Source organism: Paramormyrops kingsleyae, chromosome 4, assembly GCF_048594095.1.
Source record: "Paramormyrops kingsleyae isolate MSU_618 chromosome 4, PKINGS_0.4, whole genome shotgun sequence".
Lineage (NCBI taxonomy): Eukaryota > Metazoa > Chordata > Actinopteri > Osteoglossiformes > Mormyridae > Paramormyrops > Paramormyrops kingsleyae.
Window position 1 is genome coordinate 5,048,465 of NC_132800.1, and position 144,179 is coordinate 5,192,643.

At 47.1% G+C, this 144,179-nt stretch overlaps 3 protein-coding genes across 3 annotated transcripts; 1 reads left to right on the forward strand and 2 right to left on the reverse strand.

Annotated features, from left to right (window-relative positions):
• Positions 1-34,311: 34,311 nt before the first annotated feature.
• On the forward strand, positions 34,312-64,247 carry LOC111850878 (cadherin-6-like). Its single transcript, XM_023825229.2, has 12 exons — positions 34,312-34,855; positions 42,061-42,427; positions 48,200-48,494; positions 49,387-49,506; positions 51,613-51,780; positions 53,816-54,003; positions 56,936-57,189; positions 59,075-59,211; positions 59,750-59,871; positions 61,339-61,456; positions 61,765-62,016; positions 63,019-64,247. Exons 2-12 carry the CDS (start codon positions 42,203-42,205, stop codon positions 63,516-63,518), a joined length of 2,379 nt encoding a protein of 792 aa, XP_023680997.1. The 5' UTR covers positions 34,312-34,855; positions 42,061-42,202; the 3' UTR covers positions 63,519-64,247.
• A 1,870-nt stretch (positions 64,248-66,117) lies between these two features.
• Positions 66,118-93,560, reverse strand: drosha (drosha ribonuclease III). The gene is given in 34 exon segments (XM_023825228.2): positions 66,118-66,473; positions 69,526-69,572; positions 69,946-70,038; positions 71,013-71,032; positions 71,034-71,117; positions 72,012-72,094; positions 72,563-72,575; positions 72,577-72,705; positions 72,907-73,012; positions 73,439-73,596; positions 73,971-74,015; positions 74,344-74,414; positions 77,298-77,400; positions 77,846-77,945; positions 78,308-78,367; positions 78,659-78,719; positions 79,107-79,245; positions 80,252-80,359; positions 80,846-80,953; positions 81,562-81,661; positions 81,854-81,978; positions 84,354-84,523; positions 85,038-85,112; positions 85,190-85,271; positions 85,400-85,471; positions 86,485-86,571; positions 86,658-86,744; positions 86,900-86,980; positions 87,842-87,999; positions 88,495-88,636; positions 88,861-89,101; positions 89,933-90,004; positions 92,001-92,835; positions 93,350-93,560. Coding segments are annotated over 33 exon segments (3,978 nt in total). The 5' UTR covers positions 92,828-92,835; positions 93,350-93,560; the 3' UTR covers positions 66,118-66,342.
• A 42,881-nt stretch (positions 93,561-136,441) lies between these two features.
• On the reverse strand, positions 136,442-138,730 carry LOC111850886 (melanocortin receptor 4-like). Its single transcript, XM_023825256.2, has 2 exons — positions 138,660-138,730; positions 136,442-138,568 (listed from the first exon to the last, which is right to left on the reverse strand). Exon 2 carries the CDS (start codon positions 138,276-138,278, stop codon positions 137,280-137,282), a length of 999 nt encoding a protein of 332 aa, XP_023681024.1. The 5' UTR covers positions 138,279-138,568; positions 138,660-138,730; the 3' UTR covers positions 136,442-137,279.
• Between the last annotated feature and the right edge of the window lie 5,449 nt (positions 138,731-144,179).

Here is a 144,179-nt window from a genome sequence, read left to right on the forward strand (position 1 = left end):
TAGTTTTGTGTCAAAAAAATCCTGGCTTAGTTTGTCATTCATGCTGGGTATGAAATTGTGAAGCTCAGAATCCAATCAGCTGTGACAGACAGACAGAAATAAAAGGACAAAGTCTTGTTGTACACTGAGGCCAGTGTTTCTCCCTGCTATCATAAGATAGGTGCCAGGCATGACTGGGGGCGTGTGTGTGGGGGGGGGGGGTGATGATGATGTGCTGCAGGTTGGGAGTGGGGGGTGGGAGCATGAAATTAGCTTTTCTACATGCCTTCCTGGCTCCCCTGGGGATGAGCCTGACAGCTCATTTTTAGGTTTCTCGTGCTTGGGCGGGGGGCGGGGGTGTCCATTCACATCCCATCCCACATCGCTTATTATCAGAGAAGGGATGGCCTAGCAGATCCCCTATGCTGGGGGGGGGGGGTGTCCATTCACATCCCATCCCACATCTCTTATCACCGAAGGCATGGCCTAGCAGATCCCCTCTGCTGGGGGGGGGGGCATTCACATCCCATCCCACATCTCTTATCACCGAAGGCATGGCCTAGCAGATCCCCTATGCTGGGGGGGGGGCATTCACATCCCATCCCACATCTCTTATCACTGAAGGCATGGCCTAGCAGATCCCCTATGCTGGGGGGGGGGGTGTCCATTCACATTCCATCCCACATCGCTTATTATCAGAGAAGGGATGGCCTAGCAGATCCCCTATGCTGGGGGGGGGTGTCCATTCACATCCCATCCCACATCTCTTATCACCGAAGGCATGGCCTAGCAGATCCCCTCTGCTGGGGGGGGGGGGGCATTCACATCCCATCCCACATCTCTTATCACCGAAGGCATGGCCTAGCAGATCCCCTATGCTGGGGGGGGGCATTCACATCCCATCCCACATCTCTTATCACTGAAGGCATGGCCTAGCAGATCCCCTATGCTGGGGGGGGGGGGTGTCCATTCACATCCCATTCCACATCGCTTATTATCAGAGAAGGGATGGCCTAGCAGATCCCCTATGCTGGGGGGGGAGGGTGTCCATTCACATCCCATCCCACATCTCTTATCACCGAAGGCATGGCCTAGCAGATCCCCTCTGCTGGGGGGGGGCATTCACATCCCATCCCACATCTCTTATCACCGAAGGCATGGCCTAGCAGATCCCCTATGCTGGGGGGGGGGCATTCACATCCCATCCCACATCTCTTATCACTGAAGGCATGGCCTAGCAGATCCCCTATGCTGGGGGGGGGGGGTGTCAATTCACATCCCATCCCACATCTCTTATCACCGAAGAGGTGACCTAGCAGATCAACACATGCTGGAGGGGGGGTGCCCATTCACATCCTATCCCACACCTCTTATTATCAGAGAAGGCATGGCCTAGCAGATCCCCTATACTGGAGGGGGGGGCGCCCATTCACATCCCATCCCACACCTCTTATTATCAGAGAAGGCATGGCCTAGCAGATCCCCTATACTGGAGGGGGGGGGAGGGGGTGCCCATTCACATCCCATCCCACATCTCTTATCACCGAATAGATGCCCTAGCAGACCGCCTATGCTGGGCTGCTGTGGGTTTGAATCCTGTCTCAGATCTGCGTGCGAGGAGCTTGCACGGTCCTCCTGTGAGTGTATATCCACTTCCTCATGCAGTTCACTTGAAGCAGTGACTAATTGGCAGCCCTGGGCTTGTGACTGGGGGGAGCTAGATCAACATTAACCCCCCAAAGATGGTACTGTACAATTAAACCAGATGGATTTACTAAAAGTGTTCTGTCCAAATTACCCTTTACTATAAATCTGTTAATTGCTGCAGAGTTAAAATGAGTCCAAACCTTCTCCACAGATTTGTTTTTCTTAGGACCGCATGACACTAAGGACATCCTGCAGCTTCTATTCACAGGGCTCCCTCGCTCTGCGGCCACCTTTACTCATCCATCTATATCCGTGCATCCATACCGCAAGCTGGACAATTTTCCATTGTAAATTATGCGAGCCATAAACGAGCGAGCTGGTTGCGTCACCGGACTGATCGAGATGCACGTAGATACTGGTGCTCTGTGACGATATGCATTGATTACCTGAAGAAAAAAGGGGCATATTCTATATATTAGTAGTAGTAGTATCGCACATCACGATGTATTGATGCATTCCTGATGATTTGGACTTGAAAAATTCCAATCTCCTACTTAAAAAAGTACTATAGAACAGCTAAACGGAATGGATTCGTAATGCAAATTACAGAAGCGAATGCTAATTCCGCTAGCGTTTGATGTTAACATATCCCAGCGATTCTCAGATGTGCTAGCGGGTACTAACACATAGCAAATCGTGATGTGCACAGCGAACAGTAAATAGCATCCCTTCAGTTTTATTGTAGCAGGTGGAGATGCTTTGATTTGTGGGAGATGTTGCGTGCTCAGTCTGTTAATCAATTATCCACTTGAGGGCACCTTATATAAGGCTTTGGTGCCCAGCATGGGCATTCCCTGACTTTTCAGCATTTATACTGTCCACTTCTGGGTCGCCCTATTTCCTTCGACTCATTGCCAGCGGTGTGAGTAAGGTAGTAGTAGCAGCTGTTTTGCTTCCCATCTGTTACGTTTCGCCATTGATTGTGTGTTTGCTTTTGATAGCGGTGCATCACAGTACCTCTGATTGAAGGCAGCGTGCAAACCGCTTCATAGCAGGACAGTCTCTTCCAGTGTGACCGGTACAGTGTGTCTTTTCCTCTCTTGCCTGATATTTGAGGGCACTGCCTGAGTGGTATGTATGCCTTACAAAGTTATCGGCTTTGCCCTTTTTCTTGGCTGCAGCACAAACGGTATTTACTTTTCTAATGGATGGTGTCTGGACGATTTTAACTGCTGCAAGAACGCAGAGGGGACTTTGTAGGACCACTGCTACTATGTGGGACCTGTTAGGTTTGGTTTTATGTTTCTTAATTGTGTTTTGTGTTAAGTGGTTGTTTTGCACTTAATGTTTAATCTTGTTTGTGAATTTTTCTCTTGACAATCTCATGGGAGTGTTCTTTTTTCGCTTGTGTGCGTGGCGGGTCATTTTAGCATGTGTTTAGCACTGGCCAGTGTGGGGTTAGTGTATCGGGGGGGGGGCTGGCATTTTGTGAGCTGTGTGGGTTTCTTTTGGATTGGAGTGAGTTTTGCCTGGTTATTCTTGTTTTACGGAGCCCTTACGCCTTGACCATCTATTTCTCACTTTATCTCACTTTATTTCAGCTCCTGCTTGGTGTCATTGGGATTAAGCTTTTGTGCTTTGCTGTGTTTTTAAAGTTTGTGTAATAAAAGTATTATGTTAAGTGGTATCGCGTCTCCTGCCTGGGCGTATATCGAACCTGGTTGCCTTATTGTGTTAGAGGAGGATGAGTTAGCACCTTGGGTGAAATTCCCAGGGTGGCGTAGTCTGATATGTTACCTCTCCTTTTGGGGCGGTGGAAAGGATGAATGGCAATTAACAATTAGGAAACATAGAGACTTCTTTATCATATTGCCACATTATGTCACTGTCACTCCAAACCCCGCAATGCCCTTACAGAGCTAACCCTTCTGCAGTGGAAAATTGCAGCAGGCCGGAACTGCACTGTAACCAGTGGCTCTTCATGATATGGCTCGGGTACAGCTTGCTTCCTGTATGCCAGTGGAAAAGCGCCAATAATCAGCACCTGTCGGGTGCCATCTTCTGAGGGGGCACTGACTTGGGGAGCAGGGGGTGAAGCTTACATGGGCTTCAACAAGCACTGCTTCCAGAAAATCACTGGTTTTGGGGAAAACAAGGGGTGGTCTACCTTCATTAGCATTTTGGATACCTTGTTTACCTCATGTGGTGGAGAAATGATAGCATTTGATAGCATTAGGTCCTATTTTGAATTTTCAGGTAGAAGAGCCCCCTAGTTACCGACAAAGCAGGAATGTACAGTAGCACCATAAATATTAAACACTTTCTGCTAAGCTTCAAAGGGGGATGGGGATTCCTGTAATGCCATAACATTCATCGGTTTTGTTCAGTTATAGCATCCATAGCCCAGCAAAGTTCTGAAACAGTAACCGAAACAGCCAACTTTTTAATCTTAGTTGCTCCTTGTAGCTTAAGAGTAAGTCAGTTGGCAATGATCAATGTGAGCAACCAGCAATCTGGAAGCTGTCGATGGCAGAATTTGGAGTCAGGTGACCACAGAGTCACATGACCTAGGAAGCTTTTAATTGTATAAAAGTGGCAGAAGTATCAAGAACCTAATATCAAGAATGAGGTTTGGATAATGTTTGGATAATGTGTATACCTCCCTTTGACCCGTATGAGGTTAGTTAAAAATGAAAGTGATGAGTTGTCACACACTACAGCACACAGTGCACAACAATGAAATGTGTCCCCTGCATTTAACCCATATGTGACAATGTGACATAGCACTCGGATAGCAGTGCTTGGGGGCGGTACCTTGCTCAGGGTACCTCAGTAGTACTTCGCCGATCAGGGATTCGAACCAGCAATCTTTCAATTACAAGTGTGCTTCCATGACCATTAGATACCATTCTGGGTATCTGTCTGTGAACATAGTTTGTAATCTTGGCAATAAATCATTTGTGTCAGCAGTAAAACTGTATGCAGTGGTATTCTACCCTAGCTGGTACGAGGTCGACATTAGCTGTAATGCTTTTAATAAGTGTCTACCTCCTTTTGGGCATCAGTGAACACAAGGCAGGCAGGATTAGTCTTTAACCATTTTCTGGTTCCTTCAACAATACAAAGTACAGTACACTCAGTTCCCAGCTGACATAGGCAATCCATTCCACAATGCCGTATGCGGGTCAAATTGCAAAGAGCCATAATGAGTAGGGAAGGAGGTTGTTTTTTTTTTTTTCTTTTAAATGCAATATGGGTATATATGCATTTAACACAAAAGCAGAACTTCAAGTACTTACAGAAAATGAAGAAAAACATTTTCTCTCTTTTTTTGGGGGGTGGGGGGACACATGACAAATATTGTAACATTGATTGGTTCTGTGGTGATTGTCTTCACCCTCACCCCTTCCTGAGTAAAGTTCGTTTGGCTCTGCAGTTGTCTGCCCTTCACTCTCCACTTCATTACTGTAACTGTGCTGACTGAGCAGCGCGAAATGTCCTCACCATTCCGAACTCGATCAGCCAGCTCTAATTTGTAAATAGGAGAAAATATAATAATTTTTACGAAGAAGGGGGGAGGTGTGGTGGCGATTTACTCCAAAATTAAAGGATTAGGAAGCCTACATCCAATCTCGGGCACTGAAGAAAACTCCCAAGAGAGCCATTTGGCTGGAGACATAATCTCACCGAAAATATTTTTTTTGAGGAAGATGTAGATGATACATTACAGTTACTACGTTACAGAGGCATACTACATACCACCTAATTCACATATAGCTGAAGAAATATCTAACTAAAAAATAACAATAAATTAATAATTCCATATTAAATTCTTTAGTAAAGTATTATCGTAATATGTTATGACGTGAAAATGTGAATGTGTCAATCGTGAGCTGAACGGGACTCGCGAGCCGCAGGTTGTTGACCTCTGCCTCAGCGCTTCTGCAAACTCAGAATCTTTATTTTTCAAGTCAGTCCAGATTTACGGGAGAACGTTGTACATAAGTCAAGAGAGACAGAGTGGGAGGGAGGGAGGGAGAGAGAGAGAGAGAGAAAGAAGGAGAGCCGGAGCAAGAGAGGGAGACACAAAGTGTGTGTGAGAGAGAGAGAGAGAGAGAAAGAGAGAGAGACAAAGTGAAAGAGAGGAGTGGAATTCACACAAATTCGGCAGATGGGCGGTTTATTTAAGGATGAAGTAGGACCATTAAAGGTAAACTGAAAAGAGCAGTATCCTGAGACGTGGGGGAGATGCCCCCACCCCACCAGGCATGTGCCCCCCTGGCATGTCCCCCCAGGCCAGTGGCCGGTGACTCTTCACCACCCTCTGCCAGAGATGCTCTCGTGCTGTGACGGTAATGGGAGGAGACGGGCTGCCAGTGAGAGAGAGCCGCTAATTACTGGTGGTGGGTCTCTAACCCCTCCCCATCGTTAGCGTCAGTCACGTCTGGGTCCTCTGACAGTGCTGATAAAGGGGGACAAGGAGACAGGGAGAGGGGCCTGCATCACATTCAAAGGTGGCGCCCCCTACGTGTGAGCGTGTGCATCTCCGTGGGGGAGACAGTGAGCGAATCAGACCGAGGGATTACAGAAGATACAAGGGAGGGGGGATGAGAGCAAAGTGACCCCAACCGCCCAGTTTTTCAGCCTGGAAGAGTCTCGTTAGACCGCAGTCGCCGGCAGCATGGCCGCCCTTAAATAACAGAGTCACAGTCGAGTCACAGTCAAATTTAGGAGGCCTGAGTATGAAATCTGAGGGGCTCGGGTGCACACAGCACCCCCTTGTTACAAGCCTTTGGTTCTGCCACTCAGGTACGTCTGACTAGTGCACGGCATTCTGGGAGCTAAATGAGGTGGCCTCGAAGAATCCGGATCAGAGCCATCATCCTGATAGAGCCATTTTATTAATAACTTTTTATTACTCCCGGCAGCTTAAAGACGTGAGAGCGTACGGGTCCCGCTACCCTGATATACGGCCAATAAAATTCATATTCTACCTTATTTTCCTCAAAACAACATAATATCGGGGCTTGACTGAATAACAACGCTCAGGTCAGGTTACTGTGTTTTTATACAACAATTACGTTGTGAGCCTCGTACAGCGAAGCACTTCTGACAGATCAGCGTTTTTTTTTTTTGCCAGCATGAGAATTGTTTGAAGACTCCCCCAAGTCATCCTGACATGTTCTTACATATTTAATGAGGTAAATGTTATCCCACCAATCACGTTGCTGCCGCAGTTTGACAGGGTGAATCTGGCAAACAGGATCAAATTGCTTTTTCGATTTTAAAGTTATGAAATAGAACTTGTGTTGCATATATGGCGTACGTGAGTTTAGCATTACAATAAGGTCATTATTACTTCCTCAACCAAACTGTTTCTCTTAGTACCACCAGGGGGCGCTCTGATGTTTACCTTCATGTTTCATTGCCGATACAGGAGGATGTGTTCGGTTCAGAGTAAAGTTTTTCCTCTTTCTGTATGTATAGTGTTTTCTTACTGGAATTGCTTGGGTGTAGCATGGAATATAAAAGCAAAAAGGCTGCTCAAGAGGAATAACAAAGTCAGAGATGGGGGGGGGGGGGCTCATTACTAACCAAACAGCGGCCTTTGTGTTTGACTCTGAGGCCTAGATGGTTGATAATGTGTCTGACCTGTAGGGGGCGACAAATATGAGACTCAGACCTCCACGGTTATATGCCAAAGCCAGGAACCCTAACCATAAGTCCAACAGGCTTGCTAAGGAGGCTTCTGGGGTCTTTAGAGTCACTTACCGGGACACCTTCTCCTTGAAAGTCTACCACAGTGAGTAAGACAAGCACAGGCATAGAATGGAAAATCCTGGAACTGAACAGTGGCAGAACCCAACAGGATGGAGCCCATTTGAGCGTCAGACTCGTCAGTCCAGCACACTTTGTTGACCACTCAAAAAAAACTAGGAGGTTCTGGTGAATATAAGATTTTATTTTTTCCCTATTGAGCAAGAAACATAGTTTCACTTTCCTCTCCAGAAGTACAATTTTGAAACCTGGTGAAATATATCAAGTAGGTATAAGTGCAACTTACGGGGAGAAAGTTTCTGCTCTCCAGGTCGAGTTCAGGTGCATTCATTCCCAAGATGATATTGGAGTATTCCATGAAACTGGCCCTTTTTAAAAAATTATTCCCTTTTATAGCTTGACTGTTGTCTTGCATGCAAAGAGGCTGTTTCAGCTCATAATATGTCAGACAGAATGGGTTCTTTTCCCTAAATCTGTCACAAGCTGTGAATGTATTCCTCTTGCATAATTCCAGCGCTTACCATCAGAGGATTCCTAGCCGGCACGGACGGGGAGCGGAGAGCGCTGTCTCAGTCCCACTGTAGGAAGTCACTTGGGTGAGGATATGCTGGCCTGATTTGGTTTGGGGCTGAATTAACCATATGAGACAGTGGATGTTGATTTCCAGTATGGAGATTGCTCTTACAGGGGCTGATACTACAAAGTTGTAGAATCCCCACTGAAACATGCAGTCATAAATTAAATAATTAAAAATAGAAGTGTAACTGTATGCACATTCGCACCGAAAAATTTTGGTACGGGTCTTTTGGTTTGATGCACATATGTACCGAACGAATGCAACTGATGCGGAACCTTGCGTGTTTGGGTGTTTCCTCAAAGCAACATTCGGAAGGGGGAGGATGAAGCCACGCCCCTATGCTTCCGCGCCCCTACGCTTCTGTGCATATGTCCTAATGTGAAACTGGAAGTTGTTAATGTGAATTCAAGTACAGGACAGGTATTTTTAAATGCTGCACCAAAATGAATGTTTATTTTGTTATGCTTTGTGTTTTTTGAGACAATATTTGTGTTCTAATATGAAGCTGAAAGCTACCAATGTGAATACATTTCAGAGCAGGTGCAGTTAATTTTCTAAAAGTGCTAATTTTTCAAGCAAATTTTAGTTTTTTATTAGTATCTTGCAGCAGTACTGAGAGACTTTAAGAAAGACAATCATACTTTGTTCAGTAAACCTCTGTTTAATGAAGAAAAAAAGGAAGCGATTAATATTTTGTTTCTTTTACCCCCGCTGTACCGATCCGACATTTTTGTGTACCATTACACCCCTGATTAAAAAAAGCAAACACTGGGAATCACATTTACTGTGAATTTATTACAGTTTTTGTCCTCCGGCTCTTTTTGAAGAGAGGAGAGGAGAGGCAACAGAGGGCAGAAAGTTTCACTCCTTTTTTTTTTTTAAATTACCCCTCCCTTGGTTATTCCTTGATTTTTATACCTCTGCTGAGGACTAGGTGGATTGGGGGGAGGGGGGCTAGGGTAGCAGAGATAAGCTACCAGAAGAATTAACCTGAGAATACATGGTCCCAAAGCTCATCTATCTAGAAATGAAAGGGGCATACGTCTTTAACAAAGCTCAATATTACATCAGTATCCCTGTGATTTTTTTAAAAGACCAAATGAAGACCGTTTGGTTAATCACATAGTTATCCTGTTTAACATACAGTCAGCATCAGTGCTTACAGTCACTCATGATCAAACCACACGTCTATGTGGGGCTCCTGAGGTTTGGGGCCCCCTGTTGGACACAGTCACTAAAGCAAATATTAAATAAGCATGTTCCTTACTGAAGCAGTGTGTTTTGCTAAGCAGCTAGCTAGCTACAGTCTTATGACTCTGTTCTTTTAGTTTCTGAAACGACTGAGGTGGGTTGGGAGAGCCCCAAGTGGCTTTCTGAGTGGGGCCCCTGCATATTAACATATAATCAGAGCCTCTCCTGTGAATCATGACAATGGGACAGATATAAGCTCTCTTTAATCACTAGGGCCATCGAGCCTGTGGGCCACGGGATCAGAAAGCTGGAATGGGACAGCCTGGTGTTCCCACCGCGATGTGGAATGTCAGTGCGACATCTGGTTGATGTCACATGGAACATTTCTCTGCCTTCGGAGCCCCGACGTCCAACCACAAACCTCCTGTGGGGTTCCTCTTGGAGGAAACAAGGGTGCCATATAAAGCCTGCTGAATGCCGCTGGGTCCATCCGCCCCCCAGGCTCGGAGGCGCTGTTCAGAGTCAGATATACAGGGTCCTCCTGCCCCTCCAGGCTCAGAAGCACTGCTCAGAGTCAGATATACGGAGTCCTACTGTCTCCCCAGGCTCAGAGGCGCTGTTCAGAGTCAGATATACGGAGTCCTACTGTCCCCCCAGGCTCAGAGGCGCTGTTCAGAGTCAGATATACGGAGTCCTACTGTCCCCCCAGGCTCAGAGGCGCTTTTCAGAGTCAGATATACGGAGTCCTACTGTCCCCCCAGGCTCAGAGGCGCCGCTCAGAGTCAGATATACGGAGTCCTACTGTCCCCCCAGGCTCAGAGGCGCTTTTCAGAGTCAGATATACGGAGTCCTACTGTCCCCCCAGGCTCAGAGGCGCTTTTCAGAGTCAGATATACGGAGTCCTACTGTCCCCCCAGACTCAGAGGCGCCGCTCAGAGTCAGATATACGGAGTCCTACTGTCCCCCCAGGCTCAGAGGCGCTGTTCAGAGTCAGATATACGGAGTCCTACTGTCCCCCCAGTCTCAGAGGCGCTGTTCAGAGTCAGATATACGGAGTCCTACTGTCCCCCCAGGCTCAGAGGCGCTGCTCAGAGTCAGATATACGGAGTCCTACTGTCCCCCCAGGCTCAGAGGCGCTTTTCAGAGTCAGATATACAGGGTCCTCCTGCCCCTCCAGGCTCAGAAGCACTGCTCAGAGTCAGATATACGGAGTCCTACTGTCCCCCCAGGCTCAGAGGCGCTTTTCAGAGTCAGATATACGGAGTCCTACTGTCCCCCCTACTGTTGTTCTCTGTCTTGGTCATCTGCCTTTAAATCCATCCCCCCCCGAATTCTGCCCATTTCAGCATTTGCCTTTCTGGCTTCATATTCATCTCAGGATGCTGTGGTTTTTGGCGGCAATGGACAGTAAGCAGTCGATCGATCCACGGATGGGCCAAACCGCACACTGAGATTCGGAGGAGGCTCGCCGATGATGTCACAAGGGCGACGGCGTGAATGCAAAATCGAAAACAGACACACTGAACTCACTATCGGGAACACAGAAGAGCTTAATCAAAACCGACGCATTTAATGATAGATCAGGACCAGTGCCTGGGCAATTCCTGGGCTTCAGATTTATCTGAAATTACAATTTAAAGGATATTTGCCTGTTACAGGTACAAACAACAATGAGCATGTTGGCGACAGAACAAATACAGAGTACAGACAATGCAGGAAAGAAAATGCAGTGCAGCAAAACAAAATGAATAAAACAAACAAAATTATAAATTAGCAGATAATATGTGTGTAATAAAAAACAACAGAGATGGGATGCTTCCTGATGCAAGTATACCTGAGTGTCCTGTACTCATGGGTTTAAGTGTAATGTTGTCTACAAAGGGAAAATGGTCACTACAGTATATCCACATAAACGTGATCCTGCTTACAGGAAACAGCAGAACGGCAGCCTGCCAGAAAATCACTCGCAGCAACACTTGTTGACACTGATTGGCCGGCACTGACTCCGCTCCTCAAGCACCAAGCCAATCGGGACTGGTTTTACCTGTGAGTCGTACCTTGGGAGGAGGGGGGGGGGGGCATCTTAAGAGGGTGGGGTAATACACGAAGCAAGTAGAAGAAGAGATTAGGGTAAGTGTCTGTGCATTGGGGGGGGTGGGGGGGGGGGGGGCAGGACACTGAGTGCCACTCCCTGCTGAAACTGTTATTCATCTAAAACTGTCAGATCCCCCAATACCCCCCACTCAATTTTTTAAAAAGGCAAATCCCACAGTCAGCTGGAACTGGTTTGCAAAAGATTTACTGTCATAGGCCCAAAAACAGACCTCTGATGTCACATAAGAGGCCTTCGGAGATCGCCGACACCATGACACGGATTTTAAACTTCACTCAGATTAATCGCCGATTTCAGACATGAAGCCAGGGTGGGAGAACATCTGGAATGTGTGAGATCAGTTCGCACAGCCCATCGCTTGCCTGCCCACTCCAGGAACACCATAAATCAGTATCCTGCGAGGTCACTTCCTGTCTGTGATTAACGTGCTGCCTCTTCAGTTTCTTATTGTCTGAGCTTTGATCTTTGCCTTTGGACATGAGAAGTCAGGGTGACGGTGACACGGCTCCTGTGGAGCGGTAGGATGCTACTGAGGCAGACAGAAGATCTAGCTCACTCTCTCTGTCCGTCTTTCTGCGGGGACACAGACACACACACACACACACACACTCAGCCTAGTTCTTCATCCCCGTCAAATTTCGGTTCTTCCTCCCATTTTCTGAGGTCCTCGCTCTCCAAGACAAAAATAGGACACGAATCAAACTTGTCACAGGGATGGCAAAGGGGGGCCTTTGAAGCTGCTTTTTTGTTTAAGCATCAGTGTCAAAAAGTGAAGAAACACGGCAGAAAATTCATCATGGTTACATGGGGCCAAGCAACTCTGCACACTTGTCACCTGATGGGGGCGCTGTGTGAAGTTTTGGTCCCTTCAGCTTCAGTAAACATGTATAAATGGGTGCAAATGGCCTAATTATCCACCCAGGATCGAAAGCTGAGACTCTAGTTACCATTCCTGACCAATCAGCCGTATGTGGAATACTTCGTTAAGCTGTGGCACTCTGGTTCCCACATGGAAGGATATTTTAAGCTACATGTAGTGTAGCATCCTTCTTTTGGACAGAGAAAACTGTGGAACAGACACTGTGTGCTGTCAATCATCAGATGGTTTAACTCCACCCCCTCTTGCCATCTGTTATTTGACTGGTGCACATGGATTTTAAACGTACACACACACACACACACACACACACAGGCCCACAAAGTGACGAGGCAGAATGAGGGTCAAGGTGAACCTGGTTCCCGTTTCTGATTGGAGGGTTTGGGAGAAAGCCTCCCCAGCAAAGCTGACTAATGCAAGAGTCTGGCACTGTGAACTTAACCAGAAAGAGTGGGACAGAGTGCAAGTGAGGGAGGGAGGTTTGGAAATAAAAGAGGGGTAATGAGTAATGAACGAAAGAGAAGATCGGGGGCAGGGTGTGAGGGAGAATCACCCAAAGTAAGTAGAGACAGGAACAGGCCTTGTGTCAAAGACAGAAGGTGACACGAGTTACCAGACCAGGAGAATAAATATGGAAGGGGGCAGCTTTTACAGAACCTTCCGAGAACATAGAACACAAATCCGCCACAGTGGTGTTTCCTCCTAACCAGGTCAGATCCTGCTCGTTTACAATGAAAGATACACACATAATCAGTCCAGCCACCTCGAAGTCGATGTGGTAAACACATGCTTTGGCGTCTCTGCCTCTAATGAGTCCACACATTATTGATTTCAACATCAGAATGCAATTATCCAAATGCGCAGCCTGGTATATTTGTTATTCCGTCGTGTCAGTACTCACTCCGATTAAAACACTTATTCTGCACACTGCACCATCACAGCAGGGTCAGCAGGACCTCTCCCCTCTAAGAGCAGTTCTCATTAGCAAGAGCCAGTTTATACTCCACGTACACTTACGCGTGCTGTAGCTACGGAGGTGGCATACTTGCACGTGTAGTTTTACATCTATCAGAAGGTTTAAAAGTTATGTCCATCTTGGCTCCTTCATTTCTGCTCTTACTTGTTTGTATGAGGTTATGACATGAAATGTTTTCCACTTCCTGCCTCCACAGCATGGTACTGATTCTGTAACACTGCTGCAGCATTCTCTATATTCTACCCACTGCTCCACTTCATATTGGTACTTTATTCTGCCACATATTGCTTTACTGCCTCATGTTGAATGTTACATTATACATGATATATAGAAAGGTATTGGGACACATTGCTTAACCAATGAATTTGGGTGTTTCATTCAGACCCATTGCAACAGGTGTACAAAGTCAAGCACCTAGTCAGGTTTACAATCATTTGTAGAAGAATAGGTCATTCTGAAGCACGTAGTGAATTAGCGTGATACTGTCATAGGATGCCATCTTTGCAATAAATTAGTTCACAAATTTTCTTCCCAGCTAGTTATTCCATGATAAACTGTAAATGGTATTATTGCTAAGTGGAAGTGACTGGGAACAAGAGAAACTCAGCCACGAAGTGGCAGACCACATGACGTAACAGAGCGGGGTCACGGAGTGCTGAGGCATGCGTGTCCTCACACTTAATCATACCGCATGGAAGTGGACTTTGGCTAAGTGCATAGACCACAATGCGCTGAATCAGTGACAACAAATGTTGACATTGAACATGAGGAAGTCTGCAGGCTAATCTAAGTCCAACAAAGAAGTTTCAATATAGGTGTATAACATGTTGTATATAAAGTTGTATAACAAATGTTTACATAGCCTAGGTTACAGTGAAGGACAACCCCAAAGACAATTATCTTGTTTCTTGTTTACCTCTTCAGACATCAAGCATGTTCCATTGTTGTCAAGAAATCCCCACACTCCTTATATACACTTGCACGCTTTGCATCTTATGTCATCAGATATCACTATCATCAATAAGTGTATTGATGAAAAATTTGGTGGAGGGGGGTTTATGGCATGGGGTTGTTTTTCAGGGGTTGGGCTTGGCCCCTTATTTCCAGTGAAAGGAACTCTTAATGCTGCAGCATTCTAAGCCATTTTGTGCAATTTCATGCTCCCAACTTTGTGGGAACAGTTTGGTGATGGCCCCTTCCTGTTCCAACCTGACTGCGCACCAGTGCACAAACCAAGGTCCATAAGGGCATGGATGAGGTGTGGAGGAACTTGACTGGCCTGCACAGAGCCCTGACCTCAACCCGATAGAACACCTTTGGGATGAATTAGAGTGGAGACTGTGAGCCAGGCCTTCTCGCCCAATGTCAGTGCCTGACCTCACAAACGCTCTCCTGGAAGAAAAATTCCCATAAACACACTACTAAAGCTGTAATAGCAGCAAAGGATGAGCCTGCTCCATATTAAAGCCTATGTATTAAGAATGGGATGTCATTAAAGTTCATGTGTGTGTAAAGGCAGCTGTCCCAATACTTTTGGCAATATAGTGTATGTTTAATAATAAGTTTAAGGCTTAAATCTGTTTCACCACGTTTTCAGGTTTGCTTCCCCCACAGTTTGCTTTGGCTTTACATGTATTACAAATTGCAAGCTTTGTGTCACCTTCACTCACAGCGAAAAGCTTCCACACTAACGACATGTTGGTGTGTGGCAGTTAAGCTAATGCCCGTGCCACTGTGCATATGACGTGTGGTGCATGTGTAAAATGGAAATACACGAGACTGATCGGCTGCTACCTGGTCTGGGCCGAGCGTCCTGAACATTGGCCGATTCCGGTTCCTGGCAAATTGATCAGTTCATCTATTCCTATACATATCTTACGGAACACGAAACCCAAAACCAAACAAGAGCACATGTTTCTAGAAAAAAAAAAAACATCCAGCTTTCTATGATTAAAAAAATGTGATTTGCAATACATTACATTTACCCATTACATTAAACACTTCTGATGCAATTCGTTACACACAAGATGAGGGGTTATTGCACAAGGATAATCTCCTGACCTTCCTCCCTCAGGGAAGATGCATTTGTGATTGTGTAATTCAGGAAGAACTTCCCGGAAGTGAGCCAGTGTGTTAGTTACTCTTCTGTACTGGATGCAGACTCTGCATTAAGACCATGTGTAGTACGGTTTACTCACTTATTAGAAATTAAGCTATTAAAACAGCTGACAGCTCCAGTGTCTCGTTAAACAAGTTTCTCAGCCTGAAATGTTGATATTTAACTCAGTTACAAGCATTTAGATCATCCATCGATCCCACAGCTGTGGTCCTGTAGCCCCGCCCACTCCAGCAGAGAGGCTTGGGGGAGGAGTAACAGCCAAAACTCAGGCCTGTAGGACTGTCAGACAAAGGGTGAAATTAAGACAGTGGCGAGCATAGACTGGACTGTATCCCAGGAGGCCTGACAGCAGGTTTAGGGTATTTACACAGACAGAAAGCTGATGGTAACACAGATATTAATAATAAAGACAAACCACTCTCACTCTGGCAGCTCAGCATAAAGCGGGTGAGGTAAGGCCTTATGCACAATGGCTGCCCACAAGCAGCCACTAGGATCTTGGGCAATTTTAGAATTTTTTTTTTTTGTTTTTGGAGTGGAGTAAAGTCATACAGAGGGGGGCAACATTATCAGTCAATAATACATTTTGAATCGGTGAGCGATAGAATGACAGTGACCAATCAGCATTCACCTGAAAGTGGTGCCCTTGTGGCCCCACCCCAGTAAACATCTCTCAGTGGGATCCATTCCTGGTGAACACACATGCCAGTTTCAGTCCTTCCACTGACAGTATTCCTTTGCGCTAATTCTCCCATAATATCCCTGGCTGTTATTACTTGACTGTTTTCCTAATGGTAATTTTCATTACTTTTCAATACTTAGATAAGGGTAATCAGAGGCACAATGGACAGCACTTATTATACATGTATCATCCTCTGATCCCAGGTCAGCTCGTCTCTCAGGATATTATCAGAGATCGTCTCCCTGGCTCTTTCATTCAAACCGGATTTTCCAGAAAATTAATTAACTCAGTCCTTCAAGGTACTTGAAGATATAACACAGATACAGTCCTCAAGCAGTGCGCCATTACCTCTGACAGATTAAAGGGCCGTTATACCTCATCCGCAGCCTCAATCCGCAAATCAACACCACCAATGCTCACAGCAGGGTGCATATAAATTACTCTAAATGGTCAATAATCTTCTCTAATGAGGCCATGGTCATTCGGACAACTGTCACAGCCCAATGGCAGAACTGTGGGCCGGTGGACTGTTGACTTTATTTCAGCTATTCATCCATCCATCCATCCATCCATTGTCTTACCCCTAATCCTGGTCAGGGCCACAGGGATTTTCAGTCTATTCTTATTCAATATTTGCCTCTCTCTATCACACGTACACGATAATGAAGAGCTGTGATTTTTACGCTAACAGCAGTAATTCATTACACTTGGCTTTACTGTTTAACGTAAACACTGACCTAAGAATAACTCCTTATTACTGGCACATGTGTTACCAGGAAACCCTAACTGATGCTATTAAGTCATTTTGTCTCATAAAAACCCATTGCCATTAACCTCTACTTGACTCACATGAAAATATAGATCTCACCCACTCTTATATTCCGTTATAAACCCAGCAAGGTGAATGCACCATTTCCAACCACTGGGCACAGGATCATTTCATCAGAATGATTCAGTTTTATTATCCACCGCAGACAACAGCAAGGGCCCTTAAAGCCAAATGAAACTCCATTACATTTTGGGAAACAAGGAAATATTTTACAGACGTTGTTTATTCTTCAGTAACCAGCCGCTCCTCTGTTTGGACCATAGGTGGCCCGCATCTGCTTTCTTCCCAAGTCACATCTGTTCTTTTCAATTTACCTTGTGGAGGGGTGATTTACGAGTCTGCGCACAATGTGGTAAGGGCATTAAAAATGCCAGACGGAATAGCATCGACTCCAGGGCATAATCGATAAACACAGTCTCATCCGGCACTCATTTGTAAGCAAGATTCCCCCTGGCTGTCAGACACTGTGTATACACTGTACTTTAGACTGTCATGACTTAAAAGGGGAGCAAGTCATGTGACCATGAGGATTTGCATGTTTTTCCCTATTCCCCCTCCCGATCCTCTCCTTGCAGCATTGTTTACATACTACCAGGTTTACCGCCCCAAACAAAAGCGTAAACACCCCCAGGCCCTAATACCTAACCTGTACCTTATCTATGACCCAACGCCTCTTGCAGACTTCCTGCATTTCCTTTTTCCACCCCATCCTCTTGTTCATTCATCTCCAAGATAAGGCCACTCCCCCCCTTGGACCCACGGACCTGACTGGAAGGATCTGCTTCACGATACACTCACTGACACATCAGGGTCATGGAGAGGCCCCATTGGTTAATAGCCTGGTCCCAAGTGGCATGTCACACGCGAGTCATGTGATCTGTCACATGGCTAATGAGGACAAATCATTCGATGAGTGGGACAAGTTTGAAGAAACAGTATGCAAATACACTAAAACCTGCACAACAGCTTAACACCCAATAAAACTGCATCTCTATCGTCATTTTTAAAATTGGGGAAGCACCGTGGGGGTAGGCGGCAGTATGACTTAAAAAGGTGTCTTTCAGTTGGTCTGCTATGTGTACCCAAACTCTGTTCCCCTTCATCACATGACTTTAGAGTGAATCCAACATTAGCTGCAGTGTCACCATGTTGCTTCAAAGCCTTTAGCAGTTAGCAAATAGTATGTACCAAACTAGTATACTTAAAAAAAAAATCACTGAGCTTTAAAATTAAACAAACTCAAAACTCAAAATGAATTGCACTATTTACAAATGTCAATGGTGAAAGATGACAGCCTACAAAGTCACATTGGGTTTCAAGAAAATGCTTCTTCTCACTTACCTGAGAATTCAAGATGGGACAGTTGCTCCCTCATCAACAGAAGTGAATGCTGTAGTTCTGTACTGTTTACTAGCAGTTACATCTTATTTGTGTTTCATTAATAAGGTCATACACACAGATTTGTCCAACAGTTCTGCGCAAAATACCACGTAATGCATTATCAACGGATATTGCCAATAATGAACCTGACTAGAACTGGGACCTGTTTCAGAAAGCAGGGTTTTGCTGCTTTGTAGATAACTTGCCGGATGGAAGATAGTCTGGGCTAAATGTAAGGGAGTGGAGATAAAGGCCATTTAAACTGGAGTACCTTGAATCCCACAGACTGCAGTCCTCGTATAAAACTGCCTTTGTGCTTCTCCAAGTTTATTCCTTAAATTCACTTTATTTCCAATCCCTCCATTGTATGAACTCCTAAAATCTGCACCGCACCTCCTCAATATACAGTGGTACCTCAGTTCTCGAACTCATTAGAAACCGAATTTCTTAAAAGTCGAACCAACCAGTTCGAAAAAAAAATTACCTAGAACTCGATCTGAATCTCAGAAGTCAAACCGTGAACGCCGACCTAAGATAACTTGTACGCACGGGGAAATGAGTCACGCGAGACGTCTCTCAGCGGAAAGAAAGGGTAATGCTTCAGTCTCAGCCTTGCATTCGCTGTGATAGCATCATTTGTTAGTGATAGTACTTTTTTATTGAAAATACTTTATCAGGTAATACACTGTACTTTATATCATTTTGGTAGCCATTGCTCACCAAAAAGTTATACAATAGTTCTACAAATGTTACAACCTGAAAGTTTGCGATTTGCAAACAAATTAACGAATACAGAGTAATAATAAAAATAAACAATGGACCGCGAGTCCAGATCCTTCCTAACCCGAGTTCTGAACAGGTTAAGTTTGAGTTCTGAGGCACCACTGTATTATCTTCAGTGCATTTCCAGCAAGGGTTAGGGTTAGGGTTAAGCTAAATATTATTAAGCTAAATAATGCAGATATATGGTGAAATGTTTTAAATAATCACCATCATCATATGCAGAAAAGAACAGAACAAATATCTAGAACCATAAAATATTTCACCACCAACTCAAAGGCTTCTCTCCTATTTGACTACTCAACTGAACATAAAAAGAATATAAATAAAACAATATAAATAAACAGAAAACTATTCTTTGTATTATTTAAGTAAAGAGCTATGATGGTGCTGCAAATGGCTTTGCATATTAGTAGCGTTAGCTGCTGTGTACGGCATTATTTTTACAGATGGTTCGTGTTTTGTCTGTCACTCTTTCGCCATTTATATTTTCCGCCGGGTACCCAAAATACTGCCACACAAAAGGTTTAAAAGTGTCTGGGGCATCTACTATGGTAATTTCTTCAGACGCCGGCATATTTACTGCAGCTGATTTGCAGCGCCTTCACGACATTGCTTTTCACTCCGACGAGAAATCTCATGTTATAATATCGCGAGATCTAAGGCATAGCGTAATTCTGTTATTAAGCTCTACAGGATGCACGTGAGCATTGTAACGTTTCGTGTTGCCGTCACTCAGTGTGTAGCACAGGGGTGGGCAATCTTATCCGCAAAGGGCTGGTGTGTATGCGGGTTTTCGCTGCAACTCCCTAATTAGATTACTAATTAGAGGAGTGATTGGCTGAAGAGTCCTCATACCTGGGTTTGAACAGCTGACCTACAGATTATCCCAAAAACCTGCATACACACCGGCCCTTTGTGGATAAGATTGGCCACCCTTGGTCTAGCACAAAGCACTTCATCCACAGGCTTTATTATTCCGCCATTCATATCCCATAAGCTCATTCCGATACACACTTTACGTGATACGTGCCTCTCAGATATTACAAGCATGACATTGCAAAAAAGGAATGGTAAAAATTAGAATCTTTGCTTAAAAAATAAAAACTAAGCTGTATTAATATCTCCATCAGGCAACCATGGAGAATCCTTCTAAGACCTACAACTCTCAGAGTTTTAAAGACAGACTCCCGGAGTCTAACCACCAACATAGCTAACTAAGTTAACAGTTAACCAACCTGTAGGTGTTGCTATGCAAAATAATACAGCAACAAAGCAGGAATTCTGGCCCCTCAGGCATCAATCACAGCCGGATATAAAGACTTGAGTAAAATACAAGCTATAAAAATCCCAAAGTGATATGAGGTGTAATATCCTAGACATGCCACAATAAAATTACCCAATGCAGGAGCACAGCACCATTTACGGATTAACCTGGGGAGACTAATTAGCGGAAACACCTGCGTTTGAACAATGAATATGGATTCACAAAATTTACCTTGAATTTCAACACGATGACTCCCGCAAATGAAACCTCAAAACAAAGCTTACCGAAAACACACTTCTGGCAAAATGCCGGACGTGTAATTACTTTGACTCCTCGAAGCACTGGTATGTAATTAAACCCCAAAGTTCAGAGAGGTCTGAGGCCTGTTCTACGAAGCGGGGTTACTGGCTTATCGGGGTAACTTGTCGGATTTAAGGTACCACAGTTTAAATGGACTTCATATTAGTCCGTTCACTTACATTTTGCCCAGACTACCTTAAATCCGACAAGTTACCCCGATAAGCCAGTAACCCCGCTTCGTAGTACAGGCCCCTGGCCTAGTTCCTGACTCTGCCCAGCATCCTCTGAGATCTCCGTAAAGCTTATTATGAATTACAAATGGTGCCCATGTTCTGAATTCTCCAGAAGCTCTCAATCTCAACAAACCTGTGTTTATGCATTTCTGTTATTATCTCATGAGAAAATCAATCGGAGCATTTCAGTGTATAAAGGTTATTTCCCGTTCTCTCCATGGTGTGTTTTGACGTGGTTGAAAGAGAAGGAGCTTATTAAAACTACATTGTAAACACTCTTTGGTATTTGGCGTGTTTTAATACAGATGCAGAGTTATCTGTAAGCCATATTAATTCCTAGCTGATATCATGCACTGCTTACTAAACTGAATCAGACACAAGTTAACAAAAAGGGTATTTGTTTGCCTAATCTGGATGGAGTAAAAACGGCTGAAAAGATATTTTGGGACTTTTATTTATATTCCCCTTTAATTAGTGCCAGTGTGCGCGAGCAGGTGATCCTCACTTATCAGCAGAAAACGACGCTTTCAGTCAGGAAAAAGGTGTCCTTTTTGGGTGGCGTTCAAGCGGCAAGCGAAAGGAATTTAGCCTCATTTCTGTCGGATGGCCGAAGCGTCAGTTTTTTTCCTTTGGAGGAGCCGCGGCTCATGGGCAGATAAAATTTATCACGTTTCTCCATCCAGATGATGCCGTTTCCATTTGGTTTACGCGCCTCTTGACTCAGGACTCAGCAGATGCTTAACAGGACGGGAAATTTCTCCGTGTTTGTGTACACAGTTACCTATGCTCATCAGACATGGAGATTAAAAGTTGTCGGGGGACCTCAGAGGTGTTTTCCTGTACTGTACTTCCCACAGTAGTTTTTTTTATCCTCTACCTGTTGTCTTTGGCATCCTTCCATGCTGAATTTTAGGTCAGTAACAATTTGTTTTTGAGGTTTACTGTCTATTTATTGAGCGCTTTGGGACAGAGTGAAAGCAAAATGAATTAAAAGGTGAACCTTTGAGGTTACCTATGCTACTCGCCACCGACAGATCGTTACAGAATACGCTTTGAGGCTCCACTCCGGTGCAGTGGATGGCAGCGTGACCCTCAGCCCGCAGAGTCTGACCGTAAACCCCCATCCTGACCGACGCCCACGCCCGGCCCCATGCACTCCCTCCTGCTACATCTGCCTCATTAGCAGACCTCGCTTCAGGACATGCTTTATTGATAAATCTATGTTTTCTTTTGCTTTCACCTCTATACTTACACCCTATGTGAGTTGGGTTCAAGTATTTGTAGCTCAGCTGGTTAGAATGCCGTGCCCATGACCGAAAGATTGCTGGTTCAAACCCCGGGACCGTCAGAGAATTGTCACCGTTGGGCCCTTGAGCGAAGCATTTAACCCTCAATTGCTCCAGGGACTGACCAACCCAGCTTTCTCAAATATATATATATATATCCTTTTGGATAAAAGTGCCTGCCAAATAAATTAATGTATGTGCCTGGAGGCGCAAAGTCATACCCACCCCCAGTACTGTCGCGGGTCTCAAACCTCTGACAGCACAGTCACCTGGGGGCTCACATCCACAGTGGGGTGGGGGGCAAGGCAGGTATGAACACAGTGTGAAACCATGAGGGAAATCGCAACACATGTTTGTGCTGACGCTATTTAATTGCCGATGATGAGTTTTAATTTTAACATACTGAGCATGTGATGTCAGAGTATCCTCACTTGAGAAAGTTCAAGTTTACCTGCTTATTTTGCACATTTACACCAATTTGCACTAATTTAATTAGCTGGAAACTTAACTGAAGAACTTGAACTCAGACCCAGTAGGAAATTCTTAGACCCATAATCTCCAGTCACCACCTGCAGACCCATAAGTTTACTTATCATCACTATGATGGAGGGAATCAGATCATCTTTGTCAAGCATATCTGAACAACTGAATGGGGTCCCATCCTGAATTCACAGCTGCGGAATGCATTGTGGGTAATGATCAAAGCAGGCAAAACCATGGATGTGGGTGTACTTTCGGGACCACTTTATTAGGTGCCCCCCCCTCCCCCATATGTGCCCCCACCAGTGTTCTATTCAGCTGGGTCTGAAGGGGCATCAGCAGGGCAGTAAAAGGTTCTGTCAGGCACAACCAGTAGATCCCAAACACCCCCCCACCCCTACTGTGCCTGGACAGCTTGTCTTGAACAGTGGGGGGGTGCAGATGTTTTCCCACAATGGTGTTCAGGTACCGTTTATCTTGGTGGGGGTACAACCTGGATGGGATATCAAACTGGGGGGGGGGGGGTGATCATATTCAGTGAAGATAGTTCAACTCATCTGGCTGACTCTGGAAAAGGCTTCAGAAACAGCCGGAAGACGTCTGAACTCAGAGACAGGCCCGAGGTCAGGGTCCAAGAAGGGTCCAAGATATTGGAATCAGGGAAGCATTTTATTGCATTTTACTTCAAAAGGCAAAACAGATGGTATGATAAAGCACACCACTTCTGATTGGACAGGGAAATGTCAATCAAAGGAAACAAACACCTCAAACTGGGGTTATGGGTGTCAAATACGGTACGAGGGAATGACGGCATGGGGATCTGATCATATTCAGTGAAGATAGTTCAACTCATCTGGCTGACTCTGGAAAAGGCTTCAGAAACAGCCGGAAGACGTCTGAACTCAGAGACAGGCCCGAGGTCAGGGTCCAAGAAGGGTCCAAGCTGGTCTGTTTTGGTGTTTCATTTATTTCTGAGATAGTCAAACCAGTAGATTGCTGCTTACTCATATCTATTCAAGACAGTGCTTCCAGTTGGATGATCAGTAGGAGGCGCTGCAACACCCTGGCCACCTAACCCTGGTCTGGGATGTCCATACAATGATGAGGCTTTACTTTAATCAGTCTTTGAATAAAACATAAAATACACAATATGTGACCTCCTAACACTTACAGGCTGCGGACTGATGTTACTTCACTGATTTTGCCCGTTATGCTCTGCATCCAATCACTACTTGAAAATGTATTAATAATTCATTTATTTATTTTATATAATAATAATTTTGACACAAAACGTTTGCTTGGCCCCTAAAGTGTGCCCTCTTTTTTTCTAGTGGAGATGCTGCATCGGCGATTTGGGCCACTGTAGCAGTGAAGGAGACCCTGGTGTCTGCTATTGGCCGGGAGAGTGCTGCCTTGGCAGAGAGCACTGGCCGGCGGCACTGTCGCCAAATTTACTGCCCATGCCAACTGCAACCAGCAGGCCGGCAAAGGAGAAAAAGAAATGGCCAACCTCAAGAGAGTCGATTAACCATCTAATGGGTGTTTCATCCGCCCACTTAATCACTTTTAACTTGCCACTGCCTGCCTCGGTCAGAAGTTACTGAAGCAGGTCACAGCATCGCTTTGAGGTTCGTTTTAATGCAGGCAATCTGAAAGGCAGCTCCCTGACCCGCCTGACACGCGATCCCAGGTTTACCTGTCCTGGGGTATCTCCATATTTAATGCTCCCCATGCATGGACAGCAGGAATGGAGCCCAATCTGTCCCCTTCCACTGGGTCCCTGTCGATGTTCCAGCACAGCAGGGCTGACCTCACACTGAGTACCATAAGAAAATGGGGTAAACTGGGGGACTGCCTACCTCCTGATGTCTACGTCTCTTCAACTTCCAGAACCTTCCTAATAAGACTTGATGGAGGATGATAGGACCCGGGTTCAGGGGAAATCCTCAGGTATAGTTTTAATTGCTTGGCGGCTCGGACAACCTCCCTGTCTGCAAAGCTGGATATTTCACTCGATTCAGGAAGCAAAGTATTAGCTAGCATTCGAAAACCATGGTGGTAGGAAGACTTCCAGAAGTTTCTCCCGTAGCTGACCACCAGTACCATGAACCATGTGTGTATCCTTGGTTCAGCAAATCAGAACCAAGTCCAATTTAGGTAGAAGCTAAGTGGCTAACAAATTTCCCCTTCTGCCTGCTAAGCACTGCCAAACTGAGTCCTCCAGTCCCAGGGGCACTTCCTGGAGTGGGAGGGGCCGGTAATTGGGGGTGCCGCCTGCCTGAAGCGAGAGAGCTGTCTCCAGCCTCCACATCATGCTTTGACTTTCCCTCCTTTTTAATTGTCGCTCGGGGCTAGGCGTCACACAGTGGTACAGGGGTCCGTCTACTGTCATCCTCAACACAACACTCAAACTCCAACCATTACTCCAGATAGGCCCATTTCATACTGAGGAATGAATCGGGTGTTTTTTCATCAGAGCAATGATGCAAGTGGACCTAAGCGCTCAGATCATGGTGCTTTTGGCTGAGAAGCTCACTGAAGCTGAACTCGAAGCCAGAAATGAAGCATTCTCCTTAGTGGACTGTCAGCTGTTGTCCAGGGGCCCATGTATGGGGCTTCCCAGCACAGCTCAGTCACCACCCACTAGCTGGACATGCCCCCACCCCACAGACGTCTCAGAAGATTCATTTGTCGTTCAGGAGTGAAAAATGGAGTTGTATGGATAAGCCAGCATGTTACGAAACATCACATCAAAGTTTCCAAACCGATTCTGAACCAAAAACAATCTACAGGCAATCATTCCCACAAAGAAGTCAAATTCAGATTGACCTCCCACACCATTCAGGACCCTTTATGCTATAGCAAATAACACACAAGCCAAAAAACACCAGTAATGTATACTAAACAGCACATATTAAGTACATGAAATGTACTCACTGGTGTATTTTGTCAGTAAACTTTATCTCTGGTATTTTTTTTGTGTAAATCTGGATTAAGGCAAGTAATTTTATTTTATTTTATTAGTCTTATATCTTATAACAGACTACAGCTTACACATTAGCTAACACTTAGCGCCATGCTAACCACTTAGCGTGATCTCAGGCCTCATCCCAGACACTGACTGATGGTTACGCTGCCACAGCTTGTTGTGCAACGGCCTTTGCTCAGTCATCCAGTATGTGACCCCTGATCTCTCCATCCGACACTGAGGGCTCTTTAAAGATATCACCTCCCCCTCCAGTTTCCTGGCAGAATCGATGCAAATTGAATGGGGTGGGGGGTGTGGAGGGGGAATGAAGAAATCGCTCTTTGTCCTCCTTTTATCTGGCTCTTTCTGGGAGAAGCCTTCAGGAACTCTCCACCTAAAAAATCGTTATTTCTGCTGTGCCCTGGGTCACATTAACGTTAAATACCCTTGGACGGGACCTTTATTTGCACCCCCTGGTCCCCCGGGACTCGTCGGGCAGACGCGGCTATGAAGTGATGAGTCTCGGGCCGGCTGTACATTCAGGTCCAGGCTTTGCTTTTATTCCACTCCGGAATCGATCACCTCTACGGTGGCATTTAGATTTAAAGTCAGAAAAATCCTATCAGCCCGTCTATTCATAGGACCAAATGTTTACTCAGAAAGCAGGGACATACATTATAAGATGGCTATAGGGCTATGGATTCATGCTGGCCAAATGCAGACCTTTACAGCCAGCACATCAAACCTTGGAAAAATCATTTCCTCACTTTACTGATCCCTAAGATTACTCTTCAGCAAATTAAACAGAGCGGATTTTCTTCCTATCAAAATCTTGTACCATTTCCTAATGGAGGAGTGGCATTTAAGTGTATTTTTAAAGCAATTTGGGGGGCAAAGTGCATAGTTGATGTGGCATATCTTTATGGGTGCGGGAGGTGTCGGCCAACAGGGCGGCGATGTGGAGTTCTCAAGGATTAACAGGTGAAAAGAGGAAAGTGACAGATCCAGAAAGACAGTTCTGTGGGAAAAAAACATGGAAACAATTTAAAAGTAAACGGGGAGTGAAAAAAGGGCGACAGTTGGAGAACTCATACGGGGGGGGTATTCTTTGTCAGCAGCTGTGGAGAGAAGCTTTTCCTGTGTGTCACAGCCCAGCGTGGTATTTAATGGGGGCGAGACTTAAGCTCACCCTCACAGGGTAGAAGCGGCCGGCCCGGTAATCTCTTGGCGGCATGTGATGCTGCTGGATTAGCGACCAGGGTCAGATTCCCGAATTATCATGAAAAACCCATGGAATGATGACGCTAATAGCGACAGAGATGCCCCCCATCTCATTTGATGCTCCTTATGTACTTATTAAATTATAACCGGGGGAGGTGGCCGAGGGTGATTAAAAAGCAGACGGTGGGGGTTGGGGTGGGAGATCGAGTGGAGAATGAGGCTGGATGCTTTGGAAGTGGCTTTGTGTGTAGTTGTGACTAATGGCCACTGGGGGCACTGTGACCACACAGCATCTTATCTAACGGCATCTTAATCACAGTCCAAATCCAGTCTAACCATGAGCAGAAATCGCCTGACTTCAGGTCTGCGAGTCCAACCACTGAGGAAGTGGCTCTGTCTGCACTGGCAGCTAATGGCCACTGGGGGCACCTTGACTACATAGGGTCTTATCTCCTGGCATCTGAATCACAACCCAAATCCAGTCCTTCTATGCATGGAAATCACCAGACTCCACACTTAGGTGATAAAAATGGGTACAGGAGGCTATCTGGACCTGGTAGATCTCGCATAAGGACTGAATTTCTCCTATTATGCCTTATTGGTCAGGAAGGGCAGGGAAGATATACTTCCTCCTTTCAAAACTTCGGGTGTTTGTATCTTCCGGAACATACCACGGAGATAATACGGTGTATTGCGTGTATTGCACTTATCTTGTGGCGTCTGTGTTGCGCGCTCGCTTTATCGGAGGGAGGAGGAGACCACAGCGTCAGCGGATCAAGGGGAGAGCTGGCAGACAATGTGGGGGCATTAGCATCTCGCTGCCCCACTTTCCTAAATCCCCTGTTGGGTACGGCCTGGGGGGGGGGTCAGGGAGGGTGGGGAATGGCCCCCGGCTGATTTACGATGCCATCAGACGCTACGCCGCTTCTCACATGTTCCGCCAGCGGGTTCGGGTTGAGCCGCCATCGCAGTCACACACCTTTTAGGAATCTGGACTGTAGACCACTCTTCTGGGTAACGGTGAGGCAGACCAGGTCCCAGTGCACCGGCCTGGGATTCAGAGCGCCAGTCAGGCATCCGAGCCTCTGGGTCTCTGGGTCAGCCTCCGCAGTAGAGTTACGCTACGGGCAAACCTTCAGAATCAGGTTACAAGATGCCGCTGCCCTCCTTTTGTTCAGCAGAAGGAGGGAACAGGAAGGAGGATTTAAAAATGAAGGTCGTCGTGCATAGAGGGAGTTACAGGAAAGATCTTCAAAACAATCAACTCAGCAGCACACAGATATTGGAATCAGGGAAGCATTTTATTGCATTTTACTTCAAAAGGCAAAACAGATGGTATGATAAAGCACACCACTTCTGATTGGACAGGGAAATGTCAATCAAAGGAAACAAACACCTCAAACTGGGGTTATGGGTGTCAAATACGGTACGAGGGAATGACGGCATGGGGATCTAATCTGGTGTCACCAGTGCCCTGGAAGACAAACCACCAACTGGCACACCCCCCCCCCTCCCCATAAAATATTGTACAAGTCTCACATAACTACAGATTCCCCGACGGAAGATGTGGCTGCTTTGACAATAACTAATGAGGAAACACAGAGCATCTGAAACTAGACAGAACTAAATCAGGACCATCCTGAATCAGCACATGGGGTCTGAAACTAGACCAGTACATAAGTCAGTCAGGACCAGCCCAAACAAACATCTGAAAGCACCCCCAACCCACACCTCCAAGACCCCCCCACCCTAGTGCAGCACCGGAGCACCTTATGACTATGTGTCTAACACACTGCCCCCGCTTCTGGAACCGTAGACTACATGTATAACAAATTCATCTCCTAGAGGTGGTGCTACGATGCCTGGGCACATGTGGGAAAGTCGCCCACCCACTCGCATCTTGCCCTCGAGCTGCCGGCTTTGGAGTTGGCTTCATCAGGGACTGATTTTGCCAGCTAGCTTTTCGGGAGCAACCAAAGCACATTAACACTGATTAATCTCCGTATCGCAGAGGCTACAGGGTGGCCATTTTGGGAATTGCGGGCAATTGCTGTGTTTAATCCCACTCTCTGGTCACATACACATCCCCATGTGTTTCTGGAAGGCCGTTCCCGCGCTAATGGCTTCTAATATTAGAATTCTTGATCAGCAGCTGACCCATACCACAGCTTGACCAAAGGCCTTAATGTGTGGGGGATATAGATTGCCGATTAGCAGGCTGCTAGCACTAGCGGTGGTGTTCATAGACGTGGTCGATGGACGGATACAGCACAAACCTCCCACTTCCACCTCCCCCTGGCTCGGCTGCCGTCAGAGCTTCACTTCCAGCACATCGGCTTCGCAGGATGCTGCGATAAGGTGTGAGAACATCACTCCTTCCACCTATTACGATATTTATTAGCTGGCACGCTAAACTTGTGAATAGCCCGTGCTTCTGGGGATAATTCTGTGGATCTGAAAGTGCTTTCTGAGAAACAGATACACAGGAAGGTGGAGTCGGATGATCTAAGGACTTTCCAGCTGCGGATTTCCGTTCTAAGGGCTTCTTTTGGGTCAGAAGCGCTCTAGGTCATGCGCTGAGCTCGCTAATGATGTGGCTACCCTGTCTACGGAGAGGAGGCCAGATAGTGGGTGATGAAACTCCAACAAAAGTCTCTTTTATTACTTAATTGGCTTTTTTGTTAACAACCTGTTATTGGCTTTCTTCTATCCAGTCAGATGAGGGTTAATTGCATTGAGATGAGTTAACTGGAGGCAGAAAGTGTGTGTGTTTGCAGATCGGTGCCCTATGCAGGCTGTGTCCAGCCATATTGCTCCTACTTCCTGGGACAAACTCCAGGTAGCTGACATTGATTAGGTAAGTGGCTACTGTAAAGGGCCCGGCGGGGGGGGGGGGGGGGTCTTTTTTAACCCTTTTTCACCAGCACCATGTGTTTTACTCTAAATCTAAACACCCTAAGCAAGAGGCAGCTACTGAGGTATCATCCTTACCTTAGAGCATCCTTGGAGGGACCCTCAGGATGAAGGCTGCAGATGGTGATGCATTGCAGGAGGACATGGGAATTCTGTAGGATTCCACATATCCCATCATGCTCTCCTATGAGACACACACACAGGTAACAACAAAGCTTCCGGTCAGAGCACAGACCTTTATCAGCCATTTATCCAATATGCATTGCAGGAGGACATGGGAATTCTGTAGGATTCCACATATCCCATCATGCTCTCCTATGAGACACACACACAGGTAACAACAAAGCTTCCGGTCAGAGCACAGACCTTTATCAGCCATTTATCCAGTATGCATTGCAGGAGGACATGGGAATTCTGTAGGATTCCACATATCCCATCATGCTCTCCTATGAGACACACACACAGGTAACAGCAAAGCTTCAGGTGAGAGCACAGACCTTTATCAGCCATTTATCCAGTATGCTTCGAACAGTTTTTAGGGTAAAGGGTCTCACTCAAGAGGCCGATGCTGACATCACTCTGCTAGCTATGGGATTCAAGCCAGCAACCTTCTGACCATGGGCACAGTGCCCTAACCCGCAGAGCCACATAGCAGCCCTTAAATGGTATACTAGACTGGAACAGAAAAAGTTAGTGGTTCTTTGGATAAGAGATTCAGATTTTTCACCCACATAATGCAGCTTGGGGTCTGGCTATAAGCTGCAATCTGACACCAGCGGGGCCCTACTTGGTAATGAGCTTGCGTCAAGCATTTATTTGCTGGAGGATGAAATTAGCTTCCAGGGAATCAGAGTAGTGACCCCCCCAAGGGGTTAGCCAGTAAATTCCAGAGAAGCGTAATACAGATAGGAGTTTGTGTTATGGTGATGAAGAGGAAGTAGATGGCAGAGGTTATGGGTCATGACCGCATGCTACAAGGAAGAGGGCTGCCAGACCCGGGGCGATGGGAGGGTGGGGCCCTGTCTGCTCTCGGCCGCGATCTGGCAGAGCCGCTGGCAGTCAGCTTGGATCTCTGCCTCGGTTCCTGATGGGTTCTGCTGGGGATAAGATGGGAGTACAGCTAACTGGCTGGTAGGGAAGGCGAGAGACGTCAGACAGATGGCTGTGTGAGACCAGGAGCCGGTTTGCTGTTTCTGGGGATCCACTCAAAAAGTCGCTTTGGGCCTCGCCAAAGTAGTGACTATTTATGACCAGCAGGGGGCCACACAAATGCACATCCAAATCTCTCACAGCTACATCTCTATATAAGTATGGCTCCATATCCCAGACCAAGCGCAGGTCAAGTACAGTATGTCTCAAAGCACCAAATCCTTGTCTCTCTCCCTTTCACTCGTACACCCCGGTTAGACTGGATTTATGCTGTCAGCAGCTGTTGTCACACGGGGAAGGCTGTTTACGGTCAGCCTCGTCAGCAGCAGGGAAAATGTGCATCGCCCGTATAAAACCAGTCGTCTGGGTCACTCTTCATCGACAGGACATTGGGATCCCGGATCCTCTGCAGGCTGAGGGTGGGGGTCTACCCCCCCCCCCCCCCCACAGACATGCCCCTTACTCTTGACAGCCTTTACCCATTTTGGCCAGGATTTCAGTCCAAGTCAGGACAAAGCTGCTTCGGATGATCTGACATGGAGAATAATAATAATTATGTAATGTTAACAGCTACTTACAGTTACTGTTAGTGAACTCTCACAGTTAGTAAAATTTTCTAATTTTATTTATGTACATACATTGGTAGCTCAGTTTTCGAACTCATTAGAACTTGAATTTCTTAAAAGTCGAACCAACCAGTTCGAAAAAAAATTACCTAGAACTCGATCTGAATCTCAGAAGTCAAACCGTGAACGCCAACCTAAGATAACTTGTACGCACGGGGAAATGAGTCACGCAGCACATCTCTCAGTGGAAACAAAAGATAATGCTTCAGTCTCAGCCTCGCATTCGCTGTGATAGCATCGTGCATGTTTACACTAGCTGAATACATATATTTAGACAGTAAAAATACATTTAGACAATGATAGACAGTAACAGTAATTATTATTATATAATAAAATATATTTTTAAATAATGATTTCTTATTAATTATTTTAATATTAATAATATACCATTAATACATTTATTTATAATAATATTATTGTGCCGAGCGGGGACGGAACGGAGACAAAGGCGCAGACATCAGGGTATCGGGGAATAGGGGATTTAATTACAGGTAAGGCAGGCAAAACGCAACGGACAATACAATGACCGGACTGGGAAAACAAACTGAAACACGGACTAAATACAGAGAAAAACTTTACAAATTGTTTGGATACATTTATTTTCTTACTTTAAAAATTATTGTTTTGATAAATGTGCTTAGATGTGTTTAGTACAGTATATGCTCTTCTTGTTTTGTCCGGTTCATTTTGTGTTTAAATGCTATAAAAACATATTTCGGTGTAATTTTTTGGGGCCGGGAACCAATTAATTGGTTTTCCATCATTTCTTATGGGGAAAATTTTATCAGAACTGAGGTACCATTGTATTTCATTTATACTTACTAGAGCAGGTCTAGCTACCAGTCTAGTCTATCATCTCGATCATCTTGGTTAACCTTTATCACCCGTGAACTAGTTTCTCCTTAACCCCCCCCCCCCCCCCAATCAAAATATGCCAGCAATTGGACACAAACACTGGGTTGTTGCACAGAACTCGCCACGCAAATCCTTCTGCAGCCCCGTAAAATTAAGGCAGCTTTTGTTTGCTTCCGGAAGCCATTTGTGGAATCGGTGGTGAAAACACCCCACGTGCTGGTGCTGAGAGTACAACACCAGGGTCCAGGAGCAGCGAGGGACTCTGAAAGCGGACGGATGCACTTTGGTGGGGTGTGGTGGGGGGTGCATCCACATCTCCCCGAAACCCTCGTCACTGTCTTGAAGGAGTGTGAAAATTCCTCTGAGACTAATTTTAGCCTCGTAGGACATCAGCACACTGACTGCTGCTAAACAAGGCAGGAAGGGCTGCAGAGAGGAGATCTGGGGGGGGGGGGGGGGGGGGGGGGGGTGGGAGGGTGGGGGGTGTAAACAGCACATCGTTTGCTATCCTGCAGCCTATTGATCAGAGAGCCACATTTGCTTGCTTGAGAGAGTCTTTTAATGCGTGGCTTAAAAGTTCCTTTGCTGCTTTGTCTTGGGGGGGCTGTTCCCTTTATTTTTAAGCCCACTCTTGTGGCATCTCACTCTGTTGTCCCTCCATTCATGTGCCCCTCTCCCATCAATTTCCCCTCTCCCTGGCCCATAAGGCAGTAAATAAACAACAGTGTCATTGTCCCTGGCAGAGGGGATGGTGATTAGTGAAAGTGAAGGTCACTTCCTGTCCGCCACGCTGTCGGATACGGGCAGAACCCCATTGCGGGTCTTGGTCCCGGATGCCTGGGAAGCAGCAGAACCGGGCTGGGGGGGGGGGGACTGGGACACCACCCCTGACCTCTGCAGTGGAGCTGTCCGTGACAGACACTCACATTGCATTGCTACCCCTCCATGGACTCCCTGCACCGTGCATACCCTGTCAACACCAGAATTACATCTGGGGGGGATTGATCTCAGAGGAAGCTGCTCTTGGACCTTTGAAAGACTCGTCTATATGGCTTCATTATTCAGCTGCACAAGTTACACATCTGGGATATGGCTAGAAATTCAGGGCCCCCTGACAAAATATCACTTTTGCCTCCCCCGCTTGGGGTGACACTTTCAGTCTGAACAACTACAGGTCAGACATACATGTAATTTGCCAAGTGGGGGGCAGGGGTCCCCTCAGTAGATTGCACTGATCAGGCCCCTGATGGTAGGTATTGGGGCCCCTGTAAAGTGGGGGTCCCCTGAATCTGCCAGTGTGCCCCTTTGTGCCCCTGTACATATCAAACAGCAGCTCACCCAGCAGCATGATCCCTGTGGGATCCCCGAGGGCCACCTGTTGTACCCTTGACAGAGGTGTTTAACCCGAATCACTCCCTGCAGCTGCGCAAATTCCCCCCCCCCCCACTGCACAAAAGTGCTAAGCTATTAAACATGACAAGCCCCCCCCCCCCCCCCCCCCCATCCGTACCAGGCAGCCTGAATCCCAGCTCCCAGAATCCCTTGCTCCAGGAGAAGGGTGGGCATGAGTAGTGGCATTTCAACTGTACCCAGACTGAGAAGGGTAACCCCGCCCACACACGCGTCAGCAGCCAATCCTATCCGATCCAATGGATGTCTCCCCCCCCCCACCATGACTGCAGAAGGCTCTGAGCTCCTCTGCCCAGGGGAGTTAATAGCAGACATCTGGAGCTGGGCCAGACTCCCAGTAGCTGGGGCACAACGGCCACCATTGTGGGACAGAAGCGTTGGGTGACAGGGACGGCTTGGTTACCCAGCTTACTGCATCCCCTCATCCTGACAGTCTTGCCACACCGTCCCTGCTTAATGGCCCCAAAAAAAGCCACTGTAGCTCCTTTGGGGGAAGGACAGAGACACAGAATCCCAAAGCATACAGCATGAAAATTCATGAAGCTAATTAAGACTGCGTTATCGCTGCCGCTTTAAGCGTAATTATCGGCGTCAGGGCTGACCGACAGCGACAGGGGGCGCTCTCGCGTCACCGTGGATGTCTCCCAACGTTTCTATTAAACGCGGGAAGCGCGCCGTGACAGAACCGCTAAGCCGCGAGCGTCTCGCGGGGGGGTTATTCACCATGCCGCGGCTGTAAAAGCCTTCTCCGTCATTTTAAAATGCATTAGAAAATGCTTTGGCTGCAGGAGCGACTGTCCCCACCGGCTTCTGCGCGACTGCAACATTGCATTTTGTTTACTGGCTGCAGCCCTAAATTCGGGGGGACCTCTCCTCCCTTCTTTTGTGTCTGTTTTGTTTTTTTCCTCCTTCTTTCTTTTTTCCGTCTTTACTGGGGACTTGAGAATGGCAGCCAATAAGGAGCAGAGTTTCCCCTCCGTCTCAGCCTCCCTGCCACTGAAAGTGATGCTGCGGGACACAGAGGGGAGGAGGGAGGGAGGCAGGGGGTTAGAGAGATACAGAGGGAGATAGAAAGAGGGAGTGAATGAGAGAGAGAGAGAGAGAGAGAGAGACGCAGCTGGGCAGGGGACTGCAAGCCACAGAGGTTATGCAGCAGTGAAGGACTCCGTACCGCTCCGCACCTCTCAGCGTTTAAGGAGAGTCTCCCAGCTGGACACCGGTAAGTGACAAGCAAGTTTATCCCCACTTTCCCTTCGTCTTAAAGCCCGACGATTCTTCCGGGCACTTTGGGGAAGAATGCATATGGAGAGAGCAAATGCGGGCTGCCGCGAGTCTTAATATGGGGTTAAAACATGCATCTGTATACGGGAGTTATAGCATGTATGCGCTATGCACGCGCCTCGCACCTGCCTCTGCGGTCCGCACGAGATAAAACACACTGTGCCCCGGATATTGCATTTTAATGCTGGAGCATGCGTTAAACCGTACTGTATGCACGATTTCATACTTTATATTGTTCCTAAGAGATCATATCACTATACATTTTTTTGCGTTTTGTTGTATGCAGGACTACGCAAATATAATAAGTAGGCTACTTCTGACTTTAAAGTAATGTTATTTACTAATTGCTTAAGAGGCGGTTTGTATATTCGTATATAGTATTTTATAGACTAACTTAAGTTTAAACATTTTGGATTAATGGACGGAATCAGTACAGTTGGCTCTTTTTCGCGAATCTTGTCTTGGTGTAACATTAAAACGCGGATGGAAATTCTGTATTACTACCGTCATCCTGCGGAAAAAAATAACTCAAGCTACGCAGATCGCCCCGAGTCTATATCTGCGCATTTTGCAATCATTTGTAATTATAATCTGTACCTCCACACCGCCTCCACCCCGAGGCTTCAGGAAACTTTTTTGTTTGTTTGCTTGTTTGTTGTGCTTTTACCACTCCACTCCCGAACTGATTCTGCTTTCTATGTACAGATAGACGGAAAGATCAAAGTGAGTTTTTATTACTATCCTGTCTAGGGCGCAGGTAGAAGCGCGACTTCAGATGGAGGTCCTTCAGTAGGGTTAGGGTTACATCTGGTCCATCCTGCAACATACGATTTCCACATGGCTGGCTTGCATTGTTTTAGTTATTAAAGAGGTGCATGCATGCAAAAGGGATCGTGCATATAAAATGCAGCATTGTACTGTAATGGGTCTTTCACGATGGGGGAAGAAACTGGTTTGTCATGGGGATCTCTGTCAGAGTTTTCCGGGGCTGTGGAGCAGTGTGGCCGTGATCTGGGTGTTTAAACGCCCTGCCCCCCGTGTACACTGGACTGGTTCGGGTCGACATTAATATATAAGGGGCACCTTGCAACATAAATTACGCTAAATTTGCGCGGATGAATATCCACGGCTCGGGGAAAATGCAAGCGCTGCAAACATGCGCATTATATGCTGTGGTTGGAGGGAGGGGATGAAAGGAGAAAAGGACTCGTGCGGAAGATGCAGCGCGTGTTGTGATGTGATGCCAGAGGTCCCTGTGGGACAGAGGGGACAGCTGCACGAGCGCAGTCCCGGGCTCGCGTGCCCCACAGTGGGATGGGGGATCGTTAAATGGACCTTTAACACATAATTATAATTTCATTTGAGGATCTGAAGGGGTTTTACAGTGCCTGTCGTGGTTTGTTTTTCATGCATCACTAGATTACGTGCAGTTAATTTGACATTGCTTATTTTTGTTATAAAATTATAAATTGCGAACGCCGTTTCAATTCTGCACGTACAAAATCTATACAAGGCAATTATATATAGCATAAAATGAAATAGCTGCATTTGGTAAAAGAAAAAAAAATAAAACAATCTAAATATTTTGCTCATTGAGCATGATTGTGTAGACAAAAAAGGATAGTTATTCGCAAGATAATTTCAAGTTTAAATATTACAGTATGAATCAATATCTGCAAAAGATGAACAGTGACAAGTGAAGTGGCCAGTTCGCGCAAACTAAAAGTGCCAGTTTGAATAATAAAAAACTAGGCTTTGCTTTAGATTGATTTACTTGTGTTCATTCTTAATTTCTTTCTTTTTTTTTTTTTTGAAACAGTCCTTTAAAATTTTCCCCACAAGGGATTCTGTTTACTATATGCTTACATAGTAAAATTCTTAAAACTGCATAAATGGTTATGGGTTTTCCGAGCAGATTTTTATTTTAGGCAGCTTTATAACCAAATCACACGCTAACCGTTCCAGGTTCGGGCAGGAATGACGAGGATTTCTGGACCGTTGCTAACCTCCCGGAAACGTACTTGTTTCCTGGCTGTCTTGATAACCGTTTGGCTGGCGCAAATTCCCGCAACTGGGTAACAGAGACTTGACTACTGAGACCTTTTGAGGAATGTAGGCAATGTGGCCATTCTCAAAATGTCCATCCCAATCTAGCTAACTTGGCAAAAATCAATTCAGATTCAGACCCTGGGACTTTTCCACACCAGGGGGCCACTAGGAGTTTAGGAATATGACATCACATAGACAGACAGGGGGGCAATCTTAATGTCACTTCTGTCACCAACTGTCAAAGCTCTAAAATTCTCAACAGTCTGTCTAAATCCAAAACTACAACCACCCACCAACCCCCCGCAAAAAAATCGATGTATTCAGAATAAAGAAGCAGGAGGATTTTAAGTCTCATTGTCAGTAATGAGAGGAAAGTAAATCTGTCAGAAAAATCTCACGCCTCCTTCTGAAGCGCTACGTCCCCGGGACATTCACAGTGTGATTGCTGTCAGTGTGCCCCCTTGTGGACACTGTTCTCTCTCACAGCCTGCACATGGTGTGGGGTCCTTTCTCAACATCCACTTTCTATTTTTTTTTGTTCTATGTATCCATTATTATTTATTGGAAATTAAGTGATTTTTGTGTTATTTCTTTTCTTTTTTTTAATGATTTTATTGTTTACAGTGGTCAGGAGGAGAATTAAGATGGCAGGTTGGGGTGGTGTGGTTTGGTGAGAGTGGGGGGGAAGTGCACGTGTGCGTGTGTTTTTCCACAAATTTATAAGCGACAGTCTGGATGGATTAAAGGCCAAATTTGAGACAAAGGGATTGGGAGGCTGGAACGAGGCCAAGCGAATATCATGTCAGAACAGCGGCTGTCCCGAAAGGGATACTGGATTTTTTTTTTCTGCCATGAAGTTGGTCTGTTACTCTGGCGGGAGATCAGTGATGCCCGGATTTAACGAGGAGCGATTATCTCCACGGTGACGACGTGGCTGAGATATGATGGCCGACTCTGGTTAATTATTGCGGACTTCCGCAACATTCCTTCTGGAAGGTTGTGACCCCGTAATGCTTCTGAACATAGAAAGGCAGCATCCCAAAGACAAGGAGCATTCTCTGCAGGATTTTCCATTTGCCTCCGTTGTGTCGTTTCTGAATCCCTCCCATTGTTTTCCAAATATGGTTTCCCAGAACTCATGAGCTGGAATTCTGCAAAGGGAGCTTCCCACTTCCAATGTTCAATCCCAAACCAGATTCCTTGTTGGCTCGATGAATCCAATGAGGCCTCACTGGGAGAGGAGCCACTGGCATCTCTTACCCAGAATAAACATGCAAACAGGCCGCATCTGGAATTTTGGAATTCTCACCAGGGAAAGGATTCGGTCGTTAGTGCTGTTCCATAGTTGGATCCAATCCGGTAAACAAAGAAAAAGGGCAACAGGTTGTCTGGGAATGAAGGGGATAAAACAGCGATCTGGCAAGACCCAAACAGGTCGGTACCAGCAAGGGGTCCCAGGTCAGCCGGCTTCGCCGAGGTGGATGCGGTGACAGACGGCAAGCAGGAAGGGTTAAATGGGTTGGGATTTAACTGACCCGGCAGTGACCATCTGGTGCGAGGATGCCAGGGAGCTCGGGTCCTGGTTTATGGTGCGGGGAGGGGGAGGCTGCCCATCCCGCTGAGAACCGGGCATGTAGTCAACAAGGCCCCTCCGCCCGGGGTCAGAGGTCAGCACACATTGTCAACAGAGTGCAACTTCCATCAGTGCCTGGCAATGGCTATTCACCCCTCCCTCTCTCCCTCTGTCCGCTTCAGTTTCTCTCCCTATCTCTCCATCGGCCGTGGGGTGGTACAGTATACCATAGCCCTGCCTCCAGTGAGATCCAGTTTAATCACTGGAGTTCTGGAGAAAGAACAGACACGTTCCTGCAGGATGTCGCTTCTGTCCCCTGACCAGCGAGAGTAGAAAACTCATAATACGCCCCTGTTAGGAAGATACACAGGCTCACTCCTCTCATAAACACACTTGATAGACTGAAATATGGCCTTATCATTAACTCACTCAAAAGCAGTCAAACGAAGAAGATCCTGTAGGTAGAGGGTAACAGGTGGGTTGCTCGGCATTGCCCCCTACAGGATGAGGGCTGCAATGTGATCAAGGTGCTTAGGCTGTCACTGCTGTCAGCGTTTTGCTCTTTCTAACGAAACCCATGCTGTTGCACGCACACCTTCCAGAGAAATGTCCGCAGCAGCGCGGAGTCATGGCAGTGGGAAGGCCTGTCCTCCCATCTGTTTCGTCCTTCCCATCATGGTTTTCTCCCTTATAAGGCAGAGACAGCCAACCAAAGGCCCTCGTCCACCCGGTAACGGTGTACCGCGGGGGTCGTAACATAAACAGCCACTTATTCACGGCTTCCTGTGTTTGGAAGCTCCTGTCTTGCCCCCCCCACAGTCTGTCTGACAGTCCATCACACCCTCCCCTACGCCACCCCCCAGTCGCAGACCAGTGACTTTCAAAGTGGATTCCGGAACATTCCTGACATTGAAGTACTGACACTGCAATCTGGCCCTGGCAGGGGCAGCAGGCTGGGCTGATTTCGGAGGGTAAGCAGTGAGGTCTGGAACCAAGACGGTCGCGTTGAGCCTTGTATTGGCTTCTCTGCGGTCCCACCGCTTCTGGTGGCTCCTTGGGCAATGGGGATAGGGGTGACTTCCTGGTGCTTCTCTTTAACCTGGTGGTGCAGGGCGTGTGGGGCAGTAGGAGGGTAGAATCAGCAGTGGCTTGGGTTTGGATAGAAAGGTTCAGGCACATTTTGGTTTATAACCCAGCTGAGGATCCAACAGCTGAGCCCCTCGAGGATTTAGAAAGTTTGGCTTTATGGGAGGAGTGGGGGGCATTTCAGTAACAAAGGACAGGCCTTGACTCCTCCACCCAACCTCGGCAGAGGAGAATAACAGTCAAGCTCTATGCCTCAGAACTGAGGTCATTTGTTCCACAGGATTAATGCAGAAGATACAGAAAACACAGTGAAACAAGCAGACCAAAGAATAATGACAGGACATGGGGAGTCACCGCCTCTGTGCACCTTTATTCTCTCAATTTCTACATAAACTGGTGTCTTAGCACAAAATGCAATATTGGAGAAACATGTTCCCTCACAGATTTTCAGCTCCATGTGCGCATGAATTCAGGAAGGCTATTTTTTCCAGGCCATAAATTTCCCATTTGGCCCCAGAGGGGGGCAGGATTCTCACCCTCTCCCTGGAGTGCTGGCCCTCCAAAATGATCCCCAATATTATGAACAGTGACCATATAAGTCTACTGTCATCTTCAGTGGATATTAACGGTCACGCCTACCAGGGGGATTATGGCAGATGGCTGCAGTAAGGGTGGTGGGGGGGGGGGGGGGGGGGGGGGTTGTAAATGAAGGTGATGTGGTCATACTGCTTATGACAAGTTTATAACAAGCTTTACGTGCAGAATCCTGCATGATGGCAGGGAGGGATGTGGATGGGGATGTGCCCCAATCGGGCCGGGATTTGTAACCCAGTAAAGTAAACGGGCGCTGGGACAGAGCGATGGCTCACAGCTGCAACACCAGGAGGACTCTGCAACGCGGAGTGAACAGACGCCTTTGTGGGCACGAGTTACGTGCTGTTTATACAGACATGGTTTGGGCAATAAAAGCTCTGGCATTAATGAGCTAATCTGAAAAGCTGCTGCCTTCATTCTGAGGCATTACCTGATATAGTTGTTGGCTGTGGCTGTGTGGGAACACAGCATGGAGTTTCCCAAATCCCCTCCACTGGCCCTGTTTAACCCCCTACACAGTGAACGCATGGAAGGGCGGCGGTCTATTGCCGTGGAGACCGATGGGTTGCCCGTGCCCAGCTCACCGGCACCAATCCTTCTGCCTCGCCACTCTGCCGGACCACATCACCGGCACCAGTCCTTCTGCCTCCCCGCTATGCTGGCCCATGTCACTGGCACCGGTCCTTCTGCCTCGCCGGTCTGCCGGACCACATCACTGGCACCAGTCCTTCTGCCTCCCCGCTCTGCTGGACCACATCACCGGCACTGGTCCTTCTACCTCCCCGCTCTGCCGGACCACATCACCGGCACTGGTCCTTCTACCTCCCCGCTCTGCCGGACCACATCACCGGCACCGGTCCTTCTGACTCACTGCTCTGCCAGCCCACATCACTGACACCGGTCCTTCTGCCTCACCCCACAGCCCTTCAGGGAAAATGCATCCAAAGAAAGAGCTATCGAAGAGAGTCTTAAATCCCCTCTGTCTAGACTGTCCCACCCGCCAAAACCGAGCGATCAATATGAAATCAATGTAGCCTCTGGACCTGAGGGACATGGAGGTTTATGTCATCGCTTTCGCCTCCAGGGTCTCCGTGGTGACCACAGGGAGCGGGAGTGAGTCCAGTGGTCAGACAGTCACTGATGTGACTCCGTTCCACACTCTGTCCCCTCATCACCTCCCTCTTGTCAATGGGGAATTTTAACAGGCTGGAAATCGACATGGGGGAAAATATCAGCAGTGTAATCTTAAACTGGGGGGTGCGGGGGTGTCCCATTGTACAACTTGGTAAGGGAACAACTGCTGTCTGTATAGATTCACACTCGGTGGAATGTTCCAGAACTGGGTTCCTAGTCGGGGATGGGGGGGGGTCTGGCATCTATGACAACAGCATGCCAGTTTCTGGGGTGACATTATGGGGAGAGAAAAATCACCAGGAGAATGTGGACCACATTGGGGTCTCAGGATGCCAGCATGGCATTTTCAAGCCGCCTCTGCACACCTAGCTGGGCTTTAATAAATAAATAAATTTATAATGGGGAATATAACACAAATATAAATAAAGATGACACACAAAAGCGCAGTGATTGATCTACTGGCCCCTTAACCCAGAATTGCACCAGGAATTGTCTGACTCTGGCCTCTGAAATATACGTCACATTGGATAAACATATCTGCTAAATCAATGAAATGTAAATTTCATGTAAATGTACTAACATCTGACCCTAAAGCTGAATTTACTCACTAAGAATCAAGCGGCATTATTGAAATTATTGAGAAATGTGTCCAATGGAGGTTATCGAGCTGTAGCTGAAAGTGACACTGTGATTGTTGTTCCTTTTAGGTGTTTCGGTTCCCCGGAGACCGTGGGAATCTCCAGCCCATGAGGGACCATGATGCTGCGCTGCATCCTATGACGGAAAAAGCCTGCGGCCAGCGTCACCGACTTGCCATTACGTGAACCAGATCACCGGACTCTGGACGCCATGAGAGCTCACTTACTGCTCCTGATCTGGGCCTACCTCTGCAGTCGAGGAATTTCTCAGGCTGCCTTTCAGAGGACTAGGGGAGAAACGCTTAAGGAGCAAGATGAAGGGGGAGCCCCCTCTGACGAAGGCAGGACACTGCGCCGATCCAAGCGCGGGTGGATGTGGAACCAGTTCTTTTTACTGGAGGAGTATATCGGCACGGATTACCAGTATGTTGGGAAGGTGAGTCTGCCACTATGGATCAGTGACAGCTCGTTACGATTTAAAGGGACGACGTAAAGAGATCATTTAAAGGGATGGTTTAAAGGACGGAGGTCATTTAAGTCAGTTTATGCGCTGTGAAGTTTCTACGCCTTTCTTGCTTCGTGGGATTTTCCTTGCTTTCTTCCTCAGATACGTTTAAATGTAGGACAAGAGTCTCTTCGTGTCTCTTCATCCCATAAGCCATGTATATGTGCATTGGCCGCAGTGCCGGGGCAGTGGGTTTGATTCCTCCATGGTGGTTATGTGACAATGTATGCTTTCCATATGGGGGGGGGGGGGTTAACCTTGCCACTCAGTAAAATTTACTTACAGATGTTTCACAGTCTCAGTGTGTTATCAGACAAGAAAGGAAAACTCAGTTCTACAGAAAAATCAGCTCGACTGACCATGTAAGGACACACTGCAGCGATTTAATGGTGTATTATAATGAGTCCGGCCCATTGAGATAAGGGCCTGGCATTCGGGTAGCTGATGGTGATTGATTGTGGTATAAAATATGAGACACGGTTTGCCTTAAACACCCAGTCATCTCCCTCACCGGTGACATGGCCGGCATTCACTGAGCTGTCCCCTGTCCCCTATCCCCTGTCCCCTGTCCCCTGTCCCCTATCCCCTGTCCCCTGTCCTCCTCGCTGGCTCCATCTTCTGCCTCCTGACCTGCGTCCAAACCGCTTTACACCAGGGAGGGGCTCGTAGGCATTATAACCTGTAACAGCTAGGGGGGTGTTCCCTCTCAGGCTACCACCCTCACGCAGCGCAGGAGAAAAGTGAACACCTCATTCTGGGGAGAGTTTAGTGCTGCCCCCCACCCCCCACACAGCTGGGGGAAGGAGGATAAAGTCCCAGATACTCTGGGTCCCGCCTGCTGGGCCGGGGTGCGTCAAAAACAAAATAGCTAGCAAGTCGAGTCAGAAGACTTTAGCTAGCAAGTCGAGTCAGAAGACTTTAGCTAGCAAGTCGAGTCAGAAGACTTTAGCTAGCAAGTCGAGTCAGAAGACTTTAGCTAGCAAGTCGAGTCAGAAGACTTTAGCTAGCTCGCTGGTTAGCAGAACACGCTACTTCAGCATTTACTAAATAAGTAACGTAGCTTTTATTTAATATTTAGTGTTGTGACTGTCTGTCTCCAGCGTGCCAATCCTCAGAGTCCATACAGTGGTGGTAGACACTGCTGCTGCTCGTGCAACCTTCTGCTGGTCCGATCCTCACCCATTTACTCTGAAGTAATACCCACTTCCGCAATGAGGGCAGAATTAAATGTCAGGAAAATGTGCCTTTTCCTCCGGCTGGCATTCAGACAAACTTCCTGCTATCCTCACAGGTGGCCTTTAAACATAACTCAAGGAAAAACAGCGGGTCCCCTCTCATAGATAGCTGTGTCTCGATGCTAAAATGACAGAGGACTATGACAATCACCAGTGGTGGCTGCCATTTCCGAATCATTGAAAGGGCATGAAAACATATAAACATTCATACAAATATTAATACATAGACCTATTACCGAATAAAAAAATCCGCATGCCGTTGGACATCGCAATCGATAGGCTCAGATGTAGAAAGTCAAGAGCTCCAAAATCAGGGACGGCTTTAAGACGGCCATCTTTCATCCGCAATAATGTGTGACGGACAGACGCGTCAACCTCTAAATGCCAAAAGGACTGCAGTAAATGTCTGAGGCTTCTGCATCGCTCACAAACAGCCAGTCCGGTTACCTGAGAGAGATTAAAAGTCAAAAACATCTCAGCAGAAGGCTGGAAAAAAGGCAGAAAAGTGGCGTATAACTGAGAAAACGAGTATCGCCCGGGTAACAGCTAACTAGCACCAGGGGCAATTGTATGATTTTGTAAGTTGGGGGGACCATTTTTCATACAGAGAGGCCAAACTTATCATTAGTCAATGGTATGTTCTGAATTGGTGAGTGACAGGGGAGGGGATACTTCAGCGGCCAGTCAGCTTTTAGTGAAGGCCAGGGCACCTGTGCCCCCACCTCGGTACACATATCATACATATCAATCGACTAAAAAGAGGTCGGCCACCCAAGTTTACCACCATCTTTATCACAGTGTTAATACTGTAATTTCACCAAATGTAAATCTGGATTGGAACTCCCGCCATTTTTAACGCTTACCAAATATAACGTAAATAAAGGAACAATTCGGTGTCATTCATCTCGGCTTAGTGTGAAAGATAGACCACTCTACCCAGGTGTGATCCATTTGACGCTAAGAGTTATGAGGTACCAGGTCATCCCAGAACCGGCATGAACCTCTCCTAGGCATGTGGCTGGGCTGGTTCTGAGACACACTCAAGCAGGCGGGGAGAGGGTGACACACTGGCAAAGGTATCCATACATGCTCAGGGACGTCAGTCTGGAGCTCTGAGAACATAGACCCCCGTTATTAATTAACGTGTCGGCGCGGTGGGTCCTTCAGGCGCTTCTTGGACGACCCTCAATCGATTTCCTTGCTAGCCACAGTTGTCAGACATTAGCGGCGGCCTTCAAGTCCAGGGCACAAAAGGCCGCTTTTTTTTCTCTCTCGTAGTTCCATGGCGTGCTTTTGTGTTCCCCCCGCTCACTTGGCGAGGAGCTCGGGCTCATTAGCAGGCAAGGTGAGATGTCCCCAGAGAGGTACATTCCCTTTATTTTTTTCAAAAAAAAAAAAAAAAAAACCTGATTACTATTAAAGGTGGCAAAGCCACCAGAGAGTGAAAACCCCCCAGGTGGATCCTGGACATGGGCCACATTTGGGGCCCGCAGACCCCCAGGAAAAATGAGTTTGGAGACACAGAGGAATGAAAGCAGCATGGAGAAACCCTTCCCTGCCAGTACTGTGACTCAGCTCTGACTCGCCAGGGGCCCCGTGGGGAGCCAGAAGCCTAGCGGACGAGAGAATTGTACCCCCTTAGCGCTCCCAATTACCAGCTGCTCACCTTGGCAACCTTAATATTGCGGGGGTGGTGGCCACAGCTGCCACTCAATCAGATGATAATCTCTAGGTGTCAGGCTCTGCCTCCTGCAGCAGATTGGCTGTGGAGGCAATGGGAGGAGCCATCTAGCCACACCCCTTCGGTGGATGCTACTCTGATTGAATCCTGTCCCCCTGTGAGAAGTCTGCGTGTGCAGCCCCTTCAGGCCAGGTGGTTTAACTGGCAAATGAATCTCCCTGACCGTGTGACAGCAAGTGTGTGTGTGTCTGTGCCTGTGATTTCCGGGTGTGACGGCTGTCAGGGTGAACAGATAACAGAGAGATGAAACAGTGAGGCAGAATCACGGCGGACAGTCTAACTCTTGACAGGTCGACCGGGAAAACGACACTTTACAGCGCATGCAGTTTTTGAATGAGCTGTGCAGCTGGTTGCTATGGCGTTCCGGGGTGACCCCATGTAAATTGATGCTAACTAGACCAGGAGAAGGGTAAACCCCATCATAGCACAAGCAGAAGGTCCCCCAGATGGCAGAGTGCCCTTTAAAGTACCCTGGGAAAGGTAAAGGGGATGGGGGAGTTGCTGGCCTGGGAAAGTTGAGCAATATACCTGGTCACATGGTTCTTGGGGGGGGGGGGGTCAGTCAGAGGACTTCCCTAGTGGAGGACTTCACAATGTTTCTAATATAAATCGACTGAGGGACGCGGTAAAGCCCACGAGCCTACAGGGTGATTCCTGAGGAGGTTTTTATTTACAGCCATAAATTCCTGGTGGGGAGGGGTGGCATGGGGGGGGTTCGGGGGACAGTAAAAGAGCCTCACTATTGGCCCTGAATTGCACTGCCACTTGTTAGAGGTGATGAAAATGGCAATAAACACCACGGTGGCCAGAGACGGAGGCCGACCACATCAGTTACCGCAGTTATGCCATGTTGATGTCCGTGACCTCCCATTGGCTGCAGGCAGCCGTGTGACCTCCCATTGGCTGCAGGCAGCCGTGTGACCTCCCATTGGCTGCAGGCAACAGTGTGTGGGGAAAGCAGAGTGTGATTTACTAACAAAGACATATAGATGGGTGTGTCAGGCAAATGCAAAATGCGTTGATTTTCGTATGTTACTCGTATGTTACAGTGTGTATATATATATAAATAAAAGCATGCATTGCTGTCTATCAGACAACTTCTACAAGTTACCAAATGGATGCGAAAAAAAGATATTCCTCCCTGCCTAGCTCTACTCATGTCTTCCTCCACAATACCCACCCATGGACAGCTACCCATTGAAAACCCTGCATTCCCACATCACAGAGATTCTAATCTCAACATTTATAGGATTATTTTTCTAGTTCCTGAAAATCTTACATTGGATGAGACTAGAAATTGATAAATTTCAACAGCCACAAGTAGTTTTTCCTCATTAAAAGGATGATATCAAGGCATTATATCAAATTATGCCTTAGTTGAGTGGCCAAGAATGTACTGAACACAGAAACACACAGTACATGTGGCTACCTCCTGTACATATAATGCAATAAGCCTAAAATCAAAGGGATAGAAAATCATTCAAGAATGGATAGGGTTTAAAGGGTTGAAGGCCAGGTGATGTTCTTAATCGTAGCTGAACTGTGACTTTCATGCCCTTGATTCACTGTGTTGCAGCCAAGTTACAATTTGTGTGCATGATTCTCATCCAGACTCACTGAAACTCCTGCATTTCACCCATCCATATCGCAGAATTGCTTCAGTAAGGCTTTTCAGAGATCATAAACACAAGGCACGTACCTGGATTTGAACCCACAACCATCTGGTTACAAACCACATTTACGAACCAAGCATTCTCTCTATCATCACTGCTTTATTCTCACCATACGACTTCATGAAGGAAAATTGTAAATAGTGGGAAAAAAGATATTTTGATCAGTCTACTCACATTTCCCCTGAGGTAAATCTGTTTAAGGGATTTTATGGTATAATCGAAGAGATGTCAGCAAGTGTTAATCTGCAGTTAGATCAAAAGAACACACTGTACAGCAGTTAGCAGCGCAGGCCCTGCTCGCATCCTACTTGCATTATTTTACACACTTTTACACATACCCTTCCCCCAGAGATATCATTGGGCCTCACATCCCAACAAAATGAAACATTACATCATTCAGGGGGGAATTTGAAACAGAGACTGGCCACATATGACTGTGACTGCAGAGAGGAATGTGGCTATTCCTGCATCTGGTAAAGTGACTGTAACTGTACAGGAAATACACGACTGTAACTGTACAGGAAATATGTGACTATACAAGAAATACATGACTGTAACTATATAGGATATGTGTGTTTAACTATACAGGTGTGACTGTAATTATACAAGAAACCATTGACTAACTATATGGAAAACATGTGACTAACTATACAGGAAAAGGAACTGTTCTACACAGGAAATGCAAGTATAACTAAACAGGAAACATGTGACTGTGACTATACAGGAAACGTAACTATAATGGAAACGTTGGTGTAACCATACAGGAAACAAGTGGCTGTAACTGTATGGGAAATGTGAGTGTAACTATATTGGAAACGTGAGTATAACTATACAGGAAACAAATGACTTTTACTACACAGGAAACGTGTGATTGTAATTATACAGAAAACATGAGTGAACTGTACGGGAAACTCGTGGCTGTAACTGTATGGGAAATGTGAGCATTTACATGTGGTGGTAAAGGTTCAACATTTTCAGTCAGTACTGTTTTATAATGTAAAATTGGGCTGGACTAAAAAGAACAGACTTTTAAAGTTTCTGGAATGTTCCGCAGCTTCACTCAGACCAGGACCGAGGCGACGGCACGGTGAAGTACGTCCTATACGGGGATGGGGCCGGCTCCCTGTTCCTGATCGACGAGAACTCTGGGGACATCCATGCCACCAAGAGGCTGGACCGCGAGGAGAAGGCCTTCTACACGCTCCGTGCCCAGGCCGTGAGCAAGCGCACGGGCCGGCCGCTCGAGCCCGAGTCTGAGTTCGTCATCAAGATCCACGACATCAACGACAATGAGCCCAAGTTCGCCAAGGAGACGTTCTTGGCCAGCGTTCCCGAGATGTCAGACATTGGTGAGCTGCAGGATATGATGTTGGCGACAGTATCAATACTAAAGCACAAGTGCACTTCGCCATACAACATGATCTATCACATCTTAATAGTGCATGATTGATTAAAAGGAAACGGCCCGGGGTCTGTGTCTCTGAATGATGATAACAAACCGGCTGTAATGCATTTCAGGAGAATGGGCCTGACCCATAAATAGGAGGACGATTCCTAGCCAATAAATATCGACGTCGCACTTCAGCACACCGCCGGCATGTGAGCGTAACTGGGATTGTATTCTCCATGTTGATTTATGGGGAGATAATCTGCATATTGTTACAGTCACACTACATGGCTAATTACTGTCAGAAACAATGTGCAAAAACTCCACAAGGGACGTGGAGCCTGAGTCAGGAGAGACGGGGACATGGGGACATGGGGAACCTCATTGTCCAGGGACAGGTGGGGACGACACAAGGCTGGACTCAAGGGGCAAGCAGCCAAAGAGCGAAAGAAGAACAAATAACTTAATGTGAAACCGAGAACGCAGTGTCAGGACGAGGGGGATAATCACAGGGGAGGACATTACAAATCTTGGAACTGTAGGTTCCTGGTACCTGGGTAAATGGCAGGGACACAGCTAACCAGAATATGCCAGTTTATACACAGGGAAAGAGGGACGCATCAAACAAATCAACACAACTTTCCTGAAGCATCCGGAGAAGCCGTGCCGCCTTCACAGATATGCACGCTTCCAGTAAAACGCCAGATGCTGCTGGCTCAGAGCATGTGGTCTACGGGCAAATTATATTAATGAAATCACACTGATAATTGAGATGCTGATTTGCATCGTTATCCCTGTGGCGACACAGCCAGTAAGGACGGCCCCTTCAGCTCACACCCTGCCTTCTGTCCCAGGCACCTCGGTCATCCAGGTGACGGCGACGGACGCGGACGACGCCACGTACGGGAACAGCGCCCGGTTGGTGTACAGCATCCTGCAGGGACAGCCCTACTTCTCCATAGAGCCCGAAACCGGTGACTCACTCTCTTTTTTCATTCCTCCATTTATCTTTCTTTTGATGTCTCCTTATTGCTCCATCTCAGTTTCTATCCTTTTTTGATTTTCATTTTCATTCTTTCTCCCTACCTCCGCATCATTCTCCTTCTATCATTTTCTCTACCTTTTTTGACTCTGCACCTTTCTCTCTACCTTTTTTGCATTATTCCCATTTTTCTATCTCTTTTTGACTCTCTCCCCACCTCCTTTTCTGCATCATTCTCCCATCTCTGTCTACCCCTTTTTCACTCTCTCCTCTCTCCCAACCTCCTTCTCTACATCATACTCCTTCTATCTTTTTCTCTACCTCTTTTTGACACTCTCTTCTCTCTCCCCACTACTGCATCATTCTCCTTCTATTTCTGTCTACCTCTTTTTCACTCTCTCTCCTCTCTCCCAACCTCCCTCTCTACATCATTCTCCTTCTATCTTTTTTCTACCTCTTTTTGACTCTCTCTTCTATATCCCCAGCTCTGCATCATTCTCCTTGCATATTTTTCTCTTTTTGTCTCTCTCTCTACCCCCTTTTCTGCATCATTCACCTTCTTTTTTGTGTCTACTTCCTTTACATTCTCTCAAAGTAATTACCCAAACACGGTTGTGAGGCGTAGGGAGAGACCAGTGTTGTCAGGACGAGTGGGTAACTTTAATCTGTCGTAATGTGTGAGCTGGAAGCCGCCCCGCACAGGACTTTGCTTAAGCCTCAGGGAAATGTAAACTATGGAAAAAAGCCTGTCCCAGATTAGCATGCAGCTGAAGGCCAAAATACTGCATTGGTATAGGCTTTGGGACAAGGGGGCAGGGCATCAGTGCAGACTTTGGGACAAGGGGGTGAAGCATCAATGCAGGCTTTAGGACAAGGGGGCAGGGCCTCAGTGCAGACTTTGGGACAAGGGGGTGAGGCATCAATGCAGGCTTTGGGACAAGAGGATAAAGCATCAATGCAGGCTTTAGGACAAGGGGGCAGGGCCTCAGTGCAGGCTTTGGGACAAGGGGGCAGGGCCTCAGTGCAGGCTTTGGGACAAGGGGGCAGGGCCTCAGTGCAGGCTTTGGGACAAGGGGGTGAGGCATCAATGCAGGCTTTGGGACAAGAGGGTGAAGCATCAATGCAGGCTTTAGGACAAGGGGGCAGGGCCTCAGTGCAGGCTTTGGGACAAGGGGGCAGGGCCTCAGTGCAGGCTTTGGGACAAGGGGGCAGGGCCTCAGTGCAGGCTTTGGGACAAGGGGGCAGGGCCTCAGTGCAGGCTTTGGGACAAGGGGGCAGGGCCTCAGTGCAGGCTTTGGGACAAGGGGGCAGGGCATCAGTGCAGACTTTGGGACAAGGGGGTGAAGCATCAATGCAGGCTTTAGGACAAGGGGGCAGGGCCTCAGTGCAGACTTTGGGACAAGGGGGTGAGGCATCAATGCAGGCTTTGGGACAAGAGGATAAAGCATCAATGCAGGCTTTAGGACAAGGGGGCAGGGCCTCAGTGCAGGCTTTGGGACAAGGGGGCAGGGCCTCAGTGCAGGCTTTGGGACAAGGGGGCAGGGCCACAGTGCAGACTTTGGTACAAGGGGGTGAGGCATCAATGCAGGCTTTGGGACAAGAGGGTGAAGCATCAATGCAGGCTTTAGGACAAGGGGGCAGGGCCTCAGTGCAGGCTTTGGGACAAGGGGGCAGGGCCTCAGTGCAGGCTTTGGGACAAGGGGGCAGGGCCTCAGTGCAGGCTTTGGGACAAGGGGGCAGGGCCTCAGTGCAGGCTTTGGGACAAGGGGGCAGGGCCTCAGTGCAGGCTTTGGGACAAGGGGGCAGGGCCTCAGTGCAGGCTTTAGGACAAGGGGGCAGGGCCTCAGTGCAGGCTTTGGGACAAGGGGGCAGGGCCTCAGTGCAGGCTTTGGGACAAGGGGGCAGGGCCTCAGTGCAGGCTTTTGGGTGAGGCCACTGTGTATGAATTATGGCCTCTCTTAGGCCCCCCACCATTAAGAAAAATCCTAGTATTTGTGTGTTTTCCCCCGATGTTTTAAGGAATTTGCTCGAACATGTTTGGGCTGCACTCACAACAGGTCTTTTGTGTTTCTGGTCAATTTTCCGTCCCCACCACTAGGTGTCATCCGGACAGCTCTGTCCAACATGAACCGGGAGAGCCGGGAGCATTTCCAGGTGGTGATCCAAGCTAAGGACATGGCGGGCCAGATGGGGGGGCTCTCTGGGACTGCCACAGTCAGCATCACGCTGTCGGATGTCAACGACAGCCCACCGCGCTTCCCTCAGGGTAAGTCCGCACCCATCCACTGCCATCAATCTGGCTAATTTTGATGGCTTATTGGCTCGGGCCCCAGTCCTGGCGAGCGGACATGGGGGCTGTGTAAAGAAGAGGCGATGGACCCCCTAAAAAGAAGGCAGGGGCACTTAGCCAGCTCTCCAATTTGACTCTCCCTGCCGGCCCCTGGAGGATGGGCTCCCCCTTTGAGTCTGGTCCCTCCCAAGGTTTCTTCCTTCTGGGGAGTTTTTCCTTGCCACTGTCGCCTATGGCTTACTCACTGGGGGCTTTGGGTGGGGATGCTGTAAAGCGCTTTGGGACAATGTAATGTTGTGATAATGCGCTATGCAAAAATAAATTTGTTTGTTGTTGTTGTCGTAAGGCGATTGGCGATTGGCCTCATAAAGAGGAGGCGAAGTGCCCTGTAAAGAGGAGGCAAAGGTCCCATAAAGAGGAGGCGAAAGACCCTGTAAATAGGAGGCAGGGGCCTCATAAAGAGGAGGTGATGAGCTGCATGGAGAGGAGGCAAGGGTCTTATAAAGAGGAGATGATGGACCCCATAAAGAGAATGCAGAGGGCCTCGTAAAGAGGGGGCAGGAGCCTCATAAAGAGGAGGTGATGGGCCCCATAAAGAGGAGGTGGTGGGCCCCATAGAGAGGAGGTGGTGGGCCCCATAAAGAGAATGCAGAGGGCCTCGTAAAGAGGAGGCAGGGGCCTCATAAAGAGGAGGTGGTGGGCCCCATAAAGAGGAGGTGGTGGGCCCCATAATGAGGAGGTGGTGGGCCCCATAATGAGGAAGCAGAGGTCCCTGTAAAGAGGGGGCAGGAGCCTCGTAAGGAGGAGGTGATGAGCCGCATAGAAAGGAGGAGATTCTCAGGGCTCTACTGCTGTCTTCAGTGCTCTCTCTCTTCCTTCCTCCCTCTCCCTCTCTGACTGTCATTCTTGGCTAATACTCCCCTATCCCCCTTCCCCCCGTTCCCTTCCTCCCCCCCATCTACTGTAACTGTCATTCTCAGCTTACACCCCTCACCCCCCTATCTCCCCCCCAGCACATCTCATCTCATTCTGTTTCCCTTCATTAACAATGGGAAGCAATGTCAGGCTGGGCGGGTGGGGGGAGGGGGCAGCGGCTCCTTGATGTTACAGAGTGTGGGCGCCCCCACCCCCCCCACCCACCCATTCATCATGGCCCTCGGCGGGGGGGGGCAAGCAGAATACAGCAGTGGATATTCTATGCAGGTCACACCAAATTCCAGCCTACGATATCGTTGCTGCCTAGCAATGAACCCCCTCCCCCCCCACAGACACACACACACAAACACACCCCCAATCCAGCACTGAACAGCTTGGCAAAGCAGCAGGGCAAGAACACGGCAAGACGTGGGCGACTCATAGGCTACCCTGCGGTGCCTGCAGTCAGGGAAAAGCCCACAGCCACCGCCTCCCCCCCCCATGCTTAAACAGGGCAACAGTGTGACTCAGACCACAAGGACACTCATTTGTCCACAGTTACAGCTTTTTCGGTATTTACCTTTGGCTGGGGAGCTGGAGATAGATGCCAATCGTGGTCCAGGAGAGGAAAGCTTCTCCAGGATCACGCTTAGCCCCCAGTGTCCAGAAGGTGTCCCTGCCGTGGCGCCTGTAGGGGGCGCTAAGATCATGCTTCACCCACAGTATCCAGAAGGTGTCCCTGCCGTGGCGCCTGTAGGGGGCGCTAAGATCATGCTTCACCCACAGTATCCAGAAGGTGTCCCTGCCGTGGCGCCTGTAGGGGGCGCTAAGATCATGCTTAGCCCACAGTCTCCAGAAGGTATCCCTGCCGTGGCGCCTGTAGGGGGCGCTAAGATCATGCTTAGCCCACAGTATCCAGAAGGTGTCCCTGCCGTGGCGCCTGTAGGGGGCACTAAGATCATGCTTAGTCCACAGTCTCCAGAGGGTGTCCCTACCACGTAGCTAGATGACAGATGTCCCGTCTGACCCAAACTAGCCGTCTGACAAAGTAGCTGAACGAGTGCAGGTTTCGGTTATAACTCCCATCCTCCCCCAGGTACGTACCAGTTCGGCGTCCCGGAGACAGCGGGGGTGGGCGCCCCCGTGGGGAGGATCAGTGCCACGGATGCTGATGTGGGCCGCAACGCAGAGATGGAGTACAGCATCATCGGTGGTGATGGCCTGGACTTCTTTGAGGTCGTGACCGACCGGCACACGCAGGAGGGTGTGGTCACCCTCCGTAAGGTCAGTCAGGACACCGCCTTCCTCGAAGGGCAGGGCTGTGAAAATGACAAAACCACCCCCCAAACAGTGATTATTGTTGTCATTATTCCTTTACAGGCCACATGATGTCAGCGGAGAGGCTAATTTGTGCTGTCTGTTCTGCATTAATGTATTTTTTTTTATCTAGATTTACAAATATAGGGAAGAAATCACTGCACTTAATCTCCACTATTGCACTGACGCTTCCATCCCTGGGGAGGAAAGGAGAGGTTGGGGGGGCGGGGGGGGGCATGGGTATCAAGGCTAAGTGAATGAAAAGCAGCTTCTCGTCATAGCAGGATGACTTTGTGGGGCCTGGTTAATGTTATAATGTTACACAAAATCGAAATGGAGTCACCAGGAACTCCACAGATCGGGAAGAGCACCTTAACTGGATAGGGCTTGGTGTACAGGGGGAGGGGGGCGGGGGAATGAACTCCGGACATCAGGGCGTGTAATGTAGCTGTATCCAAGATGGCAGCCATCCAGGCGCGCCTGTTAAAAGGGGACAGATGAAGATCTTTATTGGTTCCAGGGAAAAAGTCGAGCCTTAGTCATAAAAAATCATAACAGCTCTCTCCCGGCAGCAATTTGTGGCCCATAAGAGACATTGGTGATTTCTCAACGCTGAGCAAATGTAAATCAGAAGACAGCATGATTAGCTCCTTTAAAGGAACAGTGTGCGCCATTTAAGGGGCGGGATGGTTAGCTGCCTTAAAGAGACAGTACACACCCTTTAAGGGCTGGGATGGTTAGCTGCCTTAAAGAGACAGTACACACCCTTTAAGGGGCGGGATGGTTAGCTGCCTTAAAGAGACAGTACACACCCTTTAAGGGGCGGGATGGTTAGCTGCCTTAAAGAGACAGTACACACCCTTTAAGGGGCGGGATGGTTAGCTGCCTTAAAGAGACAGTACACACCCTTTAAGGGGCGGGATGGTTAGCTGCCTTAAAGAGACAGTACACACCCTTTAAGGGCTGGGATGATTGGCTTCTTTGAAGGGTGGCATGATTATTGCCCTTTAAGGGGAGGCATGTATGGCTCCCTTAAAGCAGCAATTCTCAACCCATAGGTTGCGACCCATATTTGGGCCACGGCAAGTTCAGAAAGGGTCACAAGGCAGAGTTGTAAATGTAAGTATTTAAAAATTAGCAAGCTCCTATACTGATCCATGGTCAGGTTTCCCAACACCAATCCTAAAATTAACCAAAATAAATAGGTCTTGGGTTTGCAAATGCTTAGCGCAAAGCTAGTGGTTTGAAGCCAAACCACAGATGTTTAATTTAAAATTCACTGGTACATCCAATCAGATTTGTGCAATTGGCATTGATTAGCATAAATTGCAGAGTGCACTGTGGGCTGGGTCATAGCGTTAATTTAAACCTACACTTGATACAGGATTGTGACTGAGCTGACATGGTAAAAAATTGGGTCGCGGTGCAAAAAAGGTTGAGAACCACTGGCTTGAAGGACTGGTGTGATTAGCTTCCTTAGAGAGTCAGTGTATAGGAGATCTCCCGTCCCAAGTGAGGCTAGGCTGGGTGTTTCAGGTAGGTTTCAGAGTCACGGAGGGGCAGACAGATAAATGGCTTGTGCAGGTATTTTATTTAGCCCAGCGTAAGTCGAATAGGTGTGAATCCTAGACAGAACCATCCCCATATCAAACACATCACCGTCTCTATGTGACTCCTAGGTCATTAGCGAGGCAGTGAGTACCGCGGCAAGGATGGCTCTGCGTTCAAGTCAGTAAACAGGCTCGGTTGCTCTAGAGAATTATCCTGCTGTGAAAGTGTCATCCAAGCAGCAGAAATCTCAGCACGAGCATCCGCTTGCCAGTTGATAGGTGAACAAGACTGTGGGCGCTCGTAGCTGGATATGGCGGGGAATGGAAAAACATTCAAGAGGTACTCAAGCGGAAGAGCTCCTGCGTGTCCTATGCCAGGTCCTGCCAAAAAAAAGCTAACCTTTTAAGGAGCAGCAAACAGACATAACAACAAACATATTAGCTGACCATACCAGACTGCTCTAGAATAAACTGTTTGTCAAGCCGCACATTATGGCAGCCAAATATGGAGACACTGTAGTACTGCTGGATGCCACTAATCTGTTTATGGGGCTATAAAATCAGCGAGAGCAAGGAGGGAAATCTGTCAGGCGCAGCTCAAACTAATAAGATTCAAGCCACAGTTGATATTTGGTACTGATATCCTTTAGACATGGCAGATTATCTGATCTGGGGACAGATTAATTGATCTGGGGATCCGAGGCAAACAGCATAGACACGCGGGTGTTCCTGATGTAACTGACTCGGAGGTCTGAAACTCAAACCACATAGGGGTCTCTGGCTATGAACTCTTCTCCCAAGGGGGCCACGCAAGCTATTTTTTTAGGGTGTGACGTTTTCCAGCATGAGTTGATGTCACAAACCAACACAGAGCGCAAGTTCAATCAGTTAAGCAAATCTCGTTTTTCGTTTTCTTTTAGAGCGCGTCCAAACAGGTTTGATTTTCATTTGTCTATTTGGGGTGATGGTTGGGCTTTGGTGGCACAGTGGTTGCTCTATTATTGGACCTTGATAGGGTCATATACAGGGGCGGGACCACAGGGGGGAACTGGCCTGAGCTGAAAGCTGATTGGTCCCCCTCCTACACTCACTGATTCAAAACATATCATTGGCTAATGATGATGTCAGCTTCTCTTTATGAACTGTGGCCCCTCACCTTAAAAAAGACCTAGAATTTCCCCAGACCATGAGTTCAACCTGAACTGTCTCAGGTAAACACTGTAGAAATTATAAGCTGCTTTATCAAATAGCTGAAGATGGCATGAGATCATTAAGGACATGGAAGCTGGATCTCTAGAAGCTACCAGAAAGGTGAGAGAGGATACTGAACTTTGTGTGTTTCCCCTCAGCTGGTGGACTTTGAGAAGAAGAAGATGTATGTGCTGCGGGTACAGGTGGAGAACCCACAGCTGGACCCCCGCTTCCTCTCCAAAGGCCCCTTCAAGGACACAGCCATGGTGAAGGTGAGTGTACAGGACATGGACGAGCCGCCGGAGTTCCAACATCCCAGCTACGTGATGGAGGTGAAGGAGAACGCCCCCGTCGGCTCTGTCATCGGATCGGTGAGCGCCATGGACCCGGATGCCGCCCAGAGCCCAGTCAGGTACTGCAACTTTGGGTGGGGGGGTGTCATTTCAAGGGTATATGGGACGCCAAGCTGGATGATTTAGGGTGTAGGGCAGGGGTGCCCAACTCCAGTCCTGGGGGGCCGGACAGGAAACCCTGCACATTTTTGGGTTTCCCCCCATTTAACACACCTGATTCAACTCCTTGTGCTAATTACCACACAGCTCTTCAGCTGACTCATTTATGGTGGAACAGGGAAAAAACTAACCTACACAGGGCTCCGGCCCCCCAGGACTGGTGTAGGGTGTGCGAGAATAGACAGTATCTCATTGTCTAGATTGGACTAGAGGGTGTAACTTAAAGACTCTGGACAAAATGGTATCTAAGCAGAGACATGGGGTAAGATTAGACTAGAGGGTCTAACTCATAGTCTAAGGTCAAGATGATATGTAAATAGTGAACAACTACCAGATTCAGGACTAGATTAGACTAGAGTGTCTAACTCCCAAACTCAGGATTATATGGTGTCTGAGTGGAGGTTCGTGAGACAGCGGTTGGAAGAGTTTGGACTTTGAGGGATGTGTGATATTTATTAATGCCACAGATCCAGCATGAGGAACATTACACCGAGAACCAGAGACAGGCAGCTGGATGGGGTTCAGGAACATAAGCACTTGATCCACAGCCTTACTTAACTGAACCACTGATGATGTCAGCACCTTGATCAAAACACCAGGAGCTGAATCCCCAATAAGACGGACAATAAGCCCTTGGTTAGATTCCAGTTAGAACCAGGAAAATACGGCGGATTCAGAAGCCGAGCCGTGCACTGGGAGAGATGAAGTCCAAAGCGAGCAAAGCAGCTACGCAGTTTTAGGATTTAGATTCGCAGCTGGGGGGCATGTAAACCTTGCCATGCAGGGTTGGGGCACGAAATCATAAAATCATTTAAAAATGCCGACTTGGTCCAGCCAGAACAGGCTTTGAATGTAAACAAGAGGAGGGAGAAAGGGAAGGTAATTACGAACGTCCCGTTTCATGCTGAGAGCAGCTCTTAAGGGCTGGAATTAAGGCAGAATTATCTGGCATGATTAATTGGGGGAGGGGCCGGGGCTCCATGAATTATTGAGAATATTAGGAACAGCAATTAAGCAAGTGAGTGGGGCTGTATTGGACAAATTTCAAACATGATGTCCTGTGGTAACAGGAGTGTGAGTGTGGAGGGAGAGGGAGGTGGTGGTGGGGGGGGGGTACTGGATTTTTAACAGGGACAATTGTAACGGTGGGGGGACAGAAGAGGGCCACAATTCATACAGAGGGGACTGACAGGTGAGGAAGCTAATCAGGTTTTCCAATGGCTCTGCTCTTGTATACGCCCCTGATTCTGGGGGCTCATCCATTACTGAACCCCCCCCCCCCCCTCCGCCACCCAGACACACACGCACACACACACACACATCCATTACTCAACCTGATCCACCACCCAGGAGAAAAAGAGAGGAAGGTATTTTTGACGGCTCACAAGAGCGTCACTGTGGAGGTGATGGCGGCTACGATCTCAAAGCAATCCATTATTAAACACTTCGGATAAATTGGTGTATAACCTAGAAATACCTATTTTAAGGTTATAAATAAATAACTAATGCTTGGGTTGATTAAGTCAGGGGAACCTGGGCTGGGCCCCACTGAAAGCTGATTGCCCTCCTCCTCTGTCAAAACATATCATTGACTAACAATAATGTTGGTCCTTCAGTATGAGTCATGACCCCTCTTATGTCCCACCAACTCTAAGAAAAATCCTAGAATTTCCACTGTGGGGGAACAGACAGGAGTAAGTCAGGGCATAAGATCAACGGCACCTCCTTCTGGGGAAAAGGGACGAGCCTCGGCTGACCTCTGACCTCTGACGTCGACATCCCCAGGTATTCCATTGACCGGCACACTGACATGGAGAGGCTGTTTAATATCCATCCGGGGAACGGGTCCATCTTCACGGTGAAGAGCCTGGACAGGGAGGAGCATGCCTGGCACAACATCAGTATCATCGCCGCGGAGTCCGGTAAGTTCCGGAAACACGCGGGGGTGGCGTTCTCAGCCAGGCTGACGCTAACGCTAACGCTGAACAACTCTGAGCAATCATTGCTGTGTTTTTTTTAAACTGGAGGCGATGGAGTCCATTATGTGAGAACCACACAAGTGTATGCACTTCACAACGCTTCGCAGATTGAAATACGAAAAGCAGAGGAGTCCAGGCATCAGAGAATGCCGTCGTTTATTATCTTTTACAATCGTTGTACCTTTTGTAGGGCAGGATATAAACTCCCCCAGCCGCTGGATGAGGCTCTAACAGGGTGGAGAGCATCGTTAACATTTAGCATTGATATTATGCGATAATCACGACGCCTCTGACATTTTCTTCCAGTGTAATTTAAATGTAAGGTGAGGATGAGCAGCTCCGGCCTCCGACAAGATGGATGGTTTTGCAGATTTTTATAATGGCTCAGTATGTCAGCGACGCTGATCGACAGCTTAGCGACCAGGCGGCAGGTTGTTTCGGCATCTCTTTGACCTGACACACACCCGCTCCTGCTCCACAGACAACCCCAGGCAAACCAGCCGGGTGCCTGTCTACATCCGGGTCCTGGACGTCAACGACAACGCCCCCACCTTCGCCACGTACTATGAGACTTTCGTCTGCGAGAACGCCAGAGACGGCCAGGTAAAAGTCCAGATGTGTGCAGCAGACTGTGCTAGTATAAGTACCTATACCAGCGTTAAAAAGTCTAAAATGTAAACTTTAAAAACATTTCTCTGTGGGACGCCAGAGGCCACCTTAATAAAACAAATAATGTCATGATTTGGAGACGTGAAATAATGTCATGATATGGAGACGTGCTCTCGAACCTTGGAGCCACACAATGAAGATCATGTGGTAAATATGGCTTACCTGCTAGCCTGTGTTAGTCGTCCGCCTCTCCTGCCCGACCCATCTCTGATCCAGCGTACCTTTGGGGGTTGGGTTACCAACATCCATCCTCCTTTCAAAGGAGCGGGCCGTCCACTCATTAATAGTTCATCATCTGTAGCTCCTAAAGCCCCCTCCCCCCCACTGAAAGCGGCATCTTAGTAACTGGTGGGGAGGGGGGGGGGCTTCCATCCGTGGGTTTTCCACCACTCGCCCCCGTGCGAGCGTTAATGGGCTCTCCCGTGCGCGTGCTTCATCGCCTTCAGAGGCCACACTGTGCCTCGCATGAAAATAATGCTTTGTTCAACAAGCACGCGTTTCATTTATCCAATTTGCCCATCTGTCTTCCAAACATTAATCCAATAAAGCAACCTGCAGGGTCCGGTGGCCCATTCCAGGAGATGCAGGGCACAAAGCAGGAGATGACCAAGATGTATTAATGCTACAGGCTGCCTGGACCTAATTATTCATAAACTCTCTGGTGCATATTATACTGTAAACAAGTTTTTGGGAGTTTCTCAGCTCATGCTCAGGTCAGGCATTGAATTTTATACCTCGTCGGCATTTAATTCTGCCTGTGAGTTCAGAATATCAGGTCACATGGCACGGCTGATTCCCATTGGCTATGCTGCCGGCCAATCAAGGCCAAAACATCAAATATTTATAAAGTCCATTACCATGGCCTGGACAAACTTGGTGATTTAATTCTTACATAAATTTAGATATAAAACAATGCTCTTTTAAAATGGGTATTGACAATTTTGATTTAAAAAACACTCTGCAGATCCATCCAACCATCACCATAACCGCTTAAACCCAACAGGGGTCGGCGGGGGGGGGACCGGAGCCTATCCCGGGAACAAGGGGCGCAGGCGGGAACCAACCCTGGGCAGAAGCCAACACACCGCAGGGCGCGCACACACTCACACACACACTCACACACACACTCACACTCACACAACTACAGGGCCAATTTAGACTCACCAGTCAACCTATCCTGCACGCTTTTGGACCGTGGGAGGAAACCCCGACGAAAACCCACGCGAACACAGGGAGAGCGTGCGAAAACACGCCGCAGTTCTTTTACATAATTTAAATTAAAATTAAAATAGCTGTATACAAAATTTTTATACACACGTCAAAGACTTAGGCCATTATATACACAGGATTACAATTCAGGGCTAAATATAATTTTTTTTATTATTGTTTTTTCTACTGCAGACAATACAGACCATCAGTGCCACAGACGCCGATGACCCTGTCGGGGGTCACAGGTTCTACTTCAGCTTGGCGCCGGAAGCATCTTCGAAAGCCAACTTCACTGTCCGCGACAATCAAGGTGGGTGGGACAGTGTCCGTGTGGGAGTACTGAACACTGCCACTGGGGGGCAGCACTGAGGGGGTGGCCCCGGCGTTCTCAGAAACATTACCAGTTACCAACAGATGGATCAATATGCAAGCTATAAATCATCATCAAAATGTGTATTGATTGAGATCTTCAGCATCTTAAGTGAATAAAATAATCCAGACTCTAGCAGGACCCTGGAGCAACATGAATAAGAGTGGGTTATGCTGGGCCTGGGATTTGATCCAACAACCTTGTAACCTGTAAGCCTATTTATTTGTGTGCCTTTTCTTTTAACCCAGACAACACAGCCGGGATTTTAACGCGGGGGAGTGGATTCAGCCGGATCCATCAGAGCAGCTACCAGGTGCCTGTGGTGATCGCGGACAGCGGCCGCCCGCCGCAGAGCAGCACCAGCACGCTAACGGTGCACGTGTGCAGCTGCGACCGTGACGGCAACATGAAGGCGTGCAGCAGCGAGGCCCTGCTGCGTTCCGCCGGCCTCAGCACCGACGCCATAGTGGCCATCCTGCTCTGTGTCTTCATACTCCTCAGTGAGTAGCTCCGCCCCCAGAGCAACACGCTTACATGATGGGATGTTCTCCTCAGGCTTAGTGTCGCGTACAACAGCAGCTGCTCAAACCGAAAGTCTATGGGTCATGAGTCTGTGCTCCTTTAAGCGCCACGCCCCCTGCAGCCACCCCCTGGAATTGCGCTCGCAACTCTCCCAGGCCTCTAGCCTACTTTCCGGCTGCAGAAAGAAGCAGATCATGGGACACGTGAGCCGAATTATGCCAACGTGTACGGTGAAAAGTGCGAGTGCAGGCCAGTGCTTCTCTGCAGGAGAATAAATTATACATCTGGGAGAAGCCAATTTCAGGGCCAGACAGAAATAAAGGTGTCATATGGGAGGCGTGAACCAAGGTTGGTTCTCATTCCTTGGGGAGGGGGGGTGTACATCTCACTACCTTTGAGCCAGATACGAGTTAATCTCATTCTTGTTAAGCAAGTTCCTTCTGCTCTCCTTTTGCTCTATGCTGAAGTATAATTCAGCCCGACTTCAGAAAGCAGGGGTGTTACCAGAATGTTATGGATGCACTGATTAGTGCGATTACACTAATGGGACACTCAGCATGACAGCAGAGGCACTTTCAGTGGGGTTAGCCTTTCCAGAGAAAGCAGTAGAGCAGAAAACGGAAAGTACGGTATGCCGGAACACTGGAAAGTAAATCAGGAAGTTTTGTTATCTGTGTATCCTCATTAAAGTTGCATTTATGGCTCTGTATCACGCGCTAGTATGTGCTAATGTATGCTATTGCAATTCGTGCACCGTGATCTTAAGTGAAAGACTGTGGGGTGGAGAGGGGGGGGTGGTGTTCTTCAGCAAGCTGCTTTCCCTGATTTTGGGTCTAACTAGAGCTTTATGTGTGTCTCAAGATGCTGCTCCTATCAAAATGCCTCAGTGCATTTCATCCCCAGGCCTGTAGGGGGTGCCATGGAGGCTTTATGAATATTCAAGCAGGTCAGCCACATAACTACTGCCCTGTGTCCCCCAGTGATCGTGGTCCTGTTCGCCGCCCTGAGGAGGCAGAAGAAGAAGGAGCCGCTGATCATCTCCAAGGAAGACGTGCGAGACAACGTGGTGAGCTACAACGACGAGGGCGGCGGCGAGGAGGACACACAGGCCTTCGACATCGGCACGCTGCGCAACCCCGAGGCTGTGGACGACGGCAAGCAGCGGAGGGACATCGTCCCCGAGTCCGTGTGTCCTCCCCTGCGCCGGGGGGGTGACCCGTGCAGGGAAAACACAGATGTGCGTGACTTCATCAGCCAGCGGCTGCAGGACAGCGACGCCGACCCGGTGGCGCCGCCCTACGACTCGCTGGCTACGTTCGCCTACGAGGGCACCGGCTCCGTGGCCGAGTCGCTCAGCTCGCTCGGCTCGGTCGCCACGGATGCCGACCACGATTACGATTACCTCAGCGAGTGGGGACCGCGCTTCCGGAAACTGGCGGACCTGTATGGGGCTGGCAGTGCCGGCGAGCGGGACTCCTAATGGCCGGGGAGGGGGCGTATGGAAAAACAAGGGGGGGGGCGCCCATGCACCCGCTCCCAAACAAAGTGCCCTTTCTCCTACTCTTGATTCCACTCAGCGTCGGACGCTGGCATCTTCGTACCTCCTCTCTCCACGGTTTCAGTTCCTTCCTGAGAGTGATGGACTTTTCTTTGAGATTGCTGGGGATGCACAGGGCCCTGAGATCAATCTCTATAAATATGCATATATATACACACAAATATAAATGAATATTTTCCCTTCTCCTTAAGCAGCCTTTGCGTGTAGTATGTGACCATCACCAGGAAGATTCACCGTGTCATATCCTGACAGAAATATGTGTTACATTTTAGCAGAAGTATTTTACACGGTTCTGCCCCCCACCGGAGGCGGCACAGGGGGGCTGATCTCACTCCGTTCTCCGGTGTATCCGTTCCCGCTCCGCATCTCTTTCTTACAAAAGCTTTACATGCTCGTTACTGTGGGGACGTAGCCCGTATTGTTGTGCGACACACGTTCGCCCAGCATCAGTGTCTACGGTGAGGGCAAATCACGTGTCACCATCGCGTGTCACATGGCACGTCCCCGGTCCGAACGAGCAGCTGACTAAACACAACTGTCTGCTTGATGTTACACTCTTTGTATGTATTTTGTACTTCTTGAGCGAGGCAGTAAGTCTCTATTTTTTGCTGCTAGGGGTATGTCCCAATGACTTTGGGGGGGGGGGGGGGGGGGGTGGGGTGGTCATGTAGATAAATGACATCTCCGCTTGTTTTGGAAAGTGTTTTAAACAGGCTGGGGTGGGGGCTTGCTGGAAAAATCAACATCTTAGATGAAAAAAAATCTAATTTATAATGAAAAAGGTCTTGTGTGAACTGGCCTATGCTTAGAATGTGCTTGGTGTGAAAACATGAATGGTAGACATGCAGATCTTACCAATCTGTGGGGGGGGGGCATGCAAGTAGTGGTGGCATTCCATCAAAGCCTGGCAGGACTGAAAAACATCAACCAAGTACAAGAATTAAGGATACCTACTTCTCAAGTTGCAGTGCCTTCCCCAGGCCATTGGGTGGCGCCACACTGTTAGAGAGGCAGTTCATTACACAGACTGTATATTTAAATGTGGCTTAGACAATTTGCTAGGTGCAGTGCCTGCTGATCGTTAACGTGGCTCGGCAGTCGATAGATATTCATCCCCATTTTCCCAGACCCTCCCCCCCAAAGTATGACCTTGCAGGGATGGGCACACATTACCAAGGACGACATGCATGGACAGGAGGAGAAGCAGGCTGGATAATGGCGTCTTCTGTTCATTCAGGGTCCATACACACTGCGCGTCAGCATCTAACCGGCTGGCAATTTCTGAAGCATAGTGTGGCAGGGGAAGGCTCGTTATTATTCATAAAGGAAGTGCTGTAACAGCGTTTCGCCAGCCAGTGAGGTAGCGCTTCATTTATGCATATTAACGAGTAAGCGCCTATCATCCTACTCACCAGCCAACCAGGTTGCAGTAACCCCTGCCATGCCAGCTTTCAGAAATTAACTTACAGAGATGGGGCATAGCCTTTTCTGAATCGCTACGGTGCTGAAATAAGGCAGAGATCGATAATAAAAGCAAACAGGACCTGTCAAAGTCATAACCCAACACACTGTCCCCCTGTGCTGTGCCCATGTATCACCGGCGGACAAGATCTGTACTTAAAACTTTTTTAAATATGGTCGATTTTGTAGTAGCGGAGGTAAGAGTTCCTGTGTGCAGTAATTTTACACGTGGTTGCCCTATAATAAAACCGTACCCACTGCTTTGTACGATGTAATTTTTTGTACAAAATATTTTTTGAGGACACTAAAAGTAATGTTATAATTCATGTGTAGTATGTTTGTATAGAACACAGACATCACACGGCAAGCTATCGAAAGCTCACCGTTCCCAATAAATCTAATTAAAACCTTAATATTTCCAGGTGACGTTAATGAAGGATTCTGGAAACATCGCTATTCTCTGACTTCGGATCACGAGATGAGGGGGGTACGGATACCATCGCGCCGGGTGACGGCTTTCTAGATCTGCGGTGGTTACCACGGTGATGCAATTAGTAAGAAGATAATCTATAATTGAGATCTTCAAGCCGGGAATCCGGTTTGGGGACGATTTCTAAATTGAGTAATAGCAGATGTTAGGCAGATGGTGGTGGCAGGCTGTAATTGAATCCTTAACGCTGATTCGTCATAAAAATGTCCTTTTAATGATCATTTAGTTTCTGGAAGAAAGCACAGATCTTCTAAAATTACCAATTTAAAAAGCTCTGGGATGGACAGTGAACTGTTTTTACATTTTGTATAAGCGTGTGGATTGAAAAGTATATTTAACTTCCTTCCATTATGAAGGATCTACATAGTCAATTTAACTGGCACAGACAGTGTCCCCAAATTCAGAGACTTTGGCAAATAATCGATTATACTATGAGTTTTCAGGAGATGAATTATCCTCAGACAAACCCAAAGCCACACATTGAAAACTAGCTAAATACTGAATGGTTGCAGGTTACTTAAGGGAATATGGAATAACAAAAGCCATAGCGGGAAATATTAAATAAATAAATTGGTGTCATATCAGTTTATTACTTTTGGCTTAGTCACATAAAAAGTCACATAACTGATTAATGCAATTAAATACTAAAAATATTACTTTCACGGTAAAACATAGCCACCAAAAATGTATACGTAAAAAAAAATAAACAGGAGTGGTGACTTCCAAGTGGGATGTGGGCGGAGCAAGAGGCTGGGTGTGGTTAGAGCAGGAGGAGAACCAATGGGTGGGACTTAATCACTTCCTGCTTTCCTCCACCTCGTCGCCCTCCTTCTCCTGCCTCTCCCGCTCCCGCCGCATCTCCTTCAGCTCCTGCCGGTACTTCCGCTCGATGAAGCGCTTCTGGTGAGCCATCTGCGGGAAGTTGTCTACAATGGATGGGGGAGAGAAGGATGGAGGAAGGAGAAGTCAGGCAGTGGAAGCTTGTAAGGTTGCCTCGGATATTGGGGGATGGGGGTTTGTTCTGACCAAATCACCCACCTCTCTGAGGGACCAGGAAGGACACGAGCAGAATGCTTTAGATGCAACCACAGAGTGAGGCGTTCTCACTCCCCAAACGTTTATTTCACTGAACACTTCTGCCATGAAGACCAAACTCCCCACGTGACCCATCTTCACTATCACCCATCTCTCCATCCATCAAAGACAATAGAATAGAATACCTTTATTTTCATTGTAACAAGTTACAATGAAATTCAATGTGTGTGATTCCACAGCAGTGCTGAGGTAAATGTGAGTATTAAGTGAAAGATGATAAACTAGTAAACAAAAATGTGAAAATATAAAAAAGAATATAAGACCTATGGAAGAGGTAGAGAAAGTGAATGTGTTTATGGTATCCATCCATCCATCCATCCATCAATCCATCCATACATCCATCAATCAGTGTTTCTCCTGTGAGGGCTGTGGTATTTCCTATCCTGTTAATTCAAATGATTTAAGCTTTAATGAATTTTACCCACCTACGGCTGCCCGCATGTACTGGGACTTCAGCATGCTATACGGTGGTTTAACCGAAGCATGACGTCCCTGACTGGGATATGCAGTTGTACCTTTAAACATCACAGGTAAAAGCCTCTAACTGGCAGCTCAACACCACGCACTGAAACAGAATCCAGTGTAGACCTGTAATTTAATGCTAAAATAACGATAATGATGCAATAATGTACAGAGGGAGATTAAATTGGGCTGAGGCCGGTCCGGATGGGACCCTCCTTTAACGAGGTCTTAATTTACTGCCAGCGTGCACAAGCGTTTCTACAGCAACAATGACAGTTTAGCGAAAGTGACACCCCTCTAGGCTAGCCTATAAGGATCACAGACTACACCATGGGATCCCTCCTTCTCAGCATCACCCCCCCCCCCCCCCACCCCATCCGTTTCATTTGAATTACCTCGTAGCATATTTCAAAGACTGTAGAAGGTTCTCTGATTCAGCGAGAGACTGGAAACATCGCCGAAGCACCTCGCCGCTCTAGCCCTCCACCCCTTTGAGTTGAGGGAACAGCGGGCCGGTTCGCGTAACGAATAACAAATGGTGAGGAGACGTGGGGAAATCTCACGGTGGCCCAGGAGACGTCGTCACGCTGTGCTGGAGGGGCGGGCGGTTAATTTTGTAAGAGGCAATTTGTACGGTGTGATTCCACCATCAGGTCCGATTCGCCTGATGGAGCCCTTTCTGGTTAATTTTTAACATGGAACGCGGTGTGAAGATAAATGCTGGTCTCCCTCCGCCATCCCGCTCCATACCGAGTCAGAGCCCCTCTGCCGGCCCTCGGCTGCAGCGATGTCTGATTTCGTTTTGCCCCAAAGCCTCATGGGAGGGAATTCTGGAACTGAGTTACGTTGACATCGCAAAGACAGAGGGTACGAATATGAAACAGGCCCGGAGAGTTTGAAGGTTGTCTGTTCCAGTCCCATTTGGGGCTCTGGTCTGTGACCTACTGGTAGGGGGACTTCACCTCAGATGCTGCAGCAAAAATATCTGGCAGTAGATGCAGTGGAAGCAAACGGATAACAGTAGTGAGTGAAGTAAGGACTGACAGGGCTGAAAGTCCTGCTTAACAAGCTGTGATCCAGAACACACTGACCAAAATGTGACCATAATGCGGCCAGGCATGCAAAGTATGGGGGAAACCCAGTCAGCCCCAGTCAGGACGTGGGTTCGGCTCCCGGGCAATGGATGTTCAGAACGAGGGCTTATCAAACATTAAAATGAAATGCACAGCGTTATAGCTGAGAGCGATCGCTGTTCTGCAGACAGCAAATATCGCTTTAGTTCTTGTGGGTGTGTCAGACTCCAGAGAGATTGAGCGTTTTAACCCAAGACTTTAGGGTGTGTGTGTGTGGGGGGGGGGGGGGGGGATAAAAGGATCTTTCAATTCTTAGTTTAATTAAATCCGAGCACAAAAGTGTTCTTCCAACAAAACAGAGAACACATTCAAAGCACGCCTGCCATCTTTTACAGGCTGCTAAACACCCAAACAAAAGGCAAATAGAATTATTTCTATTAAATCATTATTAAGTCATTAATTCCTTATAATTCGGTAAGATGCAATTTCCTCAGCCTGTCTGTCTGGCAGATCACTTGGTATTTTCGGTTCTTGGATAACAAAGGAATCCGGTGGTGTGGAGGGATGATATACGTGAAGAATTAATAAGAAAGATGGAAACTCAATAAGCAGATTCAAAGAAAGGCATCATAGCACTACTGGGGATAAAATTAAACCGTAGGCCCTACTCTACCTCCCAAGCCAGAAGAAATGATCCAAGTCTGTCTCATTGTAATCTAATTTAAAATGACGTCCACCACCATGGTATTTATTCCAGTTTAAAATAAACACGACACAGATCAGATCCGATCAGATCAGATCACACACGACTATCCTCCATTCACTAACAGCTGTTTTCAGTAGCGGCTCGGCGACTGAAATGTACAAACTGAACACAGCAGCAACTGTGTTCCTGGAGATTGGAGAGAGGGACCGTAATAGTTGTTGCGTAACAGCAAACTAAGGCTGTTCATCACTCAGAAACCAGCTCATTTTGCAAAAAGCACAAAATCAACAACAGCACGAAACCAGATGGCCGTGTTCCCAAGGACTGAGGACCGCATCGGTCGCCGTCGAGAGTCCTTGTGGGACGATTACACCTCACCGCCCCCTTCTGACAGAGTTAAAAACACAAACAAACCTGCTTTGGAAAGACCACCCCCGTCCCCTCCCACTCAGCCCTTCTGGCTGCTGAAGAGCCTTTTTGTGTGACAAATCAGCAGCCGGGTGTCGGAACAAAAAGAGCCCCATCGGCGCTGGGGACAGGTGTGGTTGGGGACAATAGGGGGGGGCCGCGCTTAAGGACGGGCCTTTCAGCCGGCGCCACGCGTCGCAGACCGAGGGCCGACGACGGACGGGGGAGGCTTACATTTCTCCAGTGCGTCCATGGCTGCTCCCATCTCCGCTTGCTGAATGCTATACAACAGAAAAGGAAAAAAAAAGGTTAGATTTTCAGATTCTAACAAACAGGAAACACAGCACTAAGGGGACTAAATAAGTGCGTGGTCTCCTCGACGAGCGGAGAACATCCGACATGAGCGGAGGACGTGCGGGTCCTCAGGCATAGCCAGCACCTCCCTCCATCGGGACGGGATGGATGACCTTCAGGCGTGGTGCATTGTGGGAATGTAAATCCAGAACCTGACCTATTTACATTCTACATTGTAACATATCATTTATTTAGAATATGTTTTTATCCAAAGCAATGTATATTTTTTGAGAACATCACTCTGACGGGGGATTTGAACCAGCAACCTTCTGAGCACATTTGCCTACGTCAGCTACTCACCTCGGTCCTTTGCCGCAGCCGATCCTCTCGCCCTTGAAGTAGACGGCCACGGTGTACGTGCGAGCGTGGGAGGGCCCCACTGTCTGCAGTGTCCTGGGGGGGGGGAGGGAGGGGGTGGGGCGAGTGAAACTTGCATGCAGGGCATCTCTTAAAATGTACTGACGCTATGAGTAAAGATGTTCCTTTGATAACCACACATCCGTCCGCCTTCTAGAAGCTTCTCTGTGGTGAGCTTAGCGGCCATAACATAAAGCATGTGTGAAATGGGGAAGAGATTCGAACCCACAACCCTGGAGGTGTGGGGCAACAAGACTACCCACTGGGCCACTGTACCAGCTCAGCACATAACATCTCATCCACAAATGGGGCCATCATAAGTATATCATTAAAAGGTAAAAAGTCTCACACACACAATCATCTGGATTGTGTCTCAGAGGAGAGACAGGACAAGCAAAGCAGCCCAGAAAGTGGCGGTATTAGCATTCACAGCCAAGCACATGGCCGGCCCGCAACGGTTAAATTATCAACACGCAGGCTGACCGCCTCCGTGGAGCCGGCAGTAACCACGAGCACGGGAACGCCGGCCAATCGCACGTGGCTCTGTGCTCAGGCACAAGACAGACAGCAACAGGCGCGAGGAAAAAAGCAAATCGCTGCTTCGTAAACAACTCCATCCGCTTTTAAATCAACCCCCATCACAGTGTACAGAGTTCTGGTATCATTGCCTGAAAATTGTGAGCGACCTCCCCGGGCAGCTGAGAGATGCAGGTCATGTGCTGAGACTGTTGGGGGAGGTTAGGAGGAGGGAGCAATGATAGAAAGAAGGGATTTCCAAGGCTAAGTGGCTTTTAGCGTGGGGGGGGGGGGGGGATTGGTGTGTAGATTTCTAGGGTATAGATTAGAAAGAAAGAATGGACTGTCTCAGGACAGGGGTGTGTTTGTGTGTGTGAGACGATCATGTCACATTTTAGATAACCCTATCAATCCCAATAAAGACACCATTCTGTGTCAGGTGGGTACAGGGAGAGCCATGATTGGACGGGAAGGGAAGGGAGGGCGGGGCTTACTTGTAGAGTGGGATGTCGGGGTTCCTTGCCCTCCGTGCGCAGGGTGAGGCAGCACTGCTGGAGCTGTGATTTCGGGTCGTTCCAGTCCTGGTTCAGGAAGAATTCCTGGGGGGGGGGGGGGGGGTGTGTAGACTATCACTAATTAAAAATGACAGACCCCTCTCAGAAGCCCCCCCCCACCCCCAAGAGAAACCAAAACTCCGGCTCCCTTACCGAATGCTAACCCCGACATCTCCCCCGCAGCCACTGGGGGGTGCCGAAAGCACTTTCCCTAATGGAGAAACAGCCATACATGGGGGGGGGGATTTTCAGCTGTCTGCTCTTATTAATATCCACAGCTGAACTCCCAGAACGAGGGCTTTCCTCTGCTCTTCTCACCTTGGGGGCACATATGCACTCCATGGGGCTTGTCTGTACACGCCCCCCCAAAAAAAGGAAACCAGGGGGCCTTTAAAAGGTCCAGTTTACTTTCCTTTGATTCGGTGATGGATTCTGCCATTTGGCGACGGATGAACAGAGACAAAAAAAAAATCACAAAGCGGGAGAGAGCCTCGAGGGCTGAGTGTCCCAGTCCAGCTGTCGAAACCCTCCACGTGGAAGCGGGTTCGAGAGCAGGCGCACCGCTCAGCTAGCGGCAGGGGAGGAACACACTTCAGAACTGTGTGTGACTTCCCAGGGCCCACGAACGCTGACGATAAACGGCCCCCACAGAGACAGAGAAAACGATGCATTTTCATCATCTGCCTGAGGAATGACAGACGTGCTTTAATCCTTAGAGCGTACTCAAAATACACCCCCCACACGCGGCCGAGAGTACCTGCAGAGCGATCGAAATTCCAGGAATTACAACCAGCAAGTCATTAAATAATTATCGTGAAAATAAAAAACACTTCCCATACCATAAGTCACTCTGGGTAAAAGCATGAGATTAATAATAAAGGAGCAGCCCTCCCCATCGGCCCCCTCGTCCCCGAACGCTGGACCGGGCCGCAGTCTCACCTTTAAGCGCGGGAAGAAGCAGACATTCATAAAGGTGTGAACGAACTCCAGGTCCTTGTCAATGTAGAGGGCGGCGATGAAGGCTGAAGACGGAGGGGGGGGGGGGGGGGGGAAAGGGGGTGAAGGAGCTGAACCGAAAACAGGAGACTATAGCTGCAGAGGGTGACTTAATGCCATTTCTACAGCAGCCTCTGTCATTTCAGCCAATCGGCTTTGAGAGTCAGATCACCGTGGAGACCACAGGCTCCTGAGAATCTGCACGGAGGACCATCCTTTAACAAGGAAGGGCGGCCAGAATAAACATCCCACAGGGAAATGGGAGGGAGAGACACACACACAAACACACACACACACAATTCACCAACGCCTCCCCAACCACTACCTCTCACTGGGATGGCTGGAGGTTCAAGCGGAAACATAGAGGGACAGGGATTGCAAACGGGTAAAAACTAGTGGATCCCCAGAATATGATGAGAGTAGTTAATGATGAAGATTAATAATAATCACACAGTAAGCAGGCTCTCTATCGCCCCCTACTGCGAGACACTCACACTCCAGCAGGTCCGGCCAGCGTCTTGGTCCTTAGGGCCACGGGCCGCTTGGTCTTGTCATTGGTGATGGCGAACTCCTGCATGCCCAGCTCCTCAGCCACCTTGGCCTGTGTGCGGTTGTTCACCAGCGAGCTCCGTAGGAGCTGGGGGGGGGGGGGTACAGGTCAGATACACACAATCACACATCTCACCATCACAGACATCAATCGAGCCCCCAATCGAGTGGGGTGTGGGCTTACTACCACTCAAGGTATGAGGTACCCCCCCCCCCCCGTTGGCCACAGTCACTACACTGGGGGTCCCAAAAACAACACGGAATGAAAGAGATGTGCCCCCCTCCTCACCGTTAAGTGCCCCTCGTGGTGGTCAGGGAAGTGGATGAAGAGGTACTCAGTGGCCACCAGCTGCATGATGGAATCGCCCAGGAACTCCATCCTCTGGTTGTGACCCCTGCAATAAACAGCAGTTGGGGTCAAAGTTCAAAGGTTAGAGCAACACCCCCCATCCAGGAACGGCCACAGTTTACTGAACACTGTTGTGCATAGAGGGGAGCAGTGAGAGGGGAGCAGTGAGAGGGGAGCAGTGAGAGGGGAGCAGTGAGAGGGGAGCAGTGAGGGACAGTGCAGGGGTCCCAGCAAGGTGACAGCTGACCCTGGGGCGCCTGACTGGAACCACCAATCCGGGAGGGGTCAACACAACCAGATGCTGGTGGGGGGGCTCCCCCAAGTGACTACGTCCTCCAGCACTGTCAGCACACCCCGGGGGAAGCACACGGATGGCAGAGGGGCATGATGGGAGCGGCGGCAGATCCCGCCGCTCTCACGTCCAGGGCCCACAGATTAAAGTACAGGGCTGGCCCTAGGGGGCGCCACTCACAGCGTGAGGTGGTTGAACCCGACGGTGCGCAGCGTGAAGGCCCGAGCGAGCAGCCGCACGTGCGTGAAGATGACGCCGATGGCCTGCTCGAAGTCCGTCAGCTTCTGCAGCACCGGCGACGTCTCGATCAGCTGCCGGTCCGTGTTGGGCTCCTGGACCTGGGGGGGGGGGGGAGCGCTGGGTATCGTACGCAGCCCGGGAAAAGCCCAACACAGCCACAATCCACCTACGTCTTGACCGGAAGCCCCCCCTCCAGGAAGGCCACTCCCCGGGTACCGGGCTCTCACAGGAAGCCGAGCAGTAATTATCAGAGATCAGCTGCCCTCCAAACCACGCCCAGGAGGTGTGGCACCACATTCCGCTGACACCATCCCACCAGGAGGCGCCCTTCCCACAACCACACTCCCCGTAAAACTTAATTAAGCACCATAAGATTAATTAGCCACTGCAGCCACAACCCGGACCTGCACGGCGCTAAAATTAGCATCCGCTGAAATAACGTCGTCGTTACCGGAGAGAAGAATGGGCAAACCTGCAGAGGGTGCGAAGGATAGTTCAGCCAAACCTCCCGGAGGTCCTGTAACATGGAGGGGGGAGATTAAACAAGCAGCAATAAAAGCCAACAAAGCCCCACCCCCCCCCCCCCAAGGCCCATCCGGACCTCCCCGCTGCGAGATAAAACAGCGGTAAATGAATGTGAGCCACCCGGACGAGGCGGCCATCTTAATCAGCTTATCGCGGTGAGGATTCCTTCATTAGGGATGGGGTCCCGACTGGCTTTTCTCAGCCACTCAGAGGCGGTCGGCATCCCCCACACCAGGGGACGACGCCTACCTAAATGTGATCGGGGACACTACTGTCACCTGACCGTAGGGCACTAAGGGACACCCCTCAACCCCACTCACCTCGCCGTTGAAGAGTAACCGGCCGAACAGCAGCTTGGCCTCCTCAAGCCCCCCTTCCAGGTAAACAGCGCCTGCGGGGGGGGGGGGGGGGGGGGGTCAGAGCATGAGGACAGACAGGCTGGCAGATGGACACCAAATGTAATCTGTTTGCTCCACGTTCAGCAAGAGCATCTTGATTCCAATAGGCATAATTCAGATGATTTATTTCACTCAAAAGGTACAACAGCTTCTCCCAAATCTCGTACCACGGTACGTTTGCCATCGATGCCAAGGTCATCTTACCCGGTCGGTTCCACCCGGGCCGCTCTAGCATGTAGTGCAGCGAAACTACAAAATTAATTACAATAAGATAAAGAAGAGCGGCCGTTGATGGAATGTTCCGGAAAGACCGGCTGACGGCTAACTTTAATTAGACCGCCATCCCAAGACGCAGTCCCCATCGCGTGCGACAATAGGCAGCAGATGTTTTTTTGCGGAAGCCCTGTGGAAGCGTTCATCAGAACGAATGAGGCTTTTTATGTCCTAATAAGCAAATGGCGTTTTTTCAAACGTGGCGTAATTATGTTACGCTTCATCCACGCCACATCTTGCCAGTCTCACGAAATCAAATCAAATCCAAGCCCCCCCACAGCTACTCAACTCTGTTCTGAGTGATCGTCAACCATTCTCCAGGATGGTGTGGTACAGAGTCACCATCAACCTACAGAAGGCAACCGTGGCTGGCTAATGTGTCACTACACATCTCTCATCGCCATGGCAACACATTCGCACCCGGCCTTGGCTTAACACTGGGCACACAGGGCCCATTTCAGTTGTGGTGGGACGGGGAACCTGGCATGACCATGAAACGATCAACACACACAGGCCCTGCGGCAGGGCTACAGGGGCACTGGCTCCAGCGGAAAACAGATTGCCCCCTCACCTGTCACTCAGCATTTCAACACCTACCATTGGCTAATGATAAGGTTGCCGCCCCACCACCATTAAAAAAAAAATCCAAGAATCACCCCCTGCAAACTGGACAGCACAAATCCTGCCTCAGATAAGCTGCTTCACTCTAACATCTGGAGGCAGGACGGCAGCAGACTCACAGACCAACAGATGTCTCAGAAACACTAACTGCTGCCCACATTGTCACCCGGGAGGCAGACAACCTCCATCTCACCTTGGAACCAACACCGAGGAGAACTTACAGGTGTCCTAGCGGCCAAGGACTACCCCAGCCCGAGCTCCAAGACGCCCACATTCCCCAGGGAGCGGTCCTTCACCTCAACTGCCTGCCCAAAAATATCCGCTCAAGGTTTATAAGGGAAACGATGGCTGATTTCATTATGCTCTTTGACTTTATATTGCCACCGGCTTCCATACTGACATTTCACAGGAGAGGCAATAACACACATGGAGAGTAAGAACAGGAAATAATCACTAAATGGGCTCATAAAGATAGACTGCCATCAAAAACAAGCCGGGGCAAATCATTGGCTGAGGGGAATCACATGACAGAATCCAGTGGTCATTTTTACCCCGGAAATCTGTTGACGACACCCGGTTTGATCTATGGAGCATGACTTTGAGACTTTTAGGAGACGGAAATCAATGGCACGGGCCACTCTGATTTATCATAATGGCTGCTTTTAGTGTAAACACGACTCAGCGGCGGACCGTAAAAAAGCAGAGTGGCCCCACTGCCCTAAAATAAAAGCGATAACGATATCCTTTAAATTAAGCAATTAAAGCGGATAAGGTATATGTGATCCAATGCTGCCCCATCTGGCCAGTGAGGGTACTGCATCTGGCCAGTGAGGGTACAGGCTGAAACTTCGTACCCGGGCGAGGCCAGAGGTGTGCTAACTGATGGTTTTTAAGCAGTTACTAGTTTTCCAATCCCTTAATAAATCCCTTCTGCGGGGAAGGAGCAAAATGCAGCCTGGATGTGGATGAGGATTCCCGCTCAGACGGGAGTGTTCAGGGGGAGTGCTGAGGGGGCAGCGTGACTCCTCGCACCAGACACATTTGGCCTTAGTCGTCGTCTCTATGCAGATGACGCACTTTTAAACACAACCCTCCATCTCACCCATGATCTCTTCTGTGCCCGATCCCCGGAAGATCAACTTAATTCATTAAGTGGGCGTTATTTAAACTCACTGATAGGGGCCGATGAAATGGCGAACCCAACATCAAGCGTCTAAGCTTATAAATGCAAGGGGGAGTGTTGGGGGGGGGGGGGGGCAATAATTTAACGGGAACAGAAGGTGCCCGTCTTCTGTGGCGTTTGATGGCGGGGGGTCCCTTCACACAGCGGACGCGACTTAATGCGAAAAGACGTGATAAGTCAGCTAATCAAAGCTAATCCCTCGCCGGCTGGCTGTAATGGAAGCTCGGAATAGCTCGCCATCTGCTGTACAGAGGATGGCGGTACCGGCCCACAGACCAGAACAGGCCCGTAAAGCCGCGTGCGGAGAGCAAGCCGCTCACAGCCCACTGCCGTCTGCGACTCGAAACACGGGATGAAAACAAAAGTCATATACAGTAGGTGGGGGGGAAGGGGGGGGGGGGTTCCATTCTGCAGGCCAGGACATGGTGGGGGGGTCTGGACGGGACGACAGTGCTGTGAATCAGACCAGCACTCCCCGCGAGATAATGACTTAGAGGAAATAAACCGGATTATTGCAGTGGTGCCCCCGCATACGTACTTCCTGTCCCTGAATAGGACAATTAATGTCACCAAGCAAAAATCTACTTAAAAAAAGGGACATATGGGTCTCAAGGCACCCCACCCCCCCCCAGCAGAGCTGAGCGGCCACACCCCAGGGCATTCAGGAGTAAGTCGGACATGACCTTGTCAGAAAGGGACCGATGCAAGGGCCTATGGGTAAATCTATGTTTCCACACCCTGTTCCCAAGATAACCGCGGTAACACGAGATGGGGGGGGGGGGGGGGGATCTCTCCTCACCTATGAGGGCCTCAAAGCAGTTGGCCATGGCGTGCCGGAGGTCCGATTCCCGGCACAGGTCGGGCCCGTGGGCGTACAGCATGAAGCGGTCCAGCTCCAGCTTCTGCGGTTCCGGAAGAAGAGACGCACGGAGCCACAGAGCGGTGTGGTGAGGAAGCCCAACCAGCCATTCATCCAGGGGAATATTCGTTAAAAAAATAGCAAACGCACTCACAATAAATTATTACACATAGATATTACTAACCCAAGCCACATTTTCAAATAGAACGTCACAATATAACTTAATACTTAATATGTTCAAATTGCATTTTCATCTGACCCGCACATCTGGTAAAATTGCCTGTGCCCGCTTAAATTAATCTTATGTCAAAGAGCCCTGCCGTTAACACCATTACAGGGGGGAAAGGTTGAAAGGACCATTACTTAACCGGGGGGGGGGGGGGGGGGGGAGTGTATCACAGACTTCAAAGATGACAACATAAATACACCCAAAAAGGACTCGAACCCGGGACCCTGGCATGCCTGCTCTCCACCCTTAAGTGACTGACCTTGGCCAGCATGGCGAGGTGCTGGTTCTGCACGATGGCGGTCCGGTACGTGGCGAGGCCTCCCTCCTCCAGGCTCGGGAACAGGTAGTACAGGTGAACACTGTGGTATTAAATGGGTGGGTGGGGGGCCGTAAGGCACATTAATTTACTATACAACCCCCCAGGCAATTAAATCAAACTTTGTATCCCCAAAGCTACCACCAAGACGACCAGTACGCCATATCTGTGATGTCATACCCCCTGGGAGCACAACAAGAGCGACATCATTAGCACTGAGACTAACAAGCGGTAGGGATCCCCTGTCCGCCTCACTCCCGCAGCCGGTAATCAGACAACCCCTCTAGTATTCACCGGTACTTTGGAAAAGCCCCCTCAATAGGTATAAATGTCCTATGAATCAGGAAGGGGATGGGGGCGCGGGGTAGAGGTGTAGCTGGCACGAAGGGAAGGTCGCGACCTTACCTGGTGAGGAACTCGACGACGGCGTCGCCAAGGAACTCCAGCCGTTCGTTGTGATTGATCCTGCAAGAGTGGGAGCCTTTCATGAGTACCCCCCCGGCCTTTAATGCCCCCCCCCCCCACCCATCCAGCAGTGATGTTTCCCACTACTCAAACCATGCATTTGTGTGGGGCCCCAAGGTCTGGGGGCCCTCTGTTGGCCACAGACAGGCATTACGCTAAATATTAAATCGATTCCTTAATCGTTCCTTATTTAGGAGATGCTGAAGCAGTCTGTTCTGCTAAGCAGTTAACCAGCTACGATATTCTGCCTCTACTCACTAGCTAATGTAATTCTTAGGTTAGGTGACTTACCTGGAAGGAGAGGGGTCGTCCTGGCCGAGGCGGGACATGATGTTGATGAGGGTGTTAATGCCTGACAAAGGAATGGGGCAGAAGACTGACCTGAACACATGTGAACATTAAGAGTTCGATCATTAAGTAACACATGGTGTTAAAACCTGATAAACCTAAAACCTAAAGAGTTCGATCAGTAAGTTACACGCCAATGGAAGCGCATCAGGCACAGGCTCAGTTTGGCTGGGAATTCTGGGTATTTTCCCGTTCAGAGGTCAGCCGGTCTTGGTTTTGATGGAGACTCGCTCTTCCTCTCCGAGCTGCTTCCTCTCCCTTGGGTGTCCCGGAGCGGGACATGGGGGGGGGGTTTGCAGCCAGCCTGTCAGCCTTCAGCATGCGCCCCACTCCGGCCAAACTCCCCGAACAGCCGCCACATGAATGCAGAGTTCGGGGGGAGGTCACACACCTTTCTTCCTCATGTACATGTGGTGCACCTTGCGGTCCCCATATTTGGGCTGTCGGATGCCGCAGTTGGACAGGGAGTTCCGGGCGTGGTCTGGGTTCATGCCGAAGTTCAGGTGGTGGCTGGGGTGTGTCATAGCCAGCTGGGGGGTGGGGGACGGGGGGGGCATTATTAGATTAATGCTGCGATCTTTACTCACACCAAACTGCCCTTTCAATGTGACTTCCTATACCCATTGTTGTGTGCTGGGTCATGGGGGTGTGGAGCCTATGCTGGCAGACACGGGCACAGGGCTGGGAATAACCCGGGACGGGGTTCAACTCATAGCAGGGGCTCAGCAAATAACAAGCCTCCAAAACAATAACTATAAATGAAAAGTGTGTCTGTTCTAAAAACGACGCGAAGAGTAACAGGGAATGAACCAAGGAGGCGAGGGCTTCCCATACTCTCAGGACCACTGCAGTGATGTCAGAAATAAATATTTACAGAGGATGTGGGGGGGGGGGGGTATTAAACCCAGTAGCCTGCCTACCCCCCCCCCCCCCCCCTCAGCTCAGACATGCCAGGGTCCACCGCTGGCAGTGGAAATATTAAAATCCACAAATCAAAACTGTATGGATGAATTATTAAACATTGTCTGGAGTTGGCGTCATGCTGGCTGTGGGGGGGGGGGGGGGGGTTCAAGTATAGCTCTCTGCAGCTAGGGGGCATTTTCTGATAGTTTACTGCTGACAAAAAAGCAAGAGGAAGGATCTTTGTTGAAGGAGGTTGGTGGGGGGGGGGGGGTTTGTGGGTTGTCCTGTTGGCTTGGTGTCACCCCAGCCATATTTTACAGAACACAACCCATTGGGGAGACCCACCCCCCCCCAAAAAAAGAGCAGGTTTGATTTAGCCCAGACACCAATCCACCAATGCCAGAATTGTGCTGGAAATGCAGACGGGGATTAACATAAATACAGAGTTTGGGTGAGGAGCGGATACCGCAATACCAAGCCCCACCCATCTAGTTCCACCCACCCAATGGCTCCACCCACCACAGTGTCACCACCAACCACAGACTCTACCTTCCCAATGGTACCGCCCATTTCATCCAAATGCACCAATAAACTCTGTGCCCAACATGGCCCCGCCCACCCCCAGGGGCATACCTGAAGCAGACAGCGCTCTTTGAACATGTAGCCAATCAGCTCGTCCAGGTGCATGAGGCACTGGTGGTAACGGATGTGGTGAGTGAGGACCGGCAGCATCATGGCGTGCTGAGGAGCGCAGGGGGGGAAGGGGGGCAGATGGGGGGAAAAAAGAGGAGATGGAAGATCAGCGAAGGAATAATCCGTGGGGTAGCTGCGATTTATAAAGCGGCTCTCTGAAGGAGAGGTGGGCTGGAGTGGAATGGATCTGCGGGCAGCTGCGGGAAGAAAAATCACAGTCTGACGTGTCCACCACCTCCCAAATGGGCCGGGTCGCCCCGAGGGGCGCGATTCAGACGAACACCACGGATGCGCGTCTCCAGGTGGTGAAAACAGGGTATCTGGAACTTTCCCTGATTAGAAGGTCAGGAGGGAGCTGTTGGCACTAATCAACTTCACGTGTACGATCCCGCCTGCCAAACTCGGCTGCTTTTGGGGTGTGACGAGTCGCAATGTCCTCAACAAGCACCAGTGAAACAGCAGATGCTACATGCAGACTGACTCCATCGCCCATGCAAATTCCCAGAATGCTTTGCATCAGCTCGCAGGCCCAACCTGACACACGTCGGAGCGGATGCCCGTCTTCCAGAAGCCCTGACTGCTCAGCTCCACGGTGACTTCGCGTCGCATGCTGTTCTTCTGTCGGATCTTCTGGAGGGCTTCCTGTGGGGGGAGGACAGAGGGTCACGCGAGTACATGGTGGAGACACCCCAGGGTCAAAATGGGCCCCCCCCCCCTTCATCCAGAGCCACGGCCACCGCGAGGAGAAGCCGACCACCGATTGGGCAAAGAAAGGGAGCGATGCCAGTGTGCCCCCCCCCCCCCCCCCGCGCACGGCAGGAGGAAAAAATCACAAGCAACAGGGTGAGTGCACGACAACAACGGCGTGAATAAGTGATGAGTCACCTTCGAAGCACGCTTCAAAGAGAACAGGCAGAAGGAAGATGCACTCACTGCCGTCCCTCACACCCCCGCTGTGATGCCATGCCAGGCGCTAAACCCCGGGCTCCACAAAGCAAACATAAATAACTTAAACAAACTCCTGGGGGCAGGGTGAGGGTGTAGCCATCACTAAGCTCCACGCAAGCTGGACCCCCCCCCATATATAATACAGGAGAAATTAAAGATTTGTTTTGTACTTTGTATGAAATACCCATGATCCCCCCCCCAGTAAGGAGCGCAAGGTATAACCCAGCCTGATCCACAGTTCATGTCAGCAAATCTACGCCTCCAACCAAAAGCCGGCCTACTCTCTCGAGGACGTCACCCACCTCCCTCTGGGTCAGCTTCTGCTTGTCCACCTGCCTGACCTTGGGGCTGTTGGCCAGGAGGTGGCGCAGTTTCACATAGCTCTTCCACAGCTTCTGGTACCTGCGGCAGCGACAGGATCGGCGTCATTAACCACCACACTCTGCCCCTCTGACCCCAGCAGCCATTTCCCTGCTCATCGACCCTTCCTGCCATAAATTACCACATTGTCAGCAACCCTAATCCCCCCGCCCTCCCCCAATCTCAGGCTGTGCCGTCTCCCCCCCCCCCCCACACACACAGGGGGGTGCTTACTGGGGGTCCCCGGCGTAGCTGAGCTGGGCCGGCCGGATGCCGAAGTGCACGATTATGGGGAAGGTGATGACGTCGGGGTTAAACTGCTCCCGGTCCAGTTGGTCGATCCGCACAGAGCTGGGTTTCTATGGCAACAAAAGCAACAAAAAGGAAATTATAGGGGACAACAAATACAAAGCACCTGGTTGAATATCTCACAAGTAATTAGATTAATCAGCAACGGCTCAGTAAGATTATTGGGTACAAAAAGAGCCCCCCAGAGAGGCAGAGTCTCTGTGCAGTGAGGATGGGGAGAGGTTCCCCACTGCGTGAAAGACTGTGTAGGCAAAAAGTGCAACAGTTTAAGAATAATGTTCTTCAATATATTATTACAAAGAATGTGGGAATTTCATTGTCTACAGTACATAATATCATTAAAATATTCAGAGAATCCTGAGAAATCTTTGTATGCAAAGGACAAGGCCGGAAACCAATATTGGACAGCCGTGATCTTTGGGTCCTCAGGCAGCACTGCATTAAAAAGACTCAATTCTATAGCGGAAATCATTGCATGGGCTCAGGAACACTTCCGAAAACTATTGTCTGTGAACAATTTGTCCCTGCATCTAGAAATGCAAAGAAGAAAACATATCAAAACATGATCCAGAAATGTCACCGACTTCTCATCTAAGATGGACTGTGGTAAAACAGAAAGCTGTCCTGTGGTCTGGATTGCAGGCACTGATAATGCTGCACTGCACTCTTACTACTGTCCAGCATACTTGGCACCACACAGCATGTGTCATGCCCGACCCACCCTAACAGCCACACACTTCACAGTGCGTTCCTCTGCTTTGTCACTCTGTTTTCCCGCTCTGACAATATGACTTGTCTGTTTTTCTTTTCTGGTACTATTTGCTCTTCAGTTTCATAAACAGCACATTTCATTTCGTAACACAAACTCTGTTGACTCATCCATCCTGTCCCAAATTATTTCTGCAGCTCTGCCTCTGAAACGTACCCCCCCCCCCCCCCCACAATGAATTCGCCTCCATTCTCAGCACAGTGCTTTCTTACTCAAACTCTGTTGTCCCTTTGAAAACCTTTGCCCTTCGGTATACTCCTGAGCTTCGTTCCAAGGAAGAGAAAGGCCGTAGATTTGAGTGACTACTCAAGAAAACCCACCTTACTGTCCATGTTGAGGCCTACAAAGAACACGACTTACCATAAGTATGACATTCGTACTGCTAAATCTGTCTACTACTCCAATCTCATAAACAGCAATAACAGGGACACACGCCATCTGTATTAATATCAAGAGACCATTCAAAGCCCCTGATCACAATATTTTTGCTACCCCGGAAATCTGTAACGCTAGGGTGACCAGATAATCCATGTCAGGGAGGACACTCTGAGCTAGGACAGGAATTGTAAATTACCATTTCAATTAAACGGACTTGGATTTCACTTGAGCACCGAGTTCTTGCTGTGTGTTGATTGGTCAGTCTCCTATAAGCATGCATGTGTCACTAATGCTAATGTAAAACAGCTGGATGAGTCTTTCAGTCAAGGAAACAAACCAGTCAAAGCACAAGAAGAGCTGAACTCTTTAGCCGAGCACAGGAGCCTTTTAATTTGGAAGTAGTTTGTAAAACCCGAAGTAGCTCAAAGTGTCCTCCCTGACATGGATTATCTGGTCACCCTATGTAACGCTTTTCCTTAAATTTTTTTTACTACAAAATTTGTGCCCATCTGGACACAAACCACCCAAAGGCTGATTCGGTATTTTTGTTTTATCCTGTTCCAGCTCCACCTAGCTGTCCAAACAACTTCTCTTCCGTCAGTATTTCGGAGGTTACTGCTGCAAATCCTGCCACTTGCTCACTTGGCCGTCTACCTACACCCATAACTAAGAAAAGTCTCCTGGTGTTCAGTCTCCTCCTTCAGTCCATCTCGAACCTACGGCCATGCTCCTACTACTTTCAAATCACTGGCTCTCACCCCCATCCCTAAAAAGCCTGGCCTTGACCTTCTGAACCTTGGTAACTACAACCCAATTTCAAATCTGCCTTTTTCAAAAACAATCTGAACAACCTCTCCATGAACTCCAGATAGTCTCCTCACCCACACTCACTCCTACCAGCACATCTCTCCCATACTTCACAGCCGTCACTGGCTCCCTATAAAAGAACGTTTCCACTTTAAAATACGCCTCCTGACATTCAGAGCTTTTAATAACCAAGCCCCATCTTATCTTTCTGAACTGCTTCCCCCCTACCAGCCTCCCCGCAGTGCTACATCCTCCTCGTCTGTCTCTCTCCTCATCCCATCCAAACTCCACGGCTACGGTGACCGGCCATTCTCCCGTTTAGCTCCTCAACATTGGTACTCCCTCCTCACTGCCGTAACGCATGCAGAGACAAGTGCTTTCTACTGTTTGATACTGTATTATGTAATACAGTGTCAAACATGTGCCTGCCCAGTGGGTGGAGCCACCCCAACAGGCCCCGCCCCCTCTCACCATGCCCGGGTTGGTGACGATCATGCCCTTGCACTCCTCGGCGTACTTCTGCCACTCCAGCTCCTCCCACTGCAGCATGTTGGCGATCTCCTCCTCGGGCACCAGAGGCTTGCTGCTCCGGAGCAGGTACAGCAGCACCTGGTGCATAGACAGCACCTCCTTGCCCCCATCTGCAAGGGAAGGGAAACATGAGTAACTACACACACGCTACACACTCTGTAAACATGCCAGCACCGGCGTCCTCCCCAAACACGCACCACCCCTATCCGAACTGCATTGCTCATGTCATTTCTGGAAAATGCCATCTGTCCACAATCTAATCATTATCATATATTTACATTTTAATTATTAAGCAGATGTACAACAGAGAAATCAGGGTCAGCCTGTCCCTGAAGCAATTGTGGGTTAGGGGCTTCGATCAGGGGGCCGACTGTGACATGACTCTGCCGCCCCTGGGATCTGAACCAACAACCTCACAGGTTCAGAGTACAATGAGCTGCACAGCACCCCCAGCTTTGCACATCTTAGCTACAAAATTGTCTTCTTTCATTCTTATGTATCCATGTATTAAAAGACACAAATTTGTTTAAGCCGCAGTTAGGCCTCATGACCACAAGAGGGACACAAAAACCTTCGATACTGCAAACAGGAACAGAAAGGTAACTCTTACTGAGGACCACCTACCGGGCAACAGTCTTACAAAACGGGGCATGAAGTGAAACTTCAGGCATCCTGGGGCCTCATCTTCCGTCTCGGGGCCTGGCAAGAGAGATAGAGATGACCTACGACCTACGACGCCTACGTCGACTGGGGTCCCTGGCCTGTCCAAGGTTTACCTTCGAGGTTCCAGTCGTAAAGCTCCAGCAGGTCCTTGAAGAGGTACGAGGAGAAGAGCTCCAGCCCACGGACACAATAATTCTGCGATTGGAGCAGGAGGGCAGCGAGGTGAACGGGCTCAGGGCCACACACACACACACGGATAAAACCAGCCCTGAGTCATGTGACCACAAAAGCAGCAATGCGCCCCAGGGCGGGCAGACACTGACCTCGGGGGACTTCTCCTCAATGAAGTGGATGGTGTAATCGATGTTAAAGCGGATGACCCGGCACAATGGGATCTGTGGGGGGGTGAGAGAAAGCGAGAGAGAGGAGGGATAAGACTTCCTGCTGTGTGGTGGTATCACGCAGCAAGGTTGACGCTGATTCCGCCCTCCCCCACAATAATAAATATAAACTATATTCCTTTCATATTACTTTAAAATTCTGACCAACACATGTATGTTGTCACCCCTGCCAACCCCCCCCCGCATCCAACTCCTCCACCCCCTCTGTTGACTTTCGTCTAGGTCCGTCACGCATCGCGGGACATTGATTTCCCTGTCAGGCCCAAATGCCCCCCCCCCCTCCAAGCCTATTCTCTGGAGGCACCCGCTAAGCTTCAGGTCTGTGTGACTTTTGACAGTAACTGGGGGAGGGGGGGGGGGGGTGTTTCAAAATGGGAGCAGGGTGGTTCACAAAACAAGGTGAAAAGTAAAAATAAATCAAAGTCCGGGGCAGTCTGTGCGAACGGCTGCTCAATGGAAGAGGCCCCCGACACAAAGACGACTCTGGAGAGAATCCATCCCCAACCAGGGCCAACCAGTGGGCTCCCACTATTCACTGCTCCTTAGCAAACTGCTCCAAGGGATTCCGGAGCAAATGGGATTTAATCCAAACTGAACACATTTAACTCCCTGCAGTGACAGATGCACACAAACACGCTACACATTCCCGTGTGTGTTAAGGTGTTGAGCCTACATTCACAGCATGTGAACAAAAATAAAAGCATATCGCTTGTGCTTGTAGTAGATGACACAAGACTAATAAGGATGAAGTACATTTACATTGTATTTATTTAGCAGATGTTTTTTTGTTTTGATAAAGCAAGGTCAGCCAGTCCCTGGAGCAATTAAGGGCCTTGTTCAGGGAGCAATGGCAGCATCAGTCTGCCAGCTCTGGGATTTGAACTGATGACCCTCTGAATCACTGGTACGGCGTCCCAACCTGCTGAGCCACACAGTAACCCTGAGTATAGGCATATATTATGCATAAATTCGTGTTGCATGTCATAAGGAGTGCTCCCAATGCTTACGTTGTTCAGTGGCGTGTGGGAAAACAAGGAGAATCCCTCAAAAAGGTACTCGTGGTCGTCGTACTCGATGACGGTCGGCCGGTCCGTCTGCAAACAGACACCGGCGGCACTGAGAGGAAGCACGAACAGGGAGAGCATAGTGGAACTGAGCAGCAGGGAGAGACAGAACCTACCAGGAAATTGGTAGGCGGGGAGACCGTGATTCTGTAGTGGAAGAGCCGGCCGGCGTTATTGTTCATTGGACGACACATCTTGATGGGCTAGAAGACGGGCCAACATTAACATCGACATTAATGCGGTAACATGGTACAGACTGCTACAGATGCTAACGTCAATGCTAATGTCAAGATTATCTAGACCGCTTACGTAACACACGCTTTTTTTTTTACATTGTTAGCACAGCTATGGTGGTTACCTCCTCCCCGGGGTAGATGCTGTGGCGGATTCCGGTCCGGCGAGCCTTAGCGCTGCACTTGCAGAGGGGGCCATCATTCATCTGCGGCAGGAGTCCAGGCATGCAGGAAGATACGAGAAGACCAAAAAAATATAACACAACGTCAAGGGAGAAAATGCCAAAGGAACAAGGGCAAAAGCAAGAACAACAACAAGAAGTACACGGGAAACAAAACAAAAAGAAAAACACATAGAAACAATAACACAAACAAACAGCAAACAAAAGCAAATAAAACCTAACAGAAAAACGATAAACATGAACATAAATAATACATATATAATGTAAGATTAGAAAACATCAACCAAATGAGGGCAAAAGAAATCAAGACAATTAAAAAAACACACATGAAACAAAATGAATGGGCAGGAGGCAAACAAAATATCATAAGCAAACGATGCACAGATAGACTGATCACATCACAGGGCTTCTTAGGCACAAAGGCTTTACCTCAGTCAATATAAAACTTAACACGAAAAGCCAAACTGAGAGACAGAATTCAAGGCTTTTACACATTTAATCATCCAGACCATTTTCTAAAGTAATCTGGACCACGTGGATCAAACCCAAACAATGTTACAAAAGCGCACAAGTCATCCGCTTACATACTTCACAACGTCAAAACGTTGGGGGGCGGAGGAACGACAACCAATATCTGACAATGACACGTATGTAACACAGCATGTGGCAAGTCCAGGGTAGATGTGGGGGTAGCATGATGGCATGTCAGGGAGAGGGAATGGCAGGGTCTAAACCCACACATTTGTTACATGAATACTGAGGATTACCTGTGCAATCTGGTGACCCCAGCAAAGAAACTACGCTTGTTCTTCTTTGGAACTACATAGACCATCATGCATTGCTGTTACCACGACCATTAGCCAGACCCTTAGTCTGTGCACCCACCTGACCAGGGTCGTTGTACCACAGCTCGTCATGCAGCCGGTCCGGGTGGGCCTTCTTGCGCTTGATCTCAGCGATGACGTCGAACACCTCCGAGTCGGAGCTGCTGGAGCAGCTGCTGCCAGCATCAGACTCACATTCAGACTCGCTGGAGCTCTCGTCTGCGTGGAGCGAGACCAGGGGGAGGCGTCGACAAGACGAAAAGCCGTATCATTCAACTACATCCATCATGAGACTAACACTGGGAAACTGCTTTATACTGGTAGCAGCCACAGTGACAGCTTTTACTGGTCTAGTCTTTCCTGGTGCATGGACAGGTTGATCCAATTTTTGATCCAATTTTTATCCAAAGCGATATACGATTTTGAGAAAGCAAGGCTGGCCAGTCCCAGGAGAAGCTGGGAGTCTAATGATGACATCACTCTGCCTACCCTGGGATTTAAACTGGCACCCTTCCTCTCACAGGTCCTGACCCACACACTACCCCATAAAAAGGCGGCTTCTCACAGGTTCTGTTAGCCAGTTGGGCCCCTATCATCTATACTTATAATTTGCACTTAAACTGATTGTAGTGATGGTTTGTGGCCACCAGGGTGCCCCCACCCCCCACAAGTACAAAGCTGTGGTTTGAGTGGTGTCGGGTATGGGTATGCTACCCGGGTCGTCATCCAGCTTGGTCTTGGGGGGCTGCCACTCGGGCCGGGCTGCCTGGGCCCGCTCCTGCCGGCGGGCTAGCTCCTCCTCAAAGCGCTCGTACAGGTCCCTCAGCTTACTGGTCCCCACCACGGTGGAGTCGCCCTGCGGGAAGAGCATCATTGACACACAGAGGAGCCGGAGATCATCGCTACTTACTGTCCTGGTACCAAAAATGTAACGTATCGGCAAAAATCCGGGGATCAATTTAAGAGGCAAAGCTAATTCTGACAGCTACCAGGCTTTGGGGGGAGGGGTTACAGAAGGTCAACATCACACAGAAACCAGAAACATTACTTCATTCATCAGTATGTGTGAAGTAAACGCACCACTTGGTCCATAGGGTCGTTGGAGTAATAGTTCTCGGCATGGGTACACCGAATCCAGGCCGGCTTCAGCAGCTCCTCCTCCTCACGCTCCTCTTCCGGCCTGTCGGGGGCACCGTCCTCCGCGTCGTGGCTCTTCAGCGAGGTGTAGCTCCGCTCTCTGCTGGACGCCGAGCCGCCCTCCGAACGCCGCTCCCGCTCCTCCTCCCAGCGGGGCCGCTTTCTGTCCCGGCTGGTGGACCGGCTGCGTGGAGCCAATCAGAAGGCGGGCGGGTGGCGGGAGAGGCGGGACTTAAAGCCAGCAAAAACAACAGGCAAACCCTATCAAAGCATTTCCATTCAAAGGTAAAATGTGACCCATTAGGGAATCCTAATGTGTTTGAACTGAGGGGGTTCAAGGTCTCACCAGCCAAGCTTAGAGCCTCCTGCTCAGGAACATAAGAGAGCATCCTCACCATGGGAATCACAGCCCTGTTTGGTAATTATTCTGCCCTGGATGGTAAAGCTCTGCAGAGGGTGGTACATTCAGCTGAACGCATCGGCAAGGCTGATCTGTTCTCCCTGTAGGACATTTACCTCAGATAATGCAGCAGAGCTGCTAGAATCTGCAGGGACTCAATACATACAAACTACTACCTCCTCACCAGGCTGAGGTCTGGAAAGCCCTTCTGCGGTCTCAGTGAGAACTAAGAGGCTCAAAAGGAGCTTCTGCACTCAAGCCATCAGTAATACTTAATAGACAGTTATAATTTAACATTCTCTCGCTGTTTATGGAGCTCAGACTTTATTTGATCTGTAGCACATTTCTGCTCTTATTTTTTTATAGTAAGACTTTACATATTTATGACATTTGTTATATTGTTGCTTTTAATGTCTGTTTGACTAATTATTGAGGAGAAGTTCACCACCTTTCATTTCACTGCAGGTTATAATCTGACTGTATACCCTGCATGTGACAAGTAAAACTCTTATATCCTATGGAAATGGACCAAAATTCCCAAACACCTGACATGCATTTAAAGATGTCACAATCACACGATAACCACAGAAACAGGAACAGGAACAGGAAGCTGACCTTCGTGGCCTCTTCCTGTACAGCCTCTCCAGGGACGGTGACCTCCTGCTGTCCCGGTGGCGATGCCTCTCCCTGGAACGAGGAACATCTTCGCTGAACCAGGATCCTATCTGAACCAATGGTCACCCTACCCCACCCCACCGCCCAGATACACCCGACAGAACAGTTGGGCTGATCCAAAATCAGATGTTCGGTGACGACAGGAATCGACAGGAAGGAAAGAAGTCCATCCATCCATCCATTATCTGCCGCTTGTCCGGGGTTCGGGTCGCGGGGGCAGCAGCTTCAGGAGAGACACCCAGACCTCCCTCTCCCCAGCTACCTCTACCAGCTCCTCGGGGAGGACACCGAGGCGTTCCCAGGCTAGCCGAGAGATATAATCCCTCCAGCGAGTCCTGGGCCTGCCCCGGGGCCTCCTCCCTGTAGGACATGCACGGAAAACCTCTCCGGGTAGCCGCCCAGGAGGCATCCGCACCAGATGTCCAAACCACCTCCACTGGCTCCTTTCGACGTGAAGAAGCAGCGGTTCTACTCTGAGGCGCTACCGGATATCCGAACTTCTCACCCTATCCCTAAGGGAGAGCCCAGACACCCTGCGGAGAAACCTCATTTCGGCCGCCTGTATTCGCAATCTCATTTTTTCGGTCATTACCCATAGCTGGCGCTAAGAATTAACCATATTGACCATAGGTGAGGGTAGGGACGAAGATGAACCGATAGCTTTGCTTTCCGGTTCAGTTCTTTCTTAGCCACGACGGACCGGTTAAGCGCCTGCAGAACTGCAGACGCCACTCCGATCCGTCTATCCAGCTCCCGATCTCACCTACCCTCACTCGTGAACAAGACCCCGAGATACTTAAACTCCTCCACTTGAGGCAGTACGTCTTCCCCAACCCGAAGAGGGCAAACCACCCGTTTCCAGCTGAGAACCATGGCCTCGGACTTCGCACTCGGCTGCGAACCGCCCCAGTGCATGCTGGAGATCCCCAGCAGATGAAGCCAACAGGACGACATCGTCCGCAAAGAGCAGCGAGGCAATCCTGAGGCCACCAAACTGGACATCCTCAACACCCTGGCTGCACCTAGAAATCCTGTCCATAAATATTATAAACAGGACCGATGACAAAGGGCAGCCCTGGCGGAGCCCAACCCGCACCGGGAACACGTCCGACTTATTACCGGCAATGCGGACCAAGCTTCTGCTCCGTTCGTACAGGGACCGAATCGCCCACAACAGCGGACCCCGGACCCCATACTCCCGAAGCACCCCCCACAGAGCACCTCGGGGAACCCGGTCATAAGCCTTTTCCAAATCCACAAAACACATGTAGACTGGATAGGCAAACTCCCAGGCCCCCTCCAGTAGCCTTGCAAGGGTATAAAGCTGGTCCAGTGTTCCACGGCCCGGACGAAAACTGCATTGTTCCTCCTAAATCCGAGATTCGACTATCGATCTCACCCTCCTCTCCAGTACCCCGGAACAGACCTTCCCAGGGAGGCTGAGAAGTGTGATGTCCCTGTAGTTGGAACACACCCTCTGGTCCCCCCTCTTAAATAAGGGGCCCACCACCCCGGTCTGCCAATCCAGCGGCACAGTCCCTGACCTCCACGCACTGTTGAGAAGGCGTGTCAGCCACGACAGCCCCACAACATCCAGAGCCTTCAGGTACTCCGAGCGGATCTCGTCCACCCCCGGGGCCCGGCCACCACGGAGCTCTTTAGCTCTTTATACAAGCAAAGTCCCATTTCCCTCGCCCGGACTAGGGTCACCGGGGCCCCACCCTGGAGCCAGGCCTGGGGGAGAGGCCCGTTGGCGAGCACCTGGTGGCTGGGCCTTGGCCCGTGGGGCCCGGCCGGGCATAACCCGAAAGAGGCACGCGGGACTGTCCCCAGGTGGGCCCACCACCCGCAGGGGGAATGTCAGGGGTTCGGTGCTTTGTGGATGGGGTGGCGGCCAAGGGAGACCCTGGCGGTCCGATCCCCGGCTGACAAACAGGAAAGAAGTCACAAGTTGGAATTTCCCTGATGGAAAAGTCACATGAGCAACAGGCCGACAGGCTAAATGTACCTGCTGCGCTCCCTGCTTCTGTGCCGAGGGGGGGTCCGAGCTCGCTCATACTCCGGGCGATGGCGCCCGCCCTCCAGCCGACGCCGCTCGGGGCTCCTGGCCCGCTCCTTCCGCTCGCCTCCATGCTCAGCCTTGTGCCGGTCGCCGTGGAGACCGTATCCAGTGTAGCCCTTGTGACGACGGTCATCGTGCCGTCGGCCACGATCGGGGGATCTGCGCTCCGCAGACGGCTTCTCTGGCCCGTAGGGGGCACCGGCGTGCCGGAACTGGTCATCCTTGAAGGAGCGGGAGCCTTGCCCATAGCTGGGGCTGAAGCTGGGAGGAGGGAAAGGGGGCTGGGTGTAGCCCATGGAATATGGGGACTGGTAGTTAATTGGCTGGGGGGGCATGGGGGGTGGGGCAGGGGGGTGGGGCAAGGTGGGTGGGGGCATCATGTATGGGTAGGTGTTTGGGGTGGGGGCTGTAGAACTGGCCATTGGGGAAACAGAGGAGTTCGGGAGAGGTGGGGGAGGGAAGTTTGGGGGCTCCGGGAAGCCCTGTCGAACTGGGGGGTTAGGAAAGGGGGGGCGGAAGGGGCACTGGCCCAGTGGACCAGGCGCCTGTGACGGCACCGGAAGCGGGTAAGGTACGAAGTCTGCACGAGGTGCCATGTAGCCGCTACTTCCCTGAGTGGAGAAGCCGGAGCCCGACTGGTCATAATGGTACGGAGGTGCAGGGGGATGAGGCGGGGGTGGTCGCAGGTTTGGTGGCCGATAGCTCTGCGCAGAGCCATGCAGTCCGGGGGGGGGCCTTCCTCTGGGACATCCACGGCCAGGATGGAAAGCCATGACAATTCCTTTGGAGACACAAAATATCCACTTGTAAAATCTACTGACTGCAGTATAATCCACAGTGTGCTATTATCAATTATACTAAAATAAACACTAATACATCATGTCTCACCGTCCACAGCACAAATGACGACGGACACTCCTGGGTCAGCAAGTCCGTAATGTGCATAACAAAATAAATATTGGCATGCTAGTTTTCTGAATTTTTTATGAGTAGTATTACAGGTCTATACTTTTAAAATTATCACAGCATGGAAAAGTAAGTTAGAAAATGACAAGACGGTTAGCAGCTTCACCGGTTTCATAAAGAGGTGACGATAGCTCGAGACCTTTCGTATGTTCTGCACCGACAAAAGATCACAAAAGTCATGCACATTGCTACCAATTCCCCAGGTTCATATTCGTATATGAATCTTCCATAAATCCATATGCATAATAAATTACTGTAAGGATAGGGCCATACTACTAACCAATAGGTAAAACTAGCATACCTAGCTAATCGTGAGATATATAACTTACCTATAAAATAGCACAAAAACAATCCAAGTGGCAAACTAATACTGCTATGTTTAAAAATATCACTAAAAAACTAATCTACAACATAAAACCATCATTTCGTATGCACCTGCAGAGACTTATTAACTCAGGGTAACCAAAATGCCGAAGCCGCATCGCTTTTCGAGGAGACAGCACGATTGGTTAAAAGCAGCCGAGGGGAAATGGAGTGTATGTTTCCAACCGGACAATAGAACTCGATGCACCAAGATTCACCAATTATCATCCAGAAAACTCAAAATTGACCAATTAAAACGAATAACTGAATTCCGTCACTGATTAGTGTTCTACTAACAACTATAGATCGTTTGCCGTCTCGCGTTCAGGAAAGTGTCACTTTTTAAACTCGTTGTAGTCGTGTACATAATAATGTAACGTAGAAATACATTTTCTCAAAAGGAGAGTTCATAAATTGATAAGAAGGCATTCTTGCACAATATGTGAATTTGATAAGAATTTTAATTTATGCTTTGGTTAGTTTCAGTTGTGAGAAAAATACTTTTGGTTTTGCGAAATTATTTAAATGAATTTCTTTCACCGCTTTACATATTGCACACATTTCTTCAACATGACGTACTTATATGGAATAAACTTGACTCGAAACTGTCGAAAAGCAAAAACTTTCGAAAACTGTTTGAAAGGCAAAATTGACGTTATCCATTCATGTTGTCGCTGCTCCTCCCCTCCGAATGACCCGCTCCTCTCCAAGCAATGGAATAAAACTTAATAAACAAGCAAATACAAAAACTTGGCGCCATACACTTTTCTTGATTTACAGCACATACAGTATCACCGTACCTTTTTATTATTCATGTTAATTTTTTTTATTTGCACTATAAATGTAAGTTAATATAAGGAGTTGGAACGGCTGGTTCATCTTCCTTGCCAGTGGCAATTCAGTTTGAAAATGTACTTTTCCATCAGTCATTAAACATGAATGCCTGGAATCAAAGACCCAGATAGTGAAACTTCCTGACCGAGCAAGTATAACCAAAAAGATAGAAAAGTTCAAGGAAAAGTGACAGTACAAATGGGATTCGAATTTATATGTCACAGTGTGCAGATCATATCATAATTACTGGATTAAAGGCCAAGCCATCCTCCTAATACTAGTCTTTCAGCCCTGCCCTGACCTTAAAGCATAGGTCAAAAAGAGAGAGGAACCAATGAGATCAAAATTCCAGAACAGTCACCCATTCAACAGGATGTTAACCTTAATAGACTGATTTGCTGTGTTTCGTTGACTTAACCACTAGGTGGCACCAGAACCACAACGCAAACCTGGAGATCCAATATAGTTATCTAAATGCTGAAGCGATTTGAACCCTTTGGTCCCAAATAACTTTCTTGCTATAACAAAGTGGGCTTTTCCATCCAACTCATTGATCTGAACTTGTATTCCTGCCAGATTTCAGAATATGTGGAGTAAATTCGAAGTGAGATGCATCAGGGTCGTGTAATGGTCGAGTTCACATAAACAGACATTGGTTGATTCGTAGATGAACAATAAAGCTCTGGTGTGTTTAAAGCCCACTGGCTTAATGGATTTATTCCCTTTTCACTGTGTTTGACTCTTTATTGGTGTACCGAATGGTTAATGTCCCAGGGAACATGTGGATTGAAACTTCGAGCAGGATGTGGGCGCGCTGACAGCGTGTTCACATTTGTACTGTTGTTCAGGGCTTTTAGTGCTTTTAGCTTTAGCATTTATTTCCATTCAGTGAATACTTTCGCCCCAAAGTAAAAGGCTTTGTGTAGGTAAGCAGGTGCTGGTGGGCTTTGAGGTCCGCATGACACCCAACAAGCAAGGGTTATCATTGCAGGACATAATCAATGAGCCCTTAGGAGCAGGAATGTTAAAACAGTGAGCATCCTGGGAAGGTGTCAGCCTGCCTAATCATTGCAGAGAATGAGCATCACAATGTTGATATGCCAGAGATTAATCCCTCTTCGGCAAAGGCCATACCATAAATTAGTAGGATTTCAGGCTTATGAAACCAGACTAATTGGGCTTAAAAGACAACATGGGATGGCTACCTAGCCTTTGGCTTGTTTACTTCTGCCCAGTGCAATTCCCACCCCCTCAAAGCCGCGAAACGGTGACAGAGTGCAGCTTTCTGTGTTCCACATGGTACCGAAGGTCCTCCAATGGCAGAGTACATGGCCATTTACAAAATCACAGCCAGAGGTCGAGGCAGGAGGACCCACAGGTTCTCATGAACAACATCGAAGCGTTCCAAGCGGCCGGAACATTCAGGAATGTCGAGGCCGACATGCCATTCAAAAGGCGCTGAGTGAGAAGTAGACTTCTCATGAAAAAGAAAAGCCTAAATTTTAGGCTGTAGGCCACTGCTCCAAGGGGTTATTTTCCATATGTCGCTTAAATCATCCGAGATCAGATGCCAGGATAAGTTGGTCTTTCAAACGCAGCTGTGTCGTAGATTAGTCTAGCTGTATCCATTCATCCGAAAAGATTGCGTGCACCCGCGCGACAGTACACCCCCCACCACCACCCCCCCCCCAAAGGCGTGCACTCTGGGCACACCCAAGGGGAGGGAAGAGACGAGACGGGAGGCACAATGAAACCTGGGGAAACAACAGTAAGAACATCAATGAGGCACAGGGAACATGGACACACGGAACAGGCAGAAGGAGAACAACTCAGACAACAACCGACAAACCACGGGGAATAAGGGACGGGGAGAAAACACGGGGGGGGCACAAAATCAGAAGGCAAGAAAGCAAAGGGTGGGGGAAAACGGGGAGCTGGAGGGAACCCCAGTGGGTGGAAAGTGGGAGCCGGAGGGGCAGCAGGCGACCGCGAGACCGGAGCAGGAGGGACCCTTGGTGACCACGAGGCATAAGCCGGAGGGAACGCCGAACAGGCCGAAGAGAAAGGTGGAGGGACAGATGGAGGATGCGAGGAGGAAGGCGAAGCTGCGGCAAGCGAAGGCACTGCCACAACCGGCAAAGGTGCAGGCGACTGACGAGTCGAAGCCGGGGGACCCGAGGCGGGAACGCAGCCGCTCGAGGAGGCACCGCAGGTGATCACTGAGCTGGAGCCAGGGGGACCACAGGTGACCGCCAAGCCAGAGCTGGAGTACCCGCAGACGACCACTGAGCTGAAGTCAGGGGGACCGAAGGCAAGCCAAGGGGCAGGGCAGCTGGGACCAACCAGCACAGGAACCGGGCAGGAACTGTCGGCACAAGAACCACAGGGGGTGGAGCAGAAACCGCCAGAACAGGAACTGCCGGAGCAGGAAGCATGGGCACCAGAGCAGGAACCACCAGAGCAGGAACCACGGGGGGCGGAGCTGGGGTTTGCGCCTTGGGAGCGGGCGGGACCTTAGGAAAGGTGACATCTCCGGCCGAGGAGATCCCACACTACTGGATTCCCCCCTCATTCGCTAGTAAAGACCCTGGAGGGTAAGGTAGTGTCTGGCTAGGGCCTCGGGCACAGACAGCTGCGGGCAGACGAGCCTCGGACGCACTATCCGGGGGAGCAGCTGCTACGCAGGCTTCGGGTGCACTAACTGAGGGGTCATCTGCTGCGCAAGCTTTCACATACACCGCTGGGGAGAGAACAGGAATCGCAATTGGTCTTGGAGGGGTTTTCAAGACACCCTCCCCTTTACGATCCCACCACTTCTTTTTCCGAGTGAACACAGCGGGGGCAACGGAGAGTTCGGACTGCTCAGACGGTGAGGGGAGAGGCAATCCACTGTCCAGGTGCACCTGCCGTATTATGGCATCTGCCACTCCACCCCTTAAACGCCGCAAGTTGGCTCGCACCTCCTCCGCAAGGTGCGACTTCTCAGGCAGGGAGATCTGCTCCAGGATTGATTAGATAGCGAGGGCTTGAGCCACAGGGTCCATTTTCACCTCAGGCTGGGTGAGCCAGTATATCACCTCGTCAATTAGGTTGAGGTATTCCTCCTCCATGAGGTGAGGTGTCTTAGTTTGGAGTCCGGTCATTCTGTCCTGCACTTGCTCGGGCACGGAACAGGGAAGCAGCACAGGAGCCAGGGAATTGGGCAAATGAAGGATTTAATTAGAAAAGCAACAAACACGATACACCATAAGAAAATGGACATTAATGAATGGTTGGCGAAAACATACGTAACGCAGACTTAAATACATCGAAATAATGACAGCAAGAAGAAACAGCTAGTAACAATGGGATTCCACATGAGAACTGTAATTTTATTGCGTATACATTACCTGCAATGGCATATAAAACGCCTCTTTAATTGCCTGCACTCGCAGGTGTTTGGGAATAACAATGAGAACCCAAAGGAAATATTTCAGGCCCAAACAGACTTTGCGAATTGCCTGGCAAACTGTACTCTTTGATATATTTTCAGCCTACAGTATGCAAAAAAGTGCCGCTTGCAAATATCTCAAGGCAATGCACATTGTCTGTGTGGCTGTGAGAGCCCGACTTTGCCTAGTTGGACTTCTACTATACGGAGCTAATAAATCTTTAAGATATAATATTCCATCTTGGCTGAAGCGGTATCTTTCGAAAAGAATATCATCCGGCAGAAGTAAAGGATCTTGCCGATCGCACAAAACCCTCTCAATTTGAAATTCCCTTCTTATTATTTGTGCACCGATTGCAAATGGTCGCTCATCCATGAATGGCGAGGCCATGACTGAATGGATTTCCATGCAGGGACACTGATTGTGTGAACTAATCATTGTTTACGTAGAACAAACCTGCTCTGGGCAAGTTTGAGGATTTGGATGTGCTGCTATGACAACACATCCAGCAAGAGTTTTGAAAAACCGACAGGATCATGCCAAACCATCAAAACGAGTAATCCATGTACGAAAAACATCCACCAGGGCTGCAAAATCCAATAATAAAATCATGTAAATAATTAAACGCTGACTTTTGCCATGAATCATTGCAACCTTGTCCTGGTTAATTAAGAATCCAGATGATTTGATGGCTGGCTTTGCCCATCTCCACTCCCAAACACATGCTGATGTTGGCTTTACCTTCTGTGGACGCCTATCTTCCTGTTCCGTTTCCTTTTAGAGGACTAGTTCTTGTGCTGTCTTCTGAATGCAGAGCTGAAGGAGGTCAGCATGCGATCTGCCCAGGGCCCTCTGGACAGGTAACGCTCACTTACCTGTCACGTCACATGGATCTTGGTGTTAAATGTCACCCGCTTTGTGCAGGTAGGTTTCGAGAAGCCTCTTGAGTTCAGCCCAGGGCTGAGGGGCACAGTAGAGCAGGGAGGTCTCTCAGACTGTATGACCCAGAAGTCTTTGATATTGTGTAGCACCGGTGGGGTGCATGTCCCAGCATGCTCTGTGTGCAATTATAAATAGCCCTTGTTGTATTGTTGTTGTTGTTGTAGGAATTATTAGCTCAGGTAATTTTTAATATCTCCACCAATTTGTTTGAAATTAATTAAAGTTTAATTAATTTTTATTTAATGCTGATTATTAACCAATCGTTATGCCGAATGGTCGGCTCCTCCAAACTCAATTGCGGTATCCCTATGAGTCTTAATGTGAGACTTAAATGGGATTCACTAATTACCAGTATCGCTTAGTAACCTGGGTTAGAAGGCTCGTCCAGCGAGCTGCATCACCAGGTAATGTAAACGATTGGTAGCGAAGCTCCCCTCACGGCCGATGAGAGAGAGTCTCGCGATGTTTCAGGCGAGTTTGAGGTTCAGAGCGTGTAGCAAGATCGCACAGAGGCAGGAACTTAGTGTGAGTACTCAATGACGGAGGCTGAAGTTGTGTAAAAGACATGCATTTATTCCTAGCTAACACTACAACTAACATAAGACAGACATTCCACCTAACACAAACAACAAACACGAAATAACGGAATAAAACAAACGATGTAATTATGAAAATGCAATGACCGGATTTAAATGAGTAACCTTAAATGGGAAATACTGTTCTGCAAAGCAAGCACAGTTTGTGGAACACGACCCTAAAGTCTTATAGCAGGTTAACAGAACAGCTTAAGTTGTTAGAATGAAAGGAAGTTGGTTTACTTGGTTGAAGAGTGTGGGGGGGGTCTTGGCAGTTGATGGCAGAGCTGCTGAGCTGATGGCACTCAGGAAGGCGCGGCGTTTGGAGCAGTGGAGTGGAGCCCCTTTGGATTCTCTCTCCTGGTGAAGCTTTGTCTTGGGTGCTGTTCTCTGTTCAGCTGGGCCTTCACCGGAGGGCTTCTTGTGGGCTTCTCGTCTCCCAGGCTGATGGTCTTTTCTGCGCTTGATGATCTGTTTGCCCCGGCTGATGTTCTCCTTCGGGCTGGTGGTTATTCTCTGTGCACCTTTGATCTGAGGTGCTAGATTTTTATGGTCTAAAGTTCATGAATAGGGATGACCAGGAATTCGACTCCTGGCCCAATGGCTGGCCATCCATTTGGCGGGCTTTCGGAAGGGGGTCTGTATCAGTCCTTTTGGGATTTATGGCCCGACTGATTCTCCCTTTACTGATGATTTTCATTAAGCTGTTATAACTTTTGATACATCCACTTTTATGGTAATCACTGACCAGATTTGGAATCAGGGGTGATTAACAATCAGTTTGACACCAAACATGCCATACCAGCTTCACAGGTACATACCTCATACCATCTGCATTAATTGATTAAACAATTAATTATTGTATCTATGTGACTGATTCACATCAGTATAGGATACAGGGGTTTTGGGTTGCACCTCAACAGATGTTACACTTTGTGCGGATATTACATCGAATATTCCTATTACAAACAGCACATCTTATCCATAGATAGGCGTGGCCGTTAGTTTGTGGTAATATCAATATAAGTTGCACATCTGGAAACAACATAATTTGTTTGGTGTGGCTTATGCCAATTCATCTTCTCCAGAATGGATAAGATACACCTAAATTCAGTTCTTTTAACATAGCATGGTAGAAACAAAGAAACTTGGTGACTGTCCACCAAGATCAGATAAGGACCACAAAGGAATGTTGGAAGAGAAGGGGGGGTTTTAACAAAGAAGACTCTCTAAAAGTTAGGACACATTGGTTACACTAATTTTCCAGATTCTTCTGGTATACCATGAGAACATATATACAATGGTAGCTATACCTATCTATTTATTTAAATTTATATGTGTTCAAGTGCAAAGGGGTAAAATAGGTGATACTCCGTGAACATGGTTATAAGGGTGGCACACAAAACACTAAGATTGTCTAAGGACACGTACAAACATAACCTATCTGTATATTGAGACTAGTAGTCGTGAGTAAATCAATATACAGGGTATACAAAAGCCAAACTTAAATGAAATTTCCTTTAGGGTGTTCGTCTGTTGGGTGAGTGAGATGTAAGGCGGAGTGTATGTGGAGGGGGTTGTGTGCCAAGTCGAGGGACCTCTGTCCATTAGGTCCACTCTGCTTGTCTGTAGGTCCCTAAATCTTTGGGCAATAAAAGTTGGAGTGCTAGCCTCCCTGGTTATCTGTGTGTGTGTGTTTGTGTGTGTAACCCCCCTTTGGTGCCTCTCGTACCAGGCTCGGCCTTGTCTCAGGCCACCTGGAATTTAGGCCCTGTGATATGTGCATGTGTGATCCTACATTAATGTTAATGGTTGCATTTCCCTATTGTCGTGCATGTGTTTGCCCGTGTCTTGTGTGTAATCGATCTGATCCTAGCGTGTACTTAGCGTGTGTAAATCTCCCACCGTGTGTACATCTTGCAGTTCGACGTCTGACAACCTAGTGTTTTGGGTCTGTGTTTTTGGTTCGGTGCTCGTTGGTTCCCTGTGGTAGTCCTTTTAAGGACTGTTAATAAAGAGCGTGATTTCCCCGGCAAGTAAGTCTCCATGTCTCTCTCTGCTCCCGTGATGCCTCGGTCTTCCTGGCACCACAATATGCTCCGTTTACCAGTATCATTACTTTAAATGTGTGTAGCATTCAATCCCATCCAAAATTGTATTCATCTCATCATTGTATCGATCTGAGTGCCGCTACGGTTAACTCAGTCTAATATCAATTATTCTTTTTGCTTTCTTTTAGCATTCCATCCGATTCTTCCAGCTTTCGGCATTCCCGCTGTGATTCCAGGACAGTTCTCCTCCTAGTGCATCACTTCTGGCAGGAGAAAGCTGTCAGATCACCAGAAAGCCCATGGTCACACCATACAAGTAGGCTCGCAGGTCGGAGAGCCTTAGTGATGGTTCTCCCTAGTGCCAGAGACATCAAGCCGCCGCAGAACAGGATCTAATCACACTAATGTACCAGTGAAACAGACAGAAAGCCCCCTTATTGTCACATTCATCCTGCTGTCCCATTCTGTGCTACCTGTCAGTGAATGGCACCCTCCTTTGGCTGAGTTAGCTGAGACCAGGGATTTGTTCTTTTTTTGTAGTTAAGGCACCAGATGTAAGAGAGGCAATGAATAAATAAGCAAAACAGCAACACAGGAAAATGATTAGATAGATAGATAGATAGATAGATAGATAGATAGATAGATAGATAGATAGATAGATAGATAGATAGATAGATAGATAGATAGATAGATAGATAGATAGATAGATAGATAGATAGATAGAATGAACAGAGAAGGAGTAGTAAGGTTGAAGTTGAAGTTTTTCCCTGTTCTCTCCCTTTATTCCCTGGGTTTAAACCTACATTCTTGTGATTTTGTCACAGTTTGAGATATTGAAAATCATTGAAATAACATTCCATCCAAAGATTGGGTGTCCTGCGAAGAAGCAGGCATTCTGCTTTAACAGTAAACGTTAATAGCAGTATCAAAATCGGTCCTTTACTGCAAGGACAAGGGAGGTCGGCGTGTGATGACTCCACACAGACAGAAGTCCCCTGAAAATCTGCAGGGTTAGTCAGCCATGCCACAGAGGGGTGGATCGTTATAAAAAAAACATCTGTGAAGGCTATTCAAGTTCCCTGGGTGCACTTATGCAGATGAAGGCTGTTCAGCTGCATCCATATGTCAGAACCTACGTCTGCTTACCAGCTAACATCTCACACAGCGGCATCGTTAAACTTAAACATGCCCTCCATGCGGGCTGAAATGTCAGAGTGCTCACCCACTCCAGCATTTGTCTTGACACTGTAACTGCCTGATGTCTGATCAGGCAAATTCTGACAGGTTCTTCATGTGTGGTTGTGTTAGTCTGAACGTCCTCGCTTCACTGTGCAGATCCGCAGAGAGTCGCGGATGGACCAGGTGTTTTTTTTTTTTTTGTAATTTAGAACCCTCCTCATCTGATAGGTAGGTGCACCAGACAAACAAATACACACATTGACATCAAATGCATATCATCATATAATACCTTTATCTTTCTGGCACTTGCCAGACTCTCACTGTAAATAAGAAACTGTGCTCTGGCTGGTAAAATAAAGGTTAATGAATGAATCTCTAAACTCTCCCCATAAGAGATAGAATTTTCAATTTCAACAAACACAGAACAAGCTTACTTTCAATGATCCTCAAGCCCACCCCCAATCCATTTACCCACCCCCCCTACTCCACAGACCCTAAACAAAGAAAATGAACAAATCTTCACTCAAGGCACACACCGTCCGTTCACTTTCATTTTTTTCTTTTATTTCTAACTGACCGTGAGATTTTGGACCGCAAGCCAATCATGAGACTGCATCGCCTCGTGGGTGGCTTCCTCCACGAGTGAGTGAAAAACGCAGCCCTGCAGGAAACTTGAAGGAAGGGACTGGAAAGGGGAGTAGAGAGGAGCCAGCCCTTCGGAGGGGAGAACCAGTGACAACAAGACAGAATTTTTAAGCATAATTATAATCTTCCAATATTAGCCCTGCAGATGAATGTCTTGCTCAGCTTGCTGTAGCAGGGGGTTGGGGGGCATTATGTTATTTGACTGATTTTAGCTGGTTCAACACTGCTTACTGGCTCTGAACTCCCACAGCTGTGCGAATCGTTAAAGACAACGTCAGCGGTACATGGTCATTTTCCGCTTGTGCTACGGACGAGCATGCTGAAGGGCTTACTGACAAACAAATTGCACATTAAAAAGAATAGACATGAAACAAAAGCACCACGAGGGGTCAAAGCAAAGGCAGGTAGGCTACAGAAGGAGAACCTGGAACTACAAGAGGGGAAGCAGAGAGAACACAAGCAAAAGGCTAATAAACAATTACAACAAGATTATCCACATTAGAGAACATGTCGGGAGCAAATACAATGACCAACCATGGCCGAAACAAGGGCAGACTCATATGTACACACTAGGGTAACAAGGAACAGGTGTGAGCCATTATAGTTAAACAAACACTAAAGACTAGGGGCAACAAGAAGCAGGTATTGGTCAATTGTCAAATCACAAAAGACTCAAACACTTGGAAAGGGGTAACCAGTGACACCTGCTGGCCAGGCAGGGAGATGACAGGGCAGGATCTTGATAGCATGGAGGGAGTTCATCTCCACTGGCCCTACCATAAAACATTCCTCAGATGTTCCCCATAAGCCCGTAGCGGACCATAAACCTGTCATTTGTGGGCGTTCCTTTAGTATGACACTCAAGACAATTTACAAGTACTGTATATACACCAGGGGTGTCACTAGCAATTCATGAAAAAGGGGGGCAAAGCCTTTACTAGGGGATGTGATTTTTAAAGTAATTAGTGTACATTGATTTGGAGGATTTTAGGGGGACTAAACCCAGTTGCAATGGTAAAAGTTGCCAATGGGGGGGGAGGAAGGATCCAGACAATAAAATTTGCTGAGTGGGAGGTCCAGTTCACACTTAAGCTGTCGGCCAAAGGACATTTCATACCCAGAGACACTTATGGCTTTTATTACACGTTTAGATCCATCTTCCTTAGCTCAGCGATCCAGCCAGTGTCGGTCAAAGCTCACACGGTGCCCTAGGCAAGCTTCACCACCAGCGCCTCCTACTGGACAAAAAGAGAAATTGGCTTGCTAAGGTGACGTCCTTTCAGAAGATGACACCCTACGCCTCCGCCAGTGTCACCTAATGAGCTAAGCAGCACTGAATCCAACCACCACAAGCTGCTCTGGCTCTTCATGAAACTCGGGCTATATAGGGGTGACAGCTTATATTTACGGCAACTTTAATTTTTTATTTAAAAGGTATTTAAATTGGAAGTGTCGGAGAAAGTGCTTCCCACCCTTGTTCCTCTAATCCTGGAACACGAGTTTTCAGACTTTTATTTTGAAATGCGACGCGTGAGTGCACAGTACAATAAAACCCGGGTGAGATACTCTTAACTTTTGATGATTCTGGGAGCAGGTGCAGCAGTGTGACTTGGAATGTCCAGCAAATTACCACTCAAGGTCGAAAGGGAAACGGTAACCAAAATAATGCATTTTATGGGTAAACTGTGGGAGGTGGTGGACTTTTTGCAAGGGTAGCGCGCTAGTGGACATTTTAATGATGATGATATTTTATTGATCCTTGTGGGGGAAGTTCCGTTTTTGCTTACCCAATCTTACTCTCCCTGAGTGGCAGACACATAGGTAGGTGACAGCGAGCTTGGCAGTGAAGGGCAGCCACCTGCAACGGCGCTCATGGAGCTGGGGGGTTAGGGCCTCGCTCAAGGGCCCACGGACTTCACTATTCTGCAGAGGTTGGGCTCAAAGCAACGGGCTTCCAATCACAGGCACAGAGGCTTACAGTAGCTTGCTGAGCCAGACGCTGCCCCTTTTGTATCGAATATGATCCTAAAACTTAAAAAAAAAAACACAGGTTGCCAGAGAAAGAGAAGAAAGAAAATAACCTTAAGCGAGATGAAGTGAAGGCAATTGATTAGACTGAGTACTTCTTTAAGGGTTAGTAGTAGACTGGGTAGGGAAAAAAATATAAAATTATTGAAATGAAAATGTAGGGATTATTCATGAAGCACAATTTTACATTTTATTTTATTTCTTGTTATGTTGGGTTCAGATAAAACTGCTCTTTTAAAAGCAGCTGCTGCTTTAACTGATTATTAAATAAAGGGTCAAATGGTTCTGTGGATGAGAGGGCAAGTAAGTGTGCAGGCCGCCGTAGTTTGCTTTATATTTGCTATATTTGTTGTCCATTTCTACATTATCCACTGATTCATATTTCCTGAGAGCTTTAGTGGAAATCTGACATTTTGGCCTCAAAACATTTTCTTGCAAATCAGTTTTTTTCCGCATAAACAGAAAGCATAGGTCACTGTTTAATTATTTATTTTATTTTTGTATGGTTTTTGTTGAAACTTTTTTTTATTATTATTATTCATGAAACATATTTTTCAAATACAGAAAGCTTGGATTGTCACATGTGAAATTAGGCCTTTCTCTATTACATCTGGTTCAGATCCCACCCTCCATTCCAAATCAGTTTGCTCATTAATCGTTAGGCAAGTAATGATGAATCGCGAATCGGTTAAAAATCGACGTAAATGTATGACGATTTGAACCGGCTGATGTGGAAAATGAATCGCTACTTTAGGGGTACTTCACGGTACTTGTAATATTACATTTGATTTCACAACGTGAGTTCGATGTCAGATGTCACTGCGTATTCACGTCGACGTCGGACGACAGTTTTTGGTTTTGACCGAACGCGAGATGGCGAGCAAATTTGAAAGTGAGGCCAGACCACTGGGTGGTGCAGTGGTTAGCGCTGCTGCCTCACAGTGAGAAGGTCCTGGGTTTCGTCCCGGGTCCTTTCTGTGTGGAGTTTGCAAGCTCTACTCATGTTCGCATGTGTTTTTGCCGGGGGCTCCGGTTTCCTTCCACAGTCCAAAAGCTAGCATGCAGGATAGGTTGATTGCTGAGTCTAAATTGGCCCTGTAGTTGTGTGTGTGTGCGCCCTGTGGTGTGTAGGTGACTGTCTGGGGATTGGTTCCCGTCTGCGCCCATTGTTCCTGGGATAGGCTCCGTTGAGCCCAGTTGGGATTGAACGGCTTCAGAAAATGGATGGATGGACGCACCGCCCGATCTTATATCGTCGGTGTGGCAGCATTTTAGCTTTCCGGTAATCACAAACGAAAACGGTGAGAAAAGCACAGACAAGACAAAAACTGTGTGCAAACATTGTAAAACACTGATAATATACACAAACAGCACAACGAACATGCCTCAGCATGTCCACCGGCTCCACAGTGAGCTCAATTCACCACCGCCAGAGTGAAGATTATTAAAAGGGCAAACCACGCTAAAAATCTGCACATGCACGCCTTAGTTTATTTATTTGAAGATTTTTTTTATTTACTTATTTTAATTTGGGATTTTTTTAAACACTATTTTATTCAATTTCAGTTGCACTGTTAAGAAGAGGACAAGTTTTGCACAGTTTCGGAAGACAAATAAAGGAATATGTTTCAATAAATTTGTCTGCAGCTCATTCTGTTAAAAAATTGTGAATCGTATCGAATCTTGAGTTGAGTGTATCGTTACATCCCTATTAATAATTGGCACTTCCTGTTAATCTATCAAACTGTTAACCTGTTTTAAAATCACTTGGCACTTTTTACTTGCTTACTCTTGTGTTTTGGTTGTGTTCATCTACTCATTCTTGGTACTTGGGTTTCATCTCATCTATTTGGACTGGTTCTGGTTATCTTTCCTAATTGTCTGTCTTGCATTATTGCCTTGGGACTCTGGATTGTGTTTTCTGCTTGACTGACCCCCTCCTTTGTAACTCCCTTTGAACCTGGTACTGAAGTACCACTCTGCCATTTCATTTACATACCTTGAAGTCAGTAGCCTCAGGGTTAACACTGGATGCTCTGAGATCTTTCAAAAAGCAAAGCCTGAACAATCAAAGCCCATGTGGCACCCTAGGCAAGCTTCACTGCCGGCGCCCCCTGTCTGAGGCAAAATGAAATCGACTTGCTAAATCTGCTCCCCCTCAGAAGATGGTGACCCAGGCGGCTGCCTATGTCATATATTGGGTTGCTTGGCACTGCCCTGAACAGTAGAACACCAAGAAACAAGCGCTTATCAACTAGACATGTCCCAGTTTATGAGCCTTTTTTTTGGTTTTGTTTTTAAATAAAGTTATGTTAATTTGAAGTCTGTCACATGACCACGATGATCTGTATTGGGTGGAAATCACAAAATATCAAGATAATTTCCACTATTGAAAGGAGGAAAAGCTGTTTAAAATGCCAGTCTGGTTGTATAAGTAATATTCATATTTTTAAGGACAGGGCTGATTTTAGCTATCTAAAAAACTGCCATCCACCATAACCCCCCCCCCCCCCCCCCATTATACAAGGAACGATAATTACAGCTGTATCGAAACACTGAGTGGTGTCTAGCCGGAGTGAGTAATCTGATTTTAAAGTGGTTTCTCTTAGTCTCCAGGTAGAGAACAGACAAGTATAACCTGCTATATAGCGGGGGGGAGCTTTAAAAGGCATCCTGTTTATCGACTCTCCTGTCAGTGTGCGCATTTCGCCTTTGTTAACTAGAAGTGGGGGTTGAATCTAATTACTACCCACATAGCTGGGGTAAATTGGCAGAGAACATGCTGCACGGCACAGAAGATCGTGATGGTTGGTCTAGCTTGGCGGCCATTTATAAAGCCAAACTCATTACTTTCAGAAGCCAAGATGAGTGGACAAGCGTCACTATTTTGTGGTATGCCAAGGAGACAAATGAGAATATTCCAGATGCTTTTATTAGTATGATAACTTGAAAAAAAAATGCACTGTTACTGTGGCAAAATGATTTTGGAAGTCGCATCTGAGTTCTGTCTTACAACTGTTGGGCTTAATTAATTATTACAGATAGCAGCCCTGAGGGCGTCGGATAATGTATTGCTAATGAGATAAGGGTGGGGCTGGCTTCTTCAGACAGTTGGCTCTGTTCCCTGATCTTCTTAACAGCAGGTATGCGATGATAAATAGATCAGGGAAATTCAGATAGAGTCGGTGATGTTCCAGCATGACTGATCTGCAAGCTCTCAGAGATGTTCACACTGGGATGGGATGGCTGTCTTTAACCCAACCCAACATCTACTACAAGCCACGGCTCAAGGCATTTTAACTTCTTAGTGATCTGGTAACATCACGCCTTTTTCAGGAACCTAAAAGCTTCAAGTGTAAGCCCACGATTTGTGAACTTGACCGTAAAACATTCAGGTCTAAGTTCACAATTCAGGAACTCGAAAATTTCAGATGGATATAGATAAAAGGCAAGGAGCATACGCTGATTATGGCGCACTGCTGCACCCATCTCATGACAATCCACCTCAGGGATGAGAACCCAAGTACAGCAGGTGATACCACAGTAGAGGTCTGCGCGGGACTGTTTTTTTAGTCCCGCTCCCACGAGGATTTATTCCGCACCCACCCGCTCCCGCTATATATTCACTCTTCAATAAAAGTAATTGATTGATTGATTGATTGATTGATATTACTGGATACCATAATTGATGTTGCTATCGCTACACATACCGTACACATACACATTATATTTAACATAAAAGCATAATGGAACGAGTTAATTGAGTATGATATGTATGTGAACAGTCTAAATGAGTATGATATATAAGCAGTATGAATCAAGAGTTAGGCCCATATTCAGTCTTCTATTCTCAACTAGGAGAGCTAGAGAGCCATTAAAGGTCAGGTCGTTCACCGAAACACCAAGTGCAGTTTGCCTTATGTCATAACTTGAAGCTGTTTGTGTGGCCCACCGGCCAGTACAAACGAGACAGTGCCTGCAATCCCAGCATCCTCTAGTTGATACAGTATGTGTCATGCCCTGCTCATGCCGATCCTCCTGTTTGCCACGCCCCCCTCGTTACCTCGTGTGGAATCCCTGTGTTCCCAGCTGTTTGTAGTTGTGTTAATTTTTCCTGTGTATTTAAGTCCGTGTTAGAGTATCTTTTCTGGTCATTAACGTTGTGATGTCGTGCTGTTGCTGTATGTTCCTGAATGTATCCTCCCTGATTAAAACCCCATATTCACCCGATTCCTCAAGTCCTGTTCCTGCTTCCCCGGTCCGTGCCCCGTGCAACATGACAGTATGAAGCTATTTTAAGTTCCACTTCCACACTGGACCTTTAAACCTTCAGGTCTAGGTTCACAGTCATTAAGACACCTGCAGTGAATAAAAAATGGGTGTATAAAACAGGTATAAAACAGAAGGAAAAGCCTGGTTTACAAAAAAATGCTTTGGGGCCAAAACATCAGATTTTCACTAAAGTGGTCTTAGAATATCAATCATAAAAATGCACATGAAATATAAAATATTATGTGGAATTCCTGCACACTTATTTAACCTGCCACCCACAAAGCCTTTCTGAATCCAGTTATCTAATGCTTGTGAGAAAGATCTTTAGCAGACTTCCTGCCCTTTAATCGTCAATGATCCAGCAGACAGGATGGATGAATGCTTAAGATTCCTGGAGACAAGCATTTTCGGCACATTACAACTGGATGAGAAGTTCACAGCCAGCAGCTCAGCCTGGCTGTCCGTCACCCTGCCTACAATCCAGGGCTATGCAGCGTTCAGAATTTAATTAAGACTGAATGGCCCTGAAATTCCAATCCAGTTTGTGAATCTGAATTGCAGATATAGACCGGATGCAGAATTGCAATTCAAATCTGAATCTAAGGAAGCAGAAATTGAATGGAATTGAATTCAAAGAAATTGATATACATATAGTAGAGGCTGTATTTTAACAATGCAGTTTCATATTCCAATGTAAATTACAAATAGGGTGGCACAGTGGTTCGTGCAGCTACCTCACAGCAAGAAGGTCCTGGATTCGATCCCGGAGTCAGGTGTAGGTTAACTCTGTGTAGAGTTTGTGTTCATGTGGGTTTCTGCCAGGGGCTCTGGTTTCCTCCCACGGTCCATTGGCAAGTCTAAATTGGCCCTCTGTGTCTTGCGGTGTGTTGTCAACTGCCCAGGGTTGATTCCTGCCTGTGCCCCTTGTTTCTGGGATAGGCTCCAGTGACTCCAGTTGGGATTAAGCAGTTACAGTGATGGATTACACATAGACATATTAACATGCACAGCATATGCTGTATCACTGTTATAAAAATGCTACTGTATTCAGAATGACGGAATGCAACTTTTGAAGTGTCACTTTTTCTTTTCTTTTTTTTACATTGAAAGTCAAACTAGTCGCTGATTTATCACATAATGTCACTGTATACCTGAGTCAACCATGTCCAGCAGGGGGTGCCGATCCTTCGACCTACTGGGCAGGAAACCAAACCAGCTTCCTGAGTGAGCAGAACCTGCCTGCGAGTACCTCGCTGTGCCATCTTTCGCTGAACCAGTTGTGAGAATCTTCAGTGTAGCTGGAAGAATCTTCAGGCCAGAACGTTGCTATCTAAATCATAAAAGCTTTGAAGATCATCTGCTGTTTAAATGTAAAAGTACTGAATAATGGGCCGTCTGTATTGGAATAAAGCACAGTTGCATTTGCTATAATGTTTTGCTGTATGCCATAGCACTACCATTGAACTGAAAGACAAAACTTATTTTTCCATACATAAGAAAATAGCAGCAACTACATGAAATTAAGTATTGTAATTCTTTCCTGCCATACATACTTTCATTTGCTTTTAATGTTAAAAAATAAACACTGTTAATTAATCTGTAAACAATAACAAGAAAAGATAATATATTCGACATTTGACTGACAACCTACAGATACTCCTGCAAACGCATTAAAAAATGCTAGGATATTCCATTTTAATTCAACAAACGTTTGGTTTGTTTCATTTAGACGGAGTTTGGCATGTGAATTTCACATACCTTCCAAAGCTGAGAAATGGTTTTTGCTCATTTAAAAGAAAGTTCACTTTGAGACATAGCACTTTTCTTACACCGCAGGTAGTAAAAGCATAATTCAGAGTGTATTCTAACAAACTTTTTCTTACTATTTAAGCTACATGGGCTCAACTATAGCGATAGCGGGAAAGCTCAAAAAGAGTACTTTTTCATGGTACAGTATGAATTTTTTGCATAAATCTAAGTTTCTTTTTTCAGGGTTAAATCCCACAGTTTTATACTACATTTGGCTATTAAAAACAGGGCTTGAAGTAACATTCAAGAGGAAATATATTTGTGGGGCAGCAAGGTGGTACAGTGGTTATTATTGTTGCCTCACACCTCTGCGACCTGGGTTCGAGTCTCTGCCTGGGTTACATGTGTGTGGAGTTTGCATGTTCTCCCCATGTTGTCATGGGGTTTCGTCCAGGTACTCCAGTTTCCCCTCACAGTCCAAGCACATGCTGAGGCTAATTGGAGTTACTAAATTGCCTATAGGTATGAGTGTGCCCTGTGATGGGCTGCCCCCCATCCTGGGTTGTTCCCCACCTTGTGCCCATAGCTTCTGGGATAGGCTCCAGACCCCCTGCAACCCAGAAGGATAAGTAGGTTGGGAAAAAGGATGGATAGATATATTTGTATGTGTACTACTTGTATATAAAACATTGACCTGTTACTTGATTCCCTTCAAAAGATAATTAATGTGAGCCTCAAAAGGTACATTAGGGAGGGGTATATTTTCATTTTATTGGAAAGAAAGTACTCTTAACTGCATTAAAACAACAAAAAATGTGTTTTTGTTGAAAAGGGTGTAGGAGTTACAAAGCTCATAGCTTACAAAAAATAACGAAAGCTACATTAATCTCCATCTTGTTTAATTCCATCTTGTTTAAGTACTTTTTTGAGCTCTCCATCAAGCTATAGTTGAGCCAAGTAGCCGTAGTAGTATTGAATTATCATTTTTCACTTATATATTTGTAGATATAACCTTTATTGTGATTTCCTGTCATACGTTAAGTCTACTAATATATTACACACAAAGCAAGATGTTTTGGTCAGTCCAAGCTTGCCTGGCCATGCACTCAGTCAACATTTGGAATCATACAGATTTATTTAGCATGGCGAATTAATTCAACTAAAACAATTCAAAATTGGAAACAAAAAATCTGAGTCCAAGTCAAGTCTCGAGTCAAAACATTGCAGTCCAAGTCAAGTTTAGAGTCATAAGACCGCGTGATAAGACCAAACGACACCCATCTCCCTACCTATGTCAGTTTTTTTTTACATTTGCTGTGGCAAAACCTGCCACAGTACATCATACGATACATTCTTTATAGGCTGACAAGAGAGTGCGCACTCGTGGTTGTCCTCACACAATTTGTACATCCGTGCATATGCAGAAAGTGATGCATTGTTCCAACAAACTATCCCAGCAGACCTTGCATTCAGCCAATTGAAAATGTAGACAGCAAAGAATTAATATGCACTGAAATTATAAAATTCATGCTATGGTATCCAGATGGGGGACTGTAACCTCTAGTCTTCTTGAGTCGTAGGGTCCAAGTCTCGAGTTGTTGCCCTCAAGTCTAAGTCGAGTCCAAGTTTTTCCATCAGTTTTGCTGAGTCGAGTCACAAGTCATCAAATTTGTGACTTGAATCTGAGTCGAGTCACGAGTCAGTGACTCGAGTCCCAAGCTCTGGACATTAGGTCAATGATATCACAAAATGTTCCCAGATCACCATAGTCATGTCAATAATATGACTGGCTTACTCAGACGCAAGGGCTTCACGTTGAAATTAACCATTAACACATTAATACATCAATTTTACACATCATAGAGCACAAAACAGCTGAGTGGAGAATTTAAATAAATCAATTAGCAATTATGAGAAAACATGAGAATGATTTCTTAGGCTTTCAGTATGAAGTAATTACAGGGAATAAATCTAGAAATAGCAAATGTACATTCAGATGCAAATCACATGCAGTTCACCAGCTGTTTTTATATGGCCTGGGTTCTGAACAAGCGATTGATGATCGACAATAGGGTAGGAACTTAGAGGCCTTGCTCAAGCTCCCAACTGGAACGTTACTCTCCTGACCCCAGAATTTGAACCAACAAGCTTTTAATCACAAAAACTGCACCTAAGCTACCAAGCTACACACCACGCACTGAGACCTCTGAAAGATCTAATCTACCTCGGAGTGGTTCAGCTTACTGGATGAGACGTGTGTATGGGGCACAATGAAGACACCATTGTAGTGAGATCACTAATCAAATTTCCGTTTGGACGCATCTGAAGTTGGCTTCATTTCCAGTCCAGAATACGTCAAGTCTTGAAATGAAGTGACTGTGATTACACTTCTCATGAACTGCACAGATGACATTCAGGTATCTGATAGAGCAGGGGAGAGACCTCAGTGACTTTGAAAGAGGCCTACCTTTCGAAGATCCACTGGCGAAGACCACTTAGAGCTACTGCTGTTTTATTCAAGGACTAGTTACACATATCTCAGCCTGAAACCTCAATTACTATTCATGTCACACATGAGAGTTGAATTTTCACACACCTTTTATGTTGCTTTGAGCCTCCAACTGTAATTTCAGGAGGAATAATTACCCCAACAAATAAAAAAAATGTAATACCTGGCAGCAATGTTGGAGAGAGAGGGTTTTATTTGCGTGCATTGCAGTAAAATATTACCACTGAAATCTAAGGATGGCCCTCATCTTTTACAAAATAATAGCCTTTCAGTATAGAATTGCAGAATATGAAAATCCTTTACAAAAAGGGTTACATCCCAGTCACACACTGAAGCCATTATCTGCTTGAAAATGAATCAGTGGAAAAGGAATTGGGGAGCGGGAATTAATTAATACAAATTTTCAATTAAGATCCTTGTTTTCAAGAGGCAGTCATTGTGCACATTTTATACAGAGGCTCCAGAATGACTGTCATTGCAGGAGAGTGCTCTTGCTTTCCCCGGTCATTTCTGTTTCGTTTCACTCACACAGATCGGCCCCTTTTTGGCCCTTTTAGCCCTGTGTTTTGTATGGACCTGGGTACACGGTTTGCATCCCACAACCCGCTGCATGCATCACAGCCATCTTACAGTCTGTTTAAATGACAGTGAATGTATTGTTCCCACAACACAACGAGGACACTCAGTTGTGCCAGCATTAAAAATCAATGCCTCTGCTCTGTTTGTTACTATTGTGGCTGTGAAGTGATTGTTTTCCGTTTATGACGCTTCTGCTTTGATCAAGATCGGGATTCTGAGTTCTAAGCTCACGGATTACACACGTGAGGTGAAACAACTTGCTTAGAAGGTGATTTTGTGGGGTCCCTCTGGGAGAATTGGTGTGACGTCACTATCTACATTTGATCAGTAAACAAACACATGTCATTTGTTTCTCCATCGATTGACGGCAATCGAATTCAAACTCGTTATTAATCCAGGTGTGATGGCTGCCCTACCAGCCACCCAGTGTTAAAAGCATTTGCTTTATTTAATTTATTGAAACTTTTGATTGCATAAGTTTGGATATAGGCGGGCACAGTTAGATTATTTTTGCAATGTCATTTAATTAATAGATATTAAGTTGTGGTTCATATTGTTTCATTACCTTTGCAGTTGCCATTTGGGAAAGGCCTGATCAGAAGGGATAAAATGTGGCAGCAAAAAACTGAGTCACCCCAGTAACAGGAAATTGGACTGTTCCACACTAATAGTACGAGGTGGGGGTAGTGGAGTTTTAACTTCCCTTTTCCTTAATATTTGGATTTATTTTTGATTTACAATTATATTAATTTGGATGAGTATCGGTGATATATTTTGTTGACATTTGGTTTATGGATTGTCTCCTGATTTACGTTAATTATTTGGTTAATTCTTTTAATGTCTTTCCCCCCTTTTTGGTGATTTGGCCAAGCCCATGTGTATATATACCCCTGGGGTAGTTTGTAAGGGAAGTTTAATTTTCTTTTGTTGGCTTAAGTTTATCATTGAGGGTTTGGTTTTGAACTTATGTTTGTTGTTATTTTTGTAAATATCTGTAATAAAAATCTTTTCCCTTCAAAAAATACCTCCCTGTGTCCCCTCCCCTGGCCTGCTTGTTCCCTCACATCAGGTATTCATAATCGCCAATGTGAGATGTAGATTAATCTTGCGAAGGCCATCCATTCAGGAGTATCTAGCCAATTGTTCCTACGTGTTAAATGATTTATCTCTGTAATGTACTTTTATATGCGCTGTCAAGGGAACTATTTTTCATTTTTAATGTACTGATACATACGTACATTCATCCACCTTCCACTATATGGCACAAGGGACAACCCAGACAGGATGCCAGGCCATAGCTGAGCACACACACGCACACACACGCACACACACACACACACACACGCACACACACACACGCCAACTTGTCCATCTGCCAATTAGCAAGCTAGCATAACTGCCTCTTTGGGCTGTGGGAGAAAATCAGTAGCTGGAGGAAACGCATTGCTACCCACTGTGCCACTGTGCCCAGTGAATCCTGTCTGATTTTACACTCAGAATAGAGGAGTACTTTCACATTTCCAGCCAGTAATGGATGATAATGAATTGCACAATGAGAATGGCACCATTTCACTCCGCTTCGGTATTGCGATTCGGTCCTTCCTTTGTTAACATCGTGTCTTTTAAAGCCTTTTAAAAACAACCTGTTTTTTTGTAACATAAGACAAATGCAGCGGCACTGTGATTTCTGAAAGCGTCTCCCAGACGGATGACTGCATGATCGGCCCTCGGGAATGGGGACATGCAGGCTGTGTGCCGGTGCTTTCAGGCTGTATAGATCCTCAGCCTCCCAGCACCCAGTACAGGGTGGGGTGGGGTGGGGGGGGGGGGGGCTACATCGAGGGGTTCCGTGCCTCACTGCAGTAACGAAGCTGAAAAGTGACATAAGCTAATTTGTGCTGCGACGTAGATCTGCCAGGGATCCCACAGGGAGAGCCGGGATCGGTGAACATCTGGTTCCAGCAGAACACCGGGGTGGACCTCCTGCGGTCACCCAGTAGGGAACCAGGCGGGGGGGTGGGGGTGTGTGCTAGCCTGAGCGCGGTGTGTACGCTGCCTGTCTTCCTTGTTTACGTTCAGCGGCGTTCCCGCTGGTTTACGGAGAATTAGAGCACCCGGCAACTCTGGGGACAGCGGGAATTTGTTCCTGCAATGAGACAGGAGACATAATGACTGCGGCAGAACATGAATGAATTGTGGGATTATTGTTAGCAAATTCACTTTTAATTTTAATAAGTACAACTGCTGGTCAAAGCCCATCTGGGCCGCTGACTAGCTTCACTTCTCACTTTGTCGGCACTGAAACCACCTCACCTTTAAAACACAGCCACAGGAGTGCTGTCATTTGGCTCCCATAATCCGATTCCATTACTCAGAATCGACCGCAGTCCAAACACCCTCCCTTCCGTAATAACCTCATCCCCACAGTTCAAACGTAATGGCAGCATCCCCGAGCTTTCAGCAGCATCCTGCCCAGATTCCGGCCCCTATCGGAAATCGCTTCACCGCCGAGCGAGTCTGCCTGGGTTTCAACACGATTAAGCGCAGGTGAGGAATCACACACCCTCTCCCGTGGAGCTGACTGAGCCCCGATAATGGATTTAATGGCGAAACGGGAGCATCTTTCATTAAATGTGGCTCTTATTTTGAAGAGTGGGGCTTGTGCTTGTTGAGATCATGTATCTGATAATGTGTGAGTCTGTTGGTTGGCTGGTGCCAGCATCAGATGAACATCTTCATGCACCACCAGGTGCAAATTAGCACGGCAATTCCTCACTGCAGCCTCACCGGGATGTGTTTGTTGATAAACAATGCCTTTCTGCACCGAGGCGCTTAATTAAAAACGTCACTGTGACTAATTCAAGCATGCGAGTCTATTGAAGTGGCAGGTTGTGGAGTCCGGCGCTGTAGATCGTTCAGGCTTTGACACGATAGAAAACTGAATGGAGTGGAGAGGGGAGCAGTTTGGGGAGGGTCAACGCGGCTGAATGAATACAGACTGGAAGTTGTTACCGCTAGCCTTAGAAAAAAGACAAATGTTACAGAAATACAAAACATGGAAGGCATATTCAAAACGCCCTGTCTTCTCAAGCAGATATTATGTAAAAACAGACCCAGGGCAGACATATTTGGACAGCACCATCCCTGTAGAGCTGGTGATCATCTACAGGTAGCTCAGCCGTGGTCAGAGTCATAGGTCAGTGTTATCGGGGACTATGTTCATTGTTATTCAGATAAGGTCAATCAATCTGACAGCAGGACAGAATGTTCAGAGGCAGCCTGGGGGCACATTTCCTTCTGCCGGGGGGTACTTTAAATTCCATTTGCGTGCGCCGGCTCCTTGCAGCGCGGGCAGGGGTCCATGCATGTTTAAGCGTGGTTTCATTAGGCTCCTGCACGCCAGGCTTCTCAGAGGAAATGCCAAAGACAACAGCAAAAAAAAAGCCTCCCTCTGTGGAGACGGAGAAAGGGCCACTCTGGGAGTCGAACCAACAGCCTTCTGGTAGTGATGCTACAGTAGCACAATGTAACCTTAACTCCACTTAAGTTTGTTCAAGGTCGAACAGACCACACAGGACACAGCACGATGGCTATCGAGAACACAGCAGCCTCTGTTTACTCCAAGGAAGGTAACAGAATTCAGGTGTCTGTATTTTTAGCAAGATGCTTTGTGAAATTAAGTGATTATTTATCGCCTATTTCCTCAAGTCCAGCTACATTGGAATTCTTTTGTCTTTGCGTATCCCGTCTTGCCTTCCTCTGGAACATTTTGAGGAGTTCTGGGCCTTACGCAAGTGCCTATTGAAGATGTGGCCACTCGGTCATGGATGGTATATGAACTGGCGACCTTCTGATCACAGTCACAGTAACCTAAATGGTTGAGCCCCACTGTGAGATCATGTGACCCCCTGTGCACACCAGAAACATACATTTACCTGGTTGTCGGAAGCTTTTATGCAAAACATTGTGCAGTGTTTTCCACTTTATATAGGTGAACATTTTACTGGAATAATATAAGAAAAAATAGGGAACAGCGCATCCCTCTGATGGCTTAAAGCACATGTGGAAAACAGTGTCATCTGTGCAGGAAGAAATGGTTATTTATTCTGCATTTCTGAATGTTATAAAATAAAACCCACAGTTTAAATCAAATGATCTTGAGTCATTTTCTGCATTTTAACAAGTTTTTGCTTCAAGACACTAGTTTTTTTTTGCATTTTGCATTTTGCTTAAACATGAGGTCTGACTCAGAACATTTTATTTTTTACTATTATGCACAGCAACATGCATTTTTATGTAAGCAGATCAGACAGTCCCTGCTGCAATGGGGGTTAAGGGCCTTGCTCAACGGTGAACTCTGGGATTTGAGCTGATGACCTATCGAAACCACCAATGCATCCTTACCTCCTAGGGCAGACCCACTGCTGAAGTGTACAAGGTCTGCATAAAAAACAATTATTAGTGCATTGAACAGTACACAGGAACAGAAGTCACCAATGACTTAAGAGTGTCCTTGCAGATGTGTGCTTTTTAAGCCTAACACAAAACATTAGCAGAGGTTTGAATCTAATGAAAAATAATGAGCTGTACGTCCTAAATATTTTTCATTTCACTACTCTATAAGCATATCCCTACCATTAGCCAATGCAGTATATTTTGAGCACCCATATTAAGTAGTGATGCTTTTATACCATCATAATTATCTAGTGTTCCTGTATGTCACTTAACAGTGCATCAGATCTTTTTCCAGCCACAAGAGTAGAAAGAAAGAATAAATATTCTTTATTCAGTCTTTCCAATTTGAACAACAGTTTAGCAAAATGAGATAAAGTTTTCCTGTATCGCTGAAATGCAGGAGAGCTGGATTGAGATTCCATGTTTTCATTCATCTTGGTAAGACCATTCATTCCGGACTAAAGCAAAGCAGCACTGAGGTTAATTATTTACAATTAATAGGAATGGAAAGCACTCAGTTTTTCATCCTGTAATTGTTCTATTTACCCAACACATCAAAAATACTGACATAAATAATGACTATATAGACTGTCTATGTTTTAATCCAAGGTGTATCACACATTTCAGAGTTTGCCGACATAAAGAATAATCCTCATGACCCCTTTGGATCTATACAATAGATCTCTGCAGGGTCCAGCAGCAAAAACCTTGATCTCCGCCCTAAGTCCCTCGGAGCTCCTTAATGTGGAGCTTCCATAACGTCTCATCTGCTTCTTCTCTAGGCCTCCATCCCTGACATTTCAACCTCACAATAGAAAAATCATGGGATTCACTGATTATCAGTTTGTAAAGGTTTTCACCTATTCTGATGCTGCATATTTCACTAACAGTGGCTCTAGGTGAATTCAAAGGCTTTATTAAATATGAGGTAGTACATTTTGAGTAGAATTTCCTGTAGGTATCTTCTCGAGAATGTGTAACTGTTTCGCTGCAAATCAGGCATGCTTGATGTTCTCTCCACAACCCAGAACAAAGACAGATTTATTAATCCCCAATGGAATAGAAGGTTTACAGTAACACATTTAAACAATGAAAAATACGCTTAGACATTAATAGATAGTAACAACAAATAATAAACATTAATAAACAGTGACAGTGCACAAAATGTCAGAGAAACCATAGTACAAAATCCTGTGGTAACAGCTCAGAAATAAATGCTTTTGCTCAGAGGAATGTGCAGTGAACAAAATAATGTTGGCAGATACACACAGGCCAGTGGAAACCAGTGCAGCACAAACCCAACAAGCTCCCAGCTAAGCCACCACACTTCCACTACGAATACACTTCCACAGTAAACAGCGTCTGCTTTAGAATTATATCCTCGTGTCCTGAAACCCTGAAACTTGGAGCTGGGCCAGCCAACAATATGCAGCGCAGTGTCCCTGTACTTATTCAACACTGTCAGAGGTATGAATTGAGCGGTAACGGCGCTGAAGGCCACAGAGTGGTTGACGGCGAGCGTTGCTGGTTTGCTGGCTACGCCCAAGGCCTTTCTCTACCTGGCTAAGCGTGAGGACCTTGCAGGGCCCCTGATGAGTTCTCTGAATGCTGAGCACTACGGAGGACCACTGAGGCCCGGGGGGAAGGAGGCGGGGCAATATTACACCACTCTGCAGAGTTTTTGTGTTCTAATCAAAACTGAAAAAATGGAAGTAGTTAAACTTACTAAATCAGGCTGGCCAGTCGATCACCACCTACCTACCTCAGGTGACAAGTTTTACCACCAACATGCCCCCAGCAAATCCTGTACAATACGTCCATCTTCTATACCCGTTTGTCCTGTGCAGGGCTGTGGGGGGTCTGGAACCTATCCTGGAAGCTATGGGCACAAGGCAGGGAAAAACCCAGGACGGGGTGCCAACCCATCACAGGGCACACACACCATTCACACACACATGCACACAAATACGGACAATTTGGCAACTCCAATTCATCTTAGCATGTTTTCGGACTGTGAGGGGAAACCAGAGAAAATCCCACAATGGAAATCCCACAATGACACAGGGAAAACAGGCAAACCCCACATGCATAGAACCAGGGCGGAGACTTAAACCACAGTATCACAGGTATGAAGTAACAATGCAAACCACTGCACCACTATGCCGCACTTAAATCATATCAGCTTATGTTAATCCACAGGCATCAAAAGGCTTGGAGACCAATACACTTCAGGATCCTGAATCATGTTTATAAATCACTTGGGGATTTTCCAAACATTCTGGACTCTGTCTTGTCCATGATGACATGGAAGGCAGGACGAAAAATGTGTGAAAAGCTTTGATCCTGCCATTAGCACGAGGGCTGCAGAACTTCATGGCAAAGTGTACAAACCAGCTGAAAACAGATCCAATATCAATCCTAAAAAGGGTACTGTCTGTCCTACTTTACATACAGTAAGGTCAGGGTGAAAATCAATGCAGCCATTAACAAGGCTGTGTTTCCTGACCATGGGGGCACCACAGACTGTGAATAGATATGAATAATTTAGCTGGGTTATTCAGAATAATCTCTGTGTGACTTAGTAAGCTGGGTCTCTGCATACAGGCCAGACCTCCCACCTAGGCCGTGAGGAAACAGGAATAGTTTTTCTGAAATCCAGTCCCTTCTGAGATCCAGTCACTTCTGAGATCCAGTCCCTGCTTTTTTGCGTACAGTTGAGTACGAAGCATAGAACTGTAACACCGAGGCTAAAAAGCGTGAGTCACTGCTTCGAGGGCGAACGCTGTGGCAGCTTTCCAGCAAGCCTTCAAGGTCGGTGGATTTAAGGAGGGTTTCATGCCTTTTGTGGACTTTTTTGGAACTAGCTGTCAAGCATTTCTGCCAATCTCTGACACCCCTAGAGGAGGAATGGTGGAAAATTCAGTCTATCTTCAGTTGCGCTCTGCTTTATTTGCCATTTATGTATGTATCAGAGCATGTGAGCGGAGCGTGAGCGAGGAGCGGAGCGGCCGGAATTTAGTCAGAGCGCGGAGCGGTTCTTTAATTAAGACTGGAGCGGTCGCTCTGTCTCGCTCCAATTTCGCTCCGATACCGCTCACACGACGATTCTGAGGCATGCACAAATCTACCCAGAATTCATCTGTACAATTATCAAGACTGTTACACAAATTGGCCGAGATGGAATGCACAAAGTATTTCACAAAGGAAACTGATAGTATAAAAGCCTATAAAGTAAATATTGGTAATCAAATTAATTCGTTTTGTCATTCAAAGTAGGTCTAATAGGATTTTTTTTAATTTCACGTAACACTGTCAGTGAAATTTTATTTTATAGAGAGACGCAGCAGCATCAACAGAAAAAAACTGAGGAATTTAAAACGTGGATGCTTAGCCTGATTATTCTTTAGGCTATTAAGCCCACTGATTCCTTTATTTTTAAGCCTATTTTTGTGTGGAATGCCATTGCCAAACCTGTCCGTTGTTGCCTATATGTTGCTTAAAAATAAATATTTTCTGAGTGGCAATGTTGCCGTTGCTCATATTTCTTTATGACATAAGGCTTCGGTTTAAGGTGACTTTTGTAAGGCATGCAGATTATTTGTCCCTCTTTTAAATTGGAGCGAGCGTGGAGCGATTTGACTGGAGCTGGAGGACATTTTAGTGGAGCGAGGAGCGGTGTTGAGCGGAGCGGCTTTAGTGCGAATTAGAGCGGAGGAGCGGGCGGAGCCAACAGCCTCACCGCTCCAATCAGCTCACATGCTCTGGTATCTGTACTCATATGTATGAGACGCTGCCCCTCAATTTTTACTTGCATGCTAGACACCACATGACACTAGGGCTGAGGAGGTGGGTTGAGGCAGGTGGGGCTCTGCCATCTGCCAGCAGTGGGGTGCCCATGCCTCAACTGCTCGCCCACTTTTTGCACCTTAGTCATATACGCAGTCCATATTACATTAGGGCCTTGGGGGTGCGGGGAGGGGGATGGGGGACTCTGCCATCTGCCAGTGGTGGGGCCCTCATACCCGAACTGCACCCACTAATTTTAATACATTGTAGACATAAACACACAACTCTCTTACACATGTACATGCACACTTCACTCCAACATGGGTCAGGGAGGGGATGGGGGCCGAGGGGCCCCCCCTAACTCTCTGTCTCTGGCCCTGCGCGGGTGGGGTGGCCCGCCGGGTGGAAGACCCATCATGGGGGGGTTCGGGCGGCCCTGGCGGGTGTGGGCGGCCTCCTTTCTTGGGCCGAGGGCCGGGTGGTGCTTGGCTCTGCTGCGCCGTGGTGGGGTCCTGGCGGGCAGTCCGGGGAATCTTGGGACGCTCTGGGCCCTGCTAGGTGGATTGGGGGGTTCGGTCTGGGCTGGGCGGGGGGTCTGCCGCTCCCCGGTCGCCACGGGTCCGCTCCCGGGTGGGGGGGGCTCTTTGTATGGGCCCCCCTTGGATCATCATGTTGGGGGGGAGGCGTGCCGGGTCGCTGCGGTGGGCGGCGGCCCGTCCTGCCGGGGGACGGGCTGGGGCTCCTTCGGTGTGTGGGGGGCCATCCGCTGGGGGGGGGGGGATGGGTGGTCCCCGTCCTTCCTCTGCGGGCCTCCCTGTGCGGGGGTTGGCGCCCCTTTAGTCCCTCGCGGGCTCCCTCTCGGGTTGGGCGGGTGGTTGTCTCGGGGATGCGTGGCTGTGGGCCCTTGTGCCGGGGGGGTGGCAGGGTGGCCTCGGTTGCCTGGTTCTCCTGCCTTCGCCTTGGGCCTGGGGGGGGGGGGGGCTGCCGCCTCCCCTGACGGCATTAAATGCCAGCACATCCAATGACAAATCAGTTCACACCTACACTTGTACATACATACAAGAATGGTTCAGCGATCAATATCATTATTATTATTACTTTTTAGGGTATGTTATAGATTTAGGAATTGAAATATACTTATATAAAGGTACGATCACGTGTGTGTATGCTACATATATATAATACCAATTTGTCACATTATTAATTATTATTATCACTGATGTTGTTATAATTCTTGTTGTTTGATGAGTGTTATGTTTCTTATGGTTGTTTGTATTCTGTATTCCCCTATACTTCATTTTTTTCCATCCCACCTACATTATTAGTGTTATTATTTCTGTATACTCTCTCCCCCTCTCCCCATGTTGATTGATGTTACGCCTCACGGCGCACGGAGTGTTGACAGATGCTCAGGAAACCAGAAGTCGGGGCGAACTCGGGGTTTTAATAGGAACAACAACGAGAGGGACAGGCAAAACACTGCGTAACATTACAATGACCGGATTGGGGAAACAAACTGAAACGCGGACTAAATACATTGCACTAATGACAGTAACCAGAAACAGCTGATAAACACGGGGAATCCACATGAGGTTAACGAGGGGGCGTGGCACATGAGAGGAGCGGACGATCGGGGCATGACATTGATATCTGTTATTGTTACGCTTGTTAATTGTTTCTGTGTCCCCCCCGTTTTTCTTTTTTTTTCCTTTTTCCACGGTACCGGTGAGTTCGGAGCAGCCACACTCTTTACTCTTGAATGTAATGTAAAATAAAGTTGTCCTCCGAAGAGGGGGGGTGGTGGTGGGCAATAAAAAAAAAAAAATATACACAATAGTACAGATACAGTGGAATGCTTTCATTTTTATATATCCCATCATGCTCTCCTTTGAGACACATACACATACACTACAGTTTGGGCCCCACCCTCGGATTTTTTTTTTTTAATAAACGATACTTTGCTTTGTAAAAGTTTTCTCATCAGAAAATATGTTAAATACTTAAAACACATGTAACTGACTGCTTTCCATTTTAATTTCATATTTTATAGCTTGTAGTAACACATGATTTAGCCACAAAGGCTGAAACTATTTGAAGAAGACATATCTGGTCTGTCTTCAGTGCATTGACATTCACTTTGTGTTGGAATTTACTAATGTCAGAGCTCGATCTGCTCTTTGCTTCCCTTGATAGATAAATTAAATGAAAGCCACTTGTCTGCCTTGTCCCAGATCAGTTTGTGAGAGATTTAATGCACTGTCTGCTCCTCATTTCAATCTTCTTTTGTACTGTATCACAACTGATGTCAGAATTTTTGCAAAATATTTGTTATTTTTATTTTGTAATAGCCAGAAAGACACAGCTAACAACTGAACAGAGGGCTGAAATCGAAATTTTGAGTGAAGAAGGGTTCTCTCATCGCCAAATAACCAGAATGCTAAATGTTTTTGAGCATGGGGTGACCTACTGTTTACAGAGAAAAAGGTTGACAGGAAGCAACAGTGACCAAAACAGTCAGGATCAAGGAAAGTGACATTAAAGGCAGATGATCAGCACTTAGTTGTAACATGCAAAAGAAATGCGATTAATGTGAACAGAGGGAAGCCGGTATCTCTTAAGACAGTCAAGCAAAGACTGAGAGCAGCGGACTGCATGGTCGAGTTGCTGACAGAAAACCTTTACTGGTGTTAACAAGAAAAAGAGACTAATATAGGCTAATCAATACAAACAGTGGAGTATTCAGGCCTGGGAGCAGGTCTTGTGGATGGATGAAAGTCCATCCGTGGGGCAAGTTGGACCAACAAGTTCAAAATGAGCATCTAGCAAATGAGACAGAACTGTTTGCATGCTTGAGAAGGTGCTGGGAGGGTTTGGACACGAGTTATTTCCAAATAATGCTGGAAAGGATGTTGTGAATCTTTGTTGCTATGATATTGGCAAAGGTGGTTATTTTGATGAAATTTGTACTTACCCAATGAGAAATTGATCTAATCACGTTCCATTCTTAAATTGGAGGCTGATCCGACCATCGGCTGCTTTCCAGTCACCCCCAGTGAATAATGGTACATGTGTACCTGTCAGTCTACCGACTATCCTGCAAGAGATAAGATGAAGGCAACTCATTTAAATTCTCAATTTGGTACATTTTCTCTTTCTGTAATGGAAGGTAATTATGGAAATGGGTGTTTCTTAGACTGAACAGAGGAATACCAAATATAGCCACTTTCTAAAAACCTCCAACTTGAAGGATGCCATCCCTCATGCAGGATTTAGCAGTTTCCGACAAGGTTTCCCCTTATTTATGTGTTTTTTTTATTTGTGAGGTTGTGATATACAGTATTACCACCATTAAAGCAGCGCCTTTAATCCTATAAATTTAACTGACCCACTAAGATCTGAAATTCATTAAACAGCTTTAAGAAATATAAACAAAAGCTTGGAGAACACAAATAACACTCTCGTTAGGGCACAAGACTAAACAAGATCTATGAAATTACTCCTGAAGGAAATTATACACACAAAACAGTCGATATCCATGACAAACCAATTGGAATATATCAACAAAGGGAATGCAAATACCCTGATTCCTGTTGGCGCTGTGTTTGGCTGTTTGATGCAAAAGTAGAGGGGTTTTCACTGCTATGGCATCACTAAGTCGGTACCTGTCTGGTAAACATTTAAGTCTGTCCATCCTCCGGCTTACAGGTGAGCTGTTCACCCATGAATCAGACATCCAACCACAAAACACACTGCATGAAACGTGCACTGCCAGGTTTGTGATCTGCCGGCATGGATGGGGGCTCTGCGATCCCTTATTTAAGTTTAATTTATTTCAAGCTACAGCTGGTTATTGAAAATTGCCTCTTTTCTGTCTTTACTTAGGAAATTGCTTGTAGTCTATTACTTTCTCCAAAATTGCGCTCCATTTATTTATTTATTTAGTTGTTTGTTCTGTTATTTGGTGTTTTTTGGCGGATTTATCTTGGCTAGGTTAACAAAAAAGCACATAGATAAAATGAACCCCACGCCACGCCAACCTGTGAACATGCAGCAACATCAATCTTTCAGCACCGCGGACAGATATCTCTGCATAATGACCCTGTTGTGGCCATCAGGGAGTCAGGACAGGACAGGACCCAGTCCATAATAAGGCATGGCTGGCAACTGCCAATGTAGACGAACTTAGGATAGTAAGTAGGTCTGACAGCCTAACAAAAGAGCCAGCAGCATAAGAAGAAGGAGTCTCCAGCTAGATGGAGCGACCAGCTTGAGGCAGCTGTGTTGTGAAAAGGCTATATTAAAAAATTGAATTGAATTGAATTGAATTTAATTAAAATTGAAATGAAATGAATTGAATTGAAATGGATTGCTTGTGTGCTCCATGGATAACACCTACAATAATGACTCATTGGTGTTTTCTGGTATTTTAGTAAGACTCCATTGTTTCATTCCCAGCTGGGATGCCCCCAGCCAGTTCTTTGGCCCTCTGCAAATCCTCCCTACATTACAGTACCCCCAAACCCCAATACTAATACCTTTGCACCCCATTTACGCCCTCCCCCAACACTGGAAAATTCTCCAATTGTTACACTGCAGACTAATTAAGAGGCTGATGTTGCAAGTGACATCTTTTACACTAATTATTGAACTATCGAAAGAACACAAAGATCACAAAGAACATGTAAAATTGCTTCTGGGAACACAGGTCGTGATAAACATGACCAGTGTTTTAAGTTACTCTGTGGTCGTCCACAAGTTGTCAGTTTGAATCAACTATTTATGGAAATAAGCCTTGCTATAAGCTAGCATCAATCCAGTAATTAAGTTTCAGCCATTACTGATTACTTAGCCTAATGAGGCTGCAGGTTAATGTTTGGCTTTAATTGAGAAGTCATTTCTGTGGGTTTTGGTACCTGGTTAAGGTTTAAGGTCAAGTTTTCGTTCCATGTGACAATGGATGGATGGATGGGTATTGAATATTGAATACTTTACACCCTCAGTGAAAGTGCTCCTGTTGTAATTATTCTAGACAATCCCTTGTTCTCTTTTCCAGGTTGACCTCCTCGATGACCCCGTTGAGGTGGCAAGTTCAGTGACCTATGGCATGCATGGTTATTATTCATGGCGTCCGGGTCTGGGGCGATGCTGTTCGCAATGACTGTTTTTGTTACAGTCATTATGAGGTGAAAATGAAATAAGCAACTGATTACTATCCATGAAAACAGGGGTGGCATAAATGATCATATTCATTTTTACCCTTGATGTAATAAAACCTGTACTCAGGGTTGAACAGCAATTATGATGACCCGATGAACCCATTTTTTGAATGCAATGGCCTTGGACTTCACCTACAGTCCAAAATGTCTTGATAAGCTTTTCATCTTCAAAGAAAGAATAGCAATTAATGCAAAGAAATACTTTGTAATGTGTGGTTTTCGCCTGAGGGTGAAATTCTGAAGCCAAACTGATCACTGTCACTCAGTGACAAAAAAAGTTAAGCACCCAGAAGTAATGATCCGATCTGGATGTAATTCGGTACATGTGCAGTTCAGCGATTGGTATGTAAATGATTCCATTTGCAAGAAGCTGGCACGTCTAGTCAGCAGACACAGTCACAGAGGATGCTGCGTAGACACATTAGACAGCATTACCAGCACTTGACGGAGTTTGATAGGGGTCACATTGTGGGTTTGCATGATGTCCGGTGGTCGTATCGTGCAATTGCCCAGCATGTGGGGCATGCAGATGTCACAGTCACCCAATGTTGGAACCAATGGGCACGTGAGGGCAGCCACACACTTCGTGAAGGTTCCGGTTACCCAAGGCAGTCCACACCAAGGGAGGATCATTGTATTATGTGCCAAGCATTACAGAACCCCATGACATCTGCGGCTGCTATCTAGACACATGTATTGGACTCTCTACAGCACCCCCTGCCATCCCGCACCGTGTCTCATGGGTTCACCGTCTCATGCACAGGCTGCCATTAACACCAGCGCAGAGACGGCTGCGTTTGCAGTGGTACCATAACTGGGAGGCATGGACTGATGACGAGTGGAGTCATACCATGTTCAGCGATGAATCTCGGTTCTGCATTACCATGGATGACCATCGTGTGCATGTATGGCGACACTGAAGGGAGAGGACCAATCATGCCAGTGTTGTGGAGAGACACACCTACGTTACTCCGGGCATCATGGTGTGGGGCGCCATAGGGTATGACTTGGGGGACCCTGATGACACAGCACTACATCAGTGACATTCTGCGTCCACATGTCTTACCCCGCCTGAGAGAGCACCCTGGTACAGACTTTCAACAAGACAATGCCCGTCTACACAAGGAATGTGTGTCTATGGACTGCCTGTGTCATGCTGTGGTCCTCCAGTGACCAGCCAGGTCCCCCGATCTTTCCTCAATCGAACATGTGTGGCATCAGCTTGGACATCAGCTCAGACCCAGTGCAAATCTGCAGGATCCCGAGGGCCAGTTACAACAACTGTGGGCCGACTTGCCGGCGGAGAGGATACAACGGTTGTATGACTCCCTTCTACACTGTATCTCCGCATGTACAGTATCCAGGCCCGGGGGGGCAGGGGTGGGGGGCACACCCTACTGACGTGGGACCAGCAGTGTGTCCATACTGCCTACTCTGTTGTCTGTTTGATCTGACATTATAATCATTGCGATACAGTCACATGATCTTTCGCCACATGCAAATTCATTTCATTTCCACCACTCCGTCTGGGCGCTTAACTTTTTTTTTTACTTTTTGTCCCTGAGTGTATTACTATTGCCAGGGTTACCCTGATACCTGCTGGGGTACACCCCACTCTGCAGATTAGACGGAGAGTCTCTATTCCGCTCATCAGCAAAACCATTGTGAACCACACTACTGTAAACCTCCAGGTATGACCTGTCACTGTATTTTTTATATAATATTCCAGAACATTCCCTTAGTGGGCGCCATTGGCCTCCACCTACACTACATTCCTTTACCGGTTTCCCATTGGTTGCTACACTTTACTTCACGTCTTCCTATAGATGCTCACATATTCATCATATCCATTCCAATTTTTGTCTCCCCTGCCTGCAATGATATTCCCGCCTGCTGAAACAGTCTGTTTTTTGGTTTTATATGTGTAATGAGAGCATTTCTGACTGGAAAACTGCAACAAGGACAAGTGTTACATAACTCTATCAGAAAATTCCGGAGCACGCATCCTTATGTCAGTCCTCTATTGGTTCTGCTGCATCTGCTGGCTTCACTGATTGCACTACTACAGCTAGGCAGAGTGACAGCTCCTCCCCCTAGTCATGTGACAAGTTATGTGACCCAGGCACCCAATAGCCTTACCAAGGGTGAAAAAATTCTCTGAGGCTCAAAACTTTGCATTTTATTAAAGAACAAGTTCTATAAACAAAGGATTAGGCAAAAACACTGAAAAAAGTGAAGCCACAAAAAATGGAAGTATTTAAAAATGCATACGATTATTTCTTTGGGAATGGTTATGCTAAGGTACATCCCAGAAGATAACGGGGGTAGGTGTAATTGGTCTTTGAATATTCAAGGAGATCCTTCCAACATCTATTTCACATGCTAATTATGTCTTTTGAGAGGACTTTAATCACAGCTAAGGGCATATACTGACAATCAGTTGCATAACAAGGAATCAACAAGTATTTATCAAGTTTTACCATTGGCTAGCTAATTCCCAACTTCCGTCCAACCTTGATACCACAAGGCATATTATAATGTTCTGCATGCCAGCGTTCCAGCTAAAGACATAATTTTGCACCGTAGGGCAGGCTATGCCAAAGAAAATTTTTAATGAGACTGTTGAACCATCAGCAACCCTTCAACGAACGCACCATGTTAAGGGGTCAGACCCAGTGTGGAGTATATCCGCATTTTAAGATGTTACACCTGTGCGCAGAAGGCTCCTGTGCCAACACACCAACATATTAAAGCATCTAATTAAAGTAAAAAGCTGTGGATTCAACGGTCAGTGCCGAACCCATCAGGAAAACCAGTCATATGGATAAGCTTCAGAAAAGCAAGGTTTTAAATCTAATATGTACAAAGAACATGGTCAAATATTGCCGTGCGAGAGCAGGGAGAGATTAGGGTCAATGACATTGGGGATTTGATAAAGGGTAGAGACCAGAGCAGTGAGAAGCATCTCATCAATGTGATCTGTCTGCTGTTGATAGGACTGCATGCAGGGGCGTGTACTGGAGTGAGGCCACAGGTGCACAGTCCACAGCTGAAAGCTGATTGGCCCTCTCCCCTGTCACTCATCAACTAAAAACATATAGTTGCCTGATAATAATGTTGGCCCCTCTATATGAATTATTGCCCCCTCACCTTCAAATAATTTGAGAATCGCCCCCTTGACTGCCTGCCATATATGAGTCTAATGTTGGCGGGAGCCCAAAGCAGAGGTAATTGACTCAAACGGAGGATCTGCATGCTTGGGAGAGTTCCTGCGCAGCTCTGCAATATTGTCAGGTAGTGGCCCGTCTCTTATGTGATATGAGGATGTGGAAATGAATTCTGAGAGCAGTTCCTGCTTCCTGTGTGCTGTGATGCAGGTCATTACTGTAATTAGGCAACTGCTGCACATCAGGGTGTGCAGGAACTATGTAAGCTGAAATCACATCAGTGCACGCACACACATGCACACAGAGATGCCACTTTAGCTTAAATGTCTCACAGCAGGACCCATTCAGAAACACTTTCCTTTATATAATAATGAGATATTGCTGAAAATAATGCTGAAAGCAGTCATTGTGGAGCTGTCAATCCCTGGGGATATGGAAATTTTGCCGTGACCTCAACTTAATGGATCATCATTAAGACACTTTGTCCAAGCGGCACGAAGAATCAGAGGCAGAATCCACTTCATTCACAAAGGACGTTTACCTATCCAAGGCAATTCTGTGTCGGTTGTTTGGTTAAGGTCAATGCCCAGAACAAATTACATAAAATACCCAGTACAACAGCATAAAGTCCTCTATCCAGTGTGTCTTGAAAACCCACTCGTTCAATACGGCACAAAATAATGTAAGTCCAAATATAGTAATAACAGTGATTTGTCTCTGTATTCTGATGAGTAATATATTTTCAGCATGCGGGAGGGGGCTGTTTGATTGTGAAGGTGGTAAACATCCTTCTTTTCTATCAGAACTTATTTCAGCTAGAGGACTGAACCATTTGACAGGGAAACCAGGGAAGGCTTCATTCACAGTGTTTCCCCTCTTCAGGGAGAAGTGGTGGTATGTTCCAGCTGGAGTCCAGGAGGACCACAGACTCAGTTAGCATGACTGACTGGGATAGACAAATAACAGGAAAAAGGTAAACATGTACACATATGACTATCTGCAGGAAATGAACATCAGGATGGGGACATCCAATGATCACCTGACACTGTCAAGCAGAGCCCCCACTCCCCCAATCCCTCAAAAGGAAATAAATGCCTATTGTTTACAACATCAATTATGGAAAGGCCTCTGGAGGGGTTGAAATCATCTGGCAAACTGAGATAGATGGATACCCCTTCCATAACTCATTTTCTGATAATTGACGATATGCTAAGATCAGAATATATTACCCCCTCAACAAAACAATCACATTAATTACGTGAACTTACGCTCAGACGATGTCCACTCTGGAGCACCTCCCAGCCCCAATATTACCAGCACTGTCTACCGGCAGCCATTCATTTGCATTCTTAGTCTTATTCAGTGGTTTTATAAATGCCTGAGTAACAGGGTATAGGCTGGGGAGCAGGAAAAAAAACAGATGCATAAACAGTGGAAACAGACTGAAGAGGGGAGGAAAATAATACAGGTCAAGTAACCTTCAAACAACACCATAACACGGTTACTAAAATACCAAGCAGCCCTCACATCTGTCTTAACCAATATAAGTACAAGTCTGAAAATGATGTCATCATTTGGCCACATTCCAGGTAAATTCATTCGTTGGGATCAAACAGTGCAAACACTCATTATACAGGATTTATAATTATCATTATTACATATCTAACAGGCAACAAATAGGCTGACTTTCAGCCAAAGAAGAGCCAAAATGCCCTAAGATAACACTGATCTCATAAAGTATAGTTTAATAAATGATACCACGTCTTCTTGCAGTGTATGAATGCTACTTATTAATACATTTGCAGAGCACATATTTTATAAAAAAAATCCAACCATTTGCCAAGTAAATGGTAGAATGTCTAATCTAATCTTTTTATCTGGTTAACGTGCCGTTTCTGTGATATTGTCAAGCTACCAGCAAAGGCAGGAGCAGGCATGAGGCCAAACAAGATGGAGTTTATTTAGAACTGACAAGGCAAACAAAAGGTAGGACCACGTGGGGGCAAGCAAAGGTAGGACCACGTGGGGGCAAGCAAAGGTAGACCACGTGGGGGCAAGCAAAGGTAGAGCAAACACCAGTGAAAAGCACAGTAGCACACATTGGGACAATGCTAATGACCGGACTGGGGAGCGCAGGACTGGGAGGCGCTCTTGTACATCACTAACGAGGGAGCAGACGAGGGGTAGCTGGAGTGAGACACATGAGGGCTGAAATGAGAGGTAAGACAAATTAGTAACATTAGAGCCACACTGGTGAAAGAAGAAAGGGGCAGGAGTGCAGGGCATGACAGATATACAGATTCACTTAATTCCATCTCGGCTGCACATTGTCAGAATGCAGTATTCTGTAAAAGCCACCCTTGTCCCAGAACTTAGTTAAAATGCCATCCTTCGAGTGCTGTGTGAAGACGGCAACACAAATGAAAAGTCTCTTTGTAATATAGTCTGTTATATCCTTGTACCTCTGTGGGACTGTGTCTTAACACAATGCACTATTACCTGCTTTAATCTGATAGCCATGAAGTTACTGTGTGATTCCTTTTCACCTGTGGCTTAAGCTTGTTAATTGGAAGCCATAGCAGATATTAACAGGCGTCATTCTGGCAAATTCTGTCTGTCACAATCATGTCTTTATGCCACTGGACCTGCAGGACACAGGGGCTCTGGGTGGGCTAGGTGACACCTGTTCAGAGCTTGAATAGAGAACAGCTTGCTCCTCATCAAGACCAAGAGGTGATAACAGGACCCCTTGGCAGGGAATCTGATTGGCTCAAATTTATAATTTGTGCCACTATCGCCATGGTGATACATCCAAAGGGCTTCATTTATGTGGAGAAGCAATCACACCTTCCAGAAAAGCAGGTCTGTAACCTAATTAAGAAAGAAAATATGACAATGCCATTAAATCATCCATCTATCCATTTTCTGAAACTGCTTATCCTGTTCAGGGTTGCGGGGGGTCTGGAGGCTATGGGTGCAAGGCAGGGAAGAACCCAGGAGGGGGCGCCAATCCACCACAGGGCACACTCATACACACACATAGGAACACATCTATGGGCAATCTGGTAACTCCAATGAACTACAGCATGTCTTTGGACTGTGGGGGGGGGGGGGGGAGAGAGAGACTGGAGTACCTGGAGGAAACCCCATGACTACACAGGAAGAACATGCAAACGCCACACACATGGAGCCCTAGCAGAGACTTGAACCCAGGTTTCAGGCAACAGTGCCACCCCCGCCATTGAATCACTGTCTATAAATTTTACTTATTCAAATATGATTTGTATATATAATAAAATACACATGTATATACATCTCAGTAACCATCATTTCTTGGTCAGTTTGGATAACTCAGTTGTTACTTTTCAATCTATGAGATTTTGGTCCGTTATTCTTTCCTGCATTGCAATATAAAAGCATCGGAACATAAAAATATCCCCCCTCCTTTCCACATTTTTCTATCCATCTATCCATTCATCCGTGTTTCGTATCCCCTTATCTGGCACACACCCTGCCGGATAAAATTAAGGCGGCTTCATTTAAGCAGGCAAATGTTGGCTGGATCCTGCACCCACAGATATGAGCCTTACACAAAAGAGACCTTGGACGTTGACTGGGGACAATAAATCTGAATATTCAACATCATCCAGTGGCAGAATCGGAAGAAGAGGAGGAGACACAGACTAGCAAACAGTGACAGAGGGGACTAAGTGGCCTGATTTGGGCACCCCAGATGAATCTCTTGCATGGTATGCAAGAAGGGGCTGTTTTGTGACTTCCAGGATCTCACTGAAAGAGTCCGTTTGGGGTCCTCCATGTTGTTCTGACTGTTTGTGGCCAAAAAGGGCCCCCCACAGCTCGGGAACCCACGCAAATGCGTGTTACCAGTGGTGGTAAACATCACCTCTACATGCAAGAGGTGTATTAACACGATTTTTTGTATGGTTGTTGATTCATCCCTCCATCCATTTTCAGTCAGGGTTAAGGGGATTGTTTATTCATTTATCAGTCTTGCACCAACTGCAGTGTTTATACTTGTAGCAATAAAAAAAAAACACTTCCCATACCTCCTATTCCATAACTGTGAGCCAAAAGAAAAAATGAGTGAACATCTCTTCTTAAACCAATTTAATCAGCTCAAAAGCACAAAAAATGTATCAAGCACTTGACAAGACCAGACAAAAACATCCACAATCTGTATGGTGCTAATTCTGCTGCAGTATGGGCAATAATTCAAGCTGGGGGGAAAAAGGGAGAGACCAAACACTCTACTAGCACTATAGTTACTAACTCATACCCTGCACTGAGAAAATGGCAAGAACTGGTTTAAGTAACCCCTGGGATTATCTAACAGTCAGTCACAGCGGTCAGTAATTCCTGTAATGAACTAACAACCTGCCACAGCTGTCAGTATTCTTGGAAGACAGACTGAGTCAGAGGATGTGACTGAGGTGAAGGGGTGGAATCCATCTTTACAGGCCTACGTAGAATCTGATTTACATAACGGTTTGTGGAATGAGTTACTTACATCAGTCGAGAGTTGCATGTATATATGGATAGACTCTTAGATATATTATTAAATTATTATTATTTGCTTAGTACTTTCTTTTAATTCAGTTAAAACAACTAGGATTTTTTAAGTAATTATGTACGTCTGCGATGGTTTGGTACCCCGTCCAAGGTCCTGTGTTATTCCCCGTCTCGCGTCCGTCGCTTCAAGGATAGGCTCCGCCCCCGCGACCCTGCATAGCACAAATGGGTTTAGAAAATGGATGTAAAAATGTCCTTGAGAAATAAGTTAAGTGCATACGCCAGGGTTACTTTGAAATGCTTGCTCCACAGGTAGCCAGACTCTCTTGCCTGTCTCCGCTGTCTCTGCTCTCAACAGCAGAAACACAAACTAAGGCCGGTATGAAAGCTGCGCCGCACCCGAGGAGCGCGCGCGCACACACGCACACGCGCGTGAAATACCTGGAAGCCGGTGGGAGGGCGCTGGTTATCGTCCCCAACGTCAGGGGCGATCTGTTACTTAATAATCTGCAGCAGTAAACAAACTGCAAAATAAGTCATTTTATTCGGCAACCTTGTACATCAAAATGCATTAGTAATACATTCATAGAGCAACTTCATAATGCATTTATAATGCTTTCATAGAACATTAATAAGCAGTATGTAAGTATACATTAAAATGAAGGTGTACTTAATGTTATTTGAATATGTTATAAATACATTATGAAGGTGCACTTAATGTAAAGCGTCACCAGTAATTCTGTTATTATAATTTATTTAAATTCTGTTTTAGAAATAAGTAAGTCTGGCTAAAGCGAAAAGAGCTGCTGTATCAGATACTGTAACAACGGGTAACGCAAAATAACAGGACAAAGTCTGTGGCTTCAGATTTTCGCTATATTGCAGATCACTGTCAGAGCTGCAGCAGTGAGCAATTCCCAGAAGTCCGGCACAGACATCGGGCAAAGTGTTACCCTGCACTATGAAATTCTTTACAGTGTATGCAGACCAGGACACCCCTCTGTCGGACAATAAAGTTTGAATCACACAGGCTTTGAATAACCTTTAATGAAAGGTTCAACCTTTAATGAATTTGTTCAGCTGTGACAAAGCTCCAGTATGCTCTTTTTCAATTTCAGAGTGCAGTTTTCAAAATAAAAACTAGGAAACCCGCAAAGCACGTACACTTCTACTATCAGCATAAATTACAATATAACGATATCGGAATATGCGTGTGTGGGCAGGACTCACAGCAGGTGGTAATGAACTATACCCAAAATATACAGATATTAACATCAGAATAATTTACAGGAGTATAGATAATAAAGATACACACTGATACAGAAATAACTCACAGCATCGCGGCACGTTCACAGTGCTTTTTAATGACTGAAACACAAACGATCGGAAAAAGCGGTATCGCTTTATCGTGCCCTCGCCAGGAGGGGACACGGTTGGCACATTGCTCTCATCGGAACTGTCAGTTCGGTTTGTCGTCAGTAGTCCGGGTGGATCGATTGCTGGCTTGGTGTTTTTCGTGCGAGTGGTGTTCTCAGGCACATGATCACCAACCAAGCTGGCGACATCACCCACAGGGACGACGAGTAAACTCAGCCAAAGTGCAAACGGGTTTAAAATCTTTAAGCAGCTTGTTCGGTTATCAGAGAATAGATCCAAGCTTTCAAATAAGCGTCACTATAAATGAGGCTTTTTCTTAACACTTGTAGCCTTTCCAAAAATCACAGATATTTTGCACATCGTAGACTTTAGCAATGTGTCTCTTCCGTTCACAGTAGTTTCACAGTAAAGTCAATCAAACACAATAGATGATTTCATAAACAATAAGCATGTTACTTTTCTCATGTCGTTGGTGTGCACATACCTTATTAGCCATGCCCTGAGTACTGAGACAGCCAGGGGGCGCTGATGCACTGGCAACTTTCATCTTTTGGAAGGGGGGTGTGGGGGTTCAATATTTGCCCCTTAGGTCACAAGAGCAGGAGCAGGGGAAGTTGCACCAGCAGCAGAAGATCTCCTTAAAGGTCTTGCGCATCTCCTGGCTGCGGAAGGCATAGATGATGGGGTCGATGACCGAGTTGCACATGATGAGAATGAGGTACATGTTGAAGTGCGACATGAAGCAGACACAGTAGGGGTTCCGCGGGCAGGAGATCATGAGGATAAGGTGGAGAAAGAAGGGGGCCCAGCATACGACAAATACACCTAGAAGGATGGTGAGTGTGATGGCACCTTTCATGTTGGTCGCCTGGTGGATGGGCGCGTTGCCAGGCAATGCGGCGATGCGTTTAATGTGCAGGCGCGCCAGCAGGAACATGTGGACATACAATGAAGCCATGAGGACCAGCATGGCCAGGAACATGGTGATGAGGAGGATGAGCACGGTGGTGCTCTCCGAGTAGACGATGAAGAGCACGCCCGAGATGGTGCAGAATGCCCAGATGCTCGAAATGATGGTCAGTGCCCGGCGCACCGTCACGATATTGTGGTAGCGCAGCGCGTAGAAGATGGTGACGTAGCGGTCGATGGCGATAGCCAGCAGGCTGCAGATGGAGGCCAGCAGTGAGCTGCAGATCATGGAGTCGAAGACGTTGTCCATGGTCTTGATGAGCGCCACGTTGATACTTAGGTTGCCGCTGGTGATAAGTGCGATCACCATGGTTTCCGTGGCGTTGGAGACACTCACCAGCATGTCGGCCACCGCCAGGCTGCAAATGAACAGGTACATGGGCGAATGCAGGTTCTTGTTCTTCACGATGGCTGCAATCACCAGGATGTTCTCCAGCAGGCTGACGATGCCCAGCGCCAGGAACACCTCGTTGGAGATCAGCAGCTGCTCGTAGCAGCCAGAGGAGGACCCTCGACTTCCCAGGGTCACCTTGCTCCCTGGGGGGGCCCCCAGAGTGTGGTTCCTGGGGTGGTGCCCATTGAGCATTCCTGTCGAATTCATCCTCTGCTGCGTCAAGCTCAGCCCTTCGTCATTACGCCACCCAGGTCTGACAGGATGGTGGAGGGTGGCGAGAGCTTTCCAGGGGTACAGGGTGAGTCGGCGGGGGATGTTGGGGCAGGTAATCTGCTCATGAGCCTGGCTGGCGCACGTGTGAGGTGCAGATACTACCCGAAGACAGCATCTTAAGCACCCTCTTGGGCCGGCCTTCAATCACTAGTAAACACCTCATTTTCTTCCGTTGTGCATCTAATGTGCCTGTCTTGAGTCTTCTCTTGCCAGAGTAGATGGGACTGAGAGAGAGAGAGAGAGAAAGAAAGAGAGAGAGAGGTGATGGGAGATAAAGATGGAGAGAAGCAGAGGGAGATGAGTCAGCGGACTTACTCTGAGTCTGTCACCGCACCCTGGACAACGAGGCAAGTCCGAGAGCAGAGAGCATGCTGCGAGGTGTACCGTCACAGGGCACGGCAACAACTCCTGCTCCCTTCACTATTATATCCCTGATGTGCATATTGGGGAAGGGGGAGGGCATGACTCCGCCCTCAACCTTTGCTCTTAGCCAATCAGGACACACTTTGGCGAGGGGGGGAGGGGGGCCAGAGTGCATGCGGTCTTTGCAGCATAACAGAAGCAGAGCTGTGAATGGTGTCGGGGGGAGGGGGGGGGGGAACTGAGTAACTCCCGGTGATGCATTTTGCTTAATTTTCTTTATTTTATATCCATATGGAATCTATTGTTTTATGAATTATCTCCTTTTAAATTTACATTACATGTAGTGAGGTATGAAAACAATAGAATTAGTAATTGGGGCTGATTAGTAAACATAGTTCTTATGAAATGTGGGAGCTGCAGAGTTGTTCCTGTCTGCCAAATGCTGAAATAAGATTCTGGCTCCCATTTCCTGACCAGATCTTGAGAGTTCCACCTCAGAAATAGAGGCATGGGCCATGGAACTGGGGGGTGGGGCATCCTTAAAAATACAGTGATGAGCAATCACAAAATAATTGCCTACAAATAATTTTATGTAAGCTGTAAAATGTTATTAATAAAAGCCTAAATTATATCTGAATTATCATATCTGTGTTTTTCAAAGGCAAACATCATTGAACATGACTGTATGCCCCCCCACCCCCCCGGTTCATGGATGGGGGCATATGCTGTGCTTAATCTGGAACTGGCTTCATCCTGCTTCAGCCAAATACTTTCCGTAAAGATACTGCCATCACCTTGCTGCTGCTTCTTTACACGTGGGAGAAGTGGGACTTATCAGGAGCATAACAGAGGTTCTCCAGCAGGCCTCCTTCTCCAGCAGGCCTCCTTCTCCAGCAGGCCTCCTTCTCCAGCAGGCCTCCTTCTCCAGCAGGCCTCCTTCTCCAGCAGGCCTTCTCACCCTTGCGTTCCCATGCGAATCTGCAAGGCCCTACATCCCAGAAACTAGCGCCGTGCAACGAAAGAGAGGCCACAGCTGAAAACGCAACAGGACAAGGTGCTTTGTAAGTTTAATCTGTTCATTTTATCATTTTATTTATGGCCTCCTCTCAGTTTTTCACTATAATCACTATAGTATAAATACCAAAATTCAAGATTTGACCTGTCACATGCATAGTTATACTGGTACAATTTGCAGTGAATAATAAGTTTGCAATATGTAGAAAGGGGGTTAAGTTAAATTGAAGAAAAACTGATGCACAGTTGGACAACAGCGACAAGTATAGTGTCTGAGCATTTCAGATGGGCTTTGCCCCCCGCCCCCCCCCCCCCCACACACACACACACACACACACACACACAGGCACCGTGCTTGTCCGAGAGTATCACTGCCTGATGTTTTGGAAGGCAATTATGCTTAAAAGGCAAGACATTTCAAAACACACTCTCATGAAATGTCTCCTGTTGTGGCTCTGCCATCGCAAGCGGACCGATAAAGGGGGTCGGTTCTGGAAATTTCTATGCTCGGCCCACTAAATTGTGTCTGATCTTGGTGGCATTCATACTCGCCCCCAGACATTGACCGAGACGGACCTACATCCTCGGAGTCATCCTGGCTGTGCCCCCGGTCCACCGAGTATTCATGAATCGAGCTGAGCAGGCCGTACATTGACTTTTTCTGTTCTTTTTTGTAAAAAACAGATGAGTCATATGACATGATGGGTCTTGTAAGGTCTGGATGAACTGAAAAAATATAACCAGGCCCATAATTTAAGCCTGCAAACAGAGCATACTATTCTTTTGTTTAATATCAGCAGGTTAACTTCACCATAAAATACTAATAGCTACCGTTCCACCTGACATATTTCTGCTAAGAAGTCATAGGGATTTTCTCGTGTATGTTGTCATTAATCCATATATTATGTAAATAGCCAAAACAATCTGAATTTGGTGATCAGTGGCCATTGTTGACACACCACAGTGCGCAACAACAGAATGTGTCCTCTGAATTTAACCCATATATGACATAGCAGGGGGCAGCTAATTCAGCACCCAGGAGCAGTGCTTGGGGGCGGTACCTTGCTTAGAGTACCTCAGTGGTGCCTTGCTGGTCAAGGATTCAAACCAGCAATCTTTCAATTACCAGCGCGCTTCCCTAACCATTAAGACACCACTGCCCAATCGCTGTAACAAATGCAAAATGTGCTGAATTAAATCTATTAAGTGGAACCCCATAATGAAAAGTTGTTTCTGCTCATAATTATTATGATATGACTTTAACATACAGCAGACTGATTAAGAATTATTTGTTTAATTTTGTTTGCTTATAATTATCGCAATATGGTGTTAACGGACAACGGACTCGTTTGGAAATATCTGTTTAATTTTGTTTGCTTATAATTATCGTAATATGGTGTTAACGGACAACAGACTCGTTTGGAAATATTTGTTCACTTTTGTTTGCACATAATTATTATGATATGGCATTAACGTACAGCAGACTCGTTTATATTCATTTGTTCACATTTGTTTTTATTGCAACTCTCACTTCTCTGCCCCTTTCAAAATTCTGTCGTGCCGCCACAGCTCTGGAATGTTACTTTCATCTGAGAAATTTGACAATCCTTTGGCCCCAAACTACTGGCCCTGATATCTTGTAAACAACTTTACCAGAAGTTATTAGATACTAAATGACTTTTGCTGCTCATAAACCCTCTCGCTGTGGAACCTCACACCCACCCAGCCATTAACAGGGGCAGCCAAATCAAGCTTACCTGAGTATGATTCCCTGTTGTTGATATGAGGCTGATAACCAGTCTCCATGGCGACACAGCTGATTAACCCAATCTTTTGAGACTGCTCTAACTCTTCTTGGCTCAAATTGTTTATATTAATCACAAAACAACAGTATTATGTTACAAATAACTCACAGCATGCATTTAACAGTCTGTTCCTTATTACGATAAAAAACACTTAGTTCTTGTGAGAGGACTTATGCAGCAAACATCACCCATTTAACACGTTAGCCAAAGACAACGACACCTGTTAAACGGAATGTCTTCCGAACACCTCAGAAGTGAGGGTGGGAGACCATCGGACAGATAATTTAATTCTGCTTGAGTTTCCTGGAACGCTCACACATCTGTTCATGTGACGTGTTGCTGCACCTTGTATCCGAATTTGTGTGATGTATCATTTACCCCGCGAGGTGACACAAGCTCATTATTCACACCTCACAACTGAAAAATGGAATTAAGGGCAAAGAGGTACATCCATTTAAGCTCTTCCACGTCGTCAGTCTGTATTTTTTACACATAATTAAAGCTTCTCCGGAGATATTTACCTTGCACCATTTTTACACATCGCCAACAACCCGCAGACTGTGAAATCAGCCGATTCCTGGAGAGCTGCTCGTTCGGAAGTCATTGTTTTGCACTGCATATATCCACTGATAGCACCCATGCGGCCCAATCAAAGCCCAGCTCCTTTACAGACACCGGTCTTCCTGAGCCCAACAAACGTGACAGGAAGCAGAATGTCTGGCAGGGTTCAGGAAAACAAACTCTGACCAGGCTGCATCTAACAACGTGGTAAGTCTCATTTTCACTGCTGACGTCTCAGCCGGAGATGGAATCCGCCCCAACCCAGAAGGTCGGCCGTCCCTATGTGTCTGTTCAGGGTACCTGTTATGTCCCACGTACTCAATCCTGCTTCATGACTCACAATGACCCCGCCAGAGCTCAACACTACTATTACTGCTGAATATAGGGGGCAGTGCACATGAAATATAACTATTCATTTTTATTTCCCTTAAAACCCTCCCATCTCAGGAGTCAGAAGAATTTTAAAACTGCCTTTCATGGCACTGATTTCTCAGTATAAAACATGTCTGTGTCTGATGGCCATTTCTGTATTGGTAAATGGGATGAAGGAGCCGCAAAGTGGAGAAGCCATGATGGCCTTTTCATAGGGGGCTTGTTTGGCATGCCGGCAATGGGATTCCTTCTACATGTTTCCCAAATGAGTCATGCAGGCAGGATTGTGAATTCCCAGGATGAGTTTGGAGGAACCCCATACCTTTGAAATGTCATGATCCACTCTGATGCTCCCCTCACTTTGCTTGCATTGTTAATCAAACAAATGGACACCTTGGTCCACACATGTCTTGTATGCAAAGGTGGAGACTTCAGGTCCAGAAAGGAAAAATCCAGACCAGGTTTTTGTTTCAACCAACCAGTTGAGTCCTATGTGACTGTAACTGATTATATTCAACTTGTTGGTTGAAACAAAAACTTGGTCTGGCCTTGATCTTCAGTCTCTGGACCTGAAATGACAACCTCTGCTTACAGGTATATGCCTTGACTCCAATATGTGCTATGTGATGCATGCCAATGCTATGACTGCATTGCCCCCCCCCCCCTCCCACCCACAATATAATTTTAAAAATTCCATCTGACCTCCCACGCCAGAAGATTAATTAATTTTAAATGGAAATGAAAGCTTTATTGCCAGGTTCCATACACGGTGAGCATTTCAAGGCTGACACAAAGTCAACAAACAGTTGCCTAGGTGAACGTTTACACCTTTTCTTCAATAGCTAATAGCCAGGTCATATGCAGAAATGCATCTGTCTGAATGTTTTCATGTATATATTGCTGTTATTTCAGCCATTCCAGTGAATTTGAGAAGCTCCATCCATCACCAAGAATAATGCACAGATTAAACCTTGATCCTCTATTGCTTTAAGGGTCAGTCATACATTTTGCAAGGTTCACTCTCCCAGCTCTGTCTTGAATGCATGATCAGATCACATCCTTCCTGAGGATGGTAGATCTCTGCAAATTGAGTGTGGGCAGTGTTTACACCACACTTCGGCTTGGCACAGCAAACAGACATGTCAGTGCCAGTAAGGGAACTCCAAACCCCCTTTGTGACATCACACCATCCACATTCTGTCTCAGAATGGTTCATTTGCCCTGGAGCTTTAGCTGACCAGGTGGCCTTGGGCCAACAGATGTCAATGTACTTCTTGCATTTTCCTGCTCCATCGTCTGGTTTTTACCAATTTATATACTTTTTTATTGAATTAGTTACTGTTATGTCCAACTGTGGTTCTGCTTCTGTCATTACATTTTACAATACACTTATGCTGGGAAAGACACTACGTAAAAATATATTGTAACACTTTATAATACAATCCCTTAATAACTTAATGGTACGCAGTTACCATTCAAGTACAAATCAAGATTGAATATAGTTGCTACTTGAGATAAAAGATGCATTATGATTCATTAATGATGAACAAATGTGAGATCGGTATTTTATTTGTGTTATTCATGATGTGTTCCTTCTGTAGTTCCTTAGTAGGTCACAAAGGTTTATAGAATTAGAAATAGTTACAAATATAGTGACTGTTTGAAATAAATGATCTGTTACGATTCGTTTATGACTGAACATGAGATCAATATAGAAGTG

Bases quoted from the DNA above. Each gene is read 5' to 3' on its own strand.
- LOC111850878 (XM_023825229.2), top strand. From the start codon at position 42,203: ATGAGAGCTCACTTACTGCTCCTGATCTGGGCCTACCTCTGCAGTCGA. The intron at 59,212-59,749 runs GTAAGTTCCGGA...CCTGCTCCACAG, and splicing joins TATCATCGCCGCGGAGTCCG to ACAACCCCAGGCAAACCAGC. The intron at 59,872-61,338 runs GTAAAAGTCCAG...TTTCTACTGCAG, and splicing joins AGAACGCCAGAGACGGCCAG to ACAATACAGACCATCAGTGC.
- LOC111850886 (XM_023825256.2), bottom strand. From the start codon at position 138,278: ATGAATTCGACAGGAATGCTCAATGGGCACCACCCCAGGAACCACACT.